General features: G+C 33.3%; 2 protein-coding genes across 2 annotated transcripts; both read right to left on the bottom strand.

Annotated features, from left to right (window-relative positions):
• Window positions 1-13,480: 13,480 nt before the first annotated feature.
• LOC126769276 (uncharacterized) lies at window positions 13,481-46,250 on the bottom strand. Its single transcript, XM_050487957.1, has 5 exons — window positions 46,201-46,250; window positions 15,388-15,617; window positions 15,162-15,265; window positions 14,976-15,091; window positions 13,481-14,896 (listed from the first exon to the last, which is right to left on the bottom strand). Exons 2-5 carry the CDS (start codon window positions 15,613-15,615, stop codon window positions 14,046-14,048), a joined length of 1,299 nt encoding a protein of 432 aa, XP_050343914.1. The 5' UTR covers window positions 15,616-15,617; window positions 46,201-46,250; the 3' UTR covers window positions 13,481-14,045.
• A 25,062-nt stretch (window positions 46,251-71,312) lies between these two features.
• Window positions 71,313-134,053, bottom strand: LOC126769259 (A disintegrin and metalloproteinase with thrombospondin motifs 3-like). Its single transcript, XM_050487918.1, has 17 exons — window positions 133,410-134,053; window positions 133,228-133,334; window positions 132,969-133,137; window positions 131,367-131,532; window positions 117,749-117,889; window positions 116,346-116,465; window positions 107,158-107,290; window positions 101,140-101,306; window positions 100,499-100,644; window positions 98,055-98,173; window positions 97,549-97,657; window positions 95,966-96,333; window positions 92,495-92,595; window positions 82,736-82,858; window positions 80,984-81,088; window positions 73,726-73,858; window positions 71,313-72,556 (listed from the first exon to the last, which is right to left on the bottom strand). The coding sequence occupies exons 1-17, from the start codon at window positions 134,023-134,025 to the stop codon at window positions 72,281-72,283; spliced, it is 3,099 nt and encodes a 1,032-aa protein (XP_050343875.1). The 5' UTR covers window positions 134,026-134,053; the 3' UTR covers window positions 71,313-72,280.
• Window positions 134,054-144,179: the final 10,126 nt, after the last annotated feature.

Below are 144,179 nucleotides of genomic sequence, written 5' to 3'. Positions count from 1 at the left end.
AACAATTCCTCCGAACATTCCCCGTGATATATGCGATAAAGTTTTCAGTTCAATCAAGCACCATTTTTTGTGTTTTCAGTTTGCCTATATTCAGCAGTGGATGACGATTAGCGGTTAATTGATTGAATATTTTTATAAAAAAATATTTGTATAAAGTTTTTAAAATACTTTTTTTATTTTACTTAAATTAATTACCTTTCTTAGTTGTTAAGCGAAAATACTTATAACTAAAGGAACTTAAAAAAAAACTGACAACAAAGCAGTCCTAGATGAAAGTATTCAAGTAAGTTAAATCAATGAACATTTATTATTGTTGTAACAGAAAACTCTAATCTCAACTTTTTGTCAATTCAACTTCAACAGGAAAATATATGGGCTATATACGAGCCTCCACGTAGAACTTTTCCATTTTAGTGTTCAATTTAAAAAGTTGCTCAGTTGACGAAATAAAGTTTATATACCAAATTATAAAATGTTTGAAAAATTAAATATCGTAAATAACATGTCTATTTTATATTACTACTTATTAGCTACTTTATCCTTTCAGCTACGTTTTTTCTTAATAACATTAACGTTCCTTTTTTAATGTGTATTATAAGCGATTTTTGCCGAAATATCCATTACCACGGGTTATCTAAAAGGGACCGTGAGCCAACTATTTCAGATCAGATCAGAAAATAAGCTTTATTATTTACTAGATAACCATTATGAGGTAATTTACAATATTAGATAATTCATGTTTTTGAAAGCAATCGTGTACAATTCAATATAATTTGAACCTTTTTTTTAACTCTAAAATGAGTTGTAAGTTATTCGCTGTAAATAATACTAACAGATTGCCTACTCTACTCTAGACTATTGATATTTTTTATATTCATATATAAGGTTATAGTCAAGATTATATTTGAAAGATCTTTTTAGTTTTATTTTTGATACCATACCCTAAAAATTTTACCCATTAAATATACCGCAGTTTTGAAAATAATTACATTAAAAAAATAATCCTTATTTCTAGAAATCTTTACAGAGAATACAATTATCGGAATTTTAAATATCTATTTAAAGCAAATAATACTGTTGTAGTTTCTGAGGCTGTTTATACAAAATTTCTGAAAATATAAACTTTTTATCATTGATTTGTAAATGGCTGAAATACCAAAAAACAAGAATGAGTAAATAAAAAAAAAATATAACGGTTAATGACCTCGCTGCTCTTCGGTACCTAAGGTAAAAAGCTAAGTAATATAATCTTGATAAATAAAATTTAATTGGAGGTAAATATACAATATTATTTATGTTATTTATATATTTTATATAATTTTATATTTTATACAATTAATTATTTTAATTACTATTGCGTTAATATATATTCCACCTAATTGTACCACTTTTGCGAATGAAATAAATAAAGAAAGGAAAAAAAGCATTTATAGTTACTTTAGCAAACCTATTAACTTATCCGTCGTTGTCGCATCTATAGTAAAGATTCGAAACCGAGTCGTGAAGCATACGGACGAAATACGTTTCGGTACTCGTTATTATATCAGAAATTTATTAAGATTCGTATGTTATTTTATTTTCTATGAAAGTTACAATAATACACATAAAAACATTTACGGAATAAAAAATGTAATCGGGACAAGATATTTCATTTCGATCTATTTCGATTGATTATTGAGTCTGATTAAGTCGTTTGTTTGTTAATTAATATTATATACACATAATATGCGGTCTCACAAGCACAAGCTTATAAATGTAATATTATATAAAATTTAATAGCACCAATTGGAAAAACGGTTAGGTATTTGCAATACACCAAAAAACGTAGGTTGTGACAAGCTTGTGCGGCTGCAGAGCATGAGGTATTGGATTCCACTCACGTAAAAGCACGTAGTAGCAAGTAACGCCTTTAGTAAAGTAAAAAAAAAGAAAAAAAGTCCAGCGCATGATCATTCTTTGGACTAAGCGAGTGAGGAACAGGTGTTCTGCGTTTGCTCATCTAGTTTCTCTTGAGAATGGCTGCCGAAATTGGTCAGAAGTAAAACTTATTACTTTTGAGAATATAAATATGTATCATACTATGTATTATATGTAAACCTTATCGTTGAGAAACTATACTAAATATATAAATCAAGATTTATAACAACTACGTCATTTTAGACATTAAACACGTGCAACTCAGTACACGTGACGAGGTAAAACCGTTTTGCGTCAAAATCGTAAGGTATTTTTTTTGTTTTTACCTCACCTCACTAAAATAAAACAAACCAAACCTACGTTACTTCAAATCGAATTACTTTATTTTAGGTATTTTATTTATATTAAATAATTACGACTTTCTTTCACAATACGATCTTAGTATGATTAAATGTTCTCTGCAAATCAAGGCTATGCTGGCGATACCTATTTTATTCTAAAGGTAAACTTATGTAGGCACAAGATAAGATTCGGTCCCTCACAATCGCACCGTAACGTACGCTTCAGGAGATTCAATTCACTATGTACTGTTTTTTATATTCCCTTATTCGCTTTGATGAACTCCTTTCGCTTTACTGACATGAATGTGATTTGAATTGGCACTTATGGAATTCTGGAAATATTTGTGAACTTGAAATTGGTGTTTAATATGGTACGACAACTCCTACATGTTGTTGATATTTTTACCTACTTACTTCTCACCTCATACCTAATCCATGTACGTAGTTGATATTACGTCTTCTGAGCTACGTGGAGCTACGACGGAACTCGTATTCGAAAGTAACGCGATAATTCTATTTTTTAATTAATAGCAATGTCAAAGATAATTCGAACGGCGGGAAAGAAAGAGAAACTACCTTTTTAAAGTAAATGCTATAGCTACATTATATAATTCGTAGCAGGCCTAAGAAGCGCTGGTTCGATGTCGATGTTGGCTATTTTCTATTGAGATGGGCGTGGAGGATCTATACATCCATTTACTTCATTTAGATATGTATTATATGTACTATAATTCATTTTTAATCAAATAGACCTATATTAAATATACACGGCAGCTCAACTCAACGTTCTTAGTGAAAAGGGAAAGCAATTAATATGAAAAAAATCCAACACAAAACGAAATTTAGAAAAATAAATTACGTTATCGTCCTGAATTGTGAAAAAACAATTTTAAATGAAACAGTCCGTTTGTTTAAATAATTTTTGTTCTTTTGTTACATATTAATACTATTATCAATTAATCCTGCCATCAAATTAAAACATTTATTTTAATAATTTTTTAAAACACTTGATAAATATTAATTAAACATACTCATAATCTAGTAGATGTATTTTTACCAAATACATCGTTATTTAGAGTGGTATACTGACCAACAAATAGTTTTACCTTTGTCTGAGCCTGGACAAAATGTTCTAACATAATTATATAACATACTCGTAGCATACATTTCGCGCCGAGCGCTCACAGAGGGAGGACGTATCGCTCGTTAACGGGTGCCGCACTCGCCCATATACATAGAACTTATCAGTCTCTCAATATACTATTTATCTTTTTAGCTTATTTTTTATAAATTCGATGTCAGGAATGCAATCAATATTAACCTAACCTGCATAAATATGCATTTTATAACCAGTATTTTAAACAAACTGAAAGGGCTATAATATTTTTTTTGTTGAATTTGCGTATCACAAAAAATAAACTACAAGTTTAACAAAACGTGACAATAAAATTACTCATTATTATCACAATATGCTTGTTACTTGAAATCGTGAAACATTGGTGTTTAAATAGTCAAATAGTAGTGGTCAATAGTTTATAATTCCAGTAATTTGTTATCATTCGTATGTTCGTATTCGTTCGTATTCGTATGTTATTTTACTTACAAATGAAAATAAAACCCTACATACAAAAAAAATAGATCGCTCTTTTAGCGATAAGACCACCTTTTGTACAAAATAGTTTTCGTTTCTTTTGTGTTTGTGTTTAAAATGGGTCTGCAACTCTTTTGGTGTACAATAAAGCATATTCTATTCTATTCTATTCTAAAACCCAATAATAATTTATATGGAACAAAAAAATATTAGGATCAAGATGCTTAATTTCGATTGGATAAACTAAAGTAGTTGTGATTATATACACGTACACAGTCATGCAAAAAATAACACGCGGCAATTGGAATAAGGGCTTTTAAGCATTTCATTCGATAGAATATCAAGCTTCTGCTGCACTATTAAGCCTGCAGTTTAGCCTCAGTTACAAAAGCATATGCTTTACTATAAAGCATAACATTCGATCAGGCATAGGCTCTACTATTCAGCGTACCTGCTAAAGCTGTAAGCAGAGGCTTCACTATTTAGCGTACTAAGCAGCTTTCAGGACTCACAATCGAATACAACGCTCACGTCGCCTCTCCACTGAATCTGGAATCCACTCATAGATCGGTGATTGAGTATAGATGTGTATGACGATCTTCAATAACCGGCCTATTCTAGTCTGCTTGATTTTGGGCTAAGCTGTTCCATCCTCCTGCACCTTTTGACTTTTCGTAGGGACTCCGAATTTTAAGACGATTAAATAGCGCACTAAGGCATGAATTTCAGACGCTAATGATCACCACGTGAACGATCAGTGCGTTTGTCCTCGTTTCTTGATCTCAAACGACCATGAAAGATATTTATGTAAATAACTGTATTATTCCGTTACTCAGTTAGAAAAGTAAAAATTAACAAACACATTTTAGTATCATATGATACCAGAAAAACCTGACGGACGTTGCACTGCAGGTTTTGTGTGTATACTAAGTGCCTTGGCGATCGTTTGTACGGTATAAAATCTGATATATGTGCTGCAGTTCCATTTAGCGGTAAGTTATAAAAAGGGAAAATTACATATAAGTTCCAATTGGTTCCATGGTGATCGATTAAACTGTCGTAGCCTATTATTTTTAAGATTAGATGACTTTATTATTTACAATGTTATATTTAAACAACTAAATTCTCTGATTTTTATTTATCAAGCCTCAGAAAATATATTTTTGAGCCGTGTAAAAAGTTAAATAAAAAATATAACGCGATGTAAGCACTAAAAGATTCTGGTTTCGATTGATTGCCAGTAATTTCATTTGCTTCTTTTTAAATTCTACGCGGACGAAAGTGCTTATGTCGCCAATAAATTGAAAAACTTTTTAGCATTTCTTTTGCTGCTTTTAATTGAATTTAGGTGAAAAATATGATTTTGTCTTTCTTCGTAATTTTACATATTTATTAACACTACTGCGATATCGTATTACTCTTAATTTAACAAAAACTTATTCAATGACTGTTTTCGTCAACATCAAATTGTTAATTAGGATGATGATGATAATATGTTCAACTTTTAGGTTTGACAATGTACTGCATATCATTTATTATTTTCAAATAAGTTATTGTCCTTAATAAGCAAATACTTAGAATTTAGCCAGATGACCGCATATGATAAAATGTTGTATACATTGAATCGTGGCTTAAGGTAGAGGTCATTTATTTATAGTAATAGATTGTAAATGTTCAATTGCTGGGCAAAAGCCTATTTTCCTCTTGATGTGAAGGTATGAAGCTTATTTCACCACACAGCTTCAATAAAGTTGGTATTGTTACCGACTTTAGATATTTCATTGTTTTAATAAAGCGGAAATATACAATATTTTAATAAATCACAAAACGATATCCTACAAATATTTTAGTATTTCAATTGATTTTTTCCGTTTAGATTAAAATATTCGTTTTGATTAATAATATGAGTTTTATTTTGACTCTAAATTGAACTTATAATAAAAGTCGGAAAACAAATAATTGTAATACAAAATTACTAATTGTCTTTAAATGTAATTCAAAGCCTAACATCCTCGAAGTAAAGTGCGGTAGTGAAAAATAAAGTGTTGCGCAGTTTGTGTGATTAAGTTAATAAGAGAAGGCCGTAACAGTATGGTATTAGTACAGTGCTCCTTTATAGTCTATAGCTTTAATTGGAAATTAAAATATAAATACAAGTAAAAGAAATGTCTATTATTATTCATGGAAAGTTAGAAATTCACGGATTATATAAAACGACCGTAGTTGTTTATAACGTCTGACATATTTGTTTTCTGATGATATATGATCTTATACTTATTAACATCAGGACTCGGAATTCTTTTTCAATTTCAGCAATTTGTTACACAAGATTAATAAGATAATAAGATTAACATAAATAAATGACTCAATAAATTAATCAAAATATTTTGTTTTTAAAATAACATTTTGTTTTTAATATAGGTGACAATTTCCCGGTATTGCATATGTGATTGGTGGTATTAGTATTGTTTAAATAAATAGCTTTTATCTTTATATATACCACATATCATATAGTCATATAGTAATATCAATTGTGTTGATGTCTGGCTTTTTTATTACGCCACATATAAAGTGACGACCGGACGGTAGTGCGGCCATTATTCTTTTCATATAAGATTAATAACCTCGAATGGTTTATAGAGAAGCGAGAAATACTTGCTCTTATTAGATTATCTAATAAAATCCAGTGAATTCCAAAAATTTCTTATTTAATAATGAATTGTTTTGTCTGTTATGAGTCAAAGGAATGTGCTTCATGTTAGGGATAATATTAATAATTAAATATTAAGTACTACGAAAATATAATTTTAGATTACATTATTTTATTCTATCTATATAAATAATTAGCTTGTATATTTATATTGTTAATGGTAAAGCAAATTAGATTCTGTTAGGTTGGTGTCACTCTTACCAATACATTTATTGTTATACTCTTAAATAGTGACGTTTTGTGTCATTGATTCTGTTTAAAGGTCGATTCTTATCGAATGGTTGACAAATCCTTAGAATCGCAGTATCTGTTATGATACTATTAAAAATTAATAATTGGTATTAAAATAAGAAAAAATGTAAATGCATTTTAAATTTTAAGTATGATAAAGGATAAAATAAATAAATAAAGGATAAAACAAAATTTGATAGATTAGAATAAAATTGAGCTCTACTACTCGACAAGTATCAAACTTTATGTTTATGGATTATGTAATCCTTTGAGGATTTAAACCAATTTTTATTAAAAATAAACCAATCTTTTATATACACTACTAAGTTTTATTAAACAAAATAAAAATGAAAGACTTTGAAAGCAAATTTATTCTACATTACGACTTAAAATACGGAAGTTTTACGAAAAGCATAATTAGAAAAAAATTTAATGGATTATTTAGGTCAAGCAGGTATGGGGTGCATGTTAGTCACCTTCACATGGTGCACCCTGGGCAACGGGGTCGACAAGCAATCCGGTGTTTTTTCCGGCTTGCTTCTCGACCGCGGCTGAGACTGACGCGGTGGAAGTGCCACGGTCCGCTCCTGGTATTTCTCTGTTCAGCAGAGTGGATTAGCGAGCGGCTTCGTGGCAAGTAGGTAAACTCCGGGGTAAGTTTGGACTGCCGGAGGGAGGAGGAGTTGGTCTTCGGGGTCCTTTCGAACTGCCGAAGACAGGAGGAAGTAGAAGGAGGAGGGAATATAACGTCCTCCAGACCAGTATCGGCCATGGCGGCCAATTTCAAGATTGAGATTGAGATTAGCCAACTGCGCATATTCTAGTGCACAAGTGTGTGCGCAAACTCTCTATTCCCTAGCTATCCGATGGGACGGCAATTCAACACGTCAGGAAAGAGTTCAGGCGCAGGACTTACCGTGCTTCCCGAGGCATGGGAGTGTACACACTTCCAACTTCCAGACTCCGGGCTGTTACTGAGAATTTTCTGACAGAAAAACCCCACAACTTTTATTGGCCTGACCTGGGAATTGAACCCAGGATATCCGGGAGTGCGGCCTTACACCTAGCCACTAGACCAACGATATAGTCATAATATATATATGTCGGCAAGTCATAAAAAGACACAGGTTTGACTCTTAACGAGGCAAAGTGCGCGATTAGCCGGCAGATGGTGTGGCAGACCGAACGTTTGCCTCTCTTGCTCTAAATCTAAGTTATCTAAAGATTCGTGATTAATTATTAAGGCTATTATTGTGAAAATAATTAAATTATTGTAGACAATCATTGTGTTTGTATAATTTCACAAACCTCTACCCTCATAAGTTGAAGGGCTGATGGGAAAGATAACGGTAATCTTCGCTATCTTCCAACATATTTATGAATTATTTGTAGTGCATACTATAACAAAACTATTAAACCTCATGGTGACTAGGTTTGCATATTTAAAAATATTTCCTGCCATTGAAATTTTATATAAGATGTTACGCCTCTTCTACCTGTAATTAATTTCGGCCTGCACAATACCCTACCAGTAAATGTTGACAAATTATATGACCAAAGATTTGACCTAATAATCGCAATCAAGTAACATGTAATTTCTGAATGTAACAATATAACATAAATGCCGTCTGTGTACAGTGTAGTCAAGGTTATGCATTTACATACACTAATCGTTAATTGCCTTGTTAACTGCAGTGGTGTCTACATCTCTAATTGAGATGACGCAAATTGGTGTATTCACACGACGACATTTCTGATTAAATTTTATAAATGTGTAAATGTGTAGTAGGTCTCTGGATGGTTTAAATTCGGACCTGGTTGTTGGACCCTTAGGTAGGTAGGTTGGACTATTAGGTCCTTACACATGAAATTGGCGTTTTGTACGGGAGGAATAAATAAATAAAGTCCATTTTTTTTGTAAAATATTTTTAATTGCTTAAATTTGCTTCAAGTAGATTAATACAGTTTTATCACTTACCCCGAAGCCTGCAGCTATCTCTGAAGTGCTTTGTAATGGATCCGCTTCCACAATAGCCTTTAATTCTTCATTTTCCACTTTGGACTCCGGCTGTCCACGGGGTTGGTTTTGATGGTCGAAATTTCCAGAACAAAAACGTTGAAACCAAAAACGTACCGTGCTTTCTTTTGCGACACTAGCGCCGTACACGTCATTAATCCTTCGAGCTGTTTCCGCAGCACTGGTGCCACGGTAGAATTCGTACTCGTTAATATACCGATATTTTATATTTTCTATTGTGCGGTAATAAGCGACACCAAAGAAAAAAATAATGACAAATGAATGACTGTTTTCAAAACTTAAATGTACCAGCTAAATGAATTTATAAATTTGAATTTGGAATTCTTAACCAAAGAGGAGATATTTCAGATCAAAGTGGTAAGTACAACAAAACGCTAATTTCATATTTAAGGACCTAATATTTACTTATTAATTTAGTTACATGTTTACCAATTGATATCTATGTCATACAAAAAATAGTCTGAATTATAGTATAATACTGGTGGTAGAGCTTTGTGCAAGCTAGTCTGGGTAGGTACCACCCACTCATTAGATATTCTACCGCAAAACAGCAGTACTTGTATTGTTGTGTTCCGGTTTGAAGGGTGAGTAAGCCAGTGTAATTACAGGCACAAGGGACATAACATCTTAATTCCCAAGGTTGGTTAACTTAAGTTGTTGCCGTTAAACTTTTAATTTTGTCACAAATTCTCTTACTAAATTCTGGTATTAAACTTTAGTCGTCAACTCACCTGGCACTTGGCGGAATATTACCAGCTCTAACTTTAAATTGAGATCATATATTTTCTAGCGAATACGTGCATATTCGTGTGTTAGATGTAATATGATCGTTCTGTAAATATGTTATTATTTTAAGGTTAATGGAAAAGGTACCTATGAGCAAATGAGCTACAAAGATCCATTCAAATTTATGATATTTCTTTGGTCTCCTATGATTAAAGCTGTTACAGATTAAAAAAAATGTAATAAAATTGATTTGTACCATTAAAGCTCATTGGGTTTTGTCTACGAGATATTTCGTCTTATTAATAAATCAAGAACTTAACATTTCATAATAATTAAAAATTACTAAAATGATCTGTTACCATGTTCTTTTTTTTTTAATATATATTTATCCACCTATGTCTACAGAGATAGCGATATTGTATAATTAGAGGCAAAATAAATTGTCTGGCCCTAGTTCCGTAGTTGGTTTTATACTTAGATCGAATTTATTTGCCGCATAGCATCGAATATATTTATCGCATATTCCCTTTTAAAAATAGTACATTTTTTTCCTTTAGTAGGTATAATTTAATTTAATTTTGAATTGATTATACTTTACAAAAGATGAATAAATCCTCGCTTATTAATTTATGGTTGTTTATAAAGTTTTTAAGAGAAAAATAAACATAATTATTCCATAGTGTGATAGAATGATTCAAATCTCTTTAAGAGGAAACTGAGAGAAATTTTCTTCTTATTCATAAAATTTCGCCTTTGCTTTGTTGTGGTCTGTGGGACACTACTTGACTATTATCCTACAGACCGATTTCGGCAACGGTGGCCACTCTCAAGGGAGATTAGCCTCACTGCGAAGGATAAATTATAGTACACAAGTGTATGCACAAACTAAAGTAAAGTAAGTACATTCTCTATTTCCTTAGTCTTATAATCTGATGGGACGACAAATGCGACACCATAAAATATTCAAGTCCAGGACCAACGGCTCTACGTGTTTTCCGAGGCACGGAATGCATATCTTTTACTTCCTGACTCCACGAGCCGCCACTGAGAATTTTTCGACAGAAAATCCCAATAACTTTACTGGCGCGGCTCTGTGGCCTTATTTCTACTACATCAACGAGGTCATTAACAGAGTGAGCCTGTACTACATATAATCCCTGAGCGGCTGTGTACTTTATAGTAATATAAAGAGTTAGCCTATAATTATTAAGGAATATGTGATTACAATATATAAGCCGAGATGCCCCAGTGGGGAATGTAAACGGAAAATTGCAGGCTTAAACTTATGCGTACTTATAAAGGACTGAGATTTTATATTCTTAATTTATGTTTATACAAAAAATCGTTTCATACTTGGCATTGAAGGAAAAACATTGTGAATGTATCCACCAACAGCTTTGGAGCAGTGCGGTTCAATGATCTTCAAACATACTCAAGAGGCCTTTGCCTAACAGCGTAATATTTATAGGCTGCTACGCTATTTTACGTAATTAATATATAAGCAAAATCCATGAACGTATATGAACGTATATGAACGTTAATATGTTTAGGTAGAATTTTATCACCATAACTGTGATACAGTTGCAAGAGGCAAATCGCCTCAGAGCTTTTAACGCGATTACGTAGTCGCTCACCTGTGATGAACAAATTACTGTATTACGTCACCGCCCTGTCCACGGCTATATTATATATGCAGGTTAATTTCGTTCCTCCAATGAAATCCCGGTGACCTCTACGTGACCCCATGTTTCATATGAAACGGGAGAGATCTTATCCCTCTCTCTTTTAAATACTACGTGTATTATATTTAGACCAAACGACAGTTGTAAAGCTTTAGAATTGATATATACTATTTTGATAATTTAATTTTTCTTATTTACAAGAATCTATGTTTATTAAAGTGTAATTTTCTGTAACAAAGATTAATTATTACTTTAAGTATTATTATACGCCTTGCATGTGCCTTGTAAAGGTTAGCACTGAATCCCAAAATAACTGATTAGATATTGTAAGCATTTAAATAAAATTTTTATTGTTCATGCCTTATAATAGCATACCTTATAATAGTCATGAAAACTTTAAATTATAACTGAACAACGGTCGCGTGTTCTTATTATTGTATGGATAGTTAAAAGGATTTAAAATTGCTAGGGTGGCCGATGTATTCTGAATATTTTGAACGAAGATATACAATATTCATGATATTACTGTTTTATTAAATCTAAGTATAATTTTAGGGTTGGCTTTAGTATTCGGTGGCAGAGTTTAGTGAAAAAGGTGTTTTTTTTTTGTAGAGGTTACGTAATAATCTCAATATCACTTATAGTAGAAGGCATTGTACCGTATTTTGACAGGAAAACTATTATTACCTATCTATAAATAATGGGAAAACAGTACAGTACAGTAACAGCCTGTGAATGTCCCACTACGGGGCTAAGGCTTCCTCTCCCTTTTTGAGGAGAAGGTTTGGAGCTCTTTCCACCACGCTGCTCCAATGCGGCTTGGAAATATACTTGTTTCAGTGAAATTCGATACAGGCAGGTTTCCTCACGATGTTTTCCTTCACCGTCAAGCACGAGATAAATTATAGTTACAAATTAAGCATATGAAAATTCAGTGGTGCTTGCCCGGGCTTGAACCCACGATCATCGGTTAAGATTCACGCGTTCTTACCACTAGGCCATCTCGGCTTTCATGACAGGCCTGGGAAAACACGCAAAATATAATGTAATAATACGTGGAACCGGACAACATATCTATTTTGTGTAAGTAATATAAATCAAAAGGCTCGTTCTAATTTTAAGCAGTCAAAAATTACAACAGGCTCATAACAAAATAGTTAAAAACATACTCGAAACCGATTGTTGCCCTTTTAAAAACAAGTCTTAAAAATTATTTGTTGAAATGAACAAAGACATTTTAAATACTCTTGTCTGAGGGCGAACTCATTGTGTCACAAAAATACACAATCAATAATTGCGCAATTAACGCGAGTGTCTACTATTTGAGTTCGCTGGAAATGTTAATTAAGGTTGATTATTCTTTGATTTTAAAACAAACCAGGTAATGGAAACGTTTACGTAAAAAATTGTACCTGATTATTGTTAAAGAGTAGGTTGTTCTATCAATTAAAACAAAACTATTTATTTATTTTAATTATATTGATTTATGTATTTTTACAACATTCTAGTTAATTTATATTTAATTTAAGTATTTAATTCAAACTAATGTCTGGCTAAATGTCAAAGGTTCGTAAGGAAATTATTTTTCAAGTATATAGAATCGAGCTTAGTGTATAAAAATAAGTATGCAGCTATTTTATGTCACGAGAAAAATAATGTCCGGTTGAATATTGTAATTTTACTAGATCCACGATCTAAGTCACAAGAAAAAGTTGAATTCTTATTAAATTCTAAGATTTATATGTCGTAGTAAAATGGCAAAAGTGATCACCATTTCGATTGTTAAACTTACGCTCGTAAAAGTTGAGACAATTGGTTTTTATTGCCCGCAGTGACTGTAAATATTTTCCCTTTAGTTATAGAATTGAGCACATTGCTAGACCATACTAATAGTAAGGTATTGTTTCATTACATTTTATAGCATAATTATTTAATTGTATCATATATCAATCATTTGATATTGATTTTTATATAATTGTTTAACTCACTTTAAACAATCGATATATAAAAGAGAATTATTCTTTTATTTATTGTTTTCAAATATGGTTAAATTAAAAACTTCAATGTAATTTTTAAGAAGTCTTTAATACACATATTATTGATCAACATTGTAATTGTTAATACATACATTTAAACATAGATACATTTAAATTTTCTATATGTAATGATTTATCATTTGATAATATATAAATAATATATACAGGCTCAGTACATACTTTTTTCGCCTATTAAATAAAATCATTAAATGAAAATAAAAATGCCCAACAACATCGATAAAATCTTTATTCATAAATGACGAAAGTCATATTCGCTTTTTAAGCGTACGTGTCTCCCAACGCAACGCCTTTTTTAAATTGCTATACAATGATAAAGTTAAATTGTTTAACGGTTAACATTATAAGACATAGACTGTCGACAAAGAGACGGGTGAAGGTACGGAGCACGCGGTGGGAAGTCGCGGTGAGCGCGACGTGGAAAGTGCGCGTCCGTTCATTACAAATACTTACAATTCTCTAACTAACGATAAGTATAATAATTTGATTGCTAATATCAAAAGTTTTACATTGAAAATAGAATTTATTCTAAAAATAATTTGACGCAAAGCAAGCGTCGGTCGTGAGTAGACTCGGGACGACCGGCGCTGGCATTAAGCGTGCAGCCTATCACATTGAAAGATTTATAAAGTAGGATATATCGAGGGCACACGACGATAAGAATCCTCGAGTTGTTCTCACTTACCACCCGAGAAGTAATTCAGTACTTGAAAAATAGGTACTATGTATGAGAATTTTGAATTTTTCTTCTTTGTTTACACAAAAAGATCTTTTAGCGATGAGCAGAGAGAAGCATCGCAGCCCTCTTCCTCTTCAGATTTGTTTATGAACCAGCGTTCACCTTCAATGCGCCCCACTCGGCTTGTGCTCGGTCGTGCTTCATTTTCAGGTTTCGGTTTGGTTTCTTGGGGCACAGATATAGCGGATGTCGATGGTCCTGGTTTGACAGTATTGCCGCTACGTAGAAAAACTTCAATAGCGCTTCCAAGGGCGCTTGCATCAACAACCGAACCTGATGGCTTATCCCATACTACAGCGGCTGCATCTCCTTTGACTGTTTTACAATCTGGTGCAAATGTCACTCTAGGTTTCTTCATCTCATTTTCTTTTCTTTTAGTGGCAAGTGTTTGATGTCGACGAGTAAACCAAGTCGCTCCCGATTCTGATAGTTTTTCACGTAGTGTCGATGCATCGAAACTGCTAGAGCGCATATCAGCAAGTCGTCTATTGCGATCAGGCTTACCACATCGATCAATTTCTGTGGCAGAAGAAGTCAGTGCATTTAGCATAAGTTTGAGATCTGTATCAGTGCAAACAACGCCTGCTCCCGCACGAGGTGGTATAGGCGGAGGCATTTCTGAAGCACGACGACGCGCTGGAATGGGTGGCAATGGTGAACCTATGAAATCTGAGTGCCGACGTCCACTTTTTGTGTATCTGACGGAACTACTAATAGGCGATCGTTCATCAAGAGGTTGAACCTCGCAAACTCTTTCATTAGACGTGTTCCAGAGACGCATTCGTACTTTACGAGCTTGAACGATGTCGTCCATTATATCCAATTGAAGGTTGTGTGTACTACCCAGGTTATCAATAGCTGGTGGACCTAAAATAATTGAGTATATGAATTATTTTAATTGAGATTTTTTTTCTTAACTGCCTTGTAAATGAAAAGTTAGCTTTACATTTTCTCGCAATCGAGTCACGACGACGGGAAAGAGCAGGGAAAGCCGCAATTGATTCACGGCGACCTCGTCCAAACAGCGCTTGAGGCACTCTCGATATGGTCACAACGGAGTGTCTGAAACGAAAAATACGGTTTGTGCAAATAAAATAAAACGTTTTGATTTATTCGCTCAGATTATAAATACCTTCGGCCTCCAGGTTGGGGTGGAGCTTGGCTTAAAGTGGCCAAGAATGCTGCTTCACGGGCTTCACGCACTACACCCTCTCCACGTTCGGACAATCGTCGAACCTGGCAAATTTTCAAATTGATTTTATAATTCAGTAATTATTTTTATTTGTTTATATTTAAGGCTATTATTAACGAAGAGGTTAAGTTTTCCTAAAATATAGACATTTCCTTTTATAATATACCTGACTGGCAGTAGGTCCAGACGTGCATAACGGCGTAGGAAGAGAATGCTTGCGAGTTTCGCGCCACGGTGACAGGTGGTATGGATCTGGTGGAGACTCTTGATCTTCGGAAAACCCGCGGATAGGTACAGGGGACCGGTAAGATTCTGCGTCTTCAGCTCCACTTTCCTCCACCACGATCAAGGGCTCGCCGCCGCCAGCGATGGCCATTGAACCGCGACGCATCATTGCTACAGATTACAATTATTTAATAGTAGTCTGCCTCGCGAAAATTGAGTATATAGGAAACTAATATAAAATAGGGAAAATACATTATGAAACATAAAATAATTGTTGGAAGCATTACTTATCCAAAATTATTATTAAAATTACGTACCTATTGGACCTTGCTCTTCCTCTTTTTATATAGTACATTTTTCTTACACGTAAATAGGTTGCCAATGCAATGAAAATGGGACAAAATGATTAATTCTTAAGTAATTTGTTTGTTATGAAAGATAAAATCAAAACCTACTATGAGTGAGTTGTATTTGAAGTAGCCACTTCAGTGCAGCCAGACACCTCCTTTCGCTTTAATTAAGAAACGCTCAGCAGGTGGTTTTGAATACAGTGAAGGCATTTACAACCTTTACTTAATTTTGTTCAACATACAAAATTATACTGTTTCGCCGGTTTGCATTAATTAGAATCATGTAAGTTACAGAAGATGTAATATTTACTTAATTATCATAGTATTTCTTGTATTTCTTGATGATATAATGAATTAACAAATTATTTTTATCTGTTTGTATATTAAGTATTAATATCTTTCTGTTTTATTGTATTTTTTGATTAATTAAGTTAAATTAATTTGTTTTGCATAAGAGAAAGCTAATATTTATTTATTTTTTATAAATACATATTGTTATCAGTGTCAGCTAAGTGCTGCAAATCGTATGTTTTATTGAAATATTTATCGAATCCCGGCTCCACCTATATTTTTTATTACTGTTATATTTTGAAACAAACTAAATTAAATAAGAGTACACGGGTGTATCCTTAATTAGAGAGGTGTCCAGCCGTGTAACATTTATGACTAGCGTGGCCTATACTTAGTTTTTTTTTTATTTAAAAATATGCACGTGTAGTGACGGAGAAAGAATACATTTCACTGCCCCTCTCGTTCCCATGGGTGTCGTAAGAGGGATATCTGAGCGACCATCTGCTCATCTGGTGGTAGGATGTTAAATATCCGCCTGGCTTGTTACCACCATACGCATGGTGAAAAACTCGTGAAGTGGCTTGCAGCCGCGTTTCGAGGTCAGCCAGCGTACAGCCAGAGCCCGAGCGAGTATTGTCGCGATGGGTGTTGGTCCAATGGAGACGGCTATTGAACCAATGCCGGGAGAAACTGTATTGACCTGCCGGACAGGGAGACCCGATGAAATGGCTGTTCCGCTGGCATAGTACAGGGGCCCGAGCGTGCCTAACCAGCTCGTGAGGCTGCCCCACCAGGCCACGCATAATCTCGGGGTGGACCGTCGTGCCGGTTTGTGACCGGTAGCTGGGGTCCCGGCGGCCACTTCCGGGGGGGTTCGGAGACCCTTCCGTCCGGCGGGTCAGTGTATTTTTCCTTTTGGCAACCACTTGGGGAAACACGCCTCCACACTTTGCCCATCCCATCGTGGCAATACGTCACTCGCTTCACGTCTCTTTTCCATTTTATTTTTCCCAAATGGCGCAACAAAACAGAAATAACGGTCGTACAGTGGTGCACACCCCCACCATACCCTCGCTGTTTGAGGTCGAGTTCTCTAACATCCGTGGACTCCACACTAACCTCAACGCTGTCCACCAACATCTCGAGACAGCACGGCCAGCAATGTTGTTTCTCACGGAGCCACAAATACTCCGTCCTGCCGATACCAGCTACCTTAATTATCCCGGCTACACGCTTGAAGAACCTTCAAAGCGAAAGCCGGAGTATGCTTGTTCGTCAGGACGGATATTTGCTGTCATCGACTGCGCTGCTTGGAGGACCCCTCCTTCTCCATGTTGGTGGTACGTGTGGACCTGGTTCGTCAGAGTCGAGTCTACGTGTTCCTCTACAGATCCCACAATGGTGACTTGGAGACAAGCCGATTATTTGACCATCTTAGTCGGGTGGTAGATGCTGCGCAAGAGCAATTTCCTAACGCGGAATTGGTGTTTTTGGGGGATTTTAATGCTCACCACGAATCATGGTTGAAATCCCTCAAAACGGACCATGCTGGAAGGACTGCTCATGCTTTTGCTCTCACACATGACTTGACCCAACTGGTTGATCAGCCCACCAGGATCCCAGACATTGATGGGCAAGCACCTTCTCTACTGGACCTTCTGCTGACTTCTCACCCGGTGGAATATCAGGTTGTGGTTCAGGCTCCTCTTGGCTCTTCGGATCACAGCCTTATATCTACCAGAGTGCCACAGGCCAAGCTGCCGCCACTAGCGGTATGCAAACGTCGCGTTTGGCACTATAAGTCGGCGGATTGAGACGGTATGCGCGATTACTATGCGTCGGTCCCTTGGAAGGAACGTTGCTTCAGTGGGAATGACCCGACAGCTAGTGCCGCTGCTGTTGCTGACGAGATCATGTTGGAAATGGAATACTACATTCCCAGCTCAGATCTCGTCAGTAGGAGTACGCGTAACCGTTGGTTCACTCGTGAATGTGTCGATGCTGTATCATCTAAGCAGGCGGCATATCGCAGGTGGATCAACGGCTGCATTAGCGGGGCATCTAACATTGACTCACTGAAAGCAAACTATAATAAAAATTCCAAGTCCTGTAGAAAGGCATACACGAGAGCGGATGCACAGCGCATTGTACAGATTGGTCATGACCTTGTTTCGCATCCTAGGGGCTCCCGTAGCTTCTGGCGTCTGACCAAGTCTGTGCAAAACAATTTCTGCCAACCTTCGCTGCCACCGCTCAGAAATCCGGACGGATCGCTAGCTCACAGTCCGCAAGAGCAAGCTGATCTTCTGGCTAAACTCTTTGCCGACAATTCCATCATCGATGATTGTAGTGCGCTGCCACCTACAATACTTTCATGTGGCCATACGATGCCTGACATTAAAATCAGGCAACGTGATGTGCGTGCGGAGCTGCAATCACTTGATGTACGGAAAGCTAGCGGTCCCGATGGAATACCAGCCATAGTGCTGAAGAAGTGCGCAGCGGAGCTGTCTCCTGTGTTAACGCGCCTGTTCCAATTTTCTCTCTCTTCGGGATGTGTGCCGGAGGCTTGGAGAAGAGCTAATGTGCAAGCGGTTCCCAAAAGAGGGGATCGGTCTGACCCGGCAAATTATAGGCCAATAGCTATCACCTCAGTACTTTGTAAGGTGATGGAACGGATTCTAAACAACCAACTGATCCATTACCTAGAAGATCACTGTCTAATTAATGATCGTCAGTACGGGTTTCGACCAAAACGGTTCACAGGTGATCTTCTAGCGTACGTAACACACCTCTGGGGTGAAGCTATCGACAAGCATGGAGAATCGTTGGCTGTCAGCCTCGATATCTCCAAGGTTTTCGACAGGGTCTGGCACAGAAGTCTTCTCTCCAAGCTACCGGCATATGGTCTGCCTGCTCAGCTATGCACCTAGATTGCCAGCTTCCTACACAAGCGTAGCCTTCGTGTTTTAGTTGATGGTTGCGCTTCACAATTCTATGTAGTGAATGCTGGGGTCCCCCAGGGATCTGTGCTATCTCCCACACTCTTTCTTTTGCATATCAATGATATGCTCTCTCTTGGGAACATACATTGCTATGCAGACGATAGTACAGTGCATGGTGGATACCACGGACGCGCAGTGGCTGGGCGAGCGGAAATTGAGGAGAGGCGGAAGGATCTTGTCATTGAACTCGATAGGACTTTAGAGCTCATCGCCAAATGGGGCTCTGATAATCTTGTTGAGTTTAATGCCAAGAAAACACAGGTATGCACTCTCACGGCGAAAAAGTCAACATTTTCCCCTCTTCCCTCCCTCTGTGGTACTCCGCTGGTGATGCAAAGCAAAATCGCCATGCTGGGGATTGACGTTCGCTGCGACCTTAGTCCAAGAGATTACATCGAGGCTGTTATAAAAACAGCTACACGGAAACTCGGAGTTCTGAACAAGGTGCGGCGCTTTTTCACGCCACAACAACTGTGCCTGCTGTACAAAACACAAGTACGGTCTTGCGTGGAATATTGCTCGCACCTTTTTGATGGCTCCGCTAAGTACCTACTTGAGGCCTTGGACCAGTTGCAGCGACGTGCCGTACGCATTATTGGCGACGTAAAGGTCACAAACACCCTTGAACCTTTACAATTGCGTCGTGAGATAGCAGCGCTGAGCGCTTTCTATCGACTGTATCACGGCGAGTGCTCTGAGGAATTATTCTCTCTAATTCCTGCTTCCCCCTTCCTTCTTAAGTCCACGCGAGCTGGTTCTCGATGTCACCGCCTAACTGTGACATCAATTCCATCGCGAACAAAGAAATTTGGCAACTCCTTTCTTTGTCGCACTTCCAAAAAATGGAATTCCTTACCAGCTCATGTGTATGCTCCTCTTACAACCCGGGTTCCTTCAAACGAGGCGTGAAGAGGCATCTTGCGGGCCGGCAAGGCGAAGGCGGCTAGTGCAGAACGTTTTTCTCGTCTGTACTGGCCGTCGTCGCGTTTGGACTCTACTACCACTTACCATCAGGTGGAGTAGAGTCATTTGCCCTCCCGGCGAATATAAACAAAAAAAAAAAAACGTAGATAATGCTGGTAAGTGGTGCCCACCGTCCATAACTATCGGCTACGAAATATTAACTATTCCTATCATTGTTTATATGCAATGAACCATAAAGAAATATTATTTCATACCTGGTCTGATCAAAAAGTACGGCGATTTTTTTCATTTATATTAGTTACAGCCGATTCCACTTTTATTTGAAATAATATATTCTTCTGATTAGTTGAACAAATCAGTGTCAAATTTAAACAAGTTGTAACTTGTTTATCAACGGTGATAACGGTAATAACGGTGTTAAAAGAAGACCTGAACAGATTAATACAATGCGTTTTTGTTACGCGACAGAATAACTGATGAGTGTGTGGTTTCTTACCAGAGGGTCTTAAAAATAGTTTAATCACAAAGTAAAATGTAAATCATACGAGTTTATTTCATAGCCGGCAAATATCCTAATAGGGGAATTATTTGCTTACCAGGATCCAGCAAGACTTTAATGGGCTGTTAGTGAACTTTATAAATACGATCTCACATACATTTGACGTATATTCTTAGAATATTTGCTTTAAGGATATATTTCATAGCGGATTTAACAAGCGATGATTGGAGTAACATTTAAACGTCCGCATTAGAAATTAGCTTCAGATGGATTCGATATAATTCATTCATTCATATAATTAATAACATAAAAAATTATGATTTTTTTATATTTATGTGTATGTATAGCTACAGTCATGTGTCTCTTCTTTTCTATTCTTATTTTATTTTGAATTTATTTATTTTGACTATTATTATTTTAGCATGAAGTCAGAATTATGCAACTTTAATAGGCGAGTTGTGACTAAGTTGTTGTTACAAAGCGTAAAGGTACTACTATTCAGAAGCGTTTGACGACTCAATTATCCTTATATGGAAGGTGGAGACTGCTACTTCTAGTAAGATCAGGTAATGCAACAGCAAAAGTAGAGGCTGGAAGGAAGTAAACCCGGGGACAACAGAGGAAATGTAGCATAGTGTAATTGCAGTCATTAAATATTTGTTGCTGATGTACATGAGTACGTAGATGTTTATTTTTATGAATTTTATGAAGCAAAAGGTAAATAAAATTAAAAAAAATAAACTCCAAACTCGGCACATGTCTGTAGAGATATTTATAATATTAAATAAATAGTAGAATTGTAGTAACTGACTCGGCTTGCCATAAAATATTAAGAAAAGATTTGAATAAATTTATTATTAAAATATTTTTACGTATATGTTATAGTATTTAATTTTTAGTTACTAGATTATAATTGAAATATAGACTTCAACCGATTTTTATTTGATTGATTTTAATAATTAATTTATTTAATATTGATAAAATTTAATTTACTTCAAATTCGTACGAAATACATGAATATTTTCAGAAAAAAATATACTGGTTTCATCTATGCCGCTTAAAAGCACAATCTATATTCAAAGTTTTACTTTCCAATATTTTAAAGCAATTATAAATTAAAATCTCAATTTAAAACCAATGATGGTATGATAATCCGGAGCTCACCAAAGCGAACCGTAATATAATCATACAAAATCTCAATCGATGTACCTATCAACAGGTCTTCAAGGCTGCGCAGTAAGGGTTGCCAGTTAGCACACGTTTACCGTTTCCAATAATTTATAATATTCAATCAGGATATATTTTAAGGTTTTAAAATTAGTGTAACCATTTTGATGAAACATTACTGTTTTTGGAATTTATTTAATTTTTCAAAATAATTTGGAATTCGAAACATTGTATTAAATTATATTTAAAAAAATTATGTACATAATATCTTATGTACATAACAATATTAATTATTTAATCGTAGACATGAAAAACGTATTGAAAAGAGATAATCATGGTGAAAGTCCCAGCTTTGACCCGATTAAGTGACCTAGAGGCTTGGCATAACTGGAAAATGGCTGTGTCTGTTACTTTGACAAGTCTGCATACAATAGAACTCTTGCCTCGACGCCTTTTAGATAATATCAAACTGTCATATTTGCTCTATCGTTGAATGGCTTTGAATAGCAGATGGATTCAGACTTTGCTAGTAATTGTGACTTTTGTTAACTTTATTGCCAATTTGTTATAATAAGAAAAATATTTATATATTACACTTTTTTTATTTATATATATATTTTTATTATTATTACAAACATGGTCTGTTTACTAGCAGTACGTTGATATTGTATAACAAGCAACAATAGTTACTTCAGTACTGTCAAGTACAATATCACGGTTGGTGGAGCATTGCTAATGGGGTTTGTCCACTGTATCATAATGATATTAATAAAGCTTTATATATTTTTTAAGTACATAGGAATAAATTTTGCTACAATTTTTTTATTAAAGTTATAGTTATTAGCATATTAAATCAAGAGTCTTCTTATAACACTAATAACAAAAGGATTAAAATAATGCGAATCAAAATAATAATTTTGTAGTAAAATTGAAACCTGAAATAATCATACATTCATTGATTTTATTCCTTGAGTTTTCTTGGAGCTGGGTGGAGCAATGTTGCATGACCCTTTTTGTATAAGTCAAACTAATTTAGTAATTCAAATTTGCTCCAATTTCATCACATTAGCAACATTATCTCTTAAAAAAATATTACTTACTGGTGGTAGAGCTTTGTGCAAGCTCGTCTGGGTAGGTACCACCCACTCATCAGATATTTTACCGCAAAACAGCAGTACTTGATTTTGTTGTGTTCCGGTTTGAAGGGTTAGTGAGCCAGTGTAATTACAGGCACAAGGGACATAAAATCTTAGTTCCCAAGGTTGGTGGCGCATTGGATATGTAAGCGATGGTTGACATTTCTTACAATGCCAATGTCTAAGAGCGTTGGTGACCACTTACCATCAGGTGGCCCATATGCTCGTCCGCCTTCCTATTCTATATAAAAAAAATATGTTTTATAGTATACCAACGCCCATAGACTTAACATTTCTTACATAGATTTTAAGAAATGTTAACCATCGTTTACATCGCCAATGCGCCACCAACCTTGGGAACCAAGATGTTATGTCCCTTGTGCCTGTATATAATATTTCTTAATTCTCAATATAATTAATATTTCTCAACGAATAACTAACTATATATGCATATAGTATAGTACAAATTATAAATATATGTAAGTCACAATTAGTGAGTATACGAAATAAGCCCTAGAGAATTTATTAACCGTCGCTCTATATATTTATTATTAAAAATAAATGATTGGTATAACAACAATTTGTTTAATAGTGCTAAGATATTTAGTGTTAATAATTTATAAAAAATAAAACAGTAAAAAGACAAATTATATTAAATTCACTATTCCCAACGTGAAATTTGTAAAAACGAATGTACGTTTAAATGGGGAAGTTTCTTTCGCCGGTTCTTTTTAGGTCTGAGGTGTTTATTTCCGGACCGGTGGTAGATTTATGACAATCAATAAAGAAGTGTAACGCTTCTATAGAAATTCAATGTATTGAATGAAGATGTTTGACTTTGACTTTTGATTCATATTACGAAGTTAAAAATATCTTGTTTTATTCGTTCATTTAATTATTTATTTGTTATAATGGTAAATTATAATTAAAGATTATTATGACAGTAATTAGTAACTATGGCTGCATGGAATTAAAATGATATGATATCTGTAAAAACAGATTATAATAGAAATGTCGTAAAATCAAAAAAAATGCAAATTATTGAAGTTTAATTAATTTAATCTAATATATTTTAATGTGCGTAGGATTGAATATAAAAATTATATTTAATATCGATGATATTTGTATAGATATTGAATTTTATATAATAAACTGAAATAAAACGCGGAATAAATATTAAGTTATTACATTTCCTTTAGTTTGTCTAATAAACTGTTACTTTATGTGGTAAGGCATTATGAGAAATCCCTACATCCGTGCCGTTATATATTATTAAAGCCTATTGGAAACAGATTACGTCTCTACATGAAATTCTACTCAGATACCGTTAGGTGGAATCGTAAAAGTGGAACGAGCCGTCCCTTAATAAAATATAAAACGTCAGTTAGAAGCGTATATAAAATATTAATAATAATAATGAAGTTTTTCTATTCCCGTATAATTTGATAGAAAAATTGTTAAATTTAAAAACTTATTTGAAATTAGCTGTTTCTTGCACGCTCTAATAATGGATTTGTTCTGTCTTTAGTAGATTTAAATTTTATACTATACTTAAACAATTTCTAGAACACAAAAATAATACTTTAAAAAAGTCAAGAATATCATGTAAAATAAAAATGTAATTAAATTTGATTTACCAGATCTTATAATCAGGCCCGACCTACAATCGGTTCCAGATCTAGAGCCGGGACAAATCCTGACATTGGTGCCCCTTCAAAAACTACACTAATCTTAAATCAATAAACTTAAGCTCTTTAATATTTACTTTTTTATGTAAATAAATTAGGAGAACAATTTTAAATATATAGTTATGAATTTGGCGCTTCCTCAAATTGCCCGAAGCGGCTATTCCAGTTTGCCCCCTCCGATCCGGGGCTGCTTAAAATCAACTTTAACGTATACCCGATAACATTTTACTGTATACAAGATACATTCTGCGAATCAACTTGTAGATATCTCAGTAATGTACAAAGTTTATCGATAGTTATCAGCGTGGCGAACACGAATTAATACAAGAGCCGTAACTAACGACTAATCGAAATTTACTTACTCTGCTCGAATAAGTTTGCTCGTATTGAGTTAATGTTTTAGAGAGTTCTTGTTTACTTATTACGAAGTACAGTTAAAATTGCCGTAGACAATAATATCAGCAACGATTAATATGACCACAAATAAATTATAAATATACGGCTTAATCTATGAATACTTAAAAATTTTGTTTAGTGGGTATTTAAATTTTACTTCCTCTGCTATCGTTGATTCCTTTAACTAATTACGCCCTAAACAACGTTCAAAAGTAAAGTCGTTAGCAATGTTCGGTTCAAAAGTAATTTATTACAATATTAAAACTTAATTAGTTTGATTATCAGGATTCTCGTTTAAAATCGTGTAATTTATTTTAAAATTTATATTCGTAGTTATATACTTATATAGCTTATATTTTTAGTGAAATATTATAAGCTTCTTTTAGAGTGAAAGTTTTGGCTTTGCCCCAAGGTATAAAGGTCCATTTACACAGTGATATATCATAATTTTCGAATTTCGGACATTCCCTCGATGCTGTTTGTTATCTCGTAAACTTCAGAAGAGCGAAAAATATATAAACATTTAATATAAAGTCCGTAAATGTCTCCGATTCAAAATGTCATAAATAACTAAATCATTATTATGGTTGTGAATATTTGTGTATTAATACAATTATTATTTACATATACATTTGTATAAACTATTCTTTATTCTTAATTATATAATGAAGTGGCGAACTGTGAATACTTTATATAACTGTTTTATTTACTGATACTCACATTTATAACATAAATAAAAATAATTCTATGGTGCTCTGAAAATAATTGAGATGAAAGTAAATATGCAAGTGAAAAAAAAAACGTTTGCTTGACGGCAAAAATTAGGAGCTAATATTCATAAAATATTATTTTTACAAAAGGAATTCTTAATTGGGCAGTGAAGTGTGAAAGATATAAGAAATAAGGGCAATAAAATGTAGTCAAGTTAAGAGGCTCGCAATAAAGGAAAGAATGGTGTCGAGGGACCCTAAATATCACTTGGCTCGGAGTGTGGGCCCTGAGCTTCGGGTTTAATTACGCCGTTAGGGAAAGCTGCCTTTTACAATACTTGTTTTTCACTTATCATTTTACCGTTTATGAGGAAACCTATGTAAAGTACTTGCAGAATGTTTTGCACCCTACATTGAAAATTAATTTCGTTCACAAAGCTTCATTTTTTTGTCTTCTCGAACTTTGTGGTACTTATTACAATTTCATAGATGTCTCATAAACTTAATCTATACTTCAAGTCCGTAACGTGCTGTTAAATACTATTTAATAAGTAACAAATTATTTTCAAACGCCAGTTGAAATTTATCGAATCTTTTTGTGTACAAATATTCCCCACAAAAAGAGAGTTGTTTGAGTGACGTTACGTTAGAACCGCAACATAAGCGAATATTTTACTAAAGAGAATAAAATAGCTGAACCTGCTATACGAAGGTTTTTGGTACTGTGGATAAAATAGTTATAACGGCAGTTCTAAAAGAGAACGCATATAAAAATCTTAGCGCGTTTTTTGTTTACCCGAACAGACTGACCTGTTCGTTATTTTATATATTTCGCACAAAAATGATAGCCGTCAATTACAGTAAGCAAAAAAATTATGTTCTGTCCCAGAAAACGTTAACTTGACTTTGCATACAAGATCAGAAAGAAATATCATTAACATAAATAATTTTTCGGATGAAAGCGAGGATGAGGATGATTACGAAATTACTGGAAGTTGAAGAAATTCATGATTAAAAATTAATTAAGTTTAAAATGTATAATATTAAATTATAATATTCTAAATATATTTATACATATAAGCACTTCTATAAGCGCAAATACATCTCCAAGCTAATTTGACTCAACATGTACATATGTCAAAATATTTTATTACTTATCTACTATTTATAAGATTTTTTACAATATAATATGAAAGTTGTAAACAACACTTGAGACAACTTTTTTATTAAAATACAGTGACAGTTATATTTTCTTTATTTCTTTAACATTTTAATATTTACCTTACTTTCGTTTAACGTATGCCACGACGTAACTTTTTTTAATTTATTATATAACCTCCACAGACTAAATATGCTCATGTTAAATATTTTTGAGATTATTATATATTTGAACATGGCTTTATTTTTTTCTGATGATGTACAATGTTGTAATAAAAACTCTCCACTAATATCTAATACGAATAAGAAGGAGAAAGTAATTGGGATACAAAAATCATTAAAATTAGAACTTTAAACAATTATATACAAAATCAGCTAGTTAGTAACAGTAATTAAAAGTTAAATACAAAAAATAATAATAAAAAGAACAATGATTACGCAAGACAAATAAACTTCTTATTCAATAATTCAATAATGTTATTTTTAAAACTTAAAAGGGAACATGTAAATATATAGTATTAAATTTCTTATTGTACAATATATACACATACGATGAATGAAATTATTTTGGGCATATTTAGTTTTTGTACGTATAAGTATGCCCCCTTGTTTAAAAATTATTTATTAGTGCCACTAGCGGTTGAGACGTCGGGAGTTGGGGGTCGGATGCCCCTACTTTAATTGGCTGTCGCCTTAGAGAGAGGGGATTTGACAGTCGCTCCGGGTCCCACTTGGCACAAAGGTTGTCCATTGCCATACAGCGCGGAAATGCGGCCTGCATTATGGGCAGCTTTGCGTCGTGTGGGAATCGGGAGGGACTATTTTAAATTTGACTAAAATAATAAAAATTAATAATGTAAATTTAATAATAATAATAAATAAAATTTACCAGTTTAAAAAGAAACATTTGATTTCTGAGCATGCAAGCTTTTAATGAAATGATTCTAGGCGGACTTTGACTATACTTAAAAAACTTATATTTTATATGTTTCAAAAAATTTAATAATATATATAAAAGGTAGATTAAATTAAATATATATAAAAGAGATAATACGATATTTTTTTAGATTAAGAGAGAGATGATTCTCACTACAATATTTGCTTAAGCTGTAAAGGTCTTCTTGTAACAAAAAACAATACGATCGCTTCTCTAAGCAATCGTATTGTTTTTGATATTAATGGTATAATGTAAGGTCTCTACCTTTCTAAAGATTTTCATGTCGTCTGCAAATAATAATACTGACGAAAGCTCAAAGATTTTACGAATATCATTGATAAAGATATTAAATAGCAAGGGACCAAGGTGAGAGCCCTGTGGTACACCAGATGAAACAGGCGCAAAGGATGAACAAAAGCCTTTTATCGTCACTACCTGACTTCTGTTGTAAAGATTAGAGGAAAACCACCGAAGTATGTCGCCATGTATACCAACTTGCTGCAATTTATTCAATAGAATGTTGACATATTTTGTCGAAAGCCTTAGAGAAGTCGGTATACACGACGTCCACCTGATCACCAGCATCCATGGCTTTTGCCACACGATGAACCAGTTTTTATATATTTGTTTCGAGATCTTTTACTAATGAAAACATGTTGTTCATCAATCAGAATACCCCTTATAATAGAAAAGATATTATCATAGATAATTTTCACAAAAATTTTAGCTATTGTACATAATTTGGATATTGGCGTATAGTTTTACATATGTATATATATTCAAAATTATGTTTATCACCTATCAAAGATAGGCACAACGAACGAGCGCTTTAAAACAATAGGCAGGGTCTCAACGATTTATTAAAAGAAGAGAAATATGATAGCCTGAAGAATTACAGCAATTCTTTAAAAATGTTGGTGGTATCTCGTTAGGACCGTATCCTTTATTGATATTGAATGATTTAATGTATTTATTAACAGTTGATATTGACAAATCTATTAGGCCGATATCCGAACTACTGCTGCTGAAATTCAGATTTTTAAACGATTGTAATAATCGAGTATTTAAATCTTCAAATTTGGCGTTGAAAAACTCTAAATATTCCGTTACACTTATAAATTCTTTGCTTTTACTTCGTTTTCAAGAGGTAACATAAAAGACTTAAATTCTGTCTCCATACTAGCAAACTCCGTAGATATTATTGATTTGACGAGTTCAAATATAACTGAGGAGTTCATCACGTTGGATTTAATTAATTTGTTATCAGGCGAACAAGTAACTGTGGATTTTTATGTTGTCTATACTTGCATTGCGGACAGGCGTATTGTCTTTACTTAGGTGTCGTGGCTGAGTCACTGTGTATTCAGGATAAATCCATTTTTTTGTAATAATTTGATAGATCTTTATTATTCTTCGAAGGATACGAATATTGCAAGTGATAGTTTTTTTTTACATTTAGTGGCATGGACGGCGGCGAAACTTCTTGCGAGTGATCCGCCCTGGAAACTCCAGGCCGAGGTACTCGCGGAAGTGCATCGGTTTCGGGTGGAAGCCAGGGCGAATGGCGACCGTCTAGGATCAGCGGAGGTGGGGCGAAATCAGGTTTGTAGCCCAACAAGCTGTCATTCGCAGATGGGAGGAAGATCTGGGATCCCCATCAGCAGGCCTGGCGACAGTGGAGGCGATCCGCCCCCACTTGAATCACTGGGTAACAAGAAGGAGCGGCACACTTACGTTTAGACTGACGCAGGTGCTTACCGGACACGGCTGTTTCGGTAAATACCTGCACGGGACAGCGAGGCGGGAGATATCACCCTCCTGCCATGAGTGTGGTACGCCACTGGACACGGCACATCACACTTTGACGGAGTGTGCTACGTGGGGGCTCCAGAGGCTTACCCTAGCGGCGATAGTTGGCGGAGACATCTCGCTGCCGAGCGTTAATCACGCTCGGCAGCGAGATGTGTTGGATGGAGATGGTCTCTTTTTGCGAGTGTCATGTTGCAGAAGGAGGTCGCGGAGCGAGAGCGAGAGGCGAGGTCAGCCGCCGCTGATTCGCTCCACCGAAGAAGACCCGGGAGGAGGTGCCGACGCTATGCGCACCTTCTTGCCCCACCGTAAGCGCCGCTGGGGTTAGGGGGGTACTCCGTACCCCGAGAACCCCTTAGGAATGGAGGCCCGCTTGAGCGGGCCAACCGTCGGTGCGTCACGGTAGGATGCGCTCCCGTGACGCCCCTTCGACAAGACGGAGTGGGTACCGCTGGTTTTTTAGTGGGTATTCCGACGCCTTCAGTGCCGGCTAGTCCCACATACCCCCCTACCTCATGTGGGGGAAACGCGTAAATGCGTTTTTCCAGTGAAAAAAAAAAACTATGCAGTCAGTCGCTTCATCTGTGGTCGCTTTGCCACACTTTTACTTAATTTTATTTTTAAGTTGGATAAGAAATGATTTATAATTTATATACGGTCTATGTGTAATAGTTGGGGTTTGAACTAAGAATCAACGGAAGACTTGTAGAGTAAAAAACGTGAACGCCACTAGACCAATGTGTCAGTAATTTAAGAAGCCAATTGCGTACAGGTTTCTATACAGTAAACCGTTATTAATGATCAATCCTTGAGTACCTTTGTTTAAATCTCAATTGCCACACACCAAAGGTCACATAAATGTCACTCAAAGAAATATTTGAGACATACTTATTAAGAAAAGTAATATTAAAAGCTTTTAATTGTAAAAATTATTTACTTAGTAGGCAATACTATACAACAAATTAACTGTTTTGCTTGAAATATACCAAATCAGTTTTAACGTAAATGTTAATGTTTTTAAATACGAAACTAGCAAAACACTTCTGCTTCTTACAACTGAGTCTGCCTGATTACTACAATTTATTTAGATGTACATGGATATTTATAATGTTATAATATTTAGCTTTGTCGTCAGATAAAGTTATCGGTATACATTGCTTATAGAGTAAATTGGTGCAATTCGGCTTCTATTCACTATTTTACATTATCGTCAAAAACATATACTTACTGTTTCATTATAGTCATTAGTGTCAGTATTGTAACACTTGTGATTATTTCATAATTACACCCAAAGGGTGATTAATAAAAAAAAAGACAAAGAAATAAATAGCTTTACAAAAGCAGCGGCAGTCGTATTAACTTTTATTTCAAAGTAAAATATATTTTTAATGGCAAATGGTTGTTTTTAATGAGCGGTTTATATCTATGTGAATCTTAACCCAAGATTGTGGGCTAAAACTCTGTCAAGCGTCCTTGTAATGATTTATCTCATGCTAGGCGACTTAGGAAAACCTTTAATATGTTGAATACTATTCTACCATCTCTATCTTTATGTAAAAAAAGCTCAATAGGAACTCGCTCGTGGCTATTTGCAGCTTGAATAATTGCTATTGTAATGTATGCGCATCACCAAACATCGGTATTATTAAAAAAAAGTTAGGCATCATAATTTCTGTCGAAATGTGATAAGAGAAATAGGTCAAAATAAATTGTATATTGAATGTCCTTTATAGAAAGTAGATTTCGCGGTTATTAAAATACCATGCATTCTTTTGAACATGTTTATTAAAATATAAGATATATTAAAGTTTACGTTATATGATACGTACCAATGATTTTTTTAAATTATATTAAAAAGGTTTTATTAAGATAAATTAATATCTAGTACTCTTATTAGTGGGCATATGTTATATATCTTGTCTTACTAAATATTTTCACAATATTATTATGTAAATATTAAAATGTTCTTTGAGTTTTCAGTATTTAGAAATGGCTGGATCATTTTACATTTAAGTCTTACTTGCCCGTCTTTGCAAGCACTTAAGTACAAGTTCTCGTATACGGTAATTTACAAAATCAAAATATTATTTATTCAAGTAGGTTTTTATAAAATTGTCGTAGGAATTTTCCAATCATCACGTTACAGAGTATTGAATTAAAATAAAAGTGTCTAATACCTAATACCTACATTGTTATTTTACAGTGTTTAAATTAACAGTAGCAAACCGTTCTATACATATCATAAAGTAGAAGAAACCATGAAAAGAGTAAAGAACATGGACAGAATTTTTTTTGAACATATCGTAATAAAATTAACTTTCAAGTGTACGAAGCCGCGGGCTCCAGCAAGTTATAACTATATACTGTATTCACAAAGTCTACAAGAATGAATCCGATGACGTAGCTCGTAAACAAGTAAAAGCCCTTATTGCTGTATTGTTTAAAGGGACTGTCAATAGCCCAAATTTAAACCATCTCCATTAAGTTCGAGTATGAACCACAAGAAAGTTTATTATTCATTTACTATTTAATAAAATAAATAACTTTTGTCCCAATGTAAAATACATCTATATTTTTAATATTATAAATGCCAAATTAACTCTGTATGTCTGTTACGCTTTCATGGCTAAATTACCAAAGCGATTTTGATGAAATTTAGTATGAAGAAAGCTTGAACTCCAAGAAAGGTCATAGGCTACTTTTTCTAACTAACACCTGTCATTTTCGAAACACGCAGGCGAACACTAGCAGGTTATGTTTTTATCTTATAAATTATCAGTTCAGTAAATATCCCTCGGCTGGGCTAAGGGGGATAAATCCCCTGGTATTGAAAAGTCTTACACGTACATCGCTTATAACGTGTATTAACAACGTATTTATTACTACGAGTATGTACTCGTATATCAAATTTATTTATTTGTGTTTGTATTTAACACGAGATGCGTATGCAGTTTCCGTGGTTGTTAAACGTGCATACTTAGTTAATTGAATTATTTTACCCAAAAAATAATAATAATAAAAGATAATATATAATGAGAATAAGAATAAGATTCCAATACTCGCAATGTTGAGGTAAAAAGGAAAACAAAATTCACCGTATAGTAAATACGCCCGATATATCCTAAGAAACCATTACACGAATTAAACACTATAAAATATATTTGATAGCGTTCAGGGTAGTTAAAACAACACGAGACCATTAAATGTCATGTAACTGTTAAAATAGGTAACAGTTAAATAATTATCTATGTCTATATATAAATTAAAGTAATTAACAGTCTAAATGTTCTATCTTTGGTCAAAGATCTCATCTAAAATAATATTAATGCATATAATATACTTACGTTTACTCGGTAGTAGAGCTTTATGCAAGCCAGTCTAGGTAGGTACCAGTCACTCATCAGATAGTCTACCGCTAAACCACAATACTAAGTATTGTTGCGTTCTGGTTTGAAGGGTAAGCCAGTGTAACTATAGACACAAAGGACATAACAACTTCGTTGCCAATGTTGGTGGCGTATTTTTACATCGCCAATGTGTATGGGCGGTGGTGACCATTTAACATCAGGTGGTCTATTTGCCCATCCGCCTATCAGTACCATAAAAAAGTGACAGATGTGTTTTATTCACGCAGATTTCCTCACAATATAAAAATAATAAAATAAGCACTATTTACCGCCAAGCATGATATCAGTACATTAGGGATTATTTTCTATTCATAATTATGAATAGTAATTGGGCACTTGAATAGCTAATGGTGCTTACTGGCATTTAAACCAAAAACTTCCAAATTAAGATTCACGTGTTCTGAGACATTTTGGTTATCACTGATTGTTGACTATGGCGTCAATGTATGGATGTGGCTTGATGTATCCTAATGATGACTGCGTAAATTTGTATGTAGAAGTAAAACTTTTTTGACGTAACAAACTTAAATGGATTAATAAAATTGTGAAAAAATTGTAAGCGTCGACAGCGAACGACGATGCAGAAGTGTCCAATTAAGTTTTCTTTTAATCTAAATAGCGTGAGCTCTGTGACATTACATTTTCCTTTGTAGCTGTCATTCTCGTAAACTTAAAAGACTATCATTTTAACACTGATTATATAGAATGAATTTTTCAAGTTGTCGATGTCCTAATATAATCTAACCTACAATAACCACAACCATAACCTATAAAGAATAACGAAACTGAGGACAGATTTGATGGAAATGATTTTGCGTTTTTATATTTTTAAGAAACGTAATCATAGTTTTACTTTTAACAACTATACACAACAATACAATAACAACAAAACAATACAATACAATAACAAAACTAAAACTACTCCGTTTACACACTATGTGTTTTATGTTTTATTCCATAATTCCATAACAGCCTGTGAATGTCCCACTGCTGGGCTAAAGGCCTCCTCTCCTCATTTTGAGGAGAAGGTTTGGAGCTTATTCCACCACGCTGCTCCAATGCGGGTTGGTAGAATTCACATGTGGCAGAATTTCAGTGAAATTAGACACATGCAGGTTTCCTCACGATGTTTTCCTTCACCGTAAAGCACGAGATGAATTATAATAACAAATTAAGCACATGAAAATTCAGTGGTGCTTGCCCGGGCTTGAACCCACGATCATCGGTTAAGATTCACGCGTTCTTACCACAGGGCCATCTCGGCTTTTTTTTTATGTTTTATTAATGTAATATAATCAGTCAGTGCTAAGTTTTTGAAACAGAAAATACTAAGACATTTCTGAAATTGTATTTTTGGCTCGCATCTTTAAAACGTCAGTCTATCAATTTAATTTACTACAACGAAGACGAATACAAAATTCACTAGGCCTGCATAATATCATTATAAAATATTCCAGAGAAAACCTTTCTAAAAGGGGTTGAAATGCACGAACCTTTTGTGACGTAACACTTTTGATTAAAAGTTAAAGTGAAATATGCTTTTAAAATTTTATATTTTTTAATACACGTCAAATATATCACATATATCACAGTGTCATCGACGTAAGCGCACGGAACTATATAGCTCCGTAAAAAAAAATTGTCTTAAAAATATAAGGACTGTGTTTTGAAATCATAAAACGTAGATATGTGTAAATAACAAAGACAGTGTGTGATCTATATAAAAACATTATTGTTTGAATAAGTTTAATACGCAAAAGGGTGAAACGATAATTATATAATATAGGTACTTTTACTGAGGGCAGTGACTTATTTTACGAGCAAAATAAGTTAAGAAAGTAGTGTATTAATAGAAATAAATGCTTTATAAAACGATTTTAAGAAACACCTAAAGTTCTAGTAATTTATTTTAAAACAAAGAAATACTTTAAAAAATATACAGTGAAGTGAGTAGATACAAAGAGAATAACTTTTTTTGTAGCGGGTGTTTAATAAAATCTCCAAACGCAGATTATAATATTGTACATACAGTTCGCAATTTTTACTTGAACGATAACCATATCGTTGGCCCAACGGTGTGAACCATACTTCCACGCACGGGCGATACGGGTTCAAACCCAAGTTGTTGGTGACCTATTTCAATTTATTTATTTTTCTGTTAAGAAGTTGCTGTTATAGTCGTTACTAAGTAAGAATGATTCCACAGAAAAAAATAATAACAACAAGAAATAATACTTCTCCAGAATCTTACAATGTGACAAATCGGCAAAAAAGCAAACAGTCTGAAAAGTGGTCGCCTGCATCAGAACAACTTACTAAACAAGACGTTGAACAAATCATTCGTAATGAGTTTCAGGCCTTTAAAAATTTACTATTGGATGATATCACTAACATGTTAAACAAAATGATTCAAGAGAATCTTAAACCTATAAAAGAGCAAATATCTACTATTGAAAACTCGATGACTTTTTTGAGCGAAGAATACGAATCTACTAAAAAAATAATTGCAAGTTACGACGATAAAATTGCGGAAATGGAAAGAGAGAAAAATGCACTAAAAAATGTAACATCTGATTTGCAACAACGAATACATACTATGGAGCAGTATAATCGATCAAATAACATTGAAATACAAATGATTCCTGAGCATAAAAATGAAAATTTAATTAGTGCAGTAATGCAACTGAGTAAAGCAATATCATGTGATCTAAAGGAGTCTGATATACATCACTGTACTAGAGTTGCAAAATTGAACAACAGCGACAAAAGACCCAGATCTGTGATTGTAAAGCTATCCACACCACGAATGAGAGACACGATGCTAGCATGTGTCATTAATTACAATAAATCGCATCCTGACGATAAACTTAACACAAGTCACATAGGTATTGCAGCAGATAAGCAGCCAATATATGTTATGGAACACTTGTCACCGGCTATTAAGTCTTTACATGCAGCAGCTCGAATAAAATCTAAAGAAAAAAAATACAGATTTGTGTGGGTTAGACAGGGCAAGGTATTTATGAGAAAGACAGAACATTCAGAATGTATTTATGTAAAAAATCATACTGTTTTGAATAATATCCAGTAAATTGCTTTGCTCTCTAAACTCATAGATCATTTTAGTGTTTCATGTTATAAAATTCAACGGTCTTAATATATACTACCAGAACGTCCGAGGTCTCCGTACTAAAACTCATGACTTCATCTGCAATTTATCGTGTACAAATTATGATGTTATTATATTAACAGAAACGTGGCTTAATAATAAAATAGAGAACCATGAAGTATTCGACAACCGTTATACAGTATACAGAAGAGATCGTGATAGTTTACTTTTACATTGTAAAAAAGATGGTGGTGGAGTTTTAGTGGCGGTCTCAAATAAACTGAAATCAATGCGACTCAGTTTTTGTGAAAGTCAGTGTGAAGATCTTTGGATAAATATTGAACGAGAAAATTGTCACGATGAGTGGAACTCAATTGCATTATGTGCAGTTTATTTGCCTCCTCCCGTCAGCCGTAATATGCTATCTAATTTTATCAATAATTTTAATAGTAGAATTGCAGAGAATAGACAAAATGTTATGCTCGTGGGTGATTTTAATTTAAGTAATATCAATTGGTTCGCTACTGATGATAATGTTATTTCTAATAGTTCCTTAGGAAATTTGCTAGTTGATTTTGCATCTCTCAATAATTTAGTTCAACATAATAACATTAGTAATAACAATAATAAAATATTAGACTTAATATTCAGTAATCATAATAACATAAAAATTAGTAAGTCTATTTTGCCAATCGTGCCTCCAGATCACCACCATCCTCCCTTAGATATATTAGTTTCTTATTCATCAGGAACTTCTTTAAAAAGTAATGTTATTGGTGATAAGAAGAACTATTTTAAAGCTGACTACGTAAGTATAATTTCAGAATTAAATAATATCAATTGGTTAAGCGAATTTTGTAATTGTAAGTCAATAAACCTAATGATCGATAAATTTTATAAAATTTTGAACAAATTGATCGAAAAATATGTACCAAAAAAGAAACAAAAAGGTAAACAATATCCTCCATGGTTCACTAAGGAAATGATAAATTTATATAAGGAGAAACAAGTTTTTTTAAATAAATACAAAATATATAAAAACCCACTTGATGAAATTTCATTACGTCTTTTGAGCAAACGTTGTGCAGATTTATCGAAAATTTGCTACAATAATTACATTAAGATTGTTGAAGAAAATATTAGTAGAAATCCTAAATATTTTTGGTCATACCTTAAGGGCAAACAAGATAATAGTACCGCACTCCCAGGCATAATGACTTACAAACAAAAAGTAATGAAATCGGGATCAGAAATTTGTAACGAATTTGCCTCGTATTTTGCTTCTGTTTACACACAATCTCAAAGTTCATATACATTACCATCTTATAGTAATCAATGTAAACATGACTTTGGAGCGTTCACTAATTTTGTAATATCGCGAAGACAGATTTATCAATACTTAAAAAGACTTGATACAACTAAAGGGACAGGTTATGATAATATCCCTTCTATATTTATTTCTAAATGTGCATGGGTACTAAGTTTCCCTTTATATTTATTATACAACGAATCACTTCGCTTAGGTGTTTTTCCCGATAAGTGGAAAATAGCTAGGATCGTACCAGTATATAAGTCCAAGGGTAGTGAGTGCATTGAGAATTATAGACCGATTTCCATACTTTCCACTTTTGCCAAAGTATTTGAAGCAATAGTTTACCCATATCTAGAATGTCATGTAAAGCAAATGAATAATAATAACCAGCATGGCTTTATAAAGGGTCGATCTACAACATCAAATCTTGTTTCGTACAGTGAATTCATTGTGCCAGCTATTAATAACCACAAGCAAGTTGACGCAATTTATATCGATTTAACCAAGGCTTTCGACAAAGTTTCGCACGATATTTTACTCTTAAAACTAAGCAAGTACGGATTCAATGGTAATATGCTTGAGTGGTTCAAATCATATTTATACAATAGACAACAATTTGTTGTCTTAAAAGGTTTTAGCTCGAGTCTATATAAAGCCTGCTCCGGGGTTCCTCAAGGGTCACACTTAGGACCTTGGCTCTTTAATATCTTCATTAATGATATTTGCGATACGGTACATTATAGTAGAGTATTTTTATTTGCGGACGATTTAAAATTAACAAAAGTAATAAACAACTTAGCTGACTCAGAGCTCTTACAGGTGGATATTAATGCTATATATAATTGGTGTAAAAATAATAAAATGGAATTAAACGTCAGTAAATGCAAGCATATAAAATTTACGCGAAATCTCAATATAATCAAAACAATATATAGCATTGATAACATCAAGTTGGAGGAAGTTTTTGAAATAAGTGATTTGGGTGTCATTTTTGATGACAAGCTTACTTTTGTCCCGCACTTCAATAAAATAATTACGAAAAGTTCCAAAACGTTAGGATTTTTAATTAGAAATGGTAAACACTTCACGAATAACACGAAAAAAATAATCTATAACGCTTACGTGCGTAGTGTACTGGAGTACGGTAGTGTTGTGTGGAATCCTTGTTACAATGTACATCGTCTGCGTATAGAAAGAATACAGAAGCGATTTGTATATCATCTATCCAGAAACAAAAAAACCTCATACAATAAATCTAATAAAAATACAGCAATCTCTTGAAAGACTTTAATATGGATAGTCTCTCTGTACGCAGACAATTATTAGATCTCTCTTTCCTATTTAAGATAATTCGTAACGAGATCGACTGTACTTACTTACTTGAAAAGATATACTATCGTATTCCAAGGCGCAATGTTCGTAGTTTTCTGGGCACTTTTGATGTCAGAATATCAAAAACGAAATTAGGATGTAATGCACCAATGCCTAGATCATCACGGTTGTACAATGGTTTTTGTCAAGATCTAGATATTTTTAATGACTCTGCCATGATTTATCGTAAACGGGCGCTAGAATTGTTGAGAGATGCAAATAAATAATAAATAAATAAATAAATAATAAATAATGTTATCTTAATTTTATTTTGTATTAATTAGTATATTTTTAGTAATTTTTTTGTAACGTAAACTTTGCATGAATTTAATGAATTATTTAATTTTAATTTGTACCTATATCAATTTCAAACTATTTGTGTTATTAATTTTAATTTTATTAAGTGCATGTTTATTTTTTTATGATCTTTAATTTGTACCAATTTGGACTTTTTTTTTTTTTTAATCTTTCTACTCATGTTGCTATAATTATGTGTTAATGTATTTTTAAAACAAATATTGTAATTGTTGTGGCTACTTTAAAAAGCTTCACATGTTAGCTATTTTCACTAAATTGTTTTACATTTGTCATTAAAACATGTAGTAGCTACTAGTGGTCCTTAAAATAAATAAAATAAAAATAAAAATAAAAAAATAACTCCTTCGTAAACATTTATTAAGCTTTAACGCTGTTTAATATATAAACATATATTTGTAGTGTATTACTCTATATCAGAATGATTTTCTGATAGAATGTTCTAATTAACGATTGATATGTATTAGAGTTTTACTTATAATTTATGTCAAATTCGGGATGGGAATAGTTCAGGCCCAGGATCAATAGTTTTACATGCTTTCCGAGGCATATAATCACTCCTCACTTTCAAACATCACCTCTCTACTGAGAATTTCTCGACAAAATTACCAATAACTTTCATATTGCTTCGACCCAGGATTTTAATCCAGGATTTCAGGATTTGCCGTCTTCCAAAATAGCTACAGTAACACAAAGAGACTGTGAAAAAAACCCACATTTATTATACATTTAATAATACATTTATGGAAATAAGATGTACAAAAAGCTACTCACGACGTTATTAAAATGCTTACGAAGGGTATATAGAATAGGTCAAGTTTTGTATTAATTATGTCGTAATGAATAAATATATCACATCATTTCGTTTGATGTAGAATTATTTTAACATTATTTCGATACCCTATTTCGGTTGGTTTGGCGCTGTATCGATCTTAATTTTGATTTATGGGATTATCGTCCGGGAATATTTTGAGTGGTTGTCAGTTAGTTAGGTTTCATCGATTTACACCAGCCTAATACATAATATGGAATATAAAATATGAAATTTAATAACTCTCGCTACCGAGCATGATGTTTATCACACTCGGCAGCGATAGGCTCCGCCTACGATGGCCGCCAGGGCACAATGGCACTGCTGCCCCAATGGGCACACTCCATGAGGGTGTGACGCACCGTGTCCGATAGCGCGCCCCAAGAGTGGCAGGAGAGCGCCACTCCTGAGAGCCATCAGGCTCTCAAGATTCCATTTTGTGTACAATGCAAGCCCAACATAATATAATTTGCAATATTCTACGTAGAGAAGTTCCGAGAGTACATTTTGCCAATAATTGTGTAGAATTTGACTTAATAACTTGAAAACCATCGTTACTTTAGTACAGTAACAGTAACAGTAACAGCCTGTAAATGTCCCACTGCTGGGCTAAGGCCTCCTCTCCCTTTTTTTGAGGAGAAGGTTTGGAGCTTATTTCACCACGCTGCTCCAGTGCGGGTTGGTGGAATACACATGTGGCAGAATTTCAGTGAAATTAGACACATGCAGGTTTCCTCGCGATGTTTTCCTTCACCGTACTTACTTTACTTTAGTAATTCCAGACAATAGAACGACCTATCACAATTGATTGAAATTAAGTGTTTGAATTTGAAAACTGGTTCTATTTAGCTTGCATTTAGAATTATATGATGTTTTTATGATAAAATGTTTATGATTGATTGATATAGTGTTTTTGTAAGTGAATTATTAATATAATGGGTTTCTATTCAGTGATTCAAACTATTAGTTACGCATTAATGCAGAAGTCATCGCGCGGAAATAGAGCTTGATATGTAATTTTCCAACCGATACAACCAATTTCCGATTGAATGTCATATTGAAACGTAATAAGTTTTGTGTATTAACATACATTTATAGTATATTTATTATTTATACTAGCTACTGTGTGGTTATATCCACTTCAAACGTTACTGCTCCGCTCCCGTTAGTCGAACCGTGATTGTAACTTCTATACTAATAACTAAATGAAACAACTATTAAAGCTATATACATAAAACATAGACATGTAGTATGTGTTCAAAATTTTAGTATATAACATTATTACATAAATAGCGGCGCTTCGCAATTTCATCCAACCCATTGCTGTGTCAAGCGAAGAATAAAAAAAGAATATATTATAGAGGTAACAAATTTATAAAAGGAGTCTGAATAAATAAAAAAGTGAAGGTCACGAGGCTTTATATCTGATATTCCAGATGAATGGGTTTATCTGAACTTTATATCATTTTCTATAAAAAGTTTCCGATGGAAAATTGATGTAAATAAGAACTTAGATAAAAATATTTATTTTTAATTTACGCGTATCGAAATGTAATTGTCGTTTACTAAAAACTTAAAATATAACAATTTATTTTTAAATTATTGTTATCACTTATGTATGTTTTAGTAGGACGAAAGCTCACGATAATATTTTTTTTCTTATAGTAAAACTGTAATCTAATCGATAGGTTTTAATAACATCATGACAATGAACCAAAATATCATGTTATCAATTAATACTTCCGGTCCTGCATATACGGCTAGTTCGGGTACATCTTGATGATTATTTATAAGTATAGATTAAAACTTCTGTTTAAGAATTTAATTAGTAATTTCATAATCAAATAAATAGTTGATTCATATTTGTTTATACTTGGAACATTTTATTATATATTATTCTATTTATTAATGGCGCCTTCTGCTTGTCAGCTTCCGGCGCAATTAATAAATAGTGCTTATTGTTTATTTATATTTTCTCAAATTATGTCGATTAATCAATGCTATAATAATTTTGTTTTATTATGTATAATGTAAGGATTAAGCTACTAGAATCTTATTTTACTGATCTGGCTAGGTTATCTGCTGCTTATCAACTTCCGGTGTAATATATTAATCTTTAATATTTAATGTTACATAATCCTGTATTATTAAATAATAGTTGTCCGTAAATAATCATTAGAATAATTAAGATAAACAATGTTTAATATTATCTTTTAAGTTTGTAAATTTAGTATTAAATTAGGTCAAGATGTTTTTGTATAAATACCGCCAGTTTAAATATATCGGGCATTGGTATTGTAACCGTTGTAACGAGCATTACAAGTGTTTTCTTATATAACGTATCGTCATTTTCGCCGCCACCCTGGTAATCCACCTTCTATAATCAATATCAGAAATTTTAAGTGTACCGTCTGACCGATTATTTAGTATTGTTAGTTAAAAATAATTGTGTTTATATCTGTGTTTAATTTGTAAGTCTTGTTATTTGTAAATAAATATGTAATAAAAAATGAATGCTATGTTTAAAGAAGTGGCTTTATCATTATTTTAAAACTAATTCAAATTCTGCGTTTTATTATATTAAAAAAATAACCAATAGCAAAGATTGATAAGAAGAAACAATATTCTTTATTTTGTTTATTATCTTGTATGAAAAAAACTTTAAAAAGATGTTTTATAAGACGCTTGTCTGCAAAGAGGCTTATACCAAAGAAATTTCATCTAACTTTATTAAATCTTACCCTGAAATGACGAAAGAATTAATAGATCAATTTTGTTAATAAAAAAGTAAAATAATGCGGCATTTTTATATAGTTGTTTAATAATGTTAAGGATTTGAGAATAGACTGATATTTATTTTCTTTGTATTTATGATGTTTGTTTAGAGAAATTTTATCATTTTAATATTTCATTAATTGTATTTGCAATATGATTCATATAATATTCATTTGAAAAATTATAGATAACAATAACAATTTGGGCGAAACAATTACCAATTGTGTGGGCTTCTCTCATCAGTTTTATGACTACAGTGGAAGATTTATGGTTCGTGTGAACAGTTATTTCGGTTGCGTACATCAAAGCTTTTTGTAGTAAGTGGGCAAGGCGATGACGGCACCGTACCTTAGTCTGATTATGTTAAAGCAATAATTATTTTTTAACATAACTATCTATTGCGACCTAAATAAGAAACCTATTGTATAAACTTTTTCATTTAAGTAAAAAAATAATTTAAATGTAGTATATAGAATTGTCGAATCGCTAGAATCTAAAAAAAATAGTTGAATCGGTTTGGTGGAACTTGTTTAAAATTCAGTTGCAACATTTTAATCCTAACGCTAACAGGTGAAGTCAAATAAAAGTTTATGGAAGCGACTAGTTTGCACGATGCAATTTTTAATCATACTTGTGTTAGACCACTGGTCGAAATTCGACCTAATCACTGTTGAAATTTAGAAAAGTCCGTAACAGCCTGTGAATGTCCCACTGCTGGGCTAAAGGCCTCCTCTCCCTTTTTTGAGGAGAAGGTTATTCCACCACGCTGCTTCAGTGCGGGTTGGTGGAATACACATGTGGCAGAATTTCAGTGAAATTATACACATGCAGGTTTCCTCACGATGTTTTCCTTCATCGTAAAGCACGAGATGAATTATAATCACAAATTAAGCACATAAAAATTCAGTGGTGCTTGCCCGGGTTTGAACCCACGATCATCGGTTAAGATACACGCGTTTTTACCTCTGGGCCATCTCGGCTTGCATTTAGAAAAAGTAATATACAATATTAATTTGCATGTTGCCAACATGTTGTTCTTAACTCTTATTTCAAAATGTTTTTTATTTTTATTAACAACACTAAAGCTTATAGCTATATAGCTCGCTACCAAAAAAATCAAAGAAAATCGGTTAACAAACTAAGGAGAAAAGATTGAAGTGTTTTGACTTTGCTTATTAATTTATTATAGATTTATGTTCAAATCTTCATTATGTAGTTGACAAATAATATTTAAACTTTCTATTTGCGATGAGGGATGTCCTATGTATAAATAACTTTTACATAAGAAGTTAAAACAATAAAACTTATTATTTCATGAAGCAGTTAAATTGTTTTAATAATATAGTTACTGTAACTGGAAATGTGATATTCATGTGCCAATTTAAACTAATTACATACAATATTTATTTACTTTATTTACTACAAAATCAAATTTTGATGTTTACCCCCTCATAAATTGTCATTTTTTTTCTGATGATTTATAATTGTGATGTCATACAAAAAGACAAAAATATTATTTAACATAGTATTTTTTAGTCTAAATAAACTTAGTCGGAATGGTTATTTTCTATCCGGCATTTGCTTTCATGCGAGTACATTATTGATTATAAAAAAATAAAAACAAATTGTCATTATCAAGAACAATAAAAAAACAACAAATCATGAAATTGATAATTGAAGTAAGCAATTCAATTCAATGCTTCCGTAATTTCAGTTACCTTTCAATATGTCGTAATGAACATTTGTTTGTTTGACGCCATGTTGTGTTGAGTTAAAAGCCGCGCAAATGGTTCGACACATTTACTTTGGCACGGATGTAAATGTGGTGACTAGGGTTGCCAGGCCCTAAAATATAAAAGCTAGACCCGGTCTTTTAAATTTGCTCTAAAGTTCGGTATTTTTTATTTATTTAAAAGAGCAAAATTAATTTTAAAATCATTAAAACACCCATGATTTTATAGTTGATGATTATTATAAATTAAATTACAATATTCATATGTATATATTATGCAATAAACTGGTAAAAGTATTTATTGTTTCGCTAATGCTTAATATGCGTTTTATATATATTGAACGCTTTGCTATAATCGATACGTATTATGAAAATATAATTGATTCGAGTAGGCTCTTACAAGCACTTTTGAATCCTCATTTTGACGTTTGATTCCACCGAAAAGAACCGACACGACACTCGTTGTTAACTCTTTTTTTACAATCATATACATATAATAGTCATATATAATTAAATTAAATCAATATAAAAGGGAAAAGTTCGTATCAGAATCGTTTTGTTTGCACACGTAGCATATAAAAAAGTTTATGATATTGAAATTCGAAATGACCGCTCATCAAGCCACAAAAATGCATTTCAGTTAAATCGGAATGTTTTAACACATTTACTAAAATTAATGAAAACTATAGTAAAAAGTTGTAATTTATACGAGCTTTACTATTATTGATATATTTTTACCATATCCACATGCTTCAGCTTGATGATTAAATAATGCTTAGACTTCTCGGCACGACGGTATAAAAACTACGAGATAATTAGGACAAAGTCACGCGAGGCAGAATAACAATTGTTCTACAATGCTCTCAAAATTATCTAAATTAATTACTAAAATCGAGTGTCATTCCGACCATTACTAAATTTGAAAACCAATTTGCACTTTCCGTTTAATTGTGGTTCAATTAAGTGTGAGTAATGTCGTTTAGTTAAAATATTTTTGAATTTGAAAAATTTGTTTTTAGTTTAAAAGAAATGGTTGTTAATATGTATATATATTATATTGAGTAATATTATGAATTTTGTAATAACGAAATATTTAACATTACCATTTATAAAACTAATAAAAACACGTTTCACTTTAATTAAGGTTTTAAAGACACTAAAATGAGCTTACATTAAATTTATTACATTACAAAAACTATTAATATTAAAAGTTATTTAAAATGAAAAATCTAAAAACCGCCAAAACAAACGAAGTTTCTAAAAAAAATATTATAAGATAAATTCTGTAGCTGATTATATACTCGATTGATCGATGATCGATGATTTATTTAGTGATCAAAGTTGATTGTTTCGAATGAATGAGACGCCTGAAAAGCTCGGGCGGGATTTCAATAAAGAACTTCTTATTGCTTCTATTGGATAAAGAAAATTGACATTAAAAGTGGAATTTCATACTATTTATTTAAGTAAATTTATTTATAAAACAGATTAATCAAACAAACTAATATTGGCTTTAAGCTACGAAGAGTTTTATTTTAAATGTTATTTAGTTTTAAAGTGGTTTTTTCTCGATATTTTTTTTAGAAAATTACTATTATATATAAAAATTGGAAATATTTTATATTAAAATACAACAACTACGACAGACACCTATATTTTTAAAAAAATTGGATTTGGAAAAAGCGCATGCAAACACCGAATAAACGCCGCGAATAATAATTGCGCGTGTCCATTATTCACGAAATTTTGCGAAGATTTGTGTTTCGCGCAATTAGTATCCACATGGGGTGGGGGGTGGTTGAGTGGTACGGGTGCGGAGGTAGGATAACGTGCGTGTAAGCGTGGCGCGTACCGACGGGTGCGTGGTGTGAGTGCGCGGCGCGGCGTGCACTCGGAACGGCGGTCGGGGATCCACTGCGCGGGACACGCGGGACAAGCTGCAGCCTCGCCCGTACCGCCGCCCGCTCACTCCCGCCCTACATACTGATACAACCCCTGCAAAAAGTTAACTTGCCATTGACAGCGAGCACAATCTCTTTAAATTCAATAATCTAACTTCACGCACGATGTATGTTACATAGATTTTTGCTTCGTAGTTATTAAAATGTTACTAGTGTACAATGTTAGTACTTTTCCAATGCATCTCATTATTAGGTTATCCTTTTATTCTCATTATTAAGAAGGTAACGCTTTATTCATACACATATATGTACGGGTACAGCGATACTAAATAATTTCTTTGAATTATTGAAAGGATTAATATATTAAAATTTTAATAAATATTTACGAATCAAAAAATGTATATGAAATATGTATATAATATAAAAATCGCTTTATTCAAATAAAATCTAAACAAGAGAAAACTTTTTTATTTAATTAAATATTGGCAGCGAAATATTTCGCTGCCAATCCACCTTGAAAATTCATTATGTTTTTTTAAATTATTTTCACTGAAATGAACATTTTATTTAAAATGATGAAATATATAAACTTTAAACACGAAAATGTCAAAATAAAATAATTTTATAAAAATATTATTTTGTATAATAACTATTTTGTATAAAAACGGTTACTCGATTTTTTGGGTACTCTCGAAACTAATGGAGATGATATAGAAATATAACAATGCAAAGCCCTATTGATATCTGTACCAAGTACGGGAAACAGGAGCCTCTTCTATTTCAGACGTTAGTCTTGTGAAAAGCAAATGAAATATCAGTGAAAGTTAAAAATTTGAAGCAGGTAAACAAAATCTAAACATCGAATCTTATATATAAAAATAGATGTTAGACTTCGAACTTGATTAAGAACTTCAAGCCATAAAAGTTGGCTAAAAAAGTAAACATATGTATATATGTTATTTTTCATTGTGAAGGTTTTTATCATATCCACATTATTGTAACTTGTAGCATATAAACACTTATCCAAAGACACCAAAAACACTAATATTCCATGACAAATGACATACATTTAAGCCCTAGTAATACTTAAGCGCAAGGCGTGATTGTTTTTTTTTTCAAAAATAGATTGTTTTATTAAACCAATTTAGTGATCTTATAAAGTTTCAAACTAACATAGCATAGTCTCTACATTTATAACTCTCGGTGTAGCACCTGACGCCGCCGCTTCGTGTCATGAAGTTTGAGGCTCGATATTCGTCTACGGCGACCGTTTTAATATTTAATAAGTGCTCTTTTACTTACCTTATTCCCTATTCTTTAACATAAACTTATATTGTGCTAAACTTGTTTTATCTATATTAAAAAATCATGACAATTTTATAAAGTTCAATAGCAACTATCATCAAATTTCATATGAGATCAAAATTCCTATGAGGTGTTTTTTTGATGATAATAATTAATTCAATCAATCAATCAACAGCCAATCGTTGTCCACTGCTGAACATAGGCCTCTCCCAAGGTGCGCCAAAGCTCCCTGTCCTCCGCCTTCCGCATCCAGTTGGTGCCCGCCACCTTCTTAAGGTCGTCGGTCCACCTGGCTGGAGGGCGCCCTACGCTGCGCTTGCCGATTCGCGGTCTCCACTCTAGGACTCGTCTGCTCCAACGGCCATCGGTCCTACGACATACGTGACCAGCCCACTGCCACTTCAGCCTGCTAATTTTGCAAGCTATGTCGGTGACTCCGGTTCTTTTCCGGATAATCTCATTTCTGATCTTATCCTTCAAAGATACTCCGAGCATAGCTCGCTCCATAGCACGCTGAGCGACTTTGAATTTGTGGACTAGTCCCGCAGTTAGTGTCCACGTTTCGGCACCGTATGTCATGGCAGGTAAGACGCATTGGTTGAAGACTTTCGTCTTCAAACATTGCGGTATAGACGACTTGAGGACTTGACGAAGGTTGCCAAATGCTGCCCATCCCAAGCGAATTCTTCGATCGGCTTCCTTCTCGAAGTTGTTCCTACCGACTTGTATTATCTGTCCTAGGTAGGTATATTCACTAACAACTTCGAGAGGTTTCCCCTCGACGTATATCGGTCCCGGCACGACATGCCTATTGAACATGACCTTGGTCTTGTCCAAGTTCATACCGAGACCGACACACCGGGAAGACTCGCCTAGGCTACGCAGCATTTCGGTGAGTTGTTCCAGCGACTCTGCTATGATGACGATATCGTCGGCAAATCGAAGGTGTGAGATGTACTCGCCGTTTACATTGACTCCATACCTAGTCCAATCCAGCGTTTTGAAAACGTCTTCCAACGCGTTGGTGAACAGTTTCGGGGATATTACATCCCCCTGTCTCACCCCTCTGCGCAGTTGGATCGCCTTCGTCTTACAGTCCTGGATGTGGACAGTCATTGTAGCGGCGTTGTACAGACATCTTAGTACCTCGATATATCTCCAATCGATATGACATCTCTGCAATGAGTCGAGCACTGCCCAGGTTTCGATGGAGTCGAAGGCTTTCTCGTAGTCCACAAATGCCATACACAGCGGCTGATTGTACTCTTCGGTCTTCTGCACAATCTGCCGAACAGTATGGATGTGGTCCACGGTGCTGTAGCCTGATCGAAAGCCGGCTTGCTCTGGGGGCTGGAACTCGTCAAGTCGTCTGGCGAGACGGTTCGTGACGACTCTTGAGAACAGCTTATAAACGTGACTCAGGAGGGAGATTGGTCTGTAGTTTTTCAAGAGGGTTTTATCACCTTTCTTGAAAAACAGTACCACCTCACTCCTGCTCCACGTTTCCGGGGTCTTGCCATGTTGGATGACGGAATTAAAGAGGCTTGCTAGCTCTTTCAGGACCGGAGTCCCGCCTGCCTTAAGCAACTCTGTTGTGATTCCGTCATCTCCCGGAGCTTTGTTGTTTTTAAGCTGTTCTAGAGCCGCCCTAATCTCTCCTTGGTCAACGACCGGGAGCTCCTCGGAGTAATGGCGCATAAGAGGGGCGCGCTGGTCTTCAATACTGATTCCCACGGGTTTATCCGATCTTGAAGAGAACAACTGCCCATAAAACCTCTCTACTTCTCCGATAATCTCAGGCCTAGAGGTAACGACCCCACCATTTTCAGTTTTAAGTTTTGTCAGACGCGGCCTCCCAAACTTGCGAGCGAACACTTTCGATCCCCGATTTTGCTCAATCGCAGCCTTGATGGCACGGGTATTGGAGCGTCGGAGATCGCGTCGCGTCAGCGTTTTTATTGTTCGGTTTAAGGCCTTATCTGACAAAAACGATGGTAGTTCTCGTCGTTTTCTCATGAGCTCGAGTGTCTCAGCAGAGAGTTTTGGTGCGTTGTCTCTTCTCTGTGGCGGAAAACACTTGCGGGATGTGTTTTGCAGTATTTTGACCAGCGTGTCGGTTCTCTCATCAATGCTGCTTATGGTTTCCAACGCGGTGAATTGATTTTGAAGTTCCATTTGGAACTTTTCGGAGCCTTGAGTAGCTTGGAGCATGGTAGGTCGGAGAGTAGACCTCATCATTCTCGATCTTTCGGCTTTTAAGTTGATATTTAGAGTGCCTCGAACCAAGCGGTGATCACTTCCGGTATTAAACCTGTTGATCACTGAAACATCTCTAAATATGTGCCTTTTATTCGAAATAATAAAGTCTATCTCGTTCCTTGTCACGTTATCGGGGCTTCGCCAGGTCCACCTCCTCTGAGGCTTTTTTTGAAAGAAAGAATTCATCAAAAAAAGCCCCTGCGCTTCGAGAAAGTTTACCAGCATTTGCCCCCTGTGATTTCTGCAGCCCAAGCCGTAAGGTCCGACTTTCGATTCACCGCTATCTTGTACTCCCACTTTAGCATTAAAGTCTCCCATAACAACATTGTAGTGGGCCCTCGAGGTGTCGTTGAGGGCCTTTGCGATGTCCTCGTACATCGCTTCGACCACATCATCAGAGTATGTCGAAGTTGGCGCATATACCTGTACAACCTTCAGGGAGTACCTGTCGGTAAGTTTTAGGACAAGGTACGCTACCCGGTTCGACACACTACTGATTTCCACAATGCTGCTAATGAGATCCTTTTTGACTAGAAAATCGACACCACCCTGGGAGAGGTTATCACCTTCGCGGAAGTAGAGTAAGTTACCGGACTCTAGAGTTATCGTGTCCTCCCCCTGTCTTCGGACTTCAGATAACCCCAGTATATGCCAGTTTATATGACTTAACTCTACTTCTAATTCGGCGAGGTGATGGTCCAGCCTCATCGAGCGTCCATTATACGTTGCCATTTTCAGTCGTTTTATACGGTAGCCTGCCGTGAACCGGTGATTCTTAGCACCCCCTGCCCTGCCGATACCGCGACCGCTACCTTGGTCGGGCCTAGCGGGCTTGCCGGTAACTGGGGGCCTTTTTTTGGGCGCATCTGCCATTAAGGGAGGGGTTTGCCCATACTCGCCGCGCTGGGCAGGCGTGTTGGTGAGCGCAGTAGGGGGTAAGATGTTTATGGGAGGGGGGACGCTGCTGCCCATCCCCCCTTTTCCCCGTCCCTCAGTCGCCTCTTACGACACCCACGGGATGAGATTGGGGGAGTACTATTCTAAGCCGGTACTCCACGGCATCTAATAAATGCATGCAATATCAAAAAATAATTAATTAGGTTTAACTATAACGGGTAATAACGCGATAAAAGTATTGATAAAAGATTAAATTGTTTATTTAATAATAACGAACTCTCACAGAAGTACATATTACAAATATACAAAAATACTTTAGTTGATAGTGTATAAAATAATGTACCCTTAATTATTAGAGAATACAACCCTAATTATATCAGATAATTTTATTAAAATTAATTAATAAAAATAAAAAACTGAATTATGTATCACACTAACAAAGGGGTTTTATTTAATAGTAATTATGATAAATTATTAATTGTATTTTTTTTGTAATGCGAAACAATTGACAATTATTTAATTTTCTAGAATTCATAAAATTTATTTCCGAAGACATTAAAGGATTGCTGTCCAGGTGTAGGTTGTCTTCGTGGAACATTTATATTAATGTTCTTCAACATATATCTACTGACGTCATCATGGCAAAGGTTATACAGTAAGTATATATTTATTTAGCTATATACTAGATTTAAGCTTAGCTCATGAGAATGTGTTCTACATCTGATCCAACCAGCTACTAATGCATGCAATATTCTGAGGTTATTAGTCAGAAACTGCGTTACACATCTCATTACACAAGTCACTTACATCAGTCAGTACTTACCTACATATTCTATATACAGTGAAAATACAGACCTGTGTGATGTCTTCTTTGATTTCAAGGTTGTTAGCACATTGATAATGTATTATATTTAGAACGATTTTTATATCAGCGCAGGTAGACTCAAGTGACATCTTTGCCTACAAGATATATGATTTCTAACGAGATGGATTATATACATTTACTAGCTGTTGCCCGCGGCTTCGCTCGCGCATAATAATATTTTATACTAATATTATTAAGAGGTAAAATTTGTGTTTTTGTAATGAATAAACTCAAAACCTACTGAACAGATTTTGAAAATTCTTTCACCTACAGAAAGCTAGCTTATCAGCGACTAATATAGGATATAATTTATTTTAAAAATATTAGAGAACCTTACAAAAATTGCAATAATATCTATAAAAGGTATAATTTTTTTCTATAAAAGTAATTATTTGGCGTGCGCTGCGAAAACTATTGAAGATACCTAAAGTAATGTTTAATAAAACTACATGTTTATAGTTCTCATCATTACCTACAAAAAAATTCGAGATATCTGACTATTATTATAGTTAAGTCACAATAACTGCTTTTTGTTAAAATTATTCAATAAAAACATGGATTGAAACGAACGATGATATTCGTTTTATGATATTCATCATTATGCAATTAGTTTGTAGTAGTAGTAATAGTACATCTTTAAATTAATATATAGTACGTTTGTAATGTTAATATTTTTTTGTTATTTAAAGCTTTAAAATGATATATAATAAATTAAGCCACCGGGGTGCCTTTCGAACTTTGAACATATTTGTTCTTTCTTTCGATAAAATGTTGATAACCTAGGGGTATAGGTTCTTATGGCGCCTAACCTATAGAAGACCGGCACACTACTTTGCATCGATGTTTCAAACTATGGAATTTGGATTGAATCTCTGATGTGTATTCTGGTGTGACGATCTCTCTAATATGTTTTATCCCTTTTGCTTGTAATGACATTCAAACCGGCAGATGCACAGACCCACTTTCTTTTAAAATCAGAAAACAGGGCAAGCACAAAGTAAAGTACTTTACTAAATGGTAAATTTCGTTTCATATACATGATTTTTAATCTCCTTAATAGGTAATGCATTTAGTTTTAAGCTATAAGTTGATTAAAAACACAAATTAATGTTCATGCATATTAATTCATATTCATTTAACATTCATAGTGTTTGCCAGGGTTTGAACCCAAAATGTTACGTTAAGATTCACAGGTTCAAAATACATGGCCATTTTGGCTCTTGATCATTGAAAATTACATTTTTGTACTCACAGGATTAAAATTCCGTTTAGATTATATTATATATTGCTGGATAATATTTTTTTATTCGTAAAGTGTCGGTGAAAAAGCTAAAATACATCGTAACGATTTCATTTTACGTTGTTACTATTTTTGATAGTTTGTATATTTGATAATCGACTGCCTCGTTGGTCTAGTAGCTAGATAATAGATAATAAGGCCGCAGATCCTAAGGTCCTGGGTTCAAATCCCCGGTCGGGCCAGTAAAAACTTATTCTGTCGAAAAAAGTTATTCTGTCGAAAATTCTCAGTATTATCTCGAAAGTCTGGATGTTGGAAAGCACGTAAAGCCGTTTGCGCCTGAACTCTTTCCGGCCGTGTCGGATTGCCGTCCTATCGGATTATGAGAGTTAGGGAATAGAAAGTGTATTTGTGTTTGCGCACACACTTGTGCACTATAATATATCCTGCGCAGTTGGCTAATGTCTCTTGAGATTGGCCGCCGTGGCCGAAATCGGTCTGGAGGACATTATTATTTGATAGTCGTTATTAATGAAAATAGTTTTGAAATACTTTCGAACATGAATTACAAAACATTGTATTAAAATTTACATAATTTACATTGTCTAGTAGGTAAGACGATTAATTGATTTTAGTTTTATATTTTAATTTGATCCCATTTACAAATATACTTTGCACACAAAATATATAGAAACATAAGAAGAAAGTGAAGCAAACTAAAAACAATGTTCTAAAAAATATTCATTTGGATTTGGATTGTTCGCCGGTAGCAAACTGCGTTGGTAGAAGCTGGTTTAAGCGGATCAGCTGTTTAATGGAAAACTATAATTGTCTGAACAAAATTATAAAATTTAAGCAAAAAAAAATCGACTTGTGTGAACTCGCTATATATTCTCCATTCGACTGCTATCATAATAATCTTTTTTTACCTATTTTTATCTGTATGAAAATTTACTGTATTTATTATATGTAAATATTTATATTATATTATTAGATTATATTAGTTAATGCTATAAGGCTTATTTTAATGGGCACGGCCATAAGGTAGGGTTCTAGATTGAACATTCACATCGCATCGCCCGTACTGATCTATTGAGGCTTGTAAATATTTAGTTTGAAATCAATATGTTATAATAATAAAATGTTATAATATAAATAATAATGCGAGGCGAATAAAACATTCACAGACATCTATACAAATCTATCAGATATTCTACCGCAAAACAGCAATACTTGGTATTGTTTTGTTCCGGTTTGAAGGGTGAGTGAGCCAGTGTAATTACAGCCACAAGGGACATAACATCTTAGTTCCTAAGGTTGGTGGCGCATTGGTGATGTAAGCGATGGTTAACATTTCTTACAATGCCAATTTATATGGGCGTTGGTGACCACTTACCATCAGGTGGCCCATATGCTCGTCCGCCTTCCTATTCTATAAAAAAAACGTAGACACAAACACGAACATCCTTCATATTCATATATATATATATGAATATGAAGAATATATATATATATATATACAAAATACATCGTAACGATTTCATTTTACGTTGTTACTATTTTTGATAGTATATATATATATATATATATATATATATATATATATATATATATATATATATATATAGTATATATATAGTATATATATAGTATATATATATATAGTATATATATATATGTATGTTGGCATATTACATATTTGTATTAAGCTCAATAAATTTTAAGTATAAGTTGTTCGCACATTACGCCCGTGATAGTGATCCTGGCAAAAAAAAATATAAACATTTATCTTTACAGAGGTTGCCCGGAAGAGATCACTATAAAGTGATAAGGCCACCTTTGCATACTATATGTTCTACTTGTTATTATATTATATGTTAAATGCTTACAAATTGTGTGCAATATAATAAGGATTAATAAATAATTAAGTCTGATATGATTTAGGTCATACCGTGCCGTATAGTCATAGATATATTTATAACGAGCTATTGATAGCTTATATAAGATATCGTACCTTTGCTGTTGATCGTCGATTAGATCTCTCGCATGGAGCCAACCCTTGCCGGAGTAGTCAGGCCATGATGATCTTTATAACGGGCTATCGTAATTGAATAGGTATATAAAATTTTATTTATATATTTTCGCGTTTGTGCTGTTGACAGTTGAGGAGTTCTTTCGTATCTAGCCAGCACTTGGTGCAGAAGCCAGGTCTCATTATTAAATACATATAAAGAATTAAAATTTCTTGCGTGTACTGTTGACCGTTGAGGAGTTTCCTTCGTTTGGATTCAATGCTAGGTTTGTAATCAGGTCACGCTTGTCATAAAAGTGCATTGTCACTGGAACTGCGTAGGATAAGAGGAAGTAGGTCTAATAGATAAACAAACATTGCAAGTTAAATAAAAGCTTATAAAGATAGAAGCTAATATAAATGTTTATTACTTATTTGGTACCATTAATTTGAATTTAATATTTACATAAGGAAAATTTAATTTGACATATAATACAACTTGAAAACTACCATTACTTCAATAATACGACCATTCGGGGTCATTTGCTCGCAGTAACTTTAAGTTATAAGTCTTACAAACACGTAAGTACACTTTGTCTTGCCAACTTGTTCTCGACTTTAAAGAACATATTATGTATATATAAGGAGATCTTTACATTCGATAAAATTTACTGTTCAACATTTAGTAAAATGTATATTAGACTAGCTGTCTATTGACTAGCTGGCCCGAGACTTCATTCGCGTGGAAATATATATGTGTAAGAACTAACGGCCTGATCAGAATGTGATCAATGTGGGGGATGACCATAAAAGGCGTTCTTTTGAGCGCCTGTCTGGCCAATACCATATATACATACCATAAGAACCGTACATTTATCCGTGATAAAAGTAACTTATGTCATTCTTCGACCCCGAAACTACCGCTAAACTATTCAAAAAATCAAGTCGTTCTGTGAAAAAAAATATTAAAAAGCCGAGATGGACCAGTGGAAGTTGCAAATCATCTACCTGAAACTTGACTGATTCTTACATAGTACGAAAATGAAAGTGCACCGGAAACGTTTAATATTAAAACGTTACACATATTTAATACACTTTGCACCCTAGGAAGTTTCACTTTAAAATTTCCGCAATAAAGTATCCACGCAGCCTACAAAGCACGAATCTCCGACACAACCTGTTGCTTTATTAGTAAAACGGTGTTCGTTTCGTTGACTTTTTCCAAAAACTTATAATATAAAACGTTGAATATTCATTTCCATTTATTTATTTTTGATATAATATTAATTTACTAAGTTATCATTTAATTTTTATATACTAAACAATTCAGATTTTATTAAGCAATAAAAACGTCATTACTCAATATTATAATTTCGTAATAATATCCTCCAGACCGATTTCGGCCACAACAGCCAATCTCAAGAGAGATTAGCCAACTGCGCAGGAGATATTATAGTGCAGAAGTCTGTGCGCAAACACAGGTGCATTCTCTATTCCCTAACTCTCATAATCCGATGGGACGGCAATCCTAAACGACCGGATAGAGTTCAGGCGCAGGACCAACGGCTTTACGTGCTTTCCGTGATACGGGAGTGTACACACTTCCAACTTCCAGACTTCGGGCTGTCACTGAGAATTTTTCTGACAGAAAAACCCGATAACTTTTTATTGGCCTGACCTGGGAATTGAATCCAGGACGTGCAGATCTGTTGCCTTACATCAAGCCACTAGACCAACGAGGCAGTCAATTTCGTAATAACTACTAAATTATTATATTGTTTTGTTGGGTTAAGAAGACATGAAAAGAATAATTAATATTTATATTATAGATTACATTTATGTGACGTCATTTCGCCAGCATCATTGTCTCGAGCTAATTTTCTGAAATGTCTCTCTATATATAATTTTAAGAGAACTGAATCCGAATTTAAGTACAGCAGATTTTTTATGCCCTTAAATTGTGCTTATAATTCATCTCGTGTTCGGCAGCGATAGAAACCAGGATAAAGGCGGATGAAAATATGCGTAGTGTGTATCCGCCAACCCGCATTGGAGCATCGTTGTGGAATAAGCTTTACATCTCTTTAAATGGAGAGTAGGCCGTGGCCCAGCAGTGGGTACAGATTGTCACTTACTACTATTTTTTTATATATATTATAACGATGTAATAAAAAAGTAATGATTCTGAACTGTAAACTTGTAATAAAATATGAATAAATACCTTTTATTAAATAATATTTCATTTGTAAAACTGTGACATAAGAAGCTTCAATATGACTTCATAATATGCTGTCCTTGTATACTTCAGTTCGCTAATGAGATGACTTGCTGTTCTTTCCCTTACTTGTGATAGAAGTATAATGTAAGCATTAAATTATCATAATTTATATGAAACTACAGTTATTTTAAATTTAATTGAAATACATCACTAATAAACGACATTAGTAAAATAAAAATGGAAATTATTCATTTTATTTGAAAAAAATACAAATTATTTATTAAAGAACATGATTACTAAGTAAAAAAAAAGTTGAGCGTAATCGTATTAAATTATGTAACAGAAAGCTTAAAGGTAATAACGACTTTAGGTGCTCTTTGAGGCGCGGCAGTGTTAACTCGATAATTATAACTGGATCGACCCGGGTTATCAAACCCCTTAGGCCTTAGGATTTACAGCTTTATAAGCAAGTCACTAGACCAATGTGACAATCTCTAAAGAATATTAGATAAATAAAATGATTCTCTTGAATAATCGAGTTTTATTAGTAGGAGATATGAGGATCGATTCCGTCGGAAATAGAACTAGCAAAGCGCCTTTGAGGATTCTTTTCTATCTGCCCCTAACTGTGAACATTTATTATTCGTTTTGTAGTTTATTGTGTATATTAGACGTAATATTATATACTTCTTTATTCATTGAAACAAATAGATATAATATTATAAAACCAAATTGTATCTTATAAGTCTTATGTATGTACAATTATGTATATCTAATACTGAGAACTGAGTATCTAGTATAAAGGCCTCACTTACCCAAAGATATATTTTTTAAAATAAAGATAAATATTATAATACTAAAGCAGTATAAGTTAAATTTTCCGAACGTCATACGTCAAGCTGTTAGATTGGTTTTAAAAAGGAATACACGTTTTTGCCGCGAGGCAGCGCGAAATACGGTCAGGTGTATCACTAATATCATTTTTATAATAATAATTTATAAAACAGATTTTAATAAAAGTTTTAATTCAATAGCTCTTATATTTTTCCAATAAATGTAATAAAATTCATTTTGTTTTATTACGGTTAATTTTCTTATTCATATATTTACTGGTGGTAGGGCTTTGTGCAAGCTCGTCTGGGTAGGTACCACCCACTCATCAGATATTCTACCGCAAAACAGCAATACTTGATATTGTTGTGTTCCGGTTTGAAGGGTGAGTGAGCCAGTGTAATTACAGGCACAAGGGACATAAAATCTTAGTTGCCAAGGTTGGTGGCGCATTGGCTATAAGCGATGGTTGACATTTCTTACAATGCCAATGTCTAAGGGCGTTTGGTGACCACTTACCATCAGGTGGCCCATCTGCTCGTCCACCTTCCTATTCTACAAAAAAAAAAAATATAAAGCTACAGTCCACTCTACAATGATAGATTAAATAATATGAAAGTTTCACATTAATCGGATTATTAATTTTTACGTCCTAAAAATCAAACAAACTATTAATGTATATTGTTAATGTTATTAATGTATATTGTTATTTTATATTATTCATAATACAGAAAATTTTAAAAAGAAAATGAAATATAAAGGAATATATTGGCATGATACATTATTCAGGTACAATATTCTCTCACCGTTGAAACAATACATATATTACGTTCACAGACTATTAGAATTTGGTAATCCGTCCCCTCGTGACTATGGGCTGACGACGCCAATTTGGACTGATGGAGTTAAATTTACCGTTCAACAGAGGATTACTTCTCTGCATGCAGAGTGAGTTTTATATCTTTGCTATTCTAAAAATATAATTTTTCATTCGAGAATTATTCAAATTCAATATAAACAGTATTCAAGTTATTTCTTAAATTAATACTTCGAATTCGGTGTTCTTTGAGTTTTTTAATTTATTTTTTATGCCTTTGTTTTATCAAGCTATCATTTAGCAAATATTATATAATAGTAATATTACCTATTCCGTAATTTAAAAGTAGTATATACTGTATAAAATAAAAACAAAATAAAATTATTTAGTATTTTTAACCGATTTTAAAAAAGGAGGAGGTTCTCAATTCGTCTGTATGTTTTTTTTGTATGTTTAGTGTTTTGGTGCCTGTAATAAATAAATAAATATATAAATATCAAAATTGATGACAGCCGGTCTTTAAGTGGATTTTAATGTCTTTACGTTAATACATACAGAGTGGAATACCACCCTTAATTTTTTTTAAATCCAAACATATCAACGTGGGTTTTAAACCCGGCCACTGAATTTTCATGTGCTTAATTTGTGATTATAATTCATCTCGTGCTTTACGGTGAAGGAAAACATCGTGAGGAAACCTGCATGTGTCTAATTTCACTGAAGTTCTGCCACATGTGAATTCTACCAACGCGCATTGGAGCAGCGTGGTGGAATAAGCTCCAAACCTTCTCCTCAAAAAGAGGAGAGGAGGCCTTTAGCCCAGCAGTGGGACATTCACAGGCTGTTACGGTACGGTTACGGTAAACATATCAGTTTTTGTACTTATAACTACATATAACTAAGAGTATATCATAGCCTTCGCAAGTTCTAAAGCTGTAAGTTGTTATTTTATTCATCCAAAAATTTGGCTTGCTGGTAGAAATTAGCCATCGATTATAGTTCTCTTCCATGACTGTTTAAGTAGGTACTTAATAATTCGTATATGAGAACTAGCCGAGTCAGACCTTAGGCTTCAATATATTATCCTAAGTTATAAGAAAAAAAAAATATTTTAAGTTGTTTTATAATATTGTATATTGTCATAAATAAATTTCAGGACTGACCATTGAACTTGGCTCTCATTTCACTTTTATGTTTTTGATGGGATTTTATTATAACTTCTTAAACATCTATCAATAATAATTTAGTGTCAGAATAGAATCAAAAATATAACTTTCAAACATTATTTAACACGGATAATATTCAATTTAGAAGTAGACGAGGCGAACACATTCGGCAAGGATCCAACTTCATCCATCATTATTAAATAAAAACATCTATGTATGCACGCAGCACCTGCAACCACTAGACTTTGAAGTAATTATGTTAACGTTCGATATAATCAAAGACCAACTTATAAATGAAGCAAGAAAAAAAGTAGATATACTCACTGTTCGCTACATTTTATTAAATTTGTTTACTGATTCATTTTTTGTTTAGTGCTTTTGTAATGTCTGCTACTATCATGCTATTGGCCTTTACTGGCGCATCCAGCTAAACTATGCGTGGGGGTTGAATAATAGTTTAAAATTTAAAATTTAGGCTATCTCAGGCTCCTAATCGCGTTCATCTTTAGGGTTCTTTATGAGACCGCAAACTGGTTTAGGACGTGGTCGGTTGCGAGGCACTTTTGTTCGTAACATTTTTAATCCTTTTTTAAGAACTATGGTTACTAACTAGATGCTAGTCTCGACTTCGTACAAACACAAATTCACATTTCCAAAAACCTTATAAGATTATTTTATAACGTATTATCTTAGCAGATAATACGTTATAAAATAATCTTATATTTTTCTCTGTGCGTTGATACTGACATTTTGTAAGTATAGATTACAAAAATAATTTGCGATTTCGAAACAAAAAATAGTCATGAGTGCCAATTATCGATATTTATTAGTAACATATGAAAGTATATTAGTTTGGCAAAAGTTGATACATAACCGATACATAGACTTGAGTTGATAAAAGTCTTAACTATATTTATGAATCAGTAGCAAATATTAATTACATTTTTGAAATAAATTTAAGCACAAAATATCATCTAGTTTAGTATTTTTTACTTTATAAGGTCACGCAGTTTATACGATATGCATGTTGGTCTGTGTACCTGCTAACTGTAGACGCCGGAGGGGCCTTGTAATTACTTCCCTTAGTATGTCCAATGTACTTTGGAAATTGTTTATGTATTTTGCATTGTGTTTTTGATATTTACATAGGTTTTTTTTAATTTTCAAAACTAGTTAATAAACAATTAACTTTTAACTTAATAAAAGTATTTCTGAACGAACGATCTGAAATACTTTTATTAAGTTAAAATAAATAAACGAATCGGCAAGCGCAGCGTAGGGCGCCCTCCAGCCAGGTGGACCGACGACCTTAAGAGGGTGGCGGGCACCGGCTGGATGCGGAGGGCGGAGGACAGGGAGCTTTGGCGCACCTTGGGAGAGGCCTATGTTCAGCAGTGGACAACGATTGGCTGTTGATTGATTGATTGATTGATCTGAAATTGCAACGAAATTAAGATGAGTTTAAGTAACTTATGAACTGAGTACGACATTAGACTAGAAAGAAAGGCTAGAACACGTAAAGTTTAACCGATGGTCACGGTTCAAAACCACGCAAACAGTACTGAATTATCATGTTTAATTTTTTTTTCAAAAAAGAGAGGAGGCCTTGTCTATGTAATTTGAACAGGCTATAATTGAACTTTTAAAATATTATTTCTATATTTGGTATGTGTTTACTGAATTTTAGCTTATAGAAGAACGTAATCACTGCTCGCTATACGATAAACATAGTATGTATATATACTCTAAAGATAAAAATAAAATGTTACATTCAAGGCCAGCTTAAACCTTGCACCATTTGGAACAAATATCTTAAGGTGCCTTAAAATTGTAAAAAAGGTATAGCATTTCATGCTCAAGTTCCCTTTTGCTTATAGCCGGAACAAATGGTATATATCTTGGACTTTTTTATTGCCTTGGGTCACAAGCAATACACACTGTAAGTAATTGTATGTATTAAAGAAGGAAATCTGCATGTGTCAGGTGAAAATCTTCCATAAGTGTAGATATCAATCCGCATTGAAACAGCGTGGTAAGAACAACTTCTAAGCTTTTTGTCAAACGTAGATGAGTCTTTAGATATTATTTTATTTAACATTCAAAACTAAAACATCAATAAAATATGGTTTGCGGTAAAATAGCTGAGGTGGGGGGGGGGACTACATAACTCCCAAAACTCAACTTTACGTAACATAAGATCGATATAACTAATAAATAACTGATTGCCTTTATCTGTCCATCAGATCGTTATGAAAGCTTGAATTATCAGACCTTCACGTTTGGCCGAACTCTCTTCAACTCTCTTCGGGTTGATATACGTTTTATTGTACAACAAAGGACACAGAATAAACCTATAATGATAAATAAATGTTTTATTTATTTATATTATTTGGAGATATCAAATATTGCTATATAAATTTATAACGTATACATAGAAGTTGTTCTTATAAAAAAAACTCTATATAAATGTAAAACAAAACACTATAAAACTTTTTATGATGCATTCTTTTAAAAATAATTCAGTGCTGCTGTTGTACGGAACCGGCATGTACGTCATGAATAATTATGTTAAAGTTTTGAAACGCGCTAGTAACAAACCAATGAATATATTTACAGAAGCGAAATACAAAATAACTTTAACGAACGCAGATTGTTTTATTTGTTTTTAAAAACTGATGCCGACCAAAACCGACAAAACATATTCGATATAATTTTTCATGCAATTTATATACTTTTTATATTGCACCATTGATTTAATTGCATGATTGATTGATGTGATTGAAAGACTATACTTAAATATGTAATTGCATCATTGGAACCAGTTTTGACAATGTGTAACTATTAGGAAAAGTAAGGCATTGGAGTATTTCCTCAAATGTAAATCTTCTACACTTATTTGAAGGCTATAATGGACAAACGGAGTGGGCAAACGTGTCCACTTGGTGGAAAGTGACTACCACCGCCCATGTACATTTGCAACACCAGAGGGCTTGCAGGTGCGTTGCCAGCCTTTAAAAATCAATCAATTAGCAGTATCAGTCTATAAGCCCTTCCTGTATCAACATCATAGGCAAAAATGGTTGTGAACTTGTGAACATATCTAGTAGATATGTATGTCTATATGGTTAATAAAATAACTTTCAGAAACAACAAGGAATAAGATCGTATTTGTCCAACAAGAAAACAAAAACAAACAAACAAAAAATTGGCTGATAAATAGAGGACGAAAGGTACTGGACTGTTTTGTCTTTGTCTATTTATATATAAATAGATAATTATAAGACTTTATGATATATAATTTTATACATAGATAAAGTTAGGTGAAATAGATTGTAAATGATACGGTAATAGTTCGGGTCTTTTGTTTAAAGACTCGTTGAGTCGCTTTACACTAAAACGAGATTTCGTTTAATTAAATAATTTTTTTAATCAGGTTTCAAGATTCAAATCGATTCGATTGGTAAAAGTTTTGATGAATACCTAAATTAATTTTACGAAATCAAGTTAATATCTTTTAAAGCAAATTTATTATTTGTTCAAAATATTATTTACTTTTGATATTTTACTTTATTATATTTAAGGTCTACATATATCTGTTTTTGTATATAATTTTTGTAATAAAAATTATGACTACATATAATTATACTTTAATAGTCATTTTGTAGCTCTATTACAAAAGTATTTCAATTTGTAGTAACAAATTTGACAAGGGTACAAATTTTTAAACTAAAAGCTGTTGTTAAAAGTATATATAGTAACTGTCAGAGTAATATTTTTTATTTCTTAGCAATCGGTTCATTATAATTAATAACGTTATATTAGTTTCACTTAATCTTAAACTTATAAATATACTTATATATAAATTGTTTATTGCAAATAAAAATGCTGCATTTCTGTTGTTGCAAACTTTTTATTACAAAATAAAATTAAATAATAATTATTGGTATTGTTGTCTTAAGTAACTTAGTAATTAGTAATAATTCGTAATTTATATTTTGCTAATATAAATTACTTACTTATTTGCCCAGCATTGGGACATTTATAGGGTGTTACTATTAGGACAAATATTAAATAACCATGTTTAATTTATCCTTGAAAGTTACAAGTCATTGATTTACTTAAATTCCGTGTTGAGATTTTTCTAATGCCCTCGGGCAAGCTATTCCATAACCGACCATTTTCTCGGTGAACGAGGTCAGTAATAAATCCGACGCGACGCGAAGGCATCAAGAACATAAGCTTTTCCACAGAGTGAAATACCTACAATATTTATCTAAACTCTTAGCACTATGAATTATGATAATAAATTTAAACGCATAGTATATATGTAGTAAATTTATATATGCCTTTACCTTTTAACCATTTACGTATTTGGAAGGCGCTCCAGTTTGTTGAGAAATTCATCGCTTAAGTTAACATACATTATTGGCTTAATTTTATATCAAGTTGCTTGTCGCTACATTGGTGAGTAATTAAGTGTTTCTAAACAAGCCCGCATAGGAGATTGCCTCTGTTACTAGTATATAAATGTATAAAGTGAATTAGTAGAACAAAGGAATTACTGTATTTTTTACAGTACGATAAAAATTAAATTGTTGTAATCGTTTTAATCATATGCGTTATACCAAGACAAACCATATAAAGGAACAAATTGTATTACTATTGGTAACTTCTTCTTCTTCTGCCTAGCGTTTTCCCGGCCTAGTAACGCCAGGGTCCGCTTTCCTGCATCTATGCCTCCACTTTGCCCGATCTAAAGCTTCCTCCTTAGTGAGATCGTGCTCTCTCATATCGTCCCTCACAACATCGAGTCAGCGCTTCTTGGGCCTGCCGCGGGATCTAGGGCCTTCGACAACAAAGTCCAGGCATCGGTTCCCGACATAGTCTGGTGATCTGCGGCTAATGTGGCCAAACCAACACGGACGGCTTTCCTGCAACTTATCCGCTACATCGCAAACTCCAAGGCTACCACGGATGTGCTCGTTACGAATGCGATCTAGTCGCGTAACGCCACACATCCACCGCAGCATCTTCATTTCTGCGACGTGAAGTTGCTGAACGTGTCTCGCGAGAACTGGCCACGTCTCGCTGCCGTAAAATAAGACTGGTCGGATGATGCACTTGTATAAAAGGCCCTTTAGTTTCACCGGTATCCTGCGATCACAGATTACCCCGGTGACTTCCCGCCATTTGGCCCAGGCTGCGTTTATTCGAGCTCTGACGTCGTGGTCGACTGTACCAGACTCGTGCAGTACGGACCCGAGATATTTAAACTTTTTCGTCTTGATAACGGATTCTCCGCCTATCTTTATGGGTTCGGGGTCCGTACTGCCACAGGCCATATACTCGGTCTTCGCAACATTTAGCATCAGACCTCCCCTCTCTAGCACACCCTTCCACTGGTTCACCTTTTCCTCCAATACCTGTTTGTCCTTATCTACCAGTGCAATGTCATCAGCATACATCATGAGCCAGGGAGACGGCTCATGGACTTTCACTGTGACAACGTCAAGCACTACACTGAATAGAAAAGGACTCAGGGCCGAGCCTTGGTGGACACCAACTGTGATCGGGAAAGGGTGTGTGTCGCCAACGGCAGTCCTTACTATTAATTCCGAATTATGGTACATGTCTTGGATAATGTCAATATAGATTTGTGGCACGTTCTTCATCTTCAAAGCCCACCATATAATTTGGCGTGGGACGCAGTCAAATGCCTTCTGCAGGTCTAGAAACGCCATGTTGAAACTATTGGTAACTATAAATATAAATATATATATTTGTATGTTATTGAGATAAAAACTGGATAATGATATTTACAAATAATAGGGGGCTGAATCTCGGGATTTTTTAAGAATCAATTTTTTTTTTTAAAACAAAATGATCGCATGCTACTCATATTCCAAACAAATATATTGGTTTCTTAAATTAGTCGCTGCGGTGCTATAGAGATGCGAGAACAGAGGAAAAAATTTTGACAAAGCTTTGTAGTCATTATCATATTATAGCTAAAAGAATTATACTATATTGAGAATAATTTTTAAAATATTTGCACAACAAAAAAAAAATACCGGTAGTTTTAGATAGACAAGCATAAAATCGCGCAGAAGGACGTGTAATGGACGTGCAGATGAAGTCTGAAATTTTGATAACTTTAGGCGCCACTCTTAAGACCGGAAAGTGCTTAAATATTAAAAATGGTAAATTCCCGGCGGTTTATAATTAAAAGTTTCTAATGCCCAGCCCAAATGTATATATTAATCCTTTCGCAATCAGCTAAAATAAAGTAAAATGAATACTCTATTTCGTAGAGGTTTCAAATTTTATTAAATCCCTTTGAGGTTGATATATGTATTTTAGTATTGTTTATTTAATAATTTTTAACGTATATATTTTAAAGTTTTGTTACAATTAAAATTATGCACATATTTTAAGATTAACAGACTTGTCTCAACAATAGCCTGCCCTCAGGTAGAGCTAACATTTTATGCAAATGTCTCCGAGCTACGTAGCTCTTTGTCCAAAGTTTACTGCTGCCTACGAATCTGAATATAAATTGTCTATTTTCCGATACAATATATTCGTATCGTTTGGATATAAATGAAGCTCAATTCAACATGTATACGATACGTGTCATAAAAAGAATACCATAAGATTTTCAGTAAAGTTATTGTGACTTAAAAGTAAGTATTAAATTTGGAAGTGTATGATGAGGTTGGTAATAATTCGTTTGTTAAAAATTATATAATATATAGGCATTGGCCACAAGGGTTTTGCATCTGTGTCTGTCTTACGGTCTAGCTACGGGAAATACTCTGCTGCGAATATTCAGCGATGCGTCTTGCGACTGAAACAAATGTGGAACTGCACCAAGTATGCCACGGGCGGCGAACTGCGAATGCTTGCGCACGAATCGAACGAACATCAGGCGACGAGACTAGCGCTAGAAATAACGTAGGACCAAAATCGATTAGTTGTATTCGCCGCTAAATAAAACTTTGTAATAGTTCAATGTGAAAAATGTTAAAGTAAGAAATATAGTTTTCTACTAAATGAATTTATTTCAGTAGTTTCAGTTGAAGTAGAGTTTGTTAGGTGTATTTAAATATTTTTAATATATATCTTTAAATTATACTTATATTTTCCCGTCGCCTGGTGGTTAGGTGATCTTCATAACATTTAACACTTGAGCATTTAAAAAAATAGCTGGGATAAGCTATCATCCTCATACTGTCCAAGTGTAACCTACACTTTATTCGGATGGATATTAGATACACATGTGGCAGTTTTTTTTCTACTACACATGCGACACATCTTACGGATTATTTCCTTTACACACATTACGCCGAAGGTTGTGGGTTCGATTCCCATCTGATAGACATTTTTGTGCATGAACGTGTCTGTTTATTCTGAGTCTGGGTGTAATTATCTATATAAGTATGTGTTTACAAAAGAAAAGTAGTGTATCAGTTGTCAGGTTTCCATAGTACAAGCTCTGCTTAGTTTGGGATCTGATGGCCGTGTGTGAATAACATCCCAGGATATTATTTACTTATTATTATTTACACACAGTACAAAATGAACACATATTATAAGCATTTGAAAATTAAATTGTGGTTGCTGGTTTAACCCGCAATCTTCGATTAAGTTAAATGTGTTCTAACCACTTGGATATGTCGGCTTATTCCATACTATTTATCATTCATATTATCGGCCATACGATTTATCATGAAGTGCAATCAATTGCAGTAGGTATCAATTTGAGCCCAGTATAGGTATTTGGATTTTTATTAACAATAGCATTATGTCATGAAGTCGCTTACAAAGAAGATTTTTTCAATAGCTCCGAGGTTATTGTAGTCTGATCACGTGCGTTTCGGATGCCCCGTTATTAGCATTCAACCGACGCAAAATACTCATATCTGCCTTTGTATAAAGAAAAGTGAGTTTTAAAGATCTTTGTTTGATTGTATTTATTTAAGTGATATAGTTTTTATTTATTAGCTATGGTTTAGTAGAAAACATTTTTCATATTCAATTTGGAAATAGTCTTATATCGCAAAATTGGTGATAACAAAATTTCAATATGAGTAATTGCTCATGTGGCAGACCTTATTAATAGTTTTATTATATTGCTGCTGAATTTGAGATTCGGCAAGGCAGACATCCAGGGCTTCGAATTTTATAGTAATCTATTTTTAAAGTTTTATTTATAATTTAAATAAATGTGTGTGATGTGCACTCCTGGCAGACCTGAATTGTTAGATTATTGACATCGTGGAAGACCACACTAAAATAAGCTGCCAGCATGTTGCTTCATGGTTTTTCTTTGTTTCTTATTATTTTTACAAATTTGAAGCGCTATGACTCCAAAACGCAGCAACTTTATTTTACTGGATTAAATCATAAATATGCTATATTATGATATAATATAACATATAATAATATGACATATAATCATATGAGTAAGAAAGAAAATTTTACTCAGTTGTTAAGGTAGATAATATTTAGATTTTTATCGAAGCACATATTAAAAGTGTCTATAATACTTTTATATCGTTACAAGGAAAATCCACACAAGTCAGAAATCTTATCGTGATTGATTATGACTAGCAGCTTGCTCAAGTGATCGTTTACCTTCTTTTGACTACTTTATTGGTATGTTGTATTTAGTATAAATTAGTTTGTATTGGTTTTCATAAAAGATAGTTGAAGTCTGAGAAATGGTCAAACTATTTAGTAAGTATATTCATTTTGAAATAATTAGATAATTAAGTATACAAAAATATATACTGCTTAAGACATGTACATTTACATATATATATATATATATATATATATATATATATATATATTATAAATGGTTATCATTACCGTGGTTTCTGAGATTTCTATCCTCATATACACGGACTCACAAATTCGCAGTCGTTCTATATAATATCGTTAGAATCCAAAGTGTAAGTAAATTAAAAACGGGTATTATCGCCAGAAAAAAAAATTATAATTGAGGGTATAATTGAATTAAACGATATAAATTCAAACTTAAGACGAAACTATGATAAGCAAGAAGTCATAAAAGTCATAAAAAATATTTATCCAGAATGTCCTATGCCTATTAAGATACTGAGATTAGGAAAATATAACCCGAATAAAAATAGAAACTTAAAGGTGTTTTGAAAATAAAAAAACTGCGCGCTATATGTTACAAAATCGTAAAGCTAATTCTTTACATATAAAATAATAATCCACTATTTTGGGATCAAACACCTTTTTTTTTTTTTTTTCGCTGGAAAAACGCATTTACGCGTTTCCCCCACATGAGGTGGGGGGGTATGTGGGACTAGCCGGCATTGAAGGCGCCGGAATACCAACTAAAAAACCAGCAGTACCCACTCCGTCATGTCGAAGGGGCGTCACGGGATCGCTTGCGCATCCTACCGTGACGCACCGACGATTAGCCCGCTCAAGCGGGCCTCCATTCCTAGGGGGTTCTCGGGGTACGGAGTACCCCCCTAACACAACAAAAATCTTATCAATAAAACAAATTTATAAATACAAAACATGCTTGTTAATTCGTAAAATAGTTACAAACACCACACATTCACAAATTACCTTTCCACCTAAAACCCATTCTCATCTTGCTCGAAACCGACATAAAATCGAATTACCCAAATTCCGTATGTATGGCACAAAAACTATATTATTTGAAGGAGCACAGCTTTACAATTCATTACCAAATATGCAAATAATAAATTCAAATTCAATTAATATATTAAAAAAAGATAAAAAATTTATTTACTGGCACAAAATCTAGTCATATGTTATGGTATAGTACTTTATATTTCTTGAAAAATAGCACCACCACACCTCTGCTCCTTCGGTGTAATACCATTGTGGAGGACGGAATTGAAGATGTTAGCCAGCGAGCAATGGAACGCGCGATGCTTGGGTTTCTCCGGGCGAAAGAATTCGAAATGAGGACATTCGCCAGAGAACTAAAGTCACCGACATCACGTGTAGAACTGAAGTGGAAGTGGGTTGGTCATGTCTCCAAAACTTTATATTGAATGTTATTTTCTAAGTTTAAGTGGACTTTGTTCTTTTTTAGGAAATAAATGTTTTAAAACCTTAAAAAGATAAGCAATTAGGTTTGCATATTATTTTTATAAGTTTAATTAAAACGAAATATACATAAAACAAAACGAAAAAACACGCAACTTTTTAATGTTCTGAAAATAAACGCACTTGCGCGCTTCACAAATCTGTCAGGCAGACAGTGATTCCACGTATATTGTTAACGGTACGGAAGCCGAGAAGCAATTAAGTCGTCTTTATTGCATACGTTTTTTATAACTCCGCTAGAAAGATTTGAAAGCTCGGTGGGGGTGTATCTTATGATATCATATATAAATATATATATAATCATATATTTAATTATATAATTAATATATTAGTATTAGTTTAGAAATACAGATCATAGTACTACCACCGTTTTGGAATATACTAGTGGATTCTATCAATAAGAACCGGCAATTGAATCTTGGTAGTTACTCGTTCATCAGTTAATTTTTTTATGGTAAAAATAATACTAATATGATGATGATAATGCTAGGACAACATAAGCTTATTAAGCTTGTAACTCGACTTCAAAGAAATAGTAACTTATTCTTTGGAAAAGAATACGATTTTAGAACAGGATTGCGGAAAACGTACCAATTGTCATTAGAATTAGAAAATAATAGGTGGAAGTGTAAATGAAACTATCGACTTCAAGCTACTTCTTGTATTGAAAATTATATAAGCGAAATTATGAAATTTAACCAGAAACCACGCTGAGTACCACGCCGGTTCTTCTCAGTTATGTGTGTCCTTAAAAAAATAAGAGTAATCCTTAAATAATTGAAAATATAAAATTGAATTTTAATATTATGTAGATATCGGGTTTGGAAATTTGATATCAACATTTATTATTATTACGTCTAAGGATTATTCCAAAAATAATTGTCTACAAAACTTCGTATTGATTAGATATTAGCTTCAGGTTACTTTTACTTGAATATGACTTTGAGTTTATGAATATGTTTCGAATTCCCGTAAAAAACTCAATTGGTTACCATATACTTCCGTTTTTTTCTCTCATATTTTATTTCCACCGAACCTAATATGTTTTATTTCACTTATCAATGCCTTTGTATCTTATGAGTCTATAGTACCTCAGCTTAAATTGAAATTCGGCTCTCGCCTCATCGCCGCACAACAGCAGCTATCTTGCTTGCACCATGCAAGCAACTTGGTGAGTGTGTGAGTGAGTCGGTGTAATTACAGGCGCATAGCATCCTAGATTCCATATTTGGCATTTCATTGACGGACTAAGTCATTAATACTTCTTGCAATACTGGTATCTAAGAAAAATGCTTATTGCTTAAAAAAATGAACATCGAAATAAAATACTCATTGTTTTATGAATATGTTTATTTAATACGTTGAAGTGTGTAGTATACATTATGGCACTCCATTCCTATTATGTAAATATACTTTAAGCCTATTCTACTTACATGAATATGGATACTAGACAACAGAAATTAAATACCGATTACAAAAATACATAACAACGTAAAATTGTTCGATAGATCGTCTATTTGTTACTTTAAATTAAAACATAATTCTTTTTTTAAAAACGGAATCATTGGTAAATAATAATTTATATAAGACTTTTGCGGTAACGATTTTAAAATATAAAATACTCTCATTCGTTTTTCAAACATAATTTAATATTATTTTATTTCTTTAAATACTGGTTTATTTATATTTTGAGTAATCGTAATATGCGAATATAAGTGAAATTCAATGTTCTTTGAATTAAAGGTGTATAATTTAATATTAAAGCGTATGACGTGTTGATTCGTTAAAATATAAGCAGTTGAATATTTAGAATAAGTAAAATTATCTACATTTCTGTATAGAATTTCCATAAACACAAAAAATATTGTCAGAATGATTTTGATAATTGTAATATGCATACAAATGCTCCAACGCAAGTTCCAATTGTGTAATTGATATTTATAGTAAAGGAGCAAATGATGTTTGGTATCAATTTTCAGACCTTATTAAGGCTACCATTATCGTCTCTGAGTACAGAAAGAGCTTACTGAATATTCGGTTTTTGTTTTCCATATTTCAATTGGATATCAACTGCTTTGAAATTTAAAATATAAATCCATATTTCCACAGACAAAAATATATATTCACAAGTACAAAAATACCATTTATTTTTGCTAAATGAAAGATGGAGATGAAACATCTTAAATCAGGATCGGACTATAAATTACGAGTTAATTTACAACATTAATCTTTACAACACTAAGGTTATATTAGCGGCTGGAGATTCAAGTAATTTGTAACGACTACGACAATCTATTTTCTTAAGATACTCCATCAATCTTTCCAACAGAGAGACAGGCGTTGCAACAATATTTTCTAAATGGTGGAACGACACAGTTCCTCTCAAGCTGGTCTTTGGTGAAAAGTTCGCAGTATTGGGTTGCGTCAGTGACGGGGCACTCGGGTGGCTTGGTGGGGCATCGACGGAGTCGGCATCTGCGACGCCGTTCCCTTGGCTTCGGGCCGCAGAGCGCTTCGTCTGACGCTGGGCAGACTAGTGGCCGATGAGACACACCTCGGCCGCATGTTGTTGAACACTGTGAATGAACAAAATATTTGAAAATTTTGCTGTAATATACAAAACTTATCGCTTAAATAAATAAAATGTCATTGATATTTTTAGTTATACATGAGAAATTTTTATTAAATTCTTATGAGAAATAAAGATCTTTAACCCCTCAATATTTTACACCGCTAAACTACAATACTAATACACCATGTAATGATATCGTATTGCTCCTTTTGTTTTTTAGTATATAGTACTATTTCTCTTTACCGAATTATATTTTTCTTCGATTTGATACAAATATAAGCGAGTGAATCGTATCGATTCGATCGATCGATCTTTCTAACATCTGAATTAGAAATTTAATTTGGAGTATTATTAAATTCAGAATAATTTTCAAATTCGTAATTATTTATATGCAATTAAAGAAATTCAAAAACTATTAACTATGAAACTAATCAGAATATTGTATCATTTAATACGCGATATCCAAATAAATTGTATATTACAGTAAGGATCTGCCGTATTTAAGATTTAAGAAAAAATTACATGACTGATTGGTTGATAAATGTTTTAACACGGTAAGAGAATTCCTGCAATAAGTATTTGACATTTATTTATCAATTTCATAAATATTGAATTGAATTGATTCACCTTTTAAATATCACGAACTTATTGACATTAAAAATGGATGAGCGGCTTAAAATAAGACTTAAATAGAAAATACTATGATTAGGTAATCTCTTAAAAAACTAAATTGTTAACAAGAATTAAATCTAATCATGACATGTTGTTAAACATTTTAGTCTTGTGAAACTATTTAGCGCATAAAACCTTATATAAAGATTGTTTAAAGTATATATATATTGTTTATAGTATATAGATTGTATAAATATGAAGACAGAAGATTAGTAGATGATTCAGATTAGTTAACAATCAAGGATTGTGCATTTTCTTAATATAGTTATGTCTACACCATGAATTATTACAAAAAGCGCATCTATTAACATGTAAAAAGAGAATCATGTAAAACTGTCAAAGGTAATATTTAAAGATATAACGATATTAACACAATAACAAAACAAATATACATTTTATATTATTTCTCACTAAAGAAAGTTTGTAATACCGTGTCAAAATGACGCTTTTCTGAACAATTTTTTGACCATACCAGTAGAGTAGAAATGGATCATAGCTCACCTGAGTCCAAGGCATCTCTTGCCAGTATACGGGGCAAGGTATTCTGTTGCAGGGCTCCAATTTATCTGGTTTGATGGGGGGACAAAGTGCTGGCGAAACGCTTCGTCTTATAAGTTCTCTTCTCGTTGTTATGCTGTAAAGATCGAATAACTTCTACGGTCACTTGTATAAAATTTGTTACGTTATTTGCATAGATTTCTATGCAAATAACGTAACAAATTTAAATGGTCACTTAAATTCAGACTGACCTACTTCAGTAATTTTCTTCGTATATATTTATTATATATATTAATATATAATATTATTATTATATATATATACAAAATTCGCCGTTTCTTTGCACCAAATCAGACTTTTTACGTAAGTCTATTTTATAATTATTTATTATATTATAATAAATACCAGAAAGAGAAGATGTGCGATATTCTACTACTTATATGAAACAAAATTTAATAGTAATTTTCAAATAACAAAGCAAAACGTAAGGCGCTTGATATGAGTGTGTAGAAGCGAATTTTTTTACATATCCGACAGCGTTGACGTTAAATGCAATTTGAGTGGAATTCCGATAATTGTCACATGACGAAGCTTTTTCATTCGATATAAATCGCTAAATAACGTGAACGCTATCGAATAAGTAAATAACTTGAACTAGGCACATAGTTCGTTCATTTTTACCTTATATTAAGTATTTAAGTTAATCTTATTTATTAGATTATTAATAGATATTTATAGCATTAGATGGTCAAATTTTGTATATATAAATTTATTTCGTGTCGTATTTTCGGATTTATCTTAGAAACGTTTCAAATGATTTGGCTTAAATTTTGTAACTTAAAGTTGTGTTATCTATAACTTCTTTCCACAAAAAACGAAATTTTGGAAAAAAAAAAACAATTTTAGCGAAGTTTGGTCGTTTGGGTGCTATTAGTTAATGCAAATATTTCTGAAATTGTTAGTTAACTTGGCGAAAAAATTACATCACATTTTTTTTATTGATTTTAAATAAAAATTATTTTATTTTAATTATTATTTATCTTATTTAATTGACATGTATTGAAAATACACTATTAATTATAATAATATAAATGATGTATTAAGTAGAGAGGCGGTAATCAGAAATAAAATGATATTTGTAACTTTACTCTAGTAGTTCAGAAACCAATATTGGATTCAATTAAAAGCGAAGATGCGCTGATCACTTCGCAAACTCTAATTAGTCGTCCAAAGCAGTAAATTTGCATTCGATTTCAGATATATTTACTTCACAGCTGTCTTGACTGGAAATAACAAAACATACGCCTATCATTGGTAAATCAGTTTGGATACGTTTTTGCGTTTGTAGTAAAGTTATATTATACATACAGTAACTAAACTTATGGTAAACCAATTTGCGGTGGCTAACACGTTCCTCGAACAGTCGCATATGTAGCGATAGAAGTCTCATGTGCCATTTCGTTTTAATTATTATTTTCTTACTAATTAGTTCATTGTTTTTTTTAGTTTATTCATTGTTTTTATTTGATATTAAAATTTTTAAGTGCGAAATTCAAATTATACTTGTTATAAAATAAGATAGATACTGAATTTAAATGGTTCTTATTTGAAAGTATTTCTTTTCTATGGAAATAATATTTAATATAGTATAAATGATGGTATATCGTGCACAAAACCAACCCATTGTTCTTACTGACGAAACGAAAAAATAATGCTATAACTGTAGAGGAACGAAGAAATGTTTGTCGACATGCTATTGAAAAGTAAAATAAATTTAAAGGTAGATACAATATTAGAAGGAATTATCATTAAAACAAATGATTAAACATATACATGGATGAGAGAGAGGATGAGGAATAATAAAGACGAAATGCCTCGAGGTGATGATTAAGTTAGTTAATTATTTTAAGTTAAAAAGTTATTATTAAAAAATATGTTTTGTTTTTGTTTCAAGTAACCTGTAAAATCATGTAGTATGTGTCTTTGTTTTTTTATTTATCTGCTGACGGTGCACTACTACACACGCAAAATCTTCTCCAAATTGATTTAACTATACATTTATTTATTTATTACTCTGAATAAAAGTTACATTATAAAATAAAATTCTAATATGGAATTGACCTGTATCTTCGATAGTAATTAAATATTATTGAATAAAACCAAATAAAAGAAAAACGATGTTTCAAAGTATGCAAGCTTTCAAAAGTTGTACAAATAGATTTTATTACTACCAGACAACTATGGGTAGAAGAAAAATAAAATAAAATATACCTTATATATACCGTATTAAATGAACAATTCTTGTATACGTATATATTTTTGTGTATCTCGGAAAAGACTAATGATTTGGCTCAAATTTTGTATTCAGATATGGTTTTGCTTTTTAAGTTTATCTATCTTTATATATATAGATAAACTACTACGATTGCATTTTATATGTGCTCTCCCAAGAATCATAAACGTGCCCAATAAAGGGTTCACCTGATACGACCCCTGGTAAATCCGAACGGCAAAGAATGTCTGTTCGTGTTAATATACTGATAATTGATTAAGCATGATCTTCTCAAACATTTTACTTAGCGTAGGTAAATTTGAGGAAGGTCTTTAGTTATTTGCATCATTTTTATTAATGGACTTAATTAATGGAATTATTTTACTTCATTTAAATAAATTTAGAAAGTACCAAATTCTACCTATTTATTTCAAAACTTGCTGTGCCTGCGGTTTCACCCGCGTATAACTTAAAGAAATCACTAAGAGCAGACTTATAATTTACTTATATTTGATCTTATTTTCGTTTCATATTAGTATTTATTGGTTTTTGCTGCACCCGAATCTAGATAGGGCAACATGAACGCCATGAGAAAAACAGCTTTCCCTTAAATCTATACCGAAATTCTTGAGTCTTTCGCTGAACTTGATTTGATGTGACTGCAAACGATATATTCACAGGTAATTGTTTCCTTTTAAAACTAGAACGTAAATCTGTTTTTTTTTAAACAAGTACTTATTATCAATTAACCGACTAACCGGTTCATTTTCGCCCAGAGAATCGAAATTGCGATTCAAAGGGGAAATGCTGCTAGCATTATTGCCATCATTTTACGCGGTCATGATTCGTAAAGTAACTATTTTTATTTATTTGTATTTATTTAAGGCTTTACTTCACATGTCTAACTAACCGACTAAGTATAAATTTAACAAAACCATAAAAAATATATGGAGCAACGAAACGAAATACCTACCTAATCTATAAACTTTAACTTACAAAGTTATTTACAAACTGAAAACAAATACTTATATATGTATGAGTATTTTTAAACAAACTTTTTTTTAACGCTGGAAAAACGCATTACGCGTTTCCCTCACGGGAACAGTGGGGGGTATGTGGGGCTCGCCTGTGTCCAAGGCGCCGACTGCGCCCCGAACATCGGAATACCCACTAAAATACCAGCGGTACCCTTTCAGTCTTAACGAGGAGCGCCACGGGATCGCTTTCGCATGCTACCGTGATTTTTAAACAACCTACTCAACTACCTGTTGAAATAATGGCTATAGTCTTATCTCGATATCTCATAAGAATTTATGCCATGTTTAGAAAAACGACTTTGCAAATAATGAATTATTTTAGAACAAATTTGATTACCATACAAAAGGTTATAGTGAGTCAACCTTAAAAATAGACATATATTTATGCGTGGGTACGTTAACCGACGTACCTGAACCCTATTTAATATGATTGATCATATAGATCTATGCTCAACTTACATTGGAAGTATCTAAGTCTCTGAAACTGTCTACTTTTTAACTTTGTTTTGTTCCTATAAACTATCAATCATCATCATTTTATGTAATACCATTTATAGGTAGGTAAAGTTTCAGCCAATTCAACTGATAATGATTCTTTAAATGGGCATAACGTTATTATTTATGAACCGATTGAAATAAAATAAACAATTAATTTTAAGTGAAGCTTCTCACAATACCTTAGTAAAAACCGCACCCAAATCCGTTAAACCGTTTCAAAGATTAGCGTGCACAAACCCACAGACAAACAGACAAAAATTCTAACAATCATTGTTTTGGGTTTTATTGCGTTGATAAAGGCCACCGATAATAGTTTTACTCAAATATCTTCCATGTACAGACAGCATTCAGTTACAATTGTACTATATGTATAGATATAGTTATCTTTCTTTTTAGTTTTTAAGCGGCCTTTTAAGTTAGACGCAAGACAAACAAAGCAGCCATTCATTTTACATATATTACATCTTTTTTAATCCCCCTTTTCGTTATTATAGAGTCAATATTGTAAAGAAATGATTGTTACGATATTAAAGTGAGCAATATTCATTTTACAAGTACACAAAGGCTAAAATGACAGTCGATAAAGCTCAAGGGATCTGTTGCTTGATATTAGAAGCCGTTTTGTCTGTCCGTAAAGTGGTTGGTCTAAGCATAAAGCGAAATACACATAAGCGTAATCGTATATTCGTGATAAAAAAAAATGTAATTAAATAAATATAAAGAACATTCGATACTATTAAAATTCTTTTATAAATAATTACTGATAAGAGTTTCTTGTTTGTTTGATGTTTGAAGTTTAATCAATCATGAATTCGACTCATTGACAAAGTGAAGTAGTCATAACCACTTTCAGGGTTTTTAGGATCAGTATATTTTTGTGGGCGCTTAGATTATATATTTAACTTATATACTTGGTTATATTTTCTTCTTAATAAATAATTATTATGACAATATAAATGTGTGAAATGAAAGATTTTTTTAAACAATTAGTTTATAATATCAACTTTAAATTATATAATAACATACTTTATATATGTAAAATTGTCAAAGATTAATATTTTTTTAATAGCTAAGCTAAGCAGCTAAACCCTATTACTGTTTACGGCTTTTTCAAAATAAAATATTGATATTGTTCTTACGTTTCCGTTGTAATGTAACTTTTTTCTCGTTTTTTGTAATATTCGTATAACTTTTCAGAATTCCCTTGCAATAAACATATATCGATATAATCAAATACTTATGAAGACTTTTTATATAAATCGAATAACAGATAGTAAATTTGAAACGTAATGGTTTATTATTGCCGTGCAATTTTATTGCACCGCAATAATATGCCGTAAGGATTTTTTAAATACAAAACCATACAGAAAAATTGCGAACATGGTCTTCCATCTTACAAATGCTAAATAAAATATAAAAATAACTTCTAGTATTTGGTAGGTATATTATTGGATTCTTACATTATATACATATATACATAGGTACATTATTGCATGCGGGCCTCGATATCTAGTACAGTTTAAACAAAAATAGTTATGTTAGTCGTTTTTCTTTTGTTCAAATATTTTTTAATATTTTTAAATTTTTGCGTGTAGTATGTATTTGTTCCTGATAATATTTCATTTTTTTTTTTTTTTGTAGCAAATGGATCGTTTCTTATTACAATTTTAATTAATACTTATATTTTTTGCCTGTTTGCATTATCTGTGTTCTAAGTAAGCCTATAATAATTCTTATAATGAAAGGATTAAGTCTGGCCTCATCCTAAGAATAGAACGAACGAACGAACGGTTTTGTTTAAATTCGCTTATATAGATCCAAAAGTCTCCGTGCACGTTTCACGTTCACATGAATGTTGTGCGATCGGTAAATTTCGATTACCTCGCAGGCTAAAAGCTATGTTAGTTATGTGCGTTTATCGAGGAATACCATTACTCTTTAGTTCTGAATTTAAAATGTTGTTTCATCAATATATCTGGTATTATACCTTTTCTTTTCATTTATTTTAAGATAACGATTTCAATTCGATTTTTATGTACGTTTCGCCACTTAAATATCAAATTTAGGACTTCGAACAACATTTAATTTTAATCAGAAGAAAATAATTTAACCGAGGAATTTAATATTTATATGTTATTATTTTTTTTTTAAGTCCAGCTGAATCAATAAACAATTGATTGCAAAAACAATAACAATTAAAAATGTGAATATTAAAATCCGTAATACCTTAAACATTATTTTCATAAATAGGATTGCCTGTCTGCGTACGTTTCATATAAAAAACAATGCTTTACGCGGAAATATTTTAAACTCGGCTTGATATAATAGCTGAACTTCAACATAAATGAAATTGATACTTTCCAATCTGGGTAATGAAAGGTTTTCAAGAAAAAATTACAAATGTGATACTTCACGTGCAATGTATCAAGTTCCACGAAGAGGGAATAAAAATAACGAATTTAATATAAATTAAAGGCATAAATGCGATAAAACTTCGAGCCGTAATAAATAAAATTATTATATCACGTTGTTTTGCATTGTCGTCCTCTCTAGAAGTTTAATTTTTTTTAAGTATGTATTTTTTTTTAAAATCGCCGGGAAGGCATATGACTCTACTCCACCTGATGGTAAGTGGTAGTAGAGTCCAAACGCGACGACGGCCAGTACAGTCGGCAAGAGCGATCTGGCGTCCCCTTCTTGTCCGTCCGCAAGATGCCTCTTCACGTCTCGTTTGGGAAAAAAACGCGAAACGCTCTTTGATATAGAATTGCAATACGTCTCGAAACTGGTTTTAATATTGAGCAAAGTATGTGCAAGTAGGTAACATACAAATATCTCTGTTATTGTTTCTTTTAGAGTAGTATGTTATTTATTAGCTTAGGCAAAATGTATTCCGTATATCGTATATTTTAATTTTATTTTGCTTGGTAAAATTTGCTTCAGTGTCCTTATATGCCGATTCTCTATTTAGTCAATGTATGTTTTAAAAGTGCGAACGTAGCTATTTATACTGTACTATATGATGCTTTCTTCTATTCCTTTGAACATTTCAATTTTTTATAGTACTTTACTACTACAAACACAAAAACCTCTCCAAGCTGATGGTTAAACAGTCTATGCAACTTCAGGAGAAGTAAAGACAAATACAAAACTTTGACATCGAATTGACGTGATATCATTGGCCAAACCTGAATAATCTATGGTAATCATTATGGATTCGAGAAAAAATGCCATTTTAAATGTCGGCAAAGTTGCTATCAGAATTTTTGGGATGAAAATTAAAACAGCTATAAGTGGGTTATGTAAAACTAAGGTTTGTTTAACTATTGGTTGTAGTTCAAAATCAATTACAAAATTTTACCTTCACAGACATTGACCAAAGTAAGATAAAACATTATCGTTTTCCGCTCCTGTAATTATAACATGCGGTATGAATGTAAGTTGGAGCACGTACCTCATGTTCCCGGGTACGCAGAACAGCTGTCGCTCACGTACACCCACCGAGCCGCACGTGGCACTGCACTCCTCCCATTCACCCTCCGCCCACGAGAACTCGCAACTGCATAAAAGTAGATTCTTGTAATTTTATTTTAAAACACCACGCCTGATATCCGCCAACAGCTTTTGTAATTTATATAAGAAAATTATCGGCCTCACTTATAAACGTTGCTTAAACACTTTTGAGCTTCTTCTTTTGATTGTAAAATCGATAATGATAGAATCCCTTTCTGTGAAATCAGTGTAAACACTGATCAGCCGCTAAGCAAAGTTTATTAAGTAAGACCGTATATTTCTGTGTTCCTATGGTCCTATTTTAATAGACTTAGCTTGAAACTTATCGGCAATATTACAGAATTTACGAAACTTTATAATAGAGTAAAAAGAATTCAAGTTTACAAAACAAACATTGCTTATTAAAAGTTAAAAAAACAGCAGCTTCTTGTTATGCTGTACGTTTATTAAATTTGATTCAAGATAACTTTTATATTAAGACAAGATGCTCAAAATGCTGTCTGAGAATTTTTATTGAAAGAGAAAAAATTGATATCTTGAATAGTTCTGAACAACCAGATTTTTTTAAAACTGATAATACAGCACTATCATGCCGATTCGTTTTGATATGATCGTCTGTTTATACGGACAACCTCAAGCCGACAACCGCAGCGCAAGAGTTTGCACCTTTGAAGTTACCGATTCGCGGTGGATCTGACGCACCGCTCCGAACTTGTCTGTGATTCCACAGACAAAATTCTGACCACGGTGGGTTAGGGCGGGCTGGTCCATGTCCGTCCGTAATATAAACCGTGGGAAGCCATCTTAAGTTGATGCGGCCCTTGTGGTATTAAGCTGACTTACAAAATAACGGTAGGGGTATAATCTGCATTGAAGTAGCTTGGTGAAATAAGCTTCTAACATTCTCCTCAAACAGAGAGGAAGGCTAGACCACTAGAATGACATTAATAAGCAGTTACTTTACTTTTTCTTTTTGTAAAAGCCCGAGTTAAGTAAGAAAGTCGAAAGTCGGGTACGAACGTACGAAACTCTGGGTAAGTACCACCTTATCGTCAATTATTCGACAACTATACATCAATACTTATTATTGCAATTTTCTGGCTTAAAGTGTGAGTGAGCCACTGTAATTACAGGTGAACTGGATAATTACTTGAATACGGTTCAAAGCGTATCGGTAATGACTGGCGCGCTTAATACTCCGAACTTAGCTTTTGTTCACGAGTTACGCTATATCTTAAACTAGTAGATTCGTATTTCTCGTCTTCCGCCTTTTAGTTTTCATCGTAAAAAAACTATAATTTCGCTGACTGTCTTACATTATATTTTTTTATTTAAATAAAGGTAGTTCGCTTCTTGGTTATTAAATAATATAAAGAAATGTTATGACGAAAATTTTTTGCCTTCATTTAAGAAATACAAATATATTGAGTAGTAAGACTACAATATATAAAATTTGGATAACAAATTTTTTTTTTTGATTATTTTCGACACATAAACGAGCGACTCTAATTTATATTACTATTGCAGCAATGTATACAATTTTAATGTTGCGTTATCTATCTTTTATCAATTAAAAAATATTTCAATGTAAAAAAAATGCGATAACAAAAAAGGTTTTATAAAATAAAATAGATAGAGATGTTAAGATGTAAAACTGGCCATTACTAAGTATTATTCATTATTGAATATATACCTGTGAGTATTGCACCGTTCGTAACGTGTAGTTCCGCAGCGCTGGTCGCGAGGGCAGCGTGGACGCACAGCTCGCACGCCGCCGCCACACGACACGGAACATGGACCACGGTCGTTGGACCATCTGAATAAATGCGATAAATATATTTTAAAAGATATATATATATATATATATATAATATATATATATATATATATATATATATATATATATATATATAATATATATATATATATAATAAATATATATATATATATATATATATATATATATATATATATTTATTATATATATATATACTAATATTATATATAATATATAAGTAAAGTTTGTGAGGTTGTAGTTTGTTTGTTCTACTGAACCGAGATAGATTTTTTTTTTACCAATAGAAAGCCAAATCATTTGTGAGTGTCATAGGCTATATATTAACTTGAAATATTCAAAGACTTTCGTGGTAGGTAGGTATTCGCAAAGTAAGTCGGAGAAAAAAAGGTCAAACGAAAACGTTTCTTACGAACGCTTCCTTAACGATGAGACATAAATGATTGAGCTCTAGAGAAAAGTTTTAGAGCTTGCTAATGCCTACAAAAAGTCAATGACAGCATATGTCAAACTTTTGTATGTAAGTCACAAAAAGTAGTTTTTTATATAAAAAAAAATAATTTAAAACGTTAGGTCATGTTTATCGGTCATATTATCAACAATTATGAATTATTATCAAAATAAGTAAACTTATCATCTCAAGCGATTAAAACAAAAGACTTTCCTTTTACTGCATATAATTTGGACCAATGGTTTGAAAAGATAATACGTGATAGGTATGGTACCGCGACCGTATCGTAATCTATTGAGTGATATTTCTATTAGACGGTTTTTTTCACATACAACACGTCAATCTATTTAAAAATTAATTGCTTTATTACCAAGGAAATATTTATTTTTAGATAAAATTCGTTTTTACAGTTTGTTTTTTAGTTGCACAGTTTAAGAGATAATTTAAAATATCAAATACGCGAGTCAATTTTATTAATGTTCGGCCAATCGAACACAAGTAAAAGTGTTTACCGCCCAACGAAGTTGGCACGGGTCAGCTAGTAACTAAATACACTGACGAATTCTTTATATAATATAAAATAGTATTCTTTCGTTAATAACTTTTACCCATCTTTATTCGCGGAAGTGCTTAAGTGTAATATTCCATATTTATTATATTAAATACAATCATTATATCCACTAAATTTAGTCAATATCCACTTAGTTTAGTTGGTGATATAAAAAAATGACATATATACTTGTAACCCTAATTACGAAGTTATATATCGATTCACTTTCGTTTGATTGTAGCATTCGACCATATCATAAATAAATTTACTATTAATTACTCGCACTTAGTCCACGATATATTGGAATTTATGGTGTTGTCGAATACATGGCGTTGCCCTGCGGTCACTAGTTGCGGTGTTTAAAATTCACTTTGGACATGCCTATCTATCGAATTTATAGTATACATAATTTTATTACGTCATCGGTCTATTGGCTAGCTTCACATCTCGTAGTCCTGGGTTCTAATTTCGGATCAGGCCAATAAAAAATATGATTGGTATAATTGTCGAGACGCCAAAATGGTGTAATGTAATAAAATTAAATTAATTAGTGGTTTTTTTTTATTACATTAAAGATATATTTATCACGAGCTGTTCTTGGTGCATAATGAAGCAATAGCAAATCGCATGGAATATATCTAAAGTTTATCTCCACTTATTTTGCCATTGGATATAGCTTACCACAGCACATGTGATTAAATAAATAATTAAATAATCATGATAAATTAGTAAAAAAAACTGAAATGATAATGTTATATAAGGCGAGATGGTAAGAACGCGTGATCTTAACCGATGATCGTGGGTTCAAACCCGGGCAAGCACCACTGAATTTTCATGTGCTTAATTTGTGATTATAATTCATTTCGTGCTTTACGGTGAAGGAAAACATCGTGAGGAAATCTGCATGGGTCTAATTTCACTAAAATTCTGCCACATGCGTATTCCACCAACCCGCACTGAAGCAGCGTAGTGGATTAATCTCCAAATCTTCTCCTCAAAAAAGGGAGAGGAGGCCTTTAGCCCAGCAGTGGCTCATTCGTAGGCTATTACGGAAGTTACGGATATATTCCACATTATATTTTATTGCTACAGATTACTATAAAATAACTCGTGTTCTTTTTTTTGTTAATTTTTATTCTTTTTCGACAAAAGGCAAACGTAAAGTACGTTTCTATAAATATATACAGTCTGAACAGTTTTTATTTTAAAAGTAATCACAAATAAGGTTTTGCTAGATTATAGAAAATATGCTTCAGATTCACACGATCATTGTAATACTGCTTGAAATGAAAATAATTTTAAATACAACAATAATAAAAGATATATTACATTGTTTACAATATTATAATACAAGAACATGAAATCGACTCTTAATTTAATACGGGCAAAACTGCGAAACGCAGCTGCTTATATAATAATGTTATACATATATTGAATCCTTCTCCGAAACGCGCTGTATCTTATGATATAAGTTTTACGCATATTAAGTTAGTTGTTTTTAGAGTTAGGCCATCTCGGCATGAGCCTAGTGATTAGAACGCGTGAATCTTAACTAATAATCTTGGTTTCAAACCCGGTCAAGCAACGCTGATTGTGGTGTGCTTGATTTGTGTTTATAATTGATCTCGTGCTTGACGGTGAAGGAAAACATCGCGAGGAAGCCTTCATGTGTCTATTTTCACTGAAATTCTGCCACATGTGTATTCCACCAACCGGCAATGGAGCAGCGTGATGGAGCGTGATTAGCGTGATTAGCTCCTTCTCCTTAAAAAAGGAGAGGAAGCCTTAGCGCAGCAGTGGGACATTCACTACAGGCTATTACATTATAAAAAAACGTCTCTTCATTTATAAGTATAAATGATTACTTTACTTAATTTAATTCTGTATATTGTGTATAACAATAGTCGTGTGTATGTTCAATACAAAGTTAGATAACGTTAGATTGATCCTATCTGAGTCTCAGAGTGGGATAGTTTAGTCTCACTGAAATTGGTCTTGCTAGCCTTGGGGAATTAGGTGAGATTACGTTTACAGATATAATACATTCCCTCTCCGTCATTGTTCAGTTAGTTTCTTGATATGTTATTCTCATGAGTATTTTTTATATTTCCGTACATAATAGTTCCGTGAATAAATAGCTTGTGTGGTGATTTATAATATTACATTATAGATTATTACTTTATAAAGAATTATTAGAGGTTGAAAGTTTATATAAAAGTAAGAAAAAATGGGTAATACAGGCGGTGACTCGGAAGTAGCAGTCTGTAAATATTATATATATCTGCTAAACTCTCCTTTTGAGTAGAGGGTTTGGCGGTGGATTTCGGATTGGTGAATACACATATGGCAGATTTTCATACGACACATGCATTCTTCGCGACGTTTTCCTTCAACGCTTAGCGCACAAATTATATACACAAATAAAGCACATGATAATTCCTCCAGCCCTCTAGTTATTACTATATATATGTATGAAAAAAAAACAATTAAGTACTAAAAAATCAATCAGTTACGTAATGAAGGCGGCTTAGATATTATTTATTTAATATAAAAATAATGATGAAAATATGATTAATAAAAATAAATTCTGTGTAAAACGGTCGACTAATCACTATTACTGTACTTCTCAGCGGTATGATTTCATGGAATGTGAGGAGGCTCCCCCATTCCATTACACGGGTGCCGAGGAGAAATTGAAGGTCGTCCCAAAACAGGGCGTGACAGTGTAACTGTTTTTAAAACCGTAATGATTTATTTTAAAAAGTGAATTAATTTTAAAAGGTGAATTAATTTAATTTAATGATGATAACTCTTAATACACTTCTGTTAACAGTTCTGTGTTCTTTAAGTTTTTTTTTAAATAAGTTATTATAGTTAGTTACTTAAAATAATGAACAAACCCATACTTACTTAATAAAACTTTTTGTTCTTGTCTGGATGATAAATTTTGTAAATTATTTTAGGAAATTCTCTTGTATGTTATTGTATTATCATTCGTTTATAATAAACTATATTTTTATTTGTTGTCTTTGGTTTGTTTCGATGTCTCGGTATTATAAGGCATAGCAGCTTTCGAGGATGTTAGTCACACGAGAGTTAGTAATATGGCGCATTTTGCAGCTGTGTCTGCATTAATCTTTTAGTAGCGTAACATGTACATAACTGTAACACGTATATAACTGGCATAAGCTTTAATAAACGTACTATTCATTCAAATAATATAAAATTAAATGCATTTAATTAAGTATAAACAAATGTAAGCCAAATATTTTAAGTGCTTAACGTTTGGTGCTAATAATAATTAGCCCACTAGCCTTCATCAGGTTGCGTGGTTCAGTTTTAACCGTAAGATTTTATTTATGTAAAATAGTCGAAAATATTATAAAACAATCCAGCTAACCTACTGCTTATACTTTCTATTACAAAAACTAAGCTTGCTATATTTTTTAACATTAATTAAAATAGTTCTCAACTGTTTACAAATGTTATAAATTAAAAACGATAGTATTTTAACTCAATCCTTCATAGCCTATAGCATAGCCTACAGCCTATATTCAAGCTATATTATGATAAGCATCCTTTCTTCTTCTTAGTCGATAACGCTCTTGACAGAGAGGTCGTGGTCGTCGTTATTCTTTTCAGGATGTTACGTCATCTCTCTCTGTCAGCTGTCATCCTAGTACACAAATGCAATGGTTCGCCTACCACAGATCTGATTTGGACAGTCTCTCGCATAGGTGCCCGACCGCGAGGTTTGATGCCTTCAATTCTGCCCTAAGCGACAAGGCGTTCTATGGGGTCACCGTTTTTTCTTGAGACGTGGCCGAAGAATTTTGATATACGCGCCCGGACTGTACTTGACAAACGCTGCTTGATGCCGAGTTCTTCGAGTATAAACATTCTTTAATCAAACTTTAGCACCCATAAATGTCTCCCTACTTGCCTAAGGCATCCTTTCGGAGGAGAGGAGGAATATATTAACACTAGTCCAATACGGGTCGGTGGAGATATTTGTATATATATGTAGGTAGATTTGCATCCGATCCGCCGGTTTAATTTCCTTACACCGGGGAGCACGAGATGAATAAAATTATAAACACGAATGATGCTCATAAAAATACTATGCTTCCCTGGGTCAAACCCACAAACGAGTATTCTAACTATTGGGCCACCTTGGTTTGGTGCCTTTACTCTTTGAGCAGATATTGAAAATATTTATATGTCAGAGATAATAAATTAAAGCGGGTATACGATGTCACTTATTTTATTAGAATAGCAACACCACACAAGGTGATTGACATCTTATGGGTTACTGGTCGGTTGTCAGACGCCAAGTTGTGAAAATATATCTGTTGTATATGTATCTGTTAGTAGCGCGTGTGATCGTTTGTCTAGCGACCCCCTTGGTCTCTTGGTCTCAGGACAGCGCCAGCGCCGGACGTGTGCACTGACTGATTTAATAATATCAACATATTGGACGACAATGGCGGCCATTAAAATTGCAATCCATTTGAATCCGCGTCATATATATGTTTAACCTTACATTGATTTACACTGTTATACCTTCGGAAAGAGCCCTAAAACCCTGTGCCTGATTTATCACCGGTCGTGTCATGACTTGAACAGATGGATTTCTTAAAGATTGTCAAATATGTTTTATTTTTTTAACCTGCCACATTCACACAAAAATACGTCCATTAAATAGAACTAAAATGAAAATTTGTGATCTCACAAATTAAATACATCACAAGAAAAATATATTTAGCCATAACAATAACTAAAGTACATAAAATAATTTAAATTTAACTATAAAAATATATAGTCAGGATACATAAAGTGAACTCTACAGAATTTGATAAATGGGATTTCGTTAGTTTTCTGGAAGTCCCTACTGTCAATTACGGTAACAGAAATGTAATATGGCGGACGACAGCCATTACGTTGTAAAACCTCTTATCAGCACCGACATTTTCGTGTATTTTCATATAACTCAATTTATTGGATAGATTTCTATCCAATAAATAGAATTAGTTACTTCGTTGTATTCATATTTAGGCTATAATTCATTACCATACATAATTCTGAAATGTTGATTTACAAAATATATAATACATATATATAAAAATCTCGTGTCACGGTATTTGTGGTCAACTCCTTCGAAACGGCTTGACCAATTCTTATGAAATTTGTATGTAAATTTGGGAGGTATAAGAATAGATCGTAAAGTATATTTCATACCGCTAGATTAAGTTAGTTTAGTTCGCCCCCTATCCAGAATTTTTGTTCTATTTTTTATTTTGTATTTTATTTTGATTTCGCATCAAAAAATACATATAACCGCAAAGTTTCACGCTCCTAAACCCATCATCCCATTTTTTAATCACGATTTTAGTTTGAACAATATCCAAATAATTTAACCGTCGTTCCTATTTCAAACAAAACGAAATTATTCAGTGTTGAATGACAGATGACGCTATGTCCGCCATTTCAAACTTCATCCACGTATGCGCAAGTCACGAGAAGTGTCTCGTCATTTTGACATTTCATTCTGCATTTGTTATGTATCACAAAGCACACGCAGTGCGTGAAAAATTTTGTTCGATTGTTTTTAATTTATAAGAAATATTATATGGGTGCTTTATGATTGTAATACTAAAATAACAAATAAAATATCGGTATACCGTTTTTCATCAGTAATTAATACAATTTGGTCTATTTGCGTGTGTTTGTTATAGTGAATAAATCCAGCAAGATGTCCATATGGGCCGTCGAATGAATAAAGCAACAAACATGAAAAATAGTAGAGCAGAAAGAACAGACGAACAAATGTAACAACATAACGAAAATGTGCGTGTGAGCATGTCACCATTGAACGGTTTGCTTATCGGCACGTAACCAGTATCAAACCTATTTCTGAAGTCCATTCGCACACGAAAAAATATTGAAAGACTTCGTTCCTCCCCGGGTCTCTTCGGGGCCTCCACCGCACTTTTTTTATTATTGTTTTAATTTACACGGGAATTATATCGTGTCTTCATTGCAATTTTATGAAGAAAAGTCGAGAAACTGAAACTGTAGCAATGTAAATAATGCAACCTTGAAAAATAAGTTAAGAAATCATGTAAATAATTTCAAGTATACATACATTACATACATTCAATATACACTGGTATAATACTGGTGGTAGGGCTTTGTGCTACTGGTGGTAGGGCTTTGTGCAAGCTCGTCTGGGTAGGTACCACCCACTCATCAGATATTCTACCGCAAAACAGCAATATTTGATATTGTTGTGTTCCGGTTTGAAGGGTGAGTGAGCCAGTGTAATTACAGGCACAAGGGACATAAAATCTTAGTTCCCAAGGTTGGTGGCGCATTGGATATGTAAGCGATGGTTGACATTTCTTACAATGCCAATGTCTAAGAGCGTTGGTGACCACTTACCATCAGGTGGCCCATATGCTCGTCCGCCTTCCTATTCTATAAAAAAAAAAAAAAACATATGATTCCAGTGTTTACATGCATTACAGAGAAATTATAGTAGAATCATATGCTCAACGTCAAAAAAACTAACAAAAGAAAAAAGAACCGAAATCAACTTCAGAATGAAAAAAAAAATACCAAAAAGTAACTAAAAACCATTATTTATCAAGCATTTATAACAATATTTAATTTCCAACAAGCTGTTTTGATTGTTTGAAACTTTTAGACATTTTTGATGTTTAATTAATTGTTAAAGGGTTTAAATTACTTTGACAATATTCAATATTAAATCCTATATAATTAATATCATTATTATAAATCGAATTTAATTATTTTATGCAATAAGCAAAACTTAATTCCATATAAATACTGTTAGCAGCGACACCTTTGAACAGACTGTGTTTGTTTATATAGTTTATGTAAAATAAATCATCTCGAGTTATATAAAATATTAAACTATATTTCAATTTGTATGTATTTCCGTCATCAAATAGCATCATTAGCAACTAAAAACTGTTAGTTGCTAATGATGCCAAGGCCGTTTTATATTTCGCTATTTTATTTTTAATTTTGAATAAATTATTATTTTACTAAAATGTTGAATGAAATTTATAAATTTAAATCCTTAACATTTTTTTATTGAAAAATTGAGCTAAATTTAAATTAAAATCTTAGGAGTCACGGCAAAATTAATATTCTCGCGCAAGAAAAAATATTATGGTGATGGCCGACGATGAGATGGCGAAATACTCAGCGCAAGCATTTCTTATGTTCCATTCGTATGTACAACGCCAAACAGCAATATTTAGTATTACTGTGTTCCGGCTTAAAGAGCGATGGGACCAGTGTAACTACAGGCACAAGGGGCAATTTAGTTCCCAAGTTTGGTAGCACATTGGCGATGTAAGGGATGGTTAATTTTTATAGTGCCAATGTCTATGAGTAGGGATGACCATTTACCAATATTAAAAAGAAAAAATAATAATGGGCCACCTTTTTCAAAAGTTTTGTCTCATAATGTGAGACGAATGTACGATGAACCACCACTTATACATGAAATCCATAGACAAGCAGATAACCTAAATAAACAATAATAAATAAACGCATGAAAAAATACGCAGGGCAGCGCTTCATGCATATATGTATACTGTATGGGCGAATAGATCGATTGACGAATGGTTACCTTAAAAATGCACGGGATAAAATCCTTATTTTACCCGTACGAAGTCGGGGCGGGCAGCTAGTTGACTTTTGTATTTAATAATATGTTACACTTGTGAATACTGCTTTCAAGCTGTATGATCTTGAATAAAAAGATAAAATATGTTATATGTAAAACAACTTTAGCCTAAAATAAATAAATATCAGGATTCAGGAGAAGGTTACAATGCAAACATTACGAATGATTATTTTCAGGGAGCCATATCTGCATGTACATATATGTATTTTTTTAAATAAAATTATAAATTTTCACATGTAAGCATATTTATATTATAAGTGTCGAGTGTCACAGGCAAAGATAACAGACGGCAGGCTAAGACTGCCTCGTTGGTCAAGTAGCTAGCTGTAAGGCCGCAGATCTGGAGGTCCTGGGACCAAACGCCAGGTCGGGCCAATAAAAAATGATAAAATAAAACTAATAACAATAATAATATTTGATACCATGTTCATAGTTATTGCTTACTAAACTTTGGAATTAATTTAACCTATAATATGTGAACAAACATAGGTGAATTCTATATTCGTTTAATCTTATAATTCAATGAGACGGTAATCGCATACGAATAACACGCACAGACACTCGGACTTGTAAAGTGTCTTGGGGACAAGACCGACTCGCATGCCGTGACGGCAAACGACGTGATGACCTCTTATGTCGTCGTGCCCTCTCTCCGCCGCCACTCTCTACATTTGTGTTGTGTTGTATGTGCATATGCTGTATACTTCGTTGCTATTTAATACTATAACAATATTTTTTACGAACTTTTTTAAGAATCTTTGTTTTTATTTATTGTTCTTACCTATAACCAGGTAAGCTTTGACCTGGTTGGTAAGTGTACCATGTTGATGTACTGACTGAATATAAGTAAAAAAAACATAAGATTAGGTATTATACGCTATTATAAATTCCACAAAGTTTATAATATATATTTGAAATAAATATGTTTTATTGTACCTGTATTCCATCGGTCTCGTGCGTCCAGCGGGAGTGCTGTAATTAACGGACACTTCGACAGCTACAGATTCCGCCAACGGGACGGGATGATCGGGCACTGCCTGTACAATATGTCATTATTTTAATATACATTAATATTTACCGAGGAAACAGCTCAAGCAAAAATTGCGAAATGGATTTGAATAAAACCTTTAAGATACCTTTGTGAAGAGTTGAGGAACATTCCAGATGCGGAAATAAGAATATATATATATATAAATAAAAAGCCGAGATGGCCCTGTGGTAAGAACGCGTGAATCTTAACCGATGATCGTGGGTTCAAACCCGGGCAAGCACCACTGAATTTTCATGTGCTTAATTTGTGATTATAATTCATCTCGTGCTTTACGGTGAAGGAAAACATCGTGAGGAAACCTGCATGTGTCTAATTTCACTGAAGTTCTGCCACATGTGAATTCTACCAACCCGCATTGGAGCAGCGTGGTGGAATAAGCTCCAAACCTTCTCCTCAAAAAGAGGAGAGGAGGCCTTTAGCCCAGCAGTGGGACATTCACAGGCTGTTACGGTTATATATATAAATATGTGATTTCTCCAATACCTTGAATATCGTTTTTTTTTTTATAGAATAGGAAGGTGGACGAGCATATGGGCCTCCTGATGGTAAGTGGTCACCAAACGCCCTTAGACATTGTCATTGTAAGAAATGTCAACTATCGCTTGTAGCCAATGCGCCACCAACCTTGGGAACTAAGATTTTATGTCCCTTGTGCCTGTAATTACACTGGCTCACTCACCCTTCAAACCGGAACACAACAATATCAAATATTGCTGTTTTGCGGTAGAATATCTGATGAGTGGGTGGTACCTACCCAGACGAGCTTGCACAAAGCCCTACCACCAGTAACGGGAAACAGTGACAATTATGCAAGTTCCGATAAGTGCATCAATTCATCTGCTGTATTTCTTTATACTATATTTTAAGCAAAGTTTTAAGCATCTATTGAATGAAATGCTCGTAAAACTTACATTTATTGCTGTTGAATCCAATATCGTATATTGTGTATGATATTGAAAATTATATATGTGCTTAGAATACTAATTATGTCGTAGGAGTTATTCCTATTACTAAGTAGCTCAATGTTTTTGATTATATCTGTTAGTACTATTTGTAGCTTAGCTACTTATTTGTTCGTGAATATTTTAAGTTATACAAGAGATTGCAAACTTGTAGTTTTAGTAACTCTATAAAAATTCTAGAGCTTGAAGACGAACATTGTTAATAATAAACTAAATCTATATATATGAAATGAATGGTGATTATTAAACTTCAAATATCATAAATATATGTGCCAATTAGGACAACGTCTGCTGAGATTTGCTGGTCAAATATAAGACATGACAATTGTGAAAATATACAAAGCTTACAAATTTATCGGTGTTCATGATAGTCACGGACGCGAAATAAAAAATATTTTTTGTTAAAACAAATATTAACGAAAACGAATATTAACCACACACGATACTAGTCTATAAATTAACATAAAAGAATCGTCGACATATGAAGTCGGTGGGGCAAATACCTAATTAAATACAGAAGGCGAGTTGAAAGCATCCGTGAATAATTAAACCACCTCTGGACCGGACCCTCATCATCAAATTTTACGCTTCGTTTCACGTCACATAGTTTAGTCCCTTTTGTATTCGAATCGGACATTTTTGTTAGTTCTTAAGACTTCATTTCGTTTATTTCCCAAGGGATAGTAATAATGGAACGTTTGAATTTGTTAGATTATGTTGTTTTTTATAAATTCTGCAGATTTCATAATTCCTCGATTTTACGATGGAAGGGGTTTGTGCAAGTTCACCTGGGGAATAAGCGTAAGGCTGTTGGTCAGGATAAATTACGTGAAATTTTTACGACAGTGAGGAATTAGAGAGTGCACATGTGTTTTTGCGCACACACTTGTTCACGTTATTATGTCCTGCGTAATTAGTAAGTCTAGAGTATGGCCACCGTTGCCTTAATCGGTCCCCACACATTATCATCATCGCCTACTTAAAGCTTATTGAATCTATGATTAATGTGATTGTTGTCGTCAATATAAGTATTTATAGATTTTTATTTGACAAATCTAAAAGTATTTATAGATTTTTATTTGACAAATCAAAAAGTATTCGCAGACAAGTCGTGTGATGAAAGGAAATGCAAGAAATCAATGAGTACTTATTACCAGATTCAACGAGTAGATTCAATAAAATCCAAGGTAGTATCAAATGTCGAGGATCTCTACAATATGGCTTTATGCCTATGTGCATTCACATATTATATATCCACACATAATTTTTTAAATATTCCTTTAATTCATTCATTATTATTATAAATTGTCTTAAATAGTGTACTTTAAAGTGTATATGTATGTGTGTTTGCAGAGCGCTTTTCCTGTATATTTGTAATATACATATATACATGAAACTACTTGACTAGACGTGAGGTCGATACAAAGTCAAACTTAAAGTTACCATTCGTTATATTCGTTATACGTATTAATTTCCTTTTTATCGACAATATATGACGGGCCGGTTGGCGTGGTTGGTAGATACTTGCTTTTCACGCCGAAGGTTGTGGATTCGATTCCCACCCAGGACAGGCATTTGTGTGCATGAACATGTCTGTTTGTCCTGAGTCTGGATGTTATTTATCTTTATAAGTGTGTATTTACAAAAGAAAAGTAGTATATGTAGTATATCAGTTGTCTGGTTACCATAGTACTCTGCTTAGTTTGGGATCAGTGTGTGAATAATGTCCCAGGGTATATATGTATATATATATGTGTACATATAATTAATTACATGTGATGTAAATATTCTGCTGTCATATGTAATATTTCAACTCAATTTATACACAAATACAAAATTTTGTAAATTATTCGTTTTAAAAATATATGTATGTTAAATATGTGTTAATCTACTTTATGTTATAATCTAAATAAAGAATAAATCCGAAGGACCAAAATAATAGTTTTTAAGTAAATATTATGAAAATCCAAACGAGAGACAGTTAATATAAAAAACAATAGGTCGGTCTGTATAATAATTTCTTGATCTTTTTAACAAATATACAATTTTTTCAATCAATTGAGAAGTATTATTTCCGTAATAATTATAATACATATAAAAGTAAAAGTATAATACAAATTCGAATTCAGAATGAAATTAGTACAATATGATAACAAGATAATTAAACATTTTAAAATGCTTTTTAATATAATAAAATAAAATTTTGTAAACTAGATAGTATTGGTGCAAGAATAAAAAGTGTTCTAAAAGTTCATCTCAATCGATTGCTTAAAATCGATTGCAAATTTAGTTGCAAAATTGGACCCACTATGACCAGTAGGTTCCATAAAATAAAAACTTATAATTTTTATTACATTTGAGTAATGTGTATAAATATAAAAAAAAATAACCAACCATAATCATTAAATCGGTCTGCAATTTAGAAGACGAAGATATGAAGACATCTGTTTCAGTCTGCCTCCAGCGCAGCAAGCTGCCAGCTGCCACTACCTCGCCCTCCCACCCGAAGCGTTCTCCCTCCTTGATATCTATAACATTGCTATCCACTTCTATTATCTGGAGGTTCTGTGGTATATTTGGATCATACTTCAGGTAGTTATCTTGTCTATTATCCAGTTCAAATTTTCTAGAGTGCTTTGACAGTTCGAGGATGGGTCTGTCTCGGCGACGTTCTCGGATGGCTACATTTAATGCAACCGGTGTTCCGATGTGAACGGAAAGCTGGTTTGCTTCATGTGGTATCACGGTTAGTCGCGTCCAGCCTGTTTAAAAGATGAAATTAATGAGTAAGAGTAGAGAAAATTGAGAGTACTTTCAAAATTGCTCTTTTTATCAATAAATTACTTTGTTGTACTAAAATTAAAAATGTTTTAATCGATATTTTATAAATTTTAAGGTATTTTTATAGATTTAGAGCAAGCCAGACTATTAAATGAGTACGCGGAATTTAATAATTAAATAGTAAGAAAACCGATCGAGTCATTTTTCCTAGTTATGGTGACGTCTCCTATAAACTCGCGTCCCGGTTCAATTTCTTATTGTTATGAAAATCTAAACATCTTCATTATAAAACTTAAATAACATTTCCATGTAGCGAAAAATAAATATTACATAATTGATATAATATAATACATAATTGAATTCCTCTGTTACTTTAAACAAAAAATTTTTGTTATGGATAAATCATCTTTTTTTAACTAACAGCATTAGTAGCCATTATTTGTCAGAAGGATGTATAAGTTCTTTTATTATATAACTTATATAAATTGATTCTGTCGTTTTAAATTCGTCTGGATTACACTACGTACGGACGAAACGCTAACGTTACGTAAGTCAACGAAACATTATTAAATTCATCGATGAAATTAAAAATGATTCGTTGACTCGACTCAAATTTAAGTGTTAAGTTTATTAAGTTTTGTGTTAAGTTTAAGTTTATTTAAGCCTTTGGTAGAATTTTACAATAATTGATAATTAAGTAATTAATTTTTTTATATTTTAAATGTCATGTCCCGTGTATATATATATACTGCAATAGGTGGGCGGCAAGTGGATGTCCATCCTAGCAAGTCTATAAAGTAAGAACGATAAAGTTTTTGCAATAATGCTTGTGATATCTATCTACTTGAAATCTGTGAGTATATTGTGTTCTTATAGGGGAATTGTTTAGCAGTGGGTATATTTGCTGATTTTGAGGTGTCTAGTTAGAATCTATATTTTATATATATATATATATATATATATATATATATATATATATATATATATATATATATATTAGCTGTATTTATATATATTAGCTGTATTATTATTCTTATAGGTATTTATAATATTAACATTTGATACAATAAAATTCAACATAGATCATAAAATAACATACTATAAATTTTATTATGGAGACAAATTGTCAAGCGTGCCAGAGCACTGCGCGAAAAGATACCAAAAATAAGATATAGTATTTGTGGTTAGAAAGTTACCTTTGCCAAGTTGTCTCGAGTATACGTGTGTATTGTTGTTACAATACCCGTCAGGACACGTCTCACACGCTGGATCCGTCCCGTTACACTGGCCTTTCACACAAGTACCCTAAAAGATTTTTTTGATAAATTTTATAATATATAGTTCAAGACCCAAGACCAATGACACCCCTTTAAGGGAGAAAATTGGCATAGCATTCCGGGACAACGAAGCGTGAATACGCGTATATATGTATATAATAAAGAACTCTAGGTGACCGGCCTACAGCCAATAAAATGTTACACTATTCTGATCTGTAAAATTTTAATTTTAATTGGGCCAGAGCCTTATTAATATTACAGAAATTATCAGTCATTATCCTATCAATCCTAATATTTAGATCGTGATGCCGCCTGGCAATATAAAAAGAATGTGAAATCCATATTAATATGTATTTCCAATTTTTTATTTGATATATGTTATCAATACTAGAATATTTTGTATCAATAACTTCTGAAGTACTTACCTGATAGCAAATATCATAAGGTCGGTCGTAGCTACATGGTGTTCCATCAGGGAGCGGTCCGAAGCTGACCGGTTCTCCGCCTGCGTAGTCCACGCACCATATTTCACAGTTCTTGGATTCTGGTAATAACATATCTTGTATTATTTTAAACTTTCAGATAATTTGATAGATAAGTATGTTAAGAACCGTAATATAGAAAAGTAGTGTATGTTAAGAAAAACTTCTGTTTAAATTATTTCTTATGTCGTCCCTTATGCTGGTAATTATATTTATTCGTATTTTGTCTTTTGGTAAAAAAAATATTACCAATATTTTATACATAGATATATATTTAAATAGATAAATGTTTTGTTTGATTATAAAAATCATGCAATAATTTGATTAAGAATGAAATTTAGCATAAAGATATTTAAGAGCAACTTTCACCATACAAAATCACATTGCTTATTGGCAAACAATAAATTACGTAACTACATGGAATATTTTTATATATGCACAAAATATCTGTTCCACAGTTGCGTAGAAGTTTTCCTTTTTATAAAGAAAATGGTTTTCAATTTATTCAACCGCGATTTTATTTTAATTTATGATTATTTTTTCGCAATTATAGTAAAAGTTGTGATGCAATGGAAAAATGCCGCAATCATCCTTGATATCTTTGTCCATCAAACGATAGGTTTTACCATTAGATATGCCACGATCAATTTCAAGGTTATCCACCTTTAAATGGCAGGTTGGTGGGTAAGAAAATATTTATCAATATGAAGATTGATTATCTGTATAAAGCGTTTTTTGTCATTCAATATTAGTCATGACTTTTGACTATGAACAGTTATGGATTACAGTGTTTTTTATATATCAGAATATCAAAACATCAGAAAATAAACCGGATATTATTAACCGTCTTGCGAAGTGTGTATTTTATATTAAATATTAGTTATAATTTACAACTGACAACCATTCGGATTTGAGTATTTCATGTCGATATAATTCTATCTATCTAGTAGATATGAATGCGCGCGTAATAGACACTTTAGAATTTGTCATGGCTTGTACAGTAATTATTCTTAATCCGTATAAATCAATCATTTTTCTAATGATTTATATTAAAATACATTCCAAGACATATATAATTGAAATAATATTTTCAATTATATATGTCTTGGAAAGCGATATCGTTTAATATTAAGTTGCTCATATGTCGTCATGTCGAGTTGGAAAGTGAGAAATTGAAACGGCAGATTACGGACCCTGACCAGGTAACTTCTCCAAAACGAAACTGTCGGTTTTCCTAGATTACTTTTAAGTGTGTTTATTGTATTCAAATGAAAATAAAGTAAGGTTCTACGAAGAACATCGCATCATCATCAAACACATAAAATTATTATTCTATACATGATTATGTTAATAAAGCCTAAGCTAACTAGTTTAGCTTTCATTTGCATTCATGATAAGTTAATTATTATGTTGCATATGATGACAAATTAACTTAATTTTATTGTTGTCGTCAGACCATTCCTAATTAATAATTTTTCAATAATAATAATTAATCTTAAAATAAATAATTTTTTTATCTATCTATAAAAAAATGGTAACAACTTTTTAGAATATTTTTTCTTTATTTAGAATAGATAGACAGACTATGCAAATGGGCCACCTGATGGCAAGTGGTCATAACCGCCCGTAGACATTGGCACTATAGGAAACATCCATTACATAGTCATTTCACCTCCAATCTTGGGAACTAAGATGTCTATGTCCCATGTGCCTTTATTTACACTGACTCACTCACCCTTCCAACCAGAACTCGATAATATTAAGTATGGCTGTTTGGTGGTACAATATATGAGGATTGGGTGGTACACAAGGCAAGCCTGTCTGAGTATGCACCAACAAGAAAAACGAAAAGAAGTCACGTTGCTATTATATTTAATGCGCATTTATTTCCCTAACCAGATTGGCTTGCACTTAGCCAATCTTAAGTATTGACTTGTATTACCGGCAGACGGCGCTAATTAAATATTTCAAATACCTGAATCGCACAGTCTAGAGATGGTGGGAAGTACTTCCTTTGTTTCATTCAACATTTAATCACAACGGTACTTCAAAGCATAATTAGATTTAGAACGTTATATAAGAGTTTATTCATAGCCTTGCGCAAATTTAATTAGATGTATATTAGACCAAATATAACTCACTTGTTTCAAATTTCAAATAAATAATAAATATTCTTAGCTTCTATTCCAAAACGTAATCTATTACCTTGCTAAATTGCATCAGCATCTATTAATTATTTTAAACGGATTGGTTAACAGACGCCTATTGAAACGAAGTTCCACATTTTAATCGTAATATTAGCTATACTGGTAATTATTTTGTTGATTTTTATTGCTTGGCTTAAAAATACTTAAATCTCAGGCTTCGAATAAAATTGGTATTATTACCTTCATGGTGAAAATGCGGTATTAGATAGCTGGCTTGTCGGAAGCACACGTCAGCTCGCATGTCGCGCGTGGAGCCGCAAGCGGCGCCCGCCCAGCACGTCGCTACTTGCGACCCCGCACCCTCGCACGCAGTCTCTGATGTTGAGCTACAAGAAAAAAAAAATTTTTTTTCAAATATAATATTTTGTTTTCATTCACAAAGCGCTATTAATATAACTACGATTTCATGATCACAAAGCGTTCGCTAAACAAATTATAACTTGCTATAGAATTGGTACTTGACTGGATGTCGATATATTGGATTTAAAATAATAGACTACGACACTGTTAAACTGATCACCATAATAATGGGCACATATATTTTTTACAATAACTTGATCTTCAGTTATTAAGCCCAATTTACCGATCAATTTTATATTATTATCACTTAAGTTAGTTACACTATATTAATAGCCTTATTAGGTTTTCCAGTAGATAACTAAAATCCTAAATCACATTAGCTCATATACCGTTCAACTCATCGCTATAAAATATATGAGCGATATATATACGGCGTCTGCCAAGTTTTGTTGGTTTATTGTAGTTTCAAATATGATTTAGCTAAAAAATATATTTTAAATATTTAAATTTTTAGCATTTACCCTTTGTAGCGACATCGTCGAATGCGAGTGCGCAGTCCGTACCCACAGTCAGCATTGCACTTGCTCCACGCGGCCCACTCTCCCCACTCGGGAGGTTTTTGTTCTTCATTCTTCTTGCTTTCTATACTATGGCCTGGCATAGGCTCACAAACTCGATCGACGCACCACTACAACAATAATAAATATATTCAATAAACAAAATTACATGTCATTATAATTTATTATTGCTTTCGAAACTAAGGTGGGTGAAAATTAGATTTGTAATTTATAGTTATAAATACCAAATTAACTTTGTCTGTTACTTTTTCACAGCTATATCACTGAAACAATTTTGATGAAATTTGATACGAAGTGAAGTGAACTCCAAGAAACCTTGTGTCACAACCTTTTTTTTGACATTTTTATTTTTATAGAATGTTCATGTTAGTCAATAAAAAAGATTGTTTGTAGCATAGTCTAGTTGTAGTATGTAGTATTTGTTTGTCTGTTTGTTTGTTCATTTTATTGTACATAAAACACCAAATAACACGAAAAAATTGTCAATTAAAATAAGTCTGCATTATGAAAAGAATGTAATAATTTATAATTTATATTATTGTCATATTTACTACAAAACGTGATTTTTGCTTGTTTATTTTTTATATTGAATATTTACAGGTGATCTTCTAGCGTACGTAACGCACCTCTGGGGTGAAGCTATCGACAAGCATGGAGAATCGTTGGTTGTCAGCCTCGATATCTCCAAGGCTTTCGACAGGGTCTGGCACAGAAGTCTTCTCTCCAAGCTGCCGGCATATGGTCTGCCTGCTCAGCTATGCACCTGGATTGCCAGCTTCCTACACAAGCGTAGCCTTCGTGTTTTAGTTGATGGTTGCGCTTCACAATTCTATGTAGTGAATGCTGGGGTCCCCCAGGGATCTGTGCTATCTCCCACACACTTTCTTTTGCATATCAATGATATGCTCTCTCTTGGGAACATACATTGCTATGCAGACGATAGTACAGTGCATGGTGGATACCACGGACGCGCAGTGGCTGGGCGAGCGGAAATTGAGGAGAGGCGGAAGGATCTTGTCATTGAGCTCGATAGGACGTTAGAGCTCATCGCCAAATGGGGCTCTGATAATCTTGTTGAGTTTAATGCCAAGAAAACACAGGTATGCGCTCTCACGGCGAAAAAGTCAACATTTTCCCCTCTTCCCTCCCTCTTTGGTACTCCGCTGGTGATGCAAAGCAAAATCGCCATGCTGGGGATTGACGTTCGCTGCGACCTTAGTCCAAGGGATTACATCGAGGCTGTTATAAAAACAGCTTCACGGAAACTTCTGAACAAGGTGCGGCGCTTTTTCATGCCACAACAACTGTGCCTGCTGTACAAAACACAGGTACGGTCTTGCGTGGAATATTGCTCGCACCTTTGGGATGGCTCCGCTAAGTACCTACTTGAGGCCTTGGACCGGTTGCAGCGACGTGCCGTACGCATTATTGGCGACGTAAAGGTCACAAACACCCTTGAAACTTTACAATTGCGTCGTGAGATAGCAGCACTGAGCGCTTTCTATCGACTGTATCACGGCGAGTGCTCTGAGGAATTATTCTCTCTAATTCCTGCTTCCCCCTTCCTTCTGAAGTCCACGCGAGCTGGTTCTCGATGTCACCGCCTAACTGTGACATCAATTCCATCGCGAACAAAGAAATTTGGCTACTCCTTTCTTTGTCGCACTTCCAAAAAATGGAATTCCTTACCAGCTCACGTGTTCCCCTCCTCTTACAACCCGGGTTCCTTCAAACGAGGCATGAAGAGGCATCTTGCGGGCCGGCAAGGCGAAGGCGGCTAGTGCAGAACGTTTTTCCCGTAAGTACTGGCCGTCGTCGCGTTTGGACTCTACTACCACTTACCATCAGGTGGAGTAGAGTCATTTGCCCTCCCGGCGAATATAAAAAAAAAATTAAATATTTCGTACTTTAATTATTTAGTAGCTCTATTTTGACTACCGGTTCCGAAAAATATTATATTATGATTAGTCAGTTGAGTACTAAATAGAAGCTTGCATTGTTTGATTTTTAAAAAAGAGGGACGGTAATTTTGGAGTTGTGAAATAAGTTGGTTATTACCACTGTGGATAAAATTGAGTTGTATTAAAATAATAAAATTGTTAAGACGGAGAAGAGTGTTTGAATTTTAATACCTGCGAAATTAAAATATTTAACAAATGTAATGTCTAATCTAGAATCTGGCCTTACATTATTTGATTGTATAAGTCACCGATGTATAATATATGTCTATTGAACTATTTTATGTTTAAAACAATAAAATTTGAAGCAAATATGCAAGTAAAATTAAAGAAAAAATCCACTAAGTCAACACGGTTCTTCAGAAACTTCTTTTGTTATAAAAAAGGGATAATATCCTTTTTGATGAAGTTTTAAATAATAAATATTTGAATAAGAACTTCATGCATAATTTAGAATGATGCAAGCTGAGAAAAGTTTTAAAATCTATAGAAGTGTAAATAGTAATACATCTAGAATAAGATGGAATAGTTTCGAAAAACGGAACACTAAACTAGTTTCTCAAACTTCCAAATTCGCTAACTTATTTTAATAAAAAGTAAGCAGAAATATATAATATGTGTTATATATTTAATACATTATTTATGTTAATTTTATATCATATTATGCTTGCTATGTTAATCTTAGATCATAAACATATCAATACAATATATTACATTAAATGCGTTAAAAACTTCTAAAGGAACCTTTCATTTTATTTATATCGCTCGAGTAAACGCTTTAGGTATCAGAAAACGGAAATGAAAAATTCTATTTCCTTTGTAAGTCGCCGCAGATGTTTCATTTTAAATCTATGTATTTGTAGGAAATGGGTAGGACATAATGAATGAAAGAAGCAGATATGATGATAAAATAAGTCCAAGATAGCTATCAACTATAAATTGTAGGTACTAAGACAAATTTAAAGTTGAGAATAATAATTAATTCGTTTGCACAAATTAATTATCCAGAGTGTCTAGGATAAGCTACTAGCAGAACACAACAAGTGTACCGCGCCATGCCAGAGCCTAGGCTGTTTTACTTGCGGTTGCTCCGGTGTTTTTGTACTGATCACAACGACTCGAGTAGTAGGGTGAGTATCGAACGATGCGCTAGGCGGCGTGAGCGTTGCACGTGTTGTTTACAGATTTCTTGGTGGTGCATGTTGTTTACAGATTTCTTGGTGGTGCGGACGCCGTCATATTTATATTCTGTTTTATTTATTTGCGTTCTTACCCTAAACTTAATAAGCCCTTTTCTTGGAAGAATTATTTATAATGCCGTAAGAAGGATCATTATCGCTGTTCGCTCAGTAAGAAAAAGAACTGGTATAAGCTTACTTTATCTTACTTTAAAGAGATTATTGAAAACATATCTTTTATTTATTGAACGTAATTCAAATTTTTGAATTTATTTCTCTTAACGATAGCGAAGGTGTTTTACATCGTTTAACATTAATCGTCTCTTTTTTTTACTTATGTTATGTGAAATATTTTTTTTATAAAAATTGTTTTTCTTTATTATTATTAAGATATTGTGTATACAAGATAATAATGTCTGTTGTTGTATTTATTTATGCGTGTAAAGAGATTAATATGTTTATTACGATTAACATCGACAGCTGTGGGTAATAAATCATTGTCCGTTTCAGACACTTCGTCGGTCATCACAACTAAGTGGCGCGGTTAGTACAGTAAACATATGCGCTTATAGCCGTAGGATCAATCTGCGTTTGTATAAACAAATACATGTACGCAATATGGATGTCGTATCTATGGTTTGATACCTCACGATGAAGCCATGTTGTTCGAGATTGTAAATTTAGCAAGTCCCTTATTTATTTATTTAAAATTTGTTGCATAGATACGTGCATTTTAGGCACTGCGTCGTTTTTATTATAATATATATATAATTAAAATGACATTTCGTCATGCCCTTTGGCCTCTAGCCAGGAAATATAACTGAACAAAGACCGCCGTACCTAACGAAGTCATAAAATTAGCAGGTCACCGTGACTGCACAAAAACCTTCAAATATTATGAGGATGGTGCCAAAAACAACACAAAATATTTAGCCAAGGCCGCTAGGTAAATTAATTCTTTGTTTATATTCACTTCGGTTGAGCAACTTAATTAAATATTAAATCATTAATTGCGAATTTGTAATATACTGATATTAGATTCTCTCGTAACGATATCATTTTGTGTTCAATTGAATGAAACGCTTTAGAATAAAATTTAACGTAGTTATGTATTTACAGTGCTGTCGGCGGGAACATGTGTTTACTGGTAACGTATTCAAAAAGGATTTTATTGCATTAATGCGCGCACATGGACGCGTTAAAAATCGTTGATGGAATTTCAAGCAATATGCATATTTTGCAGCGCATCTGCAAATTTATCAACGATTCGTGTGGGTAGAGTTCTTTTTATATAACTAAAGTACATATTTTGTAATTGTTTGTTTAATTTGCATAATAATAAAATATTATCCGATGCTTCTTACGAAATATACATTAAAATATGATATATTTAGATTAGTTTCATCTATCATGTGGTATTTTATTGAGAAAAACGAAGGTGTATTTATTATTATCATTTATATATTTTAAGATCAGATTTATATTCATCGAATAAAAGAATTAAAATGTTTAATTGTGGATTATTATTATCCAATAATGGAATATTTAGTTTTACCAGTAATACTAAATGTATGGACATAATAATGTTAGAGTAGGTCATTCAGTGCACGTTCGAGGCATAATAAAGTGCGCAGAACACGTATGTGACAAGCGTGAAAATATTATTTAATTGAACTCTAATTTTGGTCATTACAGACCTTTGTGGTCACTTAGCATTATAAGTGTATCATATACAATACTTTACATAATTAATAGTAAATTATTTATAGTCGGTTGAATAATTACTTTTAATATTATCATCTCTAAAAATGTTGTTTATCTTGGAGATCTTATTTTTCAATCGCTTTTATTTAACGAACGATATCGTAAAACAATAACGTTTATTTTAGCAGTCCATGCTTACTAGTACGTTGCGTTGCCCTATAATATTTATTTTACCATTATACCGTTGATTACATATGATAATTTTAATAGTGAAAAGTACCTATCTGAACCTATTTTAGTGGTTATTACGAGGCGCCTTTACCTTCAGACACAATGCTAAGGGCGTTTGACGAGACTGCGACCTTGGGGCTTAAGATGTCAGAAGTTCAAACAAATCATGTCAATTGCTTATTATTTCTTAGAGTTGTCTTAATATACTCTTATCGATACCACACATATAGTATTAGTGTTTCTTATTAAGCGTTAAGTAATTTTGATTGAATATAGTTATCATTGTTTAATTTGCTTTGTGGTGAAAAAATGGCAATAAATGTATTGGTAAAAAAGAAGTACTATTTCATTTAAACTAAAAGAATAATAGGAATTGTTTGTTTGAACCCTCGCTTGAGTTTCTATAGTAACAGTTTTATGTTCAACAGTAAAAAATAAGATCTTTTACGATCTTTTACTATTTCTTTCAGGATAGTGGGTTTAGTATATAAATTGAGATGGCTTCTTGCTCGTACATTTATGACTCAAATTTCGTAGTTTTATTAGTACAATAACGTAACACGTCTGATATAGTACTAGTTATTGCCTACTATATCTCGTAACACGTGGGATGAAGTGTCTATAAAATTTAGTGAGTTTACTGAATAAACAATTAACAATTTGAAATAGTGTAGTTTCTCCAATTGGTAGAGTATTTGGATTTTAACTAATGGATCGAACCTGACAAAGATGTCTGATTTAAGTTTTTATGTGTAAATTTTGTGATCATAACTCAAATCTTATATAGCGACAAAGGACAAGACCTGCAAGTTTTGGGAAAAAAATGGTCATCTACTTCCACCAATCCGCAGTAAGTATGTGTCACATTATATATTTAGATCGAAACTTACTTGGTTATTACCACAAGGCGTTCCTTCCAAAGGTGGTGCACGTTTAGAACGGCACACGTGCGGCATGGAGCGGTGCGCGCACCATAGCCGGGCGCACGCCGACCTCACCTTCACCGACTTGCAGACTGAGAAACTGGCGGAAAAAATTATTGACACGATAATCATTAGGTTATAGGCCAGTCAGAATTTGAAAAAGTTCGGTCAAAACAGACAAACAAAACATTGCTTGCAATAACTCGCTTAGAGCTGAAAATTGGTATAATTATAGGTACACCATTAAAAATGAAATATCAAAACATTCTATCGATCAGACTTCTGTTCTTTTCATTTATCACACTAACCGTTAACATAAAAATAGGTCAGATAGAAACTGTAGAACATATCTACAAAATATATATCTACAAAAATTCTTCATATACTTTTTTTTCTAAGAATCATAATTCATTATATAAAACTCCCAGGCATATTATATAGGTACATTACATGTATTTTTACCTATAATTTATAATTATATGACCAATTATTTGAGACTTCAATAATCATCTAAATTATATTTTCATTCAACTAATTTACAATTCCAATGAACACAAATATGTATTGCAACAGTATTTATCTTATACTAGATACACCCCGTATTATTGCCTCCACTGGTGACAGGAAGGCTGGTTAATTTTCCGCCCTGAGAATCGGAATTGCGATTCAAAAGGGAAATGCTGCTAGCAACCTTGTCACCATTCCACGCGGTCACGAATTATACTGTAACTATTTTTAATTTTATTTTTATTTACTTAAGGACTTAAAAAATAATAAATTAAAATATATATATATATAATACTAGATAAAATGTAAATTCAGATAAAACTTTAACAATCTCTTAGTCGAGACAAGGATAAGACAGTAAAATTTTAGAGTAGCAGAGTGAAAACAGTAAATCAATAGTCTTATATTTTGTTCTCGATAATTAAGGTGTTCAGTGCAAACGAGAAATTCTTAATACATATTATTAACCGACGATTCGAGTCGACCAAGAGATGAATTATAAACACAAATTAAAGACATGCAAATTCAGTGGTGCTTGCCCAGACTTAAAGTCAGAATCATCACTTAAGATTGTTGTCTTCTAACCACTGGGCCAACGTGGCTCAGACTTAAAAACTTCCTTTCTTTTATTTTCTTTCGTTTAATTTTAATTAGAAAAAAGTTCTTTAGTAGTTGGAAGCGTTGTTTAATTAGAGTGCTGAAAAACTAATTAAAATAATTTGGTAACATATTTTTTAATACATTATAACCGACTTGATCTCAAATAGCTCAACTTGCAACTTGTAATTTCTGAATTCAAAAGTCATAATCTTTATTCTTATATAGAAAATTTACATTTATCTATTTTTACGGCTCATGATTATTGATTTTATATAAAAGAACCTGGAGGTGATCTTTTTATTACAATTTATTTTTATCGTCTGTAAAGTCGATACTTTATTAACCGTTAGGCAATCAATCGTTCCATAACATTTTTTTGGATATTATTCCTCCTCTTCTTCTTCTTGTTAGAGTGACTCCTCTTGGAAATATTACTAGTAATTGGGTTTTATGCAAGCCCGCCGGAATAGGTACCACCCATTACTTACCATTACTTTTACCGGTAAACAACACTATTTAGTGTTGTTGTGCTAGTATAATTATAGGCACAAGGGACACGTCTTAGTTCCCAAGTTTTCCCATGTATAAACAAGGAAAACTACAGAGCCCTTTTACTATATTTAATATATATTAATTTGAGATTGGCCTATATTAAAGCACGTTAAATGATTATTGAATTTTATCTTTGATTTGTTTCAAATCATTTAAATCTATTTCTATGTACAATCAATCAAAAGATTGAATGTTCAAGTAATAAATCAAGTTCTGAATTATCGCAGAAGGTCTGGACTGTATCACCGATTCGTAAACTTTATGGTATCAGACGTGTTCGATCGACACTTGTTTGCTGTCGTCAGAAACATTAGACGCGTTTACATATGTAGATATTAATATATGTTGAGTAAGAAAGTCAGTTTTTATATAGAACTTTTATAAGACTAGCATCGGTAAGCGATTTTGTTTGTTTTAAACCATTTCTTATTCAAAATTACTTTTACTTTTGTAATTATTGTATTATATTTTACTAGTTTTTGTCCGCTACTTTGGCCATGTGAGGGAGAGGTGTTAGAAACTCTTCCTTATATGTACTACCCCTGACAACGCGTATACAATATGAGTACCACTTTCTAGCTGGTAAGACCCTGGGTCTCGTGTAGGATAAGGGTCTCCTTCTCAGCCTGGGCATAGGTAAAGTGCAGTGCATCCGTAAGATCTTTATAAATCCTATTGATCGTTCATGTGTGTGCATGTACAACTGCTTGGCTGAGGCAAGATGCTGTATTTGAGGCGGAACAAAAATTGCGATCGTTAAAGGGCAGCTGCTTTATATCGCCAATCTGTGAGACCTTCACATTTCACATTTGAATATTTTCACATATTCTCTTAGGTTAGATCCCTGCATCTGGGTCACCTTCGCCTGTCTCCCGGTCTTATAGCTCGGAGTAACTATTTCTACTGATTTATTTCTTAAAGTTTCTGACTCATTAATTATTTAAATTCTTTTTAAATAATTAATGAGTCAATAGTAAATGCCGTGGAGTACCGGCTTAGAATAGTACTCCCCCAATGACATCCCGTGGGTGTCGTAAGAGGCGACTGAGGGACGGGGAAAAGGGGGGATGGGCAGCAGCGTCCCCCCTCCCATAAACATCTTACCCCCTACTGCGCTCGCCAACACGCCTGCCCAGCGCGGCGAGTATGGGCAAACCCCTCCCTTAATGGCAGATGCGCCCAAAAAAAGGCCCCCAGTTACCGGCAAGCCCGCTAGGCCCGACCAAGGTAGCGGTCGCGGTATCGGCAGGGCAGGGGGTGCTAAGAATCACCGGTTCACGGCAGGCTACCGTATAAAACGACTGAAAATGGCAACGTATAATGGACGCTCGATGAGGCTGGACCATCACCTCGCCGAATTAGAAGTAGAGTTAAGTCATATAAACTGGCATATACTGGGGTTATCTGAAGTCCGAAGACAGGGGGAGGACACGATAACTCTAGAGTCCGGTAACTTACTCTACTTCCGCGAAGGTGATAACCTCTCCCAGGGTGGTGTCGGTTTTCTAGTCAAAAAGGATCTCATTAGCAGCATTGTGGAAATCAGTAGTGTGTCGAACCGGGTAGCGTACCTTGTCCTAAAACTTTCCGACAGGTACTCCCTGAAGGTTGTACAGGTATATGCGCCAACTTCGACATACTCTGATGATGTGGTCGAAGCGATGTACGAGGACATCGCAAAGGCCCTCAACGACACCTCGAGGGCCCACTACAATGTTGTTATGGGAGACTTTAATACTAAAGTGGGAGTACAAGATAGCGGTGAATCGAAAGTCGGACCTTACGGCTTGGGCTGCAGAAATCACAGGGGGCAAATGCTGGTAAACTTTCTCGAAGCGCAGGGGCTTTTTTTGATGAATTCTTTCTTTCAAAAAAAGCCTCAGAGGAGGTGGACCTGGCGAAGCCCCGATAACGTGACAAGGAACGAGATAGACTTTATCATTTCGAATAAAAGGCACATATTTAGAGATGTTTCAGTGATCAACAGGTTTAATACCGGAAGTGATCACCGCTTGGTTCGAGGCACTCTAAATATCAACTTAAAAGCCGAAAGATCGAGAATGATGAGGTCTACTCTCCGACCTACCATGCTCCAAGCTGCTCAAGGCTCCGAAAAGTTCCAAATGGAACTTCAAAATCAATTCACCGCGTTGGAAACCATAAGCAGCATTGATGAGAGAACCGACACGCTGGTCAAAATACTGCAAAACACATCCCGCAAGTGTTTTCCGCCACAGAGACAGAGACAACGCACCAAAACTCTCTGCTGAGACACTCGAGCTCATGAGAAAACGACGAGAACTACCATCGTTTTTGTCAGATAAGGCCTTAAACCGAACAATAAAAACGCTGACGCGACGCGATCTCCGACGCTCCAATACCCGTGCCATCAAGGCTGCGATTGAGCAAAATCGGGGATCGAAAGTGTTCGCTCGCAAGTTTGGGAGGCCGCGTCTGACAAAACTTAAAACTGAAAATGGTGGGGTCGTTACCTCTAGGCCTGAGATTATCGGAGAAGTAGAGAGGTTTTATGGGCAGTTGTTCTCTTCAAGATCGGATAAACCCGTGGGAATCAGTATTGATGACCAGCGCGCCCCTCTTATGCGCCATTACTCTGAGGAGCTCCCGGTCGTTGACCAAGGAGAGATTAGGGCGGCTCTAGAACAGCTTAAAAACAACAAAGCTCCGGGAGATGACGGAATCACAACAGAGTTGCTTAAGGCAGGCGGGACTCCGGTCCTGAAAGAGCTAGCAAGCCTCTTTAATTCCGTCATCCAACATGGCAAGACCCCGGAAACGTGGAGCGGGAGTGAGGTGGTACTGTTTTTCAAGAAAGGTGATAAAACCCTCTTGAAAAACTACAGACCAATCTCCCTCCTGAGTCACGTGTATAAGCTGTTCTCAAGAGTCGTCACGAACCGTCTCGCCAGACGACTTGACGAGTTCCAGCCCCCAGAGCAAGCCGGCTTTCGATCAGGCTACAGCACCGTGGACCACATCCATACTGTTCGGCAGATTGTGCAGAAGACCGAAGAGTACAATCAGCCGCTGTGTATGGCATTCGTGGACTACGAGAAAGCCTTCGACTCCATCGAAACCTGGGCAGTGCTCGACTCATTGCAGAGATGTCATATCGATTGGAGATATATCGAGGTACTGAGATGTCTGTACAACGCCGCTACAATGACTGTCCACATCCAGGACTGTAAGACGAAGGCGATCCAACTGCGCAGAGGGGTGAGACAGGGGGATGTAATATCCCCGAAACTGTTCACCAACGCGTTGGAAGACGTTTTCAAAACGCTGGATTGGACTATGTATGGAGTCAATGTAAACGGCGAGTACATCTCACACCTTCGATTTGCCGACGATATCGTCATCATAGCAGAGTCGCTGGAACAACTCACCGAAATGCTGCGTAGCCTAGGCGAGTCTTCCCGGTGTGTCGGTCTCGGTATGAACTTGGACAAGACCAAGGTCATGTTCAATAGGCATGTCGTGCCGGGACCGATATACGTCGAGGGGAAACCTCTCGAAGTTGTTAGTGAATATACCTACCTAGGACAGATAATACAAGTCGGTAGGAACAACTTCGAGAAGGAAGCCGATCGAAGAATTCGCTTGGGATGGGCAGCATTTGGCAACCTTCGTCAAGTCCTCAAGTCGTCTATACCGCAATGTTTGAAGACGAAAGTCTTCAACCAATGCGTCTTACCTGCCATGACATACGGTGCCGAAACGTGGACACTAACTGCGGGACTAGTCCACAAATTCAAAGTCGCTCAGCGTGCTATGGAGCGAGCTATGCTCGGAGTATCTTTGAAGGATAAGATCAGAAATGAGATTATCCGGAAAAGAACCGGAGTCACCGACATAGCTTGCAAAATTAGCAGGCTGAAGTGGCAGTGGGCTGGTCACGTATGTCGTAGGACCGATGGCCGTTGGAGCAGACGAGTCCTAGAGTGGAGACCGCGAATCGGCAAGCGCAGCGTAGGGCGCCCTCCAGCCAGGTGGACCGACGACCTTAAGAAGGTGGCGGGCACCAACTGGATGCGGAAGGCGGAGGACAGGGAGCTTTGGCGCACCTTGGGAGAGGCCTATGTTCAGCAGTGGACAACGATTGGCTGTTGATTTTGATTTGAATGAGTCACCTATGAGTAATAATAATATAATTAATTAGAAGATAATATTAACATTTAATTATAATACTGATTATTAATATTAATATATCTATTAATAATAATGTAATTCAATTAATTGAAGTCAAGAATTTAATCAATAAACAAAGCTCGGTCGGCAAGTGGCGATCAGAAACTCAAAAGCTATTGTGGCTTCGGTAACTAAGCTGATTATAAAGTTTCAAATGAATGTAGACAACTTTTAGTTGCGAATAATTTTATTCAGAAAATTTGAAATTATGTATATAAAGCACCGCATATGTTTCATCTATATACTAAGAGAGTCTTGTATAAAATGTATTGTATATCCACTTCAAAGTCAGATATTTTTTCATTGAATTTCACTGAAGTTACTTATTTTTGCGTGACTTATATTTTCATTATATAAAAGATTTAATTAAAAAATTCATAGACTATTAAAATAAACTTGTTGGGTATTTATAGGGCTAGATTTTTAATTTATAATAGTTAGACAGACTGACAAATGAAACGCCTGCCGGTAAGTGGCTACTACGGCCCGTAGACATTGGAACTCTAAAAAATATAAAATATTCTTTACATCGTCAAGAAATAGCCCAGTGGTTAGAACGCGGGAATCTTAACTGATGATTGTGGGTTCAAACCCGGGCAAGCACCACTGATTTTCATGTGCTTAATTTGTGTTTATAATTCATCTCGCGCTTGACAGTGAAGGAAAACATCGTGAGGAAACCTGCGTGTGTCTAATTTCACTGAAATTCTACTACATGTGTATTTCTCCAACCCGCATTGGAGCAGCGTGGTAAAATAAGCTCCAAACTTTCTCCTCAAAAAGGAGAGGAGGCCTTATGCCAGCAGTGGGACATTCACAGGCTGTTACTGTTACTTACATCGTCAATGCAACTAGTGGTGCACCTTGATTACTAAAATGTTATGTCCTTTGTGCCTGTAGTTACACTGGGTATTGGGCTGGTAGCCCAAGGTAATTAGGACGGTATAAGTTATTCAAGTAATATGCATATTTGTTCGATATTCGACTATTTATTTTTGTGCACATACATATAAATTAATAACACCTAACTGTACATTATGAATTATTAATCGTATGAATCAAATATATATTTAAAGTATATCTACCCCCTGCAAATGCACCGAGATCACTGAATATAAAAAAAATTGTATCTTATGCCTTTATTTAAACTGGCTCTTGATTACCATATAAAGTATTTACTGCCACATACTTTCTAATTTATTAATTTATTTAAAATTAATGTAATTTTTTCCGTAAATCTCCGTAATGCCGTAAGTCGATTTTTTAAAATTTCACTTCTGTATACGTTCTACAAATTCCAATGATACCGACTGTAGTCAATTATTGGATAGGAATTTCATTCGGATTTCACGTAGTTTCTCCAAAGCCTTGCTCATTGGTTCTGTGTAAGCCGATTATTGGAAAAATCGTCAATACCTGTCGATATTCGAATGCATAGAGACAATTCACGGTCTTTATTATTTTTGCTGCTATTATTCTATGGACGGATTAAACAGCATTGATTATCAGTTTCCGATAAAAACGTAAATCAAATTTTGTCCTGTCTGCTCGCTTCTAAATCTTATCGGTCGGCTTCACATAAATATATTGTCAATAAAGGAATATGTGACGAATATCACATCACATTTTTTATATGAAATAAGTTAAATTACTGAAAAAAATACATACAACAAACACGGCCAAAAGCTTATTAAATCTTTAAAATCTCTAATATCTAATCTCTAAAAAGTGTATTAAATCTTTATATACCCAATATATTTTTCTTGTTATTTATGTTTTCATTAAATAGCATTTTCTGGCTTACAATTTTTAAACACTTTTGTATTGGGTGTTTAATACGCCTAAAAAAATTTTATGATAATACCCATTAATAATGTCCTGCAGACCGATTTCGACCACGGCAGTCAATCTCAAGAGAGATTAGCCAACTGCGCAATTTATAGTGCACAAGTGAGTGCGCAAACACAGGTGCATTTTTTCTTCTCTAGCTCTCATAATCCGATGGGACGGTTATCCGAAATGACCGAACGAAGAGTTCAGGCACAGGACCAAAGGCTTTACGTGCTTTCCGAGGCACGAGAATGTACATACTTCCAACTTCCAGACTCTATGCTACTATTGAGAATTTTGTGACAGAAAAACCCAATATTTTTTAATAGCCCGACCTCGGAATTGAACTCAGGATCTCCGGGTCTGCGGTCTTACATCTAGCCACTGGACCAACAAGGCAGTCATTTATCCATTAACACTTATACAACAAAACGATTTTCCATTTTGTTTTTAAGGGCGCATATAAATAAATATTACATTATTATTTCGAAAACAAAAGTCTTTGTACTACATTTAGTACATGTTTACTGTTGAATTCAATATTTATTTAAATATAAAACGTGTGAATTTAACGTCAACGGGATTTTAAATATAAATGTTTTGATACGTTTATTTCGCAGTGAGCGAATAAAACGTTTGTTTACGAAGGCGTCTTTAGTAAACGTGTCGTGTACTTTTTGTTTATTTCCCACGAGTATACAAACATCACTAACCCAAGAACTTTGTCATTCACTTCTTCGCGCTCCCTATTACAAGTACTTGTATAAAATTTTATGACACGGGACAAATTTCCAAATTAAAATAAATAATTCACAATTATTTAACATAAATAACCGAATGGTGCGTTTAATTAGAGCATTCTTACCCGAATATAACAACTTCAGATTGTAACTTTGCACTGATTTTCACGTTCATTATTTGTATTTAATTCATCTTCTGCTCAGTAGTGAAAACACATCACGGACAAACTTTCATGTGTAAGAGGAAGTTCTGTCAGATGAAATATCTGATGTCGTAATATAGCCATGCTGCGGGTTATTGAAATTAATGGCTTCCGATTAGGAAAATAGATTTTTGTTTTTGAAATCAAGCCTAAGGTTTAGCCCAGGCTTTCCCGGACTTTCGAATTTCGCTATCCACGCCCATTTGAAATATTCACCTATACCTTAGATGTATATAAAAAGACAATGATACCTGACTGCTATCTACGTACAGCATAAACTCCAGAACATACACTTGAAAATAAAGGGAGACTTTTGATAAGTAATGTTGGAGATGCACTAAGAACGGATTTTGCAAAATTTAGATTTTAAGGTGTGTGTATAAAGTTGGCTTATTTAGATTGAATGTAAACCTTTTTTCTCGGTAATTGTTACAGAAAAAAATCTTAATATATGTATAATTTATCACTTTGTTATGAGTTTAAAGTTTTATGTCTCATTAATATTATATCTCACCCTTCACCGAACTCAGTCCGGCACTGCTCGTCCATAGTAAACACGTAATTCGAGAGCTCCTTAGCGCCTCCCAGCTCAACGCCTTCGTCCTGGCTGCGCTCGTGAAGACACCACCATTTCCTGTACATAGTTATCAAAAAAATATAATAAAGTTTAAATTTAACTCACTATTATATCTAACTATTCTTCTATCTGGCTTAATCGCTTCAATTGTAGATAGGTAATATGATCAATTCAAAGCATCGAAATATTAAAATTTATAATAATAAATAATAATCGATTACGAAAAGACAATGACCAAAAACTTCCATGTTTAACGTTATAAGCAATAATTAAAAAATAGTCGAAACTATTTAAAAGTATATTTTTATTTCTGTGAATATTATTATCTCTAACTCAATAATCAATTAATAAAATCTAACAATAGTGAATAATACGACGGTGGAACAGCCCAGAAATCGGCGGTAGTGACCACTTACCATGAGGTGGGCCATTTGCCTGCCCATCCGTCTACTAGTATTATATATACACAACATAATAACTCACATAAATAAGAATCGAATGTTAAAGAAAAATCAAACGGGGACTGCAGCCAATTGGATACGCAATTAATTGGATAGAGGACAGACACCGAACGAACTAATTAAAAAAGTTTTTATTTGCAACGAACTTTATACAGATATCAAGGGTTTCAAAGACATAGATAAATGTGCAGGGAGACGAGGGATAAATTGAATAAATTAAAAATAATACATGTATAAGGCTCATACTCGTGTACTCTTGTTTTCAAGTAAAGACACGCATAGTTTTTAAAATATGATAATTACTTATGTTATGATAATTACTTATGATATGATAATTATTCTTATTAAATCCATAAACAGATCACATTTAAAGATAAGTTCAGCAATACAAAAGAAAAAATACGTAAAATATGATATAATATAGAAACTTGAAATTTATACTTCAGCTTCATTCATCGATACATTGAACGCTCAGTTAAGCGCACAATAATAAATCAGTATAAACACGCGGTGCTAATCAAGTTTAAGAATGAAACTTTCGGTGGGCTATAATGGTGGCTAAGAGAAGTATACTAAACAAAAGTACAGAAAAATGTTTACATTTCTCGCGTTGAGAATAAAATATAATGTCGCAACATTATCTCCTTGATTAATTTTCTTACGAAACGTTAAGTTAATGATCAAATTGTGTGGCACGTTGTTAACTCGCTAGAAACGTTATATACAATTATAAAATTACTATTTAAAATTAACGCTTCGATTTTTACGTTTTTATTGGACATAAAATTTATTTTATATTATCTTATTATGTATATCAAGATACTTAAATAGTATATTACGAAATGAATTTATATATTTAGGAATGCAAGTAGAACTTACTTCGATTTTTCATGGAACTGTTGCTTAGAACACGAGGACCAGGCATAGTTGTGTAGTGTTGCGAGAACTGTTGGTGCCATCACTGATCCGCGGATTTCGTCTGCATCACATTCTCCATCACCGTCGTGGGTTAAGCCCAGTCTAAGAAGAAAAAACCTCTATTATGTATCTTAAAGGTTACTTAAAAATAATATTCTACTGGTCAAAACCCGAGGCATGTTATATCTTTCTTTAGTGTTAATATTATTTTTTAAAGTTCTCGTTTCATAGTGAGTTTGGGTTTAACCAATTAATTTAACAAGTATATAGTGATATTTTGCAGTTTGTGAACCAAATTTATAGATTATTATTTCATTGAATACGCTACATTTGCTTGGTTTAATGTAATTTAAAGAAAAAAAAGGAGAAGTGTGGATTTGTCACTCATTTTTTAACCACCGACGTCTCATTTGAGCAGACACTCTATAAGAGCTGCCTCATATTGGATATAAGTATGTTAATACTTATTAATCATAAAAACGAGCTATTTAAAAAATTAAAAACAGCTTTCACAAACACTTCATCAAAAAACTCTTGTCAAAAGCGTTTAATTTCGTAGCGTTTGTTAAGCTTGCAGCTTTAAATTTTTATTGTTTCTCTACTGTTCACTTGATTCTTAAACCACAATAAATGGTATATTTTACTATATAAAGAATATATTTTTATAAATTTGAATCTGAACGACGACAACTTTAGCAAACAATTATATTTTTTTAATTACAATATCATCTGTATATATATACTGTTCAGTATTCGGCGGTGATTTAAAAACCTTTATCGATATTAACTACACTAGTGTCACATCGAGTAGCAACTATGAACGCCCATCAGTTATTTTAGGTTTTTTTAATGACCAATTTAATGTACAACTAAAAATAGCCTGAAGCTAATTATCGTATAATCTTTTATACTGTAAATGCATCCTCATCAAAATCATAATGGATTTAAAAAAATAAAACTAATACGTTCTTGTATGTACCACGTTCCCAGATTAATGATTAATCAGATAATTAAGGCCATGATTCATTTGAAGCACGCACAATGCCTTTTTATACAAGTTCGGATGTGATGATTGAATGTTCTTGAGCCGGAGGTCAATTGCGATCCTGCTATGAGTTGATAAAAACCATCAAAGGACCGCCGCACTCAGCCGAACACGGAGTATTTATAACGCAGATAATTATGTTACTCTCAGAGTAATCATTACTAGACTTAAATCCTGTTCATTTTATCAGTTTGCCTTTAGTAGCTGCCTAAGATAGTATTCGTAAATTGAATTATCACCTTCTACGTTATATTATATGAGATAATACTTTTTAACGAAACAGGCTAATTTCAAAGTACATTGTAGCGCATTCATATAAATGAATAACGGAATGGATGTTGCAAATTGATTGAATTGAAATCCTCTTACTTGCTTAAGTCATCAATATAAATGATAGAGTGAAATAAAAAATATTAAATTTTATTTCATATTCATTGGATAATTGCTTTTACCAATGTTACTGTATGTTTCCCAAAATAAATAAATAATAAATAAATTATTGAATATTTTGTTGACTTTAATATCATTTTACTTATATTCATTGATATTATAAATGATAATATAAATTATGTTATTACTTTTGTTTATTTTTTAATAAAAATATAATATATAAGCTAAATTTTTTAATGTTAAGTTCTTTGAATCTTATCTTATCGCGTACAGTCGAGCTATTCTATGACAAACTCGAAACACACCGTAGCAGTGCTATATATGAACTTACTTCGAATCTCACTGTAAAATGTTGAAAACCAACTTACTGTGATACGCTATTTTGATTCGTGTATCTATATATGTCGTAGATTTTTAATCTAATAGATAGGCGAGAAAATGGTTCACATGGTAAGTGGTCAACACCGCCCATAGACATTGGAATTGTTAGAAATATTAACCATCCTATACATCGCTAATGCGTCATGTGTCTGTTGTTACCCTTCAAACCGGAATACAACAATGCTAAGTTTTGCAGTACACCATCTGATGAATTGGTGGTAGTGATTGAAATAACGCTACTGTATTGAGTATTTGAAATATAAATGTCCGTATTCTCCTACACCAATCGTTACTGTTGCAAAATCTAATCTAAACTAATATATCACAAATTAAAATAGATATGTACCTTATAATTATAAAACAACCTTTTAACTTAGCCAAATAATTGATTTAAAATAAAGCATGAAAATGATTGAACATAAGATTACAGTGGTTAATTTATTACATTTAATTTAATTTTATAAAAAATTATAAAAATATATATTTTTTTATTACATTTAAAATTACAAAAAATGTTCGTTATAATAATAATAGTTCGAATAGAGCGTACAAATAAGCGAAGAATTCAACCCTTTTCAATCCTTCAATCATCATGAGTTGCGTCAGTAATTTTAATTATCGAAAAACATCACTCAAATAAAATGAACAAAGGCAATCATTATTATTTACTTAAAATACTTCTCACCGGTCCTTTAAATAATTTTAAATGGAAATTTGCTCGTTATTACTAATAATTAATATTAACATTTATGTCTAGAAACAAGTATTGAATATAAGTTACTTGACTTATCTTTAAAATATACCTACAACTATTACCAATCAGTTTCTAAACTAAATATATCTTGATCAAGTAAGCACTCGATATATACACGGATATGTAAATAATATTACCATATATAACAGCGAAATAACTCTTAGTATTTGATTAACGAATTTTAATTATTACAAATAATTTTTTTTTAAATTAGTACGCAATAATTACACAGGTATTTAAAAATGTTTATTTCATAATAATTATCAGAATCGATTTTACTTGCTGTTCTAAAACATTGAATGAAAACATTGCTGCGGCAAATTAATTAATGAAGCGACTCGTGTGTCTAACAAAAGAAAAATCCTAAAATATTAAATTTTACCAATCACACATGAAAGAAGACTTTTTGAAAAACAATATAAAGTTCAAATTCATTTAAATGGGTTAAAAATTGAAACGGGATTTAAGCCAACGTGCATAATTATTATTTTTTAATAATTTCTTATAAACCATAGCTCTATAATTCCTTAAATCTTTACAATATAAATTATTAAAAAAATATAATTTTATATAATAATATTTATTATAATTAAACATTAATTATAATAAATATTATTATTTATTATTGTCTCATACTAATGAAATATAAGTTTTTTTTTTATAGAATAGGAAGGCGGACGAGCATATGGGCCTGAGCACCTGATGGTAAGTGGTCACCAAACGCCCTTAGACATAGGCATTGTAAGAAATGTCAACCATCGCTTACATAGCCAATGCGCCATCAACCTTGGGAACTAAGATTTTATTTCCTTTGTGCCTGTGATTACACTGGCTCACTCATCCTTCAAACCAGAACACAACAATAACTAGTACTGCTGTTTAACGGTAGAATATCTGATGAGTGGGTGGTACCTACCCAGACGAGCTTGCACAAAGCTCTACCACCAGTTTAATCTTTAAGTATTCGAAATGTATATCTGAACGTATACAACCGACTGCGCTGTATTTCATTAAAATAGACACTTACTTCTGAATTATTTATACATTAATTGATATAAAAAAGACTAAGTCTAAAATTGTAGTTCTAATTGTAACTCCCATATGTATTTTTATAATACGCTGCTTTATTAGGAGAAGCCATACATATAAGGTTTGTGACCATATAAAACTCGTTGTTTTTATATCATCATTCCATATTAATCTAGTTCTTGTAAAACTATCTTGCATCATATAAAAACAAGTTATGTTAGAATAATGATTACAAGTATGTAACACAAGATTTGAGTTTCGTAGATACGATGCAGAATCCAAACCCTTATTGGATCACTCTCGTGTCTGTTATGCCGCAAGTTATGGTGTCCGCGACGAAAACAGTTGAATATTGGTACTAATTTGAAACAAATGCTCTTGAAAAATATTTAAAATTTCTATTTATTTATCTTAAACATACGTCATTGTTTCACCGAAATAATAATAATAATAATAATATCCTTCGACATTTTTCACACACGGCCATCTAAACCCAAATTAAGCTTGTACAGAGCTTGTACTATGTAAACCAGACAACTGACATACTACATATACTATTTTTCTTTTGTAAATACATACTTATATAGATAATTACACCCAGACTCAAGACAAACAGATATGTTCTTGCACACAAATATCTATCCTGGGTGGGAATCGAACCCACAACCTTCAGCGTGAAAGGCAAGCATCCACCAACCACGCCAACCGGTTCGTTGATGTTGGTGTTGATGTCATGTATAAAGTTTAAGTGAACGTTTCGGACGTATAAATTTTACACTTCTGCCACGTGTGCTGTGTAAGATACTTAATCATACTAATATTATAAAAAATATTATTTTGGATTTAAAACACGCAACTGATAACATATACATCTAAAAGGCAGGTAAAGTTCAGCATTTAAACGTTATGGTGATATAAAAAAACTCGGGTACATACAAACATGAATCGTGAACAAATTACATACATTTTAAGCAGTCGGTTAATAAAGAGGTAAGTTTTGTTGTTTATTATTTCCGATTTCATTTATCATTTTGATTAAAACCACTAATCCGAATGTTATGGAACTTTCATATTATATTTGTTTATAGTTTCGTATCGGTTCTAATATTACGAGATATTTAAATAAACTTGTGAATAAAAAAGCGGGGCGTGTGCGAAGATTTAGCATAGTACGATCGAAATGATTAGCTTGCGAAAATTTATATCTAATTGGTTAAACAACGTCTCGGAATAAAATTCTTATTTAACCCAAACGAAGTCGGGACGGGCAGCCGATTTTTTTATAAAACACATACCTAATCTGGTTCCAGTTATCATGCATGCGTTTGCCTAATTTATCTAAAAAAAACTCGTCATAATTAATCCACGAGATTAAACAATAAACTTCTTTACACTTCCTAAAACTCTGTTATCTTTATCTTGCAAAAGTTTATTCAGTATTTAGGTCGACACGATAAGCTTTTCGCTACAACAGTAACTTATAAACTAAGTATCAACCATATAAGAGTATTATATCGAGGACGGCCTTTATATAGTGCTGTGACATTTGAGCCCTCCATTTCGAAGCGGTTAGAGTTAAATTATATGTGTTTGCCTGGGTGGAGCAGGCAGGTGCCTTGTAGGTCTAGGCATAAATCCTGGGCTGCTGTAATTATTTTATTAGAAATACATAATATATAAATAAATAAAATGTAAAAAAGAAAGAAACAATATATCATCAAGGCTATCAAATTTAAAAAAAATGGATTAAAAGGAAAAGATATACTCGTTTAGAAATGCCAATTTATATTAAATGTAACACTTATTTATGATTGATTAAAAAGTAAATAAAAAAAAACTAACAACTAAATATTGTAAAAAATGTTTACGAAAATTGCATATGAATTTTATAATGACATTAAAAATTTGTTATCAGGCTTGCAACCTGTACGCAAATTTTTAATCCGATATAAAAAAAATTTAAACCTTACTTTCAAGTCTTATCAATATTAGTTTTAATGGTAATAGTTAAATCGTCAAACATAATAAATAATGTCAAACAGATGTTTCAGATGAGCCCTGTTTAGAGTACGTATGTCCCTTTGCCTATAATTTAATCTATTATCTCTGCGTCAACCGGCCACACTGATAATAGTACCTACAAAGGCCTGAGCCAATTACATAGCAAGGCTTGACTTCGCTGTATCGCCAAATAATTTATCCAAATTCAAAATCACATCATCCGAATTACGTTTAATTAAACAGTGTTATGTATATATATATGTATATATACTATATGTAGTTCTTTATTTATGAAAACGTAAAAACACGACGAATGACAGCAATGTTGTATTTAATACTACGATATAAAACAAATGAAAACTACGCATTGATTTCACACCAGTCATCATGTCTTTCAGCATCTTAGTCTGTCAGTAATTCTCAGTTTACTTATTAATTCCTATGTTTATTTTCCGTAACCGTAACCGTGACAGCCTGTGTATGTCCCACTGCTGGAGTAAAGGCCTCTTCTCCCTTTTTGAGGAGAAGGTTTGGAGCTTATTCCACCACGCTGTTCCAATGCGGGTTGGTGGAATACACATGTGGCAGAATTTCAGTGAAATTAGACACATGCAGGTTTCCTCACGATGTTTTCCTTCACCGTTAAGCACGAGATGAATTATAAACACAAATTAAGCACATGAAAATTCAGTGGTGCTTGCCCGGGTTTGAACCCACGATCATCGGTTAAGATTCACGCGTTCTTACCACTAGGCCATCTCGGCTTTATATCCGAGATCGGGGTCCTGGTCTCCTCGGTAAGTCGTATATCTGTTAAAACGTAGATACGATATGAGATGATTTCACTTTGACCAAGTCATATAATATAGACAATATACATATTTATAGTACTTAGTATTCTACATTATATTATAATGTTTATTTATCTAGGGCTAGTGGAAGCCCTTTTCGAACAGTATGTTCTCAAATGAACCGCACAAAGGGTAAAGGATCGTAATGTTCCCTTAATGTACTCATACCTTGTTTATTCATTCAAAACGGAAATATGTTTAAATGGAGCATCATGAAACAGATTTATTAGAAATTATAAAGCAATATTTAACTAGATGAATAGTTAAGCTAAGTTGTTACGTCCTTGTGCCTGTAAGCTTCCAATATAATTCTCGTTTAAATTTAATGTTAATAATTCTTATGTGAAATAAATGTTTGTAGTTTTTTTTTATTTCAATAAAAACTACTACTAGCTACCCGCTCCCCGCTTTTTTTTTCAGGAAACCGAGATGGGAGCTACTTGTATATAAAATATATATAAATTAAAAACGATAGTATTTATTAACATTTTTTTACTCCACTTTCTCAAAGCATGTACCTGACAGTACATGCTTTGTACAAAAACTATTTTACTTGACTGTTAATCATAGTTATAATACAAAGTTAGTCTATATGAAATAAATAAATGCCACAAAAAGCATTCTAATTTAATATTTCTATAAAAATAGGAAAATTAAAGGAAAAAGTTTTATACAAAATTGTAGGTACTTAAAACCCGCAACCATTTACAGCTATTACGGCTTTGTTTAACACGTAAATTTTATCGGCAGATACGAGTTTTACGGTCAATTAAAAATACTCCGACCACGATGTTACTCGTAAAAATAAGAAGTACATACATTTTAAAATAAGTTAAGTTGTGAGTCATACACGTTATTGAAATATAAAATCAAAAATGATTTTATACGAATAGTAGAATTATATTATTGTGATAAATGCTATTCTATTTTTGCTACACAGTTGCAGTCTGCGGAAAGTTGTGTTTGTGTTTTTCAGTATACCATTTTCTTAATCCTATTATGAGGTTTTAATGTGGAACATCTGTTGGCGCTCTTCGGAGGTAAGACGGACTAGTATAGTTGAGGCAAACGCATGGCGCTCTCTTATACGGTCATGCCTTCCTTCCCTCGTCGTTCTCTAATCCCTTTTTTGTACCTATATACCTCCTAAGTAGCTATGTATTACTATTTATTTTATTAACGAAGTTCTTTGTTTTTATTAATTTTACTACATATCAATTTATTAGTTTCCTTTAATTATAAACTGTGTCAATAACCATCACTTTAATGATATTCATACATAAGCGATAAAAATATTTTCTCATTATAATTCAAGAAGCATTACATGTATAGAAATTAGAGTTGCATAGAATATTCGGTTACTATTTGGCTAACATTAGTAAAAAAAAATGAATAGTGAGTCATTATACGGCTAATACTAATTACTTAAAACCAAAAGTAAAAAATAACAAACACATAATAAATGAATCATGTAACTGGTATGCTGACCATAATTTATTAGTTCTAGAAAACGTATTTATTCTCTTTATATATCTAAAGAATCAATAGAAAGTTTTTTTTTTATATTCGCCGGGAGAGCAAATGACTCTACTCCACCTGATGGTAAATGGTAGTAGAGTCCAAACGCGACGACGGCCAGTACAGACGGGAAAAACTTTCTGCACTAGCCGCCTTCGCCTTGCCGGCCCGCAAGATGCCTCTTCACGCCTCGTTTGAAGGAACCCGGGTTGTAAGAGGAGGGGAACACGTGAGCTGGTAAGGAATTCCATTTTTTGGAAGTGCGACAAAGAAAAGAGTTACATAATAAAAAAAAATCTAAGAGTTCAAAAACATATAAATAATTAAATATTAAATTTTATTTATGAGTAACCTAATATAAGCATTCTATGTGCAAACCACAAAATAAATAATTTTCAAAGATATCCTTAAAAAATAAAAGTATGACAAAGAAATATAACTAAAAGCGTTGAAAACATTGACCTGTGATTATACAAATATTATGCTTTTTTTTCTTAACATTTATGCAATTTCACGTTAAAAAGTCGAAAGCAAAAAGGTATGCAAAAGAACATCTGTTACGCACGAATTAAATTCAAGTAAAAAAGTATATTTATAGCGACGTGTCATCACGCCGAATCAATCGAATCAAATCGAGATATAAATCGAGATATCTGCATATACTCAGCAGTGAAACTGGTCAGCTCAATTAAACTGGCTTATATTTATTTGAAAAAATCATATATATATTCATCTGAGTAGACAATATGAGTGCGTGTGAGTGCTTTTCTTTTTCTGAACTTCGATACCGTCCCTTCGAATTACTTTCATAAGTCCGACACGGAATTTAAGTTCAATGGATTGGCTTGAAGGGTAGTAAAGATAGATAGATAGTAGATGCGGTTAAAATCAAGCGGAGCATTTAGTAATTTTACACAGTCCTATCTCGAAAAGAAAAAACGAAATAAAATTGCTTATATTCAGTGCTCATGAGTACTTTTAATTAAAATTTACAATGATATTGTTAGGTAAAAAGCCGAGATGGCCTAGTGGTAAGAACGCGTGAATCTTAACCGATGATCGTGGGTTCAAACCCGGGCAAGCACCACTGAATTTTCATGTGCTTAATTTGTGATTATAATTCATCTCGTGCTTGACGGTGAAGGAAAACATCGTGAGGAAACCTGCATGTGTCTAATTTCACTGAAATTCTGCCACATGTGTATTCCACCAACCCGCATTGGAGCAGCGTGGTGGAATAAGCTCCAAACCTTCTCCTCAAAAAGAGGTGCGGAGGCCTTTAGCCCAGCAGTGGGACATTCACAGGCTGTTACGGTATTGTTAGGTAGCAGTTTGCACATTTATAACACAATTATGATATTGAGTATTTCATAAATAGCTTGACCCACTGAACTGTTATCTACAATTCATTTTTTCCTTGACATTAGACAATTATTTAACCTAAAATGAGCTGCAGTTTGTTTTTTTGAAACAAAGCGTAAAATTTGTAAAAATAACATTAAAATCTCTTTTGTAATCATGGAAAGGAGAAATTACTAATGCCTTCAAAGAATCTAATTGACACTAATGGAAGTGAGATGAAAATTTATTTTATTCAACGTTCTTTGGTTGATTGAAACGGTTATTTATATTTTGTCTTATATTCCTTTTTCTCGATGATGTATTGGCTATCTTAAAAGACTGTAAATTCTGAGGTTCTGAATTCAAACAACAAGTATTGAAAGACTTATTTGATGAAAATAGTAAAAATATGAATTATCGTCTCTTATGGTCGCGTTTAAACTTGTGTCTTTCTGCTGGGCTGAGGCCGCCTAATCTTTTGAGGAGAGGGCTTGTAACGTATATAACCACACTGCACCAATGCCCGTTTAAGGATACATATAGGGCAGGTTTTCAACCGGCATATACAGGTTTTCTCACGATGCTTTCCCTTTCCATCGAGCACAAGATGAATTATAGACACAATTTAAGCACATGAAAACTCATTGGTGCTTAATCGGATTTGAACCCGCAATTTTCAGTTAAGATTCTCGTGCTCTAACTACTGGGCCTGTCGGTTCTCAGTTCTATAGTGAACTCATTTACTTTGATGTTAAATTAATATTTTGACGTTAAATTAAATATACCATTTTGATTCTGACTGTACAAGTCTATTTTGATATACTGAACGTGATACATGATAACTTTCCGCGACCTAATTTACGACAGACATCGCGTCGTTAGTCTTAGTTACACAATATATGAACAAATTTTACAAGCAGTTTCACGTTGTAATTAATAACATGTTGATTCAAAGCTTATGCATGTCGTACTTACAATTAATGTTTTAACTGTTATTTTTAATATGGATTCACTATATATAGATTAAAAAATAACATATGTTAATATTGTTACAAGGGTTTTTCTTTAATTTATAATAGGTAGTTCGAATAGCAAATGGGTCACCTTTACTGGTGGTAGAGCTTTGTGCAAGCTCGTCTGGGTAGGTACCACCCACTCATCAGATATTCTACTGCAAAGCAGCAGTACTTGTTACTGTTGTGTTCCGGTTTGAAGGGTGAGTGAGCCAGTGTAATTACAGGCACAAGAGACATAAAATCTTAGTTCCCAAGGTTGGTGGCGCATTGGCTATGTAAGCGATGGTTGACATTTCTTACAATGTCAATGTCTAAGGGTGTTTGGTGACCACTTACCATCAGGTGGCCCATATGCTCGTCCGCCTTCCTATTCTATAAAAAAAAAACCTGCTGGTATGAGGTCACCACCAAAGACATTGGCAATGGAAGAAATATTAACCATTTCTTACATCGCCATTGTGCCACCAACCCAGGGAACTAAGATCATGTCCAATGTGCCTGTAACTACAGTTACTCACTCTTCACAACGGAATACAATAATAATAAGTTGTGCTGTTTGGAGATTGTATGTCTGGTAAGTGGGATGTACCCACCTAGGCGGGCTAGCACACAACTCCCGAAAATAGACTAACTAAATCATGTACCTAAATGTTTTTTGGGAAATAACATAAACATAATTAAATATATAGTAATCAAATATATTTATATAATAATAATAATAATATAATAATATCCTGGGACATTTTTCACACACGGTCATCTGATCCCAAACTAAGCGGAGCTTAGCTATGGAAACCAGACAACTGATATACTACATATACTACTTTTCATACTTATATAGATAATTACACCCAGACTCAGGATAAATAGATGTTCATGCACACAAATGTCTGTCCTGGGTGGGAATCGGACCCACAACCTTCGGCATGAAAGACAGGTATCTACCAACCACGCCAACTGGCTCGTCATAATAAAAAGCTTATTTTTGTTTATTGTATTATATTTGTTTTTGGGTAATATTTTATTAATAGAGGTAAATGTACTAGGAAAACAGGAGTGCAGAGCTACAAGAACTATAAATCAGTTGCCCTTACTACGAATCTCTCAAAATCAACCCTTTCACTAGAATCAAAACATACTTTACTCAAGAGACCTCTTACAACTTACTAAATTACTTTTGAATCGTTATTTTAAACGTTTTATTTAACGTATTTAAACTTGAATTCTACTTCTATTTAAATGTGAATTCTACTGAATTCACATTTAAATAATGAATGTATTAAATAATGACTAGTATTTCTTAGCGGTTCTTAGAAGAAGAAGAAAGAAATTCTAGACATTATTTAATACATTATTCTATTCATATAAAATATTTATTTAGGAGAGCTACTGCTTTCCTAAAACTTATATATTCTATTAGAGGACAACTGGCTTTTCATGGAGTGTATGATCCCGCACCATATCCACTAGCCCGGATTGGAATAGCGTGGAGGACGCTGATCCAAACCCTCTTCTCAAAAGTAGAGGAGACTTTAGTCCAGCAGTGGGACATTAAAAGCCTGTTACGCAGGACTAACGACTTTACGTTGTATTCTGAGCACGGGAGTGCAATACTGTAAAACCTCGTAACTATATAATCCAATAACATTTTAATCGGCTTGACCCGGGATTTGAACTCAGGACCTTAGATCTGCGGCCTTATAATTAACCACAAGTCCAACGAGGCCATCGTACAACAGAACGTACACGCAAAAAAAACATTAATATTAAAAATATGACTAAAATATGGATATAAATATCAAGTATTATGTTTATTTCAATGTCCTAAAACAAACAAAACAACAATTCAAGGCAACTGAGGTCTGATTAAAGCGTCTCATTTCAAAATAGTTGGCAAAGGCACTTGCTTTTTAGAGTGGAATACTTCTCGCTTTGAAGGAATCCCTCACTCGGTGTTTGAGAGCGCTCAATATTTCAATTACTGCGAGTGCAAGAGCCTTTGTTTATTTTTAATTTATTTATACAAACAATTCTTTTTTATTTGTACGTTTTAGACATTTACCGGTCAGTGTTTAATAAGAACTTGTAGGAACAAAATGTGTTTCGTATTGATTCGATGACAGTGACATTCGTATTGATTTTTTTAAGTAATATAATATAGTAAGTAGTTGATACAATTTTCCTGTAAGTTGTAAGTAACAATTCTTTAATTAATATAAGTTAAATTCAATATTTTTCTATTTTTTGCAGTCATATATAATTTAAATAACTTATTCTTGTTAGACTATATTAAAGAAAATAAACTTAAAAATGAACAAGTATTTTCTACAGAAATATCATTAAAATGCATTTGCGTTTAGTAAAAAAGTATGTAGACAGTTACCTACTTACTTATAGATTAACACAACGGTTATTGAACTCGCTTGTTTTTAATACGTGTATCTTATCGCCCTGTATTGTTTACGCTGGTTTTCCTTCAAATAATATTGTTTACGAATTCTGGTTTTTTCAAACACAGTAAAACGTGCAAAGGGGCACGCTTATTAACCGTACCATGTGTTCAGCTTTAACTGCCGTTGTATGGGGAGCGCTACTATTTATAATCATATAACTGTTTCGTTGATATATTTAGATGATAAAAATGTAAGCTACTTTCAAATGTAAGCTCTGAGTGCTATAAGGAAGTCATGAACCATGATTGAATTATATATCTGCGCAAAACACTCCAACGAACTTCCAACTATTTGAAACAACAAAAATAACATTTTATATTTCGGTTCATGGAACTCTAGTGATTGTAGCAATATACATATAAACTGAATATCTGTTTATATATTGTTACAATTACTAACTCATTCATCTCTCATGCGGTAGCAAATCAATAAACTATGTTATCATTATTCGTTAATATTTCATTAACTTAAGTGTGGCCACCGCTTTACATTCTTGATAAATAAACATATTTCGTTTTTGCTGCTTAAAAATATATTAAATGCAAAATTTGTGCATTAGGTAATATACATTTCGTATATGGCTATATAGCTATATACGTTGAAATTCATACATAACCGCTTCTATCAAGCGTACTAAATGGTAACTTGAACGATTATAAATAACGATTCATTTCCAAAACCTTTTATTGATAACATTAAACCTCGTCAATTGCTATCATGCAGAAAAAAAGAAAATCGTTCGAACAGATGAGAAAAGGGTACTGAACTGAAAAGTTAGTTATAATAAAAATTCTACTCACAGGTGTCCCAATTCATGGGCAATGACGAACGCGCTGGTCAGACCTTCGTCTCTGTCTATAGCTGCTGAGCGCGTTTTGGTACAGACGCCTCCAACCGGGGCGAAGCCCGATGGGCCTCCAAGTTGCGCGCGTGTTAACCATACAGTTGCGTCCCAACCAGTACTATCTGTACGCAATTACCAATCATTTAGATAAAATTTTAAAAGCATAATATATAATATTAAATTTATTACCTCAAATTAATTCCTATATTGCTAAAATAAATAAATTTATAGAGTTAATCGTTTTAAATATTTTGCATTGAGCATAAAAAAACTGAAGAGCTTTTCAAACCTAGAGTGTAATTTATTCACATACAATAAAGTTGATAGTAGATACGTTGTGTTTAATAGGCGTATCTCATTTAGTATAATACCTACATTATTATCGGAGAGCAAAGGAGATAGCCGTCAGGCACAATTATGTCGAGAAACAGCTGATTTGCGATGTTGTTACCGTCGTTTTACAAATTCTAATTATTTATAAAACTAAAAAATATTGTAATCATAAAATGGTGAACAATATATAAACTTCTACAAATATGCTTCTATTTTATTCCAGCAAAAAAATCTTATTTTATAATAAAAAAATCATTACTCTGTTTTAATAATAGTAGTTACAATAAATTGAAAATCAAATACGAACTAAACTATAAAGAGAAACAAAGTTTTAATAGTAGATTGAACAAAGAAATACGAATTTGAGTATTTAAAAATATGAAAAATACATTTTATTTTAAATCATGTAGCAATATTCAGTTAATTTTTAATAATCCTATTTACCTCTAAATATAAGCTGAGAGCGTACTTTAGGATAGACATAAAATTACATTTTAGTACTTGTTTAACTAAAAGTGGAGTAATTAGCATGATTTACGATGTAATCTAGACGCGATTTAAAGTTGTTTGGATATAAGTAAAATATTATGAAAACAATTCATTTTTAGCTTATCTGGATTATGTATAAAACCGAAACATGCTATGCATCGCTTACTCGTATGAGAGATGAAACGAGAGTCTCTTTTGTCAGTGCAAGAGATATATATAAAAGTGAAAAAATATATATATTTTGTATTAGTTCATCAATAAAAGTTATAATTTTAAGTAAAAAACTGCTTAAAATGTATTACTATGTAATGAACAATCTATAGGTTCATTTATGTTAAAGGCTAAATGTAAAATATTATAATCTTTAAACTTCGGACTGATTTTTATTATATATAAAACAGAAAAAAGTATTTTTGTTTTGAAGATCCAACTTATTTTATTTTATTGTGGATTTATTATCTGGTATAACATCTTAAGGAAAGAGGAAAAAGTATATTATAATTATGATAATGATTTTACTTTTTGATTTAAAGAATATGAATCATCGTAATTGAATCGTCCTGTCTCGTATTTGCTGACAGAGATGTGAAAGACCCTTTTATTCGAAATAAAACAAAACGAAATTCAAAAATTTGCTCGTAACAGATAAAATATAAAATTCCCTGAACTTATAATAAATTAAATCAAAAAGATTTTATATCAAAAAGAATAAAAATTATCTTAAATTATACCATACCCGGTGGTAGCTTCATTAAGTGCCGGTAATTCCATTTATTGACAGCCTCGAGTGACCTTTTCACATTGCCATATTTTATTACTGGATCCTTTTCTTCGTACAAAAACAGTTTGTTGATAACGAGTGTCATGTTTGAATTGAGGGATTGGTCGTTGAAGATGGCACTGACCTTTAAAGTATTGCATAAATTGCCTGAGTTACGATCGTGCACTTGTAATTAATTGCAATACAAGTATCCTATCTCATTGGTTCTACTTACGATGTTCATTATAGCTAAGATATAATGTTTCACTCTTTCCCGGCCATGGAATTTCAGCATTGTATGATCTGCGACTATAGCCAATTCGAGCCATAGTCCTTTGACGCCTGCAACAATAAACATAATAATACTAAAACTGATGCGACATCATTCATAGAATTGAACACTGCACTCACACACACCTGAAATAGGTCTAGTGATAGGAAGCATGTTACGGAAATAATCGACATCCGAATGGTCACCGTGTCGCGGATGCACGTGAAAAGCAGCCATTGGCTCATCATCATCGAAGTCAATGTCAAGGTCAGTGACCGTGTCACCGGTAAGGTTGTAGGCCGCCGGTCGTTCCGAAAGCAGAACGTCACGTCGACGTAACACATGATCACCGTCCGCCCGAGTCGGCTGGAGTACGAAATCCTCGCCTCCAACTTGAAGTAAGCCATATAGCTGGCCTTCGCACTCTGTCACTGTCACAGTAGATTCTTCTTCGTACAGCACTCTTCCTTTGTAAAACTGGCACTCGTTGTAATAAGGTGAACGAATGGCGCGATTTTCTTGCAGCTCTAAGTGCCATCCTAGTATGTGCAAGTGACGAATAGCACCACGTGCATGGCGGGGTACACGAATTCGCGAGGAAGTAACAGGGAGTAGGATGGGTTGTGAAGGAGGCCTCCACGCGTCGACAGCCGCGAAAGCTGCGAGGAGCGTCGTTGCCCACAGCCAGCGCGCCATCGTCCGCGCGCCGCCGCGGGCACCGCCTCTCTGCCTGGCGGCGCATGCCACGCTGCGCTCACGCATCTACGCACATGGCGGCTGTCTCGCCGCACGGAAGGTAAACGACTCCGCACTTTATAGATTGCATTGAGCTCCGCCTCATGCGTCACTAGTAAACAAAGAGCGACGCCTGCCATATTCGCGTTTTACCTATGCGTAATTACATATTTATGGGCCAATTGAATAACAGACCAAGTCAATTGCATAATAAACATGCTGATTCAAAAGAAGAGATAGCTTTTATTAACGAACATTTTAAGTTCCAGTATATTAGCTAATGTTTTTAATATACAAGAAAAGTGGATTCAGATATTTTGTAACAACGCATATCTAAAAATAAACGTTCCGCGGCTATTAACAAAAGGTTTAACGGCATTTTTTGCCTGAGTGAAGTCCAAGTCCCGGAATTTCAAGCTATTAACGCGACATCGCCGACATTTCATAACATGAGAGCGTACTACTCGAAGATCTTAATAAAAAAAAGTAGTAATAAAAAATCGAATGCAGATGAAAACTACCAATTTAATGAAAATAAATCTCTACAATGTTTTACTTCAATCATTACAACTATGTCGAGTTTATATTATTGAATTACTAAAGGAGGGCCTGTACGTATAAGTTAGGTGAGTGACCGGAATATTGTAAGTAATGGTAAGTGAAGGCAAATTGCTAATTGAAATGTAAGTCCATACTCGTGTTTGCTCGTTTAAAGGCAAGTACTCACTGTGCGCATGTTGCAACTTTCCTTATATTCTACTAGAGAATGTTACAGAATGTTCATATATACGGGTTTTTAGCTGGCTTCGCAATCAAGTCCGCATTTTACGGTTCGTGAGTGCAAGACTCTATATGGAACAAATGGGTGACTGAGTACAAGTCAGATGCTAGGCGCATTTAAGATTTCGAATAGATCTTTGCCCTTTTCTTGAATCCGATGAGAAGCTCTACATACATTGCGCTGCATTTTTTGTATTCCTTACTATAGAATTTGTTTTATGCTTAATAAAAACTAATATCGTACTGTATATAAACATGATAACACATCTTGGAAATGAAACGATCACCTTCAAGCCATTGCAAGTAAAAATAATATGATTCATTGTATTGTTAAGCAAGTTATCGCGTTTATGTATATTAATATTAACTCGTTGACCATTATTCGATGGTCCTTTCTTTTCGAATAGACATTAGACAATATTAATAAACAATTGAAACGCTTCTATATAGAATAAAGCATTTTTACAGCTTATATTTAAGGATATGTTTATTATTGATAAGATGAAAAGATTTGTTTTGTTACGTTACAGTAATACGCTTATAACACATATATTATGAAACGTATCTTCATGCGTTTTTTTATATTAAGTGTTATATAAACAATGGTTCTTCCGATTGTACAAAATATAGAAATAAACTAAATTTAAAAAAAAGAAGAAAGGTCAAAAAGAAGGTCTTTTCATTCGAGGATATACACGATACTTTGAGTTTTATTTGAAACTAGAACATGAAATTCACGCTTGTCACAAAATTGTCTAAATTTAAAGCGGATGAAACTGTAAAGCGCAGCTATTTATATGAATATATTTTATACCAAAACTTCTGAAACGCGTTGCATTTTCTGGTATAAGTTAGGCATTAGGAAGTTTATACAAATAGAACGTAACCTTATTTATTAGTATAGATAGATATGTAGTTTCGATATGACGCATAGTCTATGGAACTAATAGATAATATATTTGTCGCTTGTTTTTGATGTCTAAAACGATAGTAAAGCCCACGACAGTTACATGTTACCCGACTATGGAGGGTATATGATTTCAGTATATGTATGCGGTATACGATATACGGTATGTATGCAATACATCCACTGGCTCTATGCCATGTGACATTACTTTTTGTGTATACAATTTTTTTTTAAATTAACCGTCAAATATCTTAATTAGCAAATTTTAAAAATAAATATATTACTAGTTGTTCCTCGCAGCTTTGCTCGAATTGACTGAATAATTTGGTAATATTTATAAAATCATACATATTTTTCGGAACGTATTTTTATGATGGTTTTTACGATGGTGGTGGATGGTTTTTAATTATTAAACTTTTACTTATTTTTATTTTTTCATGAAATATTTTTGTAGTATTTATTATATATTTATATTGTATACATTGCATTACAATACTTGCTGATGAAACAAAGAATTTATACAGAAAATGAAACAATACAAAGTATCGCGTTACAGTTCCTAATTGCATAAAGATCGTGTCGGTTGCTCTGTATATTCGATACTGCAAATAATTGAGCACTTCGTCATAGAAACATAATGTAAGCTTGAATTTACTATGTAAGCTGTAATATTATATAATATTAATCAAATCTAAATAAAATTTATTCAAGAAGATTCTTAAAGCACTTTTGAATCGTCATTTTATTAGACTAGATTAAATTTAAAGATACCACCGTTTCGGATTGTAGATTTTATCGAGAAAAACCGAGAACAAAGTTAGTAGTTACTCTTTTCTAAACAGCACAATTAACATATTATCTATGTAAATGTCTATATACATAGATAATATGTTAATTAAATAATCGTAATCACCGAATGTTAAATTGTATGTTATCGCCACTTCTTAGACAAGTTGTAACTTTCTCGGGCTTTGTTTGATTTATTAATTGTTCTGGGAAAATCAGAGCAGGATGCAGTAACGAAACTGTAATAAAACATTTTAATGGATTAAACATTTTATGATATGATTTGTTAGACATGAGGATGACAGTGCTTTCACAGAGAGGTACCTATCATATGTAGGGTATGACAAAAGGCAAATAGGTTTTCGTAAAAAGCCCACGGTTTAGCGGACGATTGCGACTTCAAATCTTGTTTCAGAAACATGATAATCTGGTCGAATTTAGCTTCTTTACATTCTGGCGTGTCTTTTCATAACAAAGAGAAGGATTCTCATCATAACTCAAAATCACCGCTCCGATATCCACCGAGGTTCACCTTATCCTAATCTCAGATTAACTTTAAACTACAAACTGTTTCATAATGCTTAGCTAGCTAAGTGTTTCCTGTAACCCTAACTCCTTAAAAATTGGAATGAATCAATATTTAATAGGTTTGCTCGTTACATCGACGATTATATCTTTAAATAACTGTCTAGATTGCGGTCAAGAGCAAATCTATATTTCACAAAAAAAAAAAATTACCGTTGAGGGACATTGACCCGTTTTCGGTCTTTGTTCGCATCAGGTAAAATTCACTCGTTTGTAAATAACTACGAAAGTTTGTTCTTGTATCTAAGGCCCTATATTTTTAAATTGTTATATCTTTTAAACTATTACAAAATGGAATATACATTTTAGCGCAATAAATTAACTAATACAATAATAGTAACAGTCTGTGAAAATCCCACTGCTTGGCTAAGGCCTCCTCTCCGTTTTTGAGGAGGTTTGAAGATTATTCCACCACGCTGCTCCATTACGGGTTGGTGGAATATACATGTGACAGAATTTCAGTGAAATTAGACACATGCAGGTTTCCTCACGATGTTTTCCTTCACCGTCAAGCATGATATGAATTATAAACACAAATTAAGCATATGAAAATTCTGTGGTGATTGGACGGGCTTGAACCCACGATCATCGTGATTCACACAGATTCACGCTTAATAGTACTAGTAACCATTAAATTGTTCAAATTAACTAAATAATTTATTGTCGTTAAATTCTACCTACCTGTTTATAATGTAAATACATTACACATTTATATATGTTCTCATCCTTTTCTTTGATGTAAAGTAAATATCACAACTGTTGAGTTATCTGGATTACGTCATTACACATAAATATAAAATCTGAAGATGTCATGAAACTGTTTACGGAACACGTCATGTATTTTTAGTTATTATGCTGCCCACTAATAATGCCTGTTATTTTAAAATTCCTTAGAACAAAAAATTGAAAATAAATTTTAATTAGTTATTAATAAAATATTCTATATTTCGAAACTCGATGCATAAATACAGCTATGCCTCAATAAATATCAATCGTGTTTGATACAAGATACAAAGACAGAAGTAGATACTTTTTTAAAAATTGTGTTTTTATCCTTATGACAATGACGCCAAGATATACAGAAATTATGAAGCCGAAATTTACCTTCATATTATAATCAAGGTAATAAGAAAAGGAACGCAATATACCGGTTTTGGTGTGTCAAAATAACAATACTTAGAAAAGATACAGAGTTCACAGAAATCACATCTTTAACTGATGAAATATCCAGACATTCGTCTTAAAAATGTATATGTTATATAACTTTGTGGTAAATAATGAGACAACTTTAAAAACACTATGTTATATGTAAATGATATTCGTTATATTGGATTGTCTAAAATCCATCTGATTTTTTACTGTTGCTAAAGCAGTATTACAAAGCAATAAGAAACATTTTCCCTTAAATTTTTTGTGTTTCGTAAAAAATCGCTGAGTTCATGAATAGGTGTGAGCGAGTGAGTCGAGTCAGTTTATTATTTCAATGGAGTATCAACGCTTAGAGAAATTTAGTAGTTATGTAATTAGATATATATAATAGAATCTGTCATTAAAAGTCCACCGCATTATATTTCACCAGTTTTGGAAATTATAATAAATGCATGCAATTCTGTGAATTTTTGTAAATATTATAAATAATTTTACTTTTATTACAATTTATATATAAACAATCATCAGACGTCTATACAATTATTTGATATACGAGTACAGCTTATCAATGTAGTCTCATATAATGTCACATGCGTTTTACAAAATTAGAGGTTAATTAGACATTTATTTTCATACTATGTTTCCATAAGTACAATTGACCTACATTTATTTAGTATTTTAAGAGTGATTGTTTATTTTTGAGCCGCCATTCTTATATCGGTATATCTATTGGATATTTTGAAAACAGCGCTTAATATTTTCCTAATCTTCTTTACCTTTCTAGAACGTTACTGATACGAACTACTAGGTTGTGAACTAGTTTACCAGCTTCTGTGTTTTCTGCCACATATGACATGAGTACCGTCATATTTCGGAGATGCTCGCTCGTATTTCAACGTTGGCTCCAACCTTGAGATTGATTGTCTTTAAGACATTATTGTGCAAACCGCACATTCCTCGTACATTTATTATTTTTATATACATTCGTATAGAACGGATCTATTTGGAAATCACACATCCGCCATTCTGACGGATTTGTTTACTGTGTGTTACTTAATAAGTTACTTTCTTTCTTTATACATTGATCACACAAATATCTTTTCTTATTTAAAAAAAAAACTATTTTGACTCTAGTTAGTCAAGATAAAACTGAAAAATATCGTTCTTTTACCTACCTAAAATTGCATCCATAGTTTGGCGAGTAATATGGTCGCCTATGTATCTTCAATGCCTTATAAAATTTAATAAAACTAAAAGTAATTCTTTGAATATTTTTTTATCTCTACCTACGTTTCCATTATAGAATTAATTAAGCCCTAAATTACAACACCGCTTTGTTTCGCATTCATTGTTGTCTATATCGAAATAAATAATACCCAAACAATATAAAGCCGTAAACAAAGAGCCTTGGATGGAAATATTTTGACGGTATTCATTGTATAATACTGCATCGTATTCCCGATATTTCAATACAATTGTGTGAAATAAAAGTAAAAAAATATTTGAGGTTAATTTTTTGCATGTGTATTTTTTTACTTATTTATTGATTTCTACGTTGTTGCAGTTTCCAGACTATAAGATTGTTATAAGAAAATTTTAAGGAGAAAATGATGAAAAGATTAAATTGCGTTTACGGATGAAACTAACGTTTGCAGTTAGCAGCCGTTTAGTTTAGTAGTAGTTAGTTAGGTATTAAACATAATTTATTTTTTTACATTACAATTATCTAAACAAAATATTATTATTATACATTAAAATTAACTACTGAGACTAAAATTTGTAATCTTAATTACATGGAATGGTGGCAAAAATGCTAGCAGCATTTCCCCTTTGAACACAAATTCCAATTTTTTGGGAGAAAATGACCTAGCCCTCTTGTCTCCTGTCACTAGCAGAAGCAATAAAAAGAGGTGTTTTATTTTTAATAACAGTTATTGGACTATTTATAGACTTTACGAGCCGGTTGGCGTGGTTGGTGGATGTTTGCCTTTCACGCCGAAGGTTGTGGGTTCGATTCCCACCCAGGACAGATATTTGTGTGAATGAACATGTCTGTTTGTCCTGAGTCTGGATATAATAATCTATATAAGTATGTATTTACAAAAGAAAAATAGTATATGTAGTATATACTACCGATAACCGATATCGGTTGTCTGGTTTCCATAGTACAAGCTCTGTACAAGCTTAATTTGGGATCAGATGGCCGTGTGTGAAAAGTGTCCCGGGATATTATTATTATTATTATTTTGTTGTTTAATTTTAAAAATCTCGGTATATACCGGTAAATTAATGATCACGGACCAAAAAGTTTTATTTAGTTTATCTATAACAGTGATATCTGGTCTATTGTAAGGTATTGTTCTATCGGTTAAGATAGCTCTGTCAAAATATAGTCTGAAGGTTTGCTTTTCTAAAACTGCTTGAGGATTATATTTATAATAAGCTATACGATTCTGAGGGGCTATATGTTTAAATTTTAAAGCTAGTTTTTGAAGTATTATATAGGTGACCTGGTTATGTCTATGCTTGTAGTCAGTTTGAACTATTGTTTTGCATGCACCAGTAATACGTTGTATGGTTTCAGAAGAGCTATTGCATCGTCTACACATGTCCGTCGGTAAGGTGGAATTTTTTATTATTTATTTTTGATAGTTGCGTGTCTCAATAACCTGATCTTGTATTGCTATAATAAAGCCTCAGGGAAGAGCACACCACGACTGAGCCATTCGTTCGACGCAAGTTTGTCGACGTGGGTTGGCTCAAATCCTGATAGTGTCTTCCATGTAGTGACTTTCTGGCCCAATCGCCTATCTTTGTTTGTTTGTCAGTTAAAGTTTCATTTCTCTGTATTCTAATGTCTTTTAAGTTTAATGGTGTGAATTTGTTATCGTTTCTACTATAGCTTTATGTAAAGTTGATGATGTAGCTTTGTGGTGGAAAAATTCTCGCAATGTGGTTATTTTCATATTATGAAGATTGACAATATCAACAAGGCCTCTTCCTCCATCCTTTCTAGGAAGTGTTGTGCGTTGAATACACTAGCGGGGATGATGTTTTCTATGCTTTGCCATTGTAGTGTTAATTGTACGTTGTAGTTTCTTTAAATCAGATTTTGTCTAATTAATGATACCAAACAAATATGTCAATGTGGCTATGGCGTAAGTATTGATGGCTTTTATTAAATTTCTTGAATTTAAATTAGATTTTAATACAGAGTTTATTCTATACCTAAATTCTTGCGTAACTTTTATTTTTGTTTCCTTTTGTAAAATTTGCTTTGATTGATCATAGCCTAAGTATTTGTAAGTTTCATTTTCATGTAATGGATCGATTTGTGTGCCATTTTCTGTTAAATAACTGTATCTCTCAAATTAACCTGCTTTTACTGAACTGATTTTACACTTATTTATTTATACCAAATTCCAGACAAATGTCCTGTGAAAACCGTTCAATAGTTTTTGTTCTAATTTGTAAATCTGTTTGAGTAGAAGTGTAAAGTTTTATGTCATCCATATAAAATAAGTGATTTAGTGTAATAAAATTGTCTGTCTGTGGGTGTGTGTAATTGGTATTCTTCGTGCATTGTATTTAATGAATTAGATAATGATAATTGAGAGCAAAGCAGAACCAAAGAGGGCTTAGAGCGTCACGTTGGAATATACCTTCTTGAATTTTTATAGGTGTGGTTTCGATTAACGCTTTCGTTGTATTTATTCTGAGTCTAGTAATCCAATTGAGCATCGTATTTTGTAAAAAAGATATTATTTGTGGATGTATTTTGTAAATATTTAGTACTTCTACTAGCCAGGAATGTGGTACTGAATCAAACGCTTTTTTGTAATCTATGTACATGGTAAGTAAATCTTTTTTCTTAATTTGAACTTTTTTCAATACTACTAAATCAATTGTCCTTTACAGCCTTGGCTAAATTTTCGGCAACCTTTTTTTGTTCTGTCATAATTTTATTTTTTTCGATATGATTATATATTTCATGAGTCAAACATGAAGATATAATTTTATATATTGTCTGTAAGCAGGTTATAGGTCTATATTTTGATGGATTGGTATAATCGGATCTATCTTTTGGTACCATATATGTTGTTCCGACTGTTATATAATTTGGCATTGATTCTGGGTTTTTAATAAAACTATTAATGACATTGTATAAGTATGGATGGACGAAGTAAATTTCTTATACCAATAATTATGAATATTATCAGAACCTGGCGATTTCCAGTTATGCAATTTTCTAATAACTTCGTTAAAAATGAAATGAATTCAAATACCATTTGCTGTGTCTCCTTATATCTACTTTGTTCGCTATTAATACATTCATTATTATTGTTATGTCTTATTGGGTTTTCCCTTACTACTTAATACTTCCGGTTCGACAGAGTTTTCTGAATTGGTTGAGTTTGTAGACGCCTGATTAGTACTGATGTTCTTTAGATCGCGGTAAAATTGTTTTTCATTATTTATAAATTTAGTATTTTATGTTTTACGAAGAATGCATTTGTTATATCTGGCTAGACGACTACTGGTTACTGTAAGTTTTTGTTTAAGTGTGTCTAAAATTGCAATAGAGTAGTATTAATGTTTTCGTGTGTGGAATGAATTTTATATTGTTCAAGGATGGCTTTGACATGTTTTGTTAATTTTCTATTTCTATTACCGTCCATGTATTGTGTTAGTCTTCCAATTTTTCTCCTAAAGTCTTTTACTTTTCTTTCGAGTCTTATTTGCCACTTTGGCTTTCTTTCCTGATGCTGGCAGACGTGTTTTACATTTGGAATTTGTATTTTAGCTCCATTTACTTTTGCTTCCGTCCATGCAGCACAGTAAATAATTATTTGCAGTGATTTAAATTCTGTTTCCTTAACTATGTACTCGGGTAGAATTTTTTGATTAAAATAATTTCCTTGATGACTTTTGTTTTGGTATAAAGGATCGATTAGTAGGATTTGTGTTATTAAAATACTCTAATGTTTGTTTAAATATTTTTTCTATATCGTCATTTATTATTTGTGGCTGTTGTAAAAGTGACAGCGTATCCACATGATGGATTGTAGTGTGATTATTATTAAAATTGGTGTTAATTAACTGGTAATTATTTTCTGTTAAATTAGTATTGAACGTTGAATCTATTGTATTAATTGTTAATTGTAAATCTTTAGCTATATTTTGTTTAATTTGTTCAAGGCCCTCATCATTAATATTTTTTTTATTAATAATAGCCCTTCGTTGGTCTGCTATTCTATGTTCGGATAAATGCGAAAGATTTGGAAATATTTCGATAAACTTCGTATGCAATTGCTTCCTATATGCTGTTAAATTAGTTTCCATTAATGTGACTCTATATTATATATTAATAATAGCTTCATTATGTGCATACGAGGGTGTACTGGTGTTTGTGTTATGGATGTGTTGTTTTGAGTGGAATGATAATTTTGAGTGGATTGCAATTCTTTGTTAAGTGTCTGTAAATCGGATCTTACTTCTTCATGTATATTTTCAATAGTATCCTGAGGCAACAATTTGTTTCGCATAATTGCACGTCGTTGATCACCAACACGTTGTCAGTTTCCTTGCATATGTGGATATTTTTCGAGAAATTTTGTATGTAATGGTGATAAATAGGCTGCAATATTGTCTCTTGTGCAACACTCGTATGCGATGTATTACTCGTAGTGGAAGGTGGGGTTCGATAAGGTGTTCCTGAGGAACTGTCATCGGCTGTAGTAGACTTTGAGATGAAAGGCCACCTGCTCAATTTCTCATCGTCGATGGATCGCATGCTATCACATCCAGTATCGGCTCCAGATGTGCCCCGGCGCCCCCCGGGTAACGACCGCAAATTGTACACTCGATTAAACATTTCTCCATAAAAAAAGGGTATTGGGATCGTTAGTAGGAAGTTGTAAGTTTTTGTGTCAGATGTAAGTGACTGTAAATTTGGTATCTCCCTAAAGGGGTA

This window comes from Nymphalis io, chromosome 6, assembly GCF_905147045.1.
Source record: "Nymphalis io chromosome 6, ilAglIoxx1.1, whole genome shotgun sequence".
NCBI classification, from domain to species: Eukaryota; Metazoa; Arthropoda; class Insecta; order Lepidoptera; family Nymphalidae; genus Nymphalis; species Nymphalis io.
The sequence above is the reverse complement of the archived record's forward strand: the minus strand, read 5'-3'. Positions and strand labels throughout refer to the sequence as shown.

Bases quoted from the DNA above. Each gene is read 5' to 3' on its own strand.
- LOC126769276 (XM_050487957.1), bottom strand. From the start codon at position 15,615: ATGATGCGTCGCGGTTCAATGGCCATCGCTGGCGGCGGCGAGCCCTTG. The intron at 15,266-15,387 runs GTATATTATAAA...AAAATTTGCCAG, and splicing joins CTGGACCTACTGCCAGTCAG to GTTCGACGATTGTCCGAACG. The intron at 14,897-14,975 runs GTAAAGCTAACT...CAATTATTTTAG, and splicing joins TGACTCGATTGCGAGAAAAT to GTCCACCAGCTATTGATAAC.
- LOC126769259 (XM_050487918.1), bottom strand. From the start codon at position 134,025: ATGCGTGAGCGCAGCGTGGCATGCGCCGCCAGGCAGAGAGGCGGTGCC. The intron at 131,533-132,968 runs GTATGGTATAAT...AATTGCGTACAG, and splicing joins CTTAATGAAGCTACCACCGG to ATAGTACTGGTTGGGACGCA. The intron at 73,859-80,983 runs GTACGTGCTCCA...CGATCTTTACAG, and splicing joins TGCGTACCCGGGAACATGAG to CATAACAACGAGAAGAGAAC.